We start from the raw sequence: 144,179 nt of genomic DNA, 5'->3' as shown, positions 1-144,179 counted from the left end.
CGACTCTTGCGAAAGTCGGGTTTCATGAAACCCGACTCGACCCGAGAAAAGGCAAAGTCGCTCATCTCTAATAAATATATAAAGTGCTGGTGCAATGAAAAAACTATAAGCAAAAGGAATTATGGTTAAATAATGTATTTCATAAATCCAAATACATCCATATCGATTCATCATTCCTCAAAGGGTAGGCTGGTTTCACAGGGCACGATATTGTTGTGCTGTATGATGTGATATCTCCAGGACAACGGAGTACACTTCCTTTCACGGGGCATCCAAGATGGCGCCGATACTTCCGCGTCTTAATATATGCATAGTGATTCGTCACTAAGACGACGATGAGGGTGCACTTCCGGGTACCGTGTATCAGCTATAACGGCATCTTTATATGTGTGAAACACGGCGGCTTTTTATGGGGACACATTTCCGGGATGGTGATGTAATGCAGCTGGTAGGGTCCACGCACTACACAGGTGATCCACATTGCATGGAGGATGTGGTTATTAAAGGGTGATCGTTTGAAACGGGAGGTTGAGCACCCCTTCTGAGGAAGATAACCATTGAAACGCACGTCAGGGGGGCCCTGGGTGATTTTCTACTTTGGTAAATATACTTATATAGCTTTTCTTTCACAGCCATGAGATGCATTTCCTTATATCTGACTCTCTCAGTATATTCACAACATGCATTACAGACATCAGGATTTCAGATCCCGTTCTGAGGTAGCCAGATATGGGAAAAACCAGCAATACCAGTATCTGACCAATCTCTATGTGCATGATTTTCTCTTTCAATTCTTCTGTTGCACCAGCACTTTATGTATTTCTCCATACACTTTGATGAATCGATATGGATGTATTTGGATTCATGAAATACATTATTTAACCATAATTCCTTTTGCTTATAGTTTTTTCATTGCACCAGCACTTTATGTATTTATTTATTTATGTATTTTTTGGATTAATTTTGATATGTCTGGAGCTATGAAGCATATTGGTCAGTAATTCTCTTGCACTAAGCACTTTAAATAAAAATTATTTTTTATATCTTTTTTTATATGCTTTCTCATGTGCCGTTATTAAGGTCGTTTATCCTTAGCTATTCATTGTGTCACCCAGTGTGCTTGTTTTTTGCTATTCTATTTCTGTATGGTTTGCCAATTTTAATTTTATCTTGTATTTATTTGATTAATAAAATTAAAAACTTTTTACTCTCATTGGAGGACCTTTTCTCTTTTGTTTTGTGTATCTGGTTTCACGGTCCTCCATGTTATAACCTTTTTTGAACATTGATTTAACCCTAACTTTAGCCTTACCCTAACCCTAACTTTAGCCTTACCCTAACCCTAGCTTTAGCCTAACCCTAACCCTAACTTTAGCCTAACACTAACCCTAATTTTAGCCTAACCCTAATCCTAATTTTAGCCTAATCCTAACCCTAACTATAGCCTTACACTAACCCTAAATTTAGCGTAAAACTCACCCTAACTATAGCACTAACCTTAACCTGCCTTATCTATTTTTTACTTTTTAGCAGGATCGCTGCAGCACTTGTAACACTGTTTCTCCTCTAATCCCTCACTGAGAGGAGATCTGAGGAGAAACAGTGTTTTTATGAGGCAGATCGCCTGGGAGAGTTTGTTGCTACAACAAACTTTCCCAGTGATTTGTCTCATTGGCTGTTGTGCTGCTGACATCATCATGACCTGATCTAATCAGGTCTTGATGAGTTTGGGGGTCACAGGAAGCATTGTGCACCGGATTCCCATCATTATAAGATATGTGGGGGTCCCGATCAGCACAAAACCACCAACCGTAGACAAACATTGGCGCTGCACAAAGCCCTGCTAGCACCTAGGTATATCTTCTGTTGGTCATGATGAGGTTAAAATCTCAGCCTTTTTTTTGTAATTGTCTTGTTATTATCATCTATAATCTTGTGTTTATTTTTGGCATTGATGTATTTTTGCAATTTTTGGGGATTTATTTTAATGTCCCTAGCAATTCGTTTCTCTGTAGATAACTTTGCTAACTTTGCTTCTACTTTTCTTATTGAGAACTTTATACTCCTAAAATGCTATTTCTGTCTTCAAGATTTCAAATACCCTTAGTGTTTGTCTTAATAAACTTTGCACTGTCTTATTTATCCATAATGGCTTCTTTTTATTCCTGGACATTTTATTGCTGGAGGGTATAAGTTTTCTACAGGATTCTAGTAGTATATCCTTAAACATGCCCCATTTATGTTCAGTATCCACAGTTACCATGACTTTGTCCCAGTTTATATGATTAAGCTCTTCACTTAATTTGCTGGAATCAGCATTCCAAAAGTTCCAGTTTTTTGCATTTTCCCTTTTGAATGTTTGAAAATTTCATTGAAACTTACTGTTAGGCGTCGGGCTACTGTCGCTGCAAACAGGAATCCGGAGCCTTGCCTTCGGTGGTCTCCCATTCCTCTCCAGCTCAACAGACTCATAGATCCTGGTGCTCTGCTCAGACTAGCACTGTGGGTTTGGTGCTGCTGCCACCTCTGGTCCAGGTATAGCAACGCATGCTGGTCAACAGCGAGCTACTCCAGGGACTAAGTCCTCCTTTCGGTCCACTGAGCATGCCCATTGGACGATCTCCCATTGGAGATCGGAGGTCACATGCTCAGGTCCTTCTCCAGCTTGGATTAGACCATCAGGAAGGTCCCAGAAGGACGCTGCTATAAAAGGGTTGCTTGGCCGCTCGGCCATGCGCTAGTATAGACTGCATTATCAGACTATGTGGAGTGAGAGTTGTATGCATGTATGAATGTCTCTGGTGAATTACTCATTAAGAAACCACTGCCCTTGGTATGCATGTGTTGTGCAGCCTAGCCTGTTAAGCGCCCAGGCTTAGGTATAGGTAGAGGCAGAGTCTGAGACTGGCATCAGTGTCCACCGGTGACTCTGCACGCCACGGTGCACTTGCTCGACACTCCACAATAGTCAGTATCTATAGTGGCGTCCGCAGGTGCGACGCCACGTGCTCAGAAGGTCTAGAGGGACTCTGACCCTGCGTCCTTTGGGCTGAGTTCTGTGACCGCATTGTGTGCACTCCATTGCCGACCTCTGTGAGCTTAAACAGGCTCCGGCATTTATGTTCTGCAGTAGTGCGGCTCTGTGAGGTAACAGAGTTCGTCTTGTACACACCGGGTGACGTTAACCCGCGTGTGTTCTTCCTTTATATCGCCATATAGCATCCACCATTACCGAGCAGCAGTTACCATCTCTGCATGGTGGACCACAGGCTGCGAATGCACCTTATACCTTCTTTATTATTTGGTGCATTCCGCCAGCCCGTAACACTTACCATGTGATGGTCACTGCATCCCAAATGCTCACTGACCTTTAGATCTGAAATTGTATCTGATGTATTTTTACGGGACCAGATCCAGCAGATTATCTCCCCTGGTTGGTTCATCTACCACCTCATAGAGGTAACTGTCTTGAATTATGGAATTAAGAATTTGCAGCTTTTAGCACAACCAGAAGATTCTATGACCTATTGATTGTCTGGATAGTTAAAATCCCCCCATAATAAGGACCCTATTATAATAATTTTTAATTTGTTGCAGCATTTTCTTCTAGAACTGTTCTGCTATATTAGGAGGCTTGTAGCAAACTCCAATTAGCAGCTATCCATTATTGCTATCCCCTTGTACATTTACCCACACTGACTCTACTGACCATAGTCACAGGTCTTAAGTAGGATTTAACAAAAATACACACCCCTCCACCTTTTCTGTCTTTCCTGTCCTTTCTAAACGTATTGTAACCATCTACATTTTTCACCCAATCATTACTTTTGTCCAGGCAGGCTTCCATAATGCATTCTACATCGCTTTCTGTGGCCGACATAAGAGTCTCAAATTCATTAATTTTGTTTGCAAGACTTATTGCATTTTTCAGCAGAAATTTAATACTATAGGCACAAATATTACTCATGCTCACCTTCCTATGTTCCTTGCATGTTCAAGCCCCCCTAAATCTTCATTGACCCGTACTGTCTCACTCTCTCTGCCTACTCTAACTATCCCCTTTATAGAACAAGTACCTTCCCCCAGATCGTAGTTTAAAAGCTTCTCCATCTGTCTGACCATTTATTCCCATGCACAGCTACACCCTCTACATTGAGGTGCGGCCCGTCCCTACCATGGAGCCTGTATCCAAAAAGAAGTTGGCCCAGTTCTCCATGAACCCAAACCCTTCCTTCCAGCGCCAATTTTGAAGACACTTATTCCTCTACCTAAGGTCTGCTTTTTTTCTATCGACTCTTGTGGCACTGGCAGTATTTCTGATAACACCACCTTTAAAGTCCTGGCCTTTAGCTTTTATTTATTTATTTTACTCATTTTTATAGCGCCATTAATTCCATAGCTCTTTGCAAACATTATTGGCACTGTCCTCATTAGGGCTCACAATCTAGAAAACCTATCAGCTTCTCTCCTAGTTCCCTGTAATCATTTTTAAGGATTTTCTACTTCCCTTTGATTTTGTCATTAGTACCAATGTGTACCATGGCCGCTGGATTTTCCCCAGTCCCACCCAGCAATCTGTCTATCTGATCTTCAGTATGCCAAACCCGAGCACCCAGCAGACAGGACACTGTTTGTCATTCATGGTCTCAGAGGCAGATGACCCTGTCTGTCAGCCTAATTATAGTATTCCCTGTCACCAACATCTTTCTGGCCTTTGGTGTATTCCTATTTCCCTTCCTAGAGCCATTATTTTCCTGGTTGCTAGGAGCAACATCCTGCTGTAGTGATCCTAGTAAAGGGATTGCATTCCTAACATCAGCCAAACAAGCATATATACTAGGTTGTACCAGATGAGGATTGAGCTCATTGGTACTTTCCCCCATACCAATTCTTGTAGCTGCTATCCAGCTGCCTACTTTTGGGTCCTGATCTTCCCCACCTCCACCCTCCTCCATATCACTGGCACCAGCCAGCGCATGCTCAGTGATACTCATATATAGTCTGCAAAGCCTCTGGTTAGGAAATTGCATCTACCATTGCATTGTTTCAGTAGAATGGTGATATCAGGCTTAGTACAATAGTTCGGTTAATGATTAGTGATGATCGAATAGTGAACTATTCGGAATTGGGAACTTCGCTAGGAATAATTTATAATCAGGTATTCATACTGAATAACGAATACAATGCAAGTCAATTGGAAAGCTGAATATTTTTCTGCTGGACCCAACAAACAGGACAGGGGGCATGAGAAAAAAGCTGAAATGCATGGGAAAGTGCTAAAACTAAATAGGAACAGGATGGAGAAGATGTCTGCATGCATTTATGACTCACATATGGTTTCTGGGAATAACGTGTCATGATCCCAGTGCAGGTATTGACCTGCACGTCAGGGGTTAATGTCTGGAGCCCAGTGCAGGCTTTGACCTGCACACCTGGGGTTAATGATTGTGGCCACTCTTTGGTTCAGGGAGAGCTTCTTACACCCCTGAGAAGCTCCAATCCCCATCAGTTACACTTTTGCCTTTGTCCGAGTGTGTTGACCCCTGTGTGCCTGTGACTGTTCATTGTCTTTTAGCTTGCTTATATGGTCCTGACCTGGTTCTGTTCCCCGTTGTGAGTTTGCCTGTTGATTCTGTACTGCGCTACCCTCTCTGTGTATGACTCATTGCCTGTGATCTAACTACTCTCTGCTCGCCCCTCTTGTATTTTGCAGCTATCTTCGTGTATGGCTCATTGGCTACGTCCTGACGATCCTCCCTGTCTATGCCCCTTGGTAACTTTGTCCCGCAGTTACCCTGCTAGGAGTTTTCCTGCAGCTCCTAGCTCTCTGAGGTTTAGGCCACGCCCCCAGCAGTCACGTGCTTCAGGTCCTGCTGTTCTGAAGTACGCACCTTGTCGGCTGCTGCCCACTCCACAGGTATCTCTGAGCACAGTTTGCTTTACTCAGGACACGCACACTGGCTCAGTGAGCAAGTTCAGTGCGGTGTTCCTGACATTATAACTGACCGTGAACTTTTTTTTTCTCTCCTCACTTCTGCAGCATGGACCCAATGTGTGATTTATCTGAGCAGGTGAAATGTTTGACTCAGTCACTGCAGAAGCTAAGTTTGGAACACCAAGCTCTGGCCCGGTCCCAACGGCAGGTTGCAGACTTGGTTCAGGGGGTGCTTTCCGCAGGCTTTCAGCAGGTGGGGAATAGAGATGTCATTTTAGTCCCACTCGAATCCCCGGTTAAATTGCCAGATATGTTTGCTGGTAACAAAGATGAATTTAGAGCATTTAAGGAGGGCTGTAAGCTCTTTTTCTCCTTGAGACCCCGCTCCTCTAGGGATGAGAAACAGAGGGTGGGGGTTGTTATGTCCCTGCTTAGGGGGTCCCCACAAGCCTGGGCATTTTCGCTTTCCTCTTCTGCCCCTGAGAGAATGTCTGTGGATGCGTTTTTTGAGGCCTTAGGGCTTATTTATGATGAACCTGATAGAGTGTGTTTGGCTGAGGACAAGGTGATGAGTGTCTGTCAGGGGGAGCACTCGGCCGAGTGGTTCTTTTCTGAATTCAGACGTTGGGCAGCCGATATCTTGTGGATTGATGCCACCCTTCGGGGGCTGTTCCGTAGAGGCCTGTGTGAACATCTGAAGGATGCTCTGGCACTCCATCCTCCACCTGACTCCCTGGAGGATGCCATGACCCAAGCCATTCGCATGGATCGCAGACTGCGGGCTAGAGGCTTTATGCAACTTGAAACACCATTATTCTCCAGTGGAGGTGAGACTCAGTCTCTTCCTGTGGCTATGGAGGTGAGCACTGTCACCTGTGAGGAGAAGGAAAGAAGATGCCGCTGGTAGAAGCAGTTGTGCTTCTATTGTGGCGAATCTGGACACTGGAAGAAGGACTGCCCCTCCTGTCCGTCATCCTCCAAGATGGCGGGAAATGACTAGGTCTGGGTAGTAGTTGTGGAGGCTACCCATAAGATAGGGACAGTCAGGCTTCAGGATCCTGTTAAACTTGTGGCAATTGACTCGTTCCCTCTTACCCAGGACAGTATCTGTTTCAGGTCTGAACTTTTTTCTCTAAAAGTGGGTCCCACTCATGTGGAAAAACTAAGCTGTCTTGTGTTAGATAACTTGTCTGCAGGACTGGTACTGGGGATGCCTTGGCTTCAACGCCATAATCCTACCATTGATTGGGTAACAGGGGAGATCACTCAATGGGGATGCAAGGATAAATGTTGTGACCTGGGACATCTTGTTAACTCTGTTAAATCCTTATCTATGTCATCTGTCTGTCTGGAAGGTATTCCAGAGTACCTGAAGGATTTCGAAGACATTTTTTCCGAAAGTGAGGCTGACGCGCTGCCACCACATAGACCCTACGATTGTGCCATTGAGTTAGTACCCGGAGCTAAGTTACCTAAGGCTCGATTGTTCAATTTGTCCGGGCCTGAGCGCCAAGCCATGAAGGAGTACATAGCTGAGAGTCTCTGCAATGGGGATATCAGGCCTTCTGTGTCACCTGTGTCACCTGTGGCAGCAGGATTCCTCTTTGTGAAAAAGAAAGATGGTGGTTTGCGGCTGTGCCTCGACTTTCGGGAACTTAACAAGATAACAGTTAGGAACACTTACCCGCTTCCCCTCATTCCAGACTTATGTAACCAGTTAGCTTGGGCCCAAAGGTTCTCCAAGTTAGATCTCCGGGGGGCCTACAATCTGATAAGGGTTCGGGAAGGGGACGAGTGGAAAACTATGTTCCTCACATCAGAAGGACTCTTTGAAAACCTGGTAATGCCGTTTGGGTTAACTAATGCACCCGCTATTTTCCAGAATTTCATCAATGTTGTGTTTTCTGACCGGATACGCCATTTTGTTATCATTTATTTGGATGACATTTTGGTGTATTCCCCGGACAGTCAATCTCACTTGCAACATCTACAGACAGTTCTCCAGAGACTCAGGGAGAACCAATTGTTTGCTAAATTGGAAAAATGTTCGTTTTTCGTACACAAACTGTCTTTTTTGGGGTTGATTGTGTCCTGTGAGGGGTTTTGTATGGATCCTAAGAAGGTGCTGGCGATTGCTGACTGGGTTCAGCCTCAAGATCTCAAGGGGCTCCAGCGTTTCTTAGGATTTGCGAACTATTATCGGAGATTCATTAAAGGTTTCTCACAAGTGGTTAAACCGCTCACGGATCTTACCCAGAAGGGGACTGATGTAAAAAATTGGTCTGTACTCGCTAAGGAGTCCTTCTCAGCTATTAAGAAATGCTTCATGTCTGCCCCAGTGTTGGTACAACCAGACCCGTCCAAACCATTCATTGTGGAGGTGGATGCTTCTGAGGTGGGGGTGGGGGCTGTAGTGTCCCAGGGTCCGGCCACCTTTACTAATCTCAAACCCTGTGCCTTCTTCTCCAAGAAGTTCTCTTCAGCCAAGAGAAACTATGATGTAGGCAATAGAGAACTTGTGGTCAAGCTGGCATTTGAGGAATGGAGGCACTTTTTGGAAGGGGTGGCTCACCCTATCACTGTTATCATGGATCGCAAAAATTTGGCATACCTTGAATCTGCTAAGAGGCTTACTCCTAGACAAGCCCATTCATCACTTTTTTTTCACAATTTCAATTCTCCATTACTTTTCGACCAGGGTCCAAAAATGTTAAAGCGGATGCCCAGTCCAGAAGTTTTGACCCGGTGTCTCCCCCCAAGCCGCCGTCCTCCATTCTTCCCCCAGGGGAGGTAGTGGCGGGGGTCTCGTCTGAGTTGGAACAAGAAATTTCCGGCAACCAGGCCAAGGGATAAATTGTTTGTTCCTGATTTATTGCGGCCTAGACTTCTGCAGGAGTTTCATGAGTCTAGGCTGAGTGCTCATCCTGGTATAACGGCCACTACAGAGGTAGTAGCCAGGGGGTTTTGGTGGCCTTCACTGAGGTCCAATGTCAAGAAATTTTGTTTCTGCTTGTGGTGTGTGTGCCCATTCCAAAAGCTTGCATAACCGGCCGGCTGGGGAATTAATACCTTTACCGGTTCCTGATAGGCCATGGACTCATCTCTCCATGGACTTTATTACCGGCCTTCCACCTTCCAGGGGCAATACCGTGATCTGGGTGGTGGTGATAGGTTTTCAAAACAGGCCCATTTCATTCCCTTGGCAGCATTACCCTCAGCAGAAACATTGTCAAGGTTGTTTGTGCAGCATGTGGTCCGATTGCATGGGGTCCCCCTGAATGTTGTGTCTGATAGAGGTGTGCAGTTTGTGGCCAAATTTTGGAGGGCATTCTGTATGAAATTGGGCATCTCACTCTCCTTCTCGTTGGCATATCATCCGGAGAGTAATGGTCAGATGGAGCGCACCAATCAATCCCTGGAACAAATTCTCAGGTGTCTGACCTCCACCAGACAGGAGGATTGGTGTGATGCATTACCATTGGCGGAATTCGCTTTTAACAACCGGGTGAGTCAGTCCACCAACATGTCCCCATTCCTGATAAATTATGGGTTTAATCCGCATTTTGGGGAGTTTTCACGGGTGGATTCCGGTTGTCCAGGGGTAGAGGGGTCCGTTCAACGGTTAAAAAATCTCTGGGCTGAAGTCCAGCGTAATATCTCTCGGGCACAGAGGAGGTACAAATTTTTTGCTGACAAAAAGAGAGCCTCGGGAGACATGTTTCAGGTGGGAGAGAAGGGAAGAGAGAACTTTGTTGAAACCAGTAGGGTCTGTCAAGGAGGACTCTGAGTCTGTTGTTCCTCCAGTGTTGGTGGAGGGTCAATTGGAGTATGAGGTCAGACATATTGTGGACTCTCGGCGGGTGCGCCGCTCCTTGCAGTACCTGGTCCACTGGAAGGGATATGAACCAGAGGATCACTCATGGGTCCCTGCTCACTCTGTACATGCAGATAGCTTGGTTCGGGCTTTCCATGCCAAATACCCGGGGAAGCCTGGGGGTCCAGAGGCCCCCCGTTGAGAGGGGGGTACTGTCATGATCCCAGTGCATGTTTTGACCTGCACGTCAGGGGTTAATGTCTGGAGCCCAGTGCAGGCTTTGACCTGCACACCTGGGGTTAATGATTGTGGCCTCTCTTTGGTTCAGGGAGAGCTTCTTAAACCCCTGAGAAACTCCAATCCCCGTCAGTTATACTTTTGCCTTTGGCCGAGTGTGTTGACCCCTGTGTGCCTGTGCCTGTTCGTTGTCTTATAGCTTGCTTTTATGGTTATGACCCATTTCTGTTCCCCGTTGTGAGTTTGCCTGTTGATTCTGTAATGCGCTACCCTCTCTGTGTATGACTCATTGCCTGTGATCTTACTACTCTCTGCTCGCCCCTTGCTATCTCCATGTATGACTCATTGGCTACGTCCTGACTATCCTCCCTGTCTATGCCCCTTGATAACTGTCCCACAGTTACCCTGCTAGGAGTTTTCCTGCAGCTCCTAGCTCTCTGAGGTTTAGGCCTCGCCACCAGCAGTCACATGCTTCAGGTCCTGCTGTTCTGAAGTATGCACCTTGTCGGCTGCTGCCCACTCCACAGGTATCTCTGAGCACAGTTCGCTTTACTCAGGACATGCGCACTGGCTCAGTGAGCAAGTTCAGTGCGGTGTTCCTGACATAATTTTGTCAGACTATTGCTCCGGTTTTACATTTTATAAGAAGACCTACCAAACCAAACCTAAATTGTTTTATTACAAACAAAAAGCTAAGAAACACTTTTTCCTTCATAATTACTTGTATATAATACAAAATAAAAATAAAAAAATAATTTAAAAAATTATGCCTCCCCTTTAGCATATGTTCACACATAGCGTCTTGTCTTTAGTTTTTCCTTTTACTTTTGTGACTGCCTTAATTTATTAATTTGTGAGGTCCTTCCCTCATTCATAATTGTGAGCTTGATAGTGGAATACTGTATTCCCCAGCACTTTACAATGCCAGTGAAAACATGCCCATTTGAATTTTGGACTTTGTCCGCAACCACCACCACGTGCACTGCCTTTTCATTATGTGACAAACGCTTTACATTTTCAGAGGCCAACAGATGTCGTGAAACCTGAGCTTGGGAAGGGCTCTCAGATGGCCCTGTATTATACATTTCAGAGGGCTCTTACTCCTACATTTGGGAGGTCCCTCCCTCATTCAAAATTGTTAGCTAGATAGTGGATTACGTGTACATAGTAATATGTCACTATGTACACGTAATCCACTATCTAGCTAACTATGGTTAGCAATGCCGAAAAAATACATTTGTCCATCCAGTTCAGCCTATTTTCCATCAGAATACTCAGATCTACGTCCTTCTAAAGAACCTAATAAGTGTAAGATACAATATTGTTATGTTCCAGGAAGACATCCAGGCCCCTCTTGAACCCTTCAACTGAGTTTGCCATCACTACCTCCTTAGGCAAGGAATTCCAGATTCTCACTGCCCTAACAGTAAAGAATATTCTTCTATGTTGGTGGAAAAACCTTATCTCCTCCAGATGGAGAGAATGCCCCCTTGTGACCATCACATTCCTTGGTATAAACATATCCTCAGAGACATATTTCTATTGTCCCCTTATGAAAATATCCTCAACACTTTGCAATGCCAGCTAAAACATGCCCATTTGAATTTTTGGCTTTGCCCGCTACCAGCATCACATCCACAGCCATGCCATTATGCAACCCTAGCATCACATTTTCAGAGGGCCAGCAGGATGCATTAAACCTGAGTTTGGGAAGGGCCTTCAGGAGGTTCTGTATCACACATTTGGGAGGGCTCTCACTCCTACATTTGGGAGGTCCGTCCTTCATTCAAAATTGTTAGCTAGATAGTTTAATACATATTCCCCAGCACAACATAATATAACTCCAAGTAAATCAAACTTCTGTGAAATCAAACTGTCCACTTAGGAAGCAACACTGTTAGACAATCAATTTCACATGCTATTGTGCAAATGGAATAGACAACAGATGGAAATTATTGGCAATTTTCAAGACACCCTCAATAAATGAGTGGTTTTGCAGGTGGGCAGACCACATCTCAGTACCAATGCTTTCTGGCTGATGTTTTGGTCACTTTTGAATGTTGGTTGTGCTTTCACACTCATGGTAGCATGAGATGGACTCTACAACCCACACAAGTGGCTCAAGTAGTGCAGCTCATCCAGGATGGCATGTCAATGTGAGCTGTGGCAAGAAGGTTTGCTGTGTCTGTCAGCGTAGTGTCCAGAGGCTGGAGGCACTACCACGAGACAGGCCAGTACAACAGTAGATGTGGACGGGGCTGTAGGAGGGCAACAACCCAGCAGCAGGACCGCTACCTCAGCCTTTGTGCAAGGAGGAACAGGAGGAGCACTGCCAGAGCCCTGCAAAATGACCTCCAGCAGGCCACAAATGTGCATGTGTCTGAACAAATGGTTAGAAACCGACTCCATGAGGATGGTCTGAGTGCCCGACGTCCACAGATGGGGGTTGTGCTCACAGCCCAACATCATGCGGCCCTCCAAAGAAATGCCACCCCACATCATTACTGACCCACTTCCAAACCGGTCATGCTGAAGGATGTTGCAGGCAGCAGATCGCTCTCCACGGCGTCTCCAGATTCTGTCACATCTGTCACATGTGCTCAGTGTGAATCTGCTTTCATCTGTGAAGAGCAGAGGGCGCCTGTGGCGAATTTGCCAATCCTGGTGTTCTGTGGCAAATTCCAAGCGCCCTGCATGGTGTTGGGCTGTGAGCACCCTTGGCCTGTGATCTAGACAAGTGGGGGGCTCTGTGGAACAGTTGACAGAGTTTCCCCTCTGGTCAAACAACTACCTCTTCTTGCCTGTTTTTGTGCTACAGATCCATCCCTTTCTGCACTGCTGTGCTCGCTACATGTGCCACCTTGCCAGGTTGAATCAGTGGCTTCATCATTGACCATGCCGTCTTCCAATTCATCAATCTGATCCTCCTTCTGAGTTGCTATTTTAGGCTGAACCAATGGCAACTGTGCATCATCATTATCCTCCACTTCTTCAGACATAAATTGAAGTTTCCCCAACCTGGCTTTCTTCTGGACGTAGGTGCTCAAATGATTGTGCATCACTGCACTCCACCTCCTCATAACCATCTTTAATGGTGTAATGTGAGAGGCCAAAATAATTACAAAGGAACATAAACAGTATCTCGGAGTGGCCATCTTTGGGGTCATATGTCTCCTGGGACTCTTGATGAGGGAAAGAAGGAGGGCCAGGTTGAGGATTGTGAAGCCCACCTGCTGAGACTGGACTGTGTGGAAGACTTGGTGGTGCTGCTTGTCAACACACTGGAGCCTTTGTTTGCCATCCAACCCACAACATCCTGGCACTTTTCTGGGTTCAACAGAGTTGTAACGAGCAGACCAAATTTTGACAGGAAGCTAGAATGATATAGTCACCTTCTGATCTATCACACTGTCTTGGCGGGCACCACCACATCCACAGCCCTCTCCTTTAACGTCACCCTTTCCCATATTGAATGCGTTATGAAAAAAAAATCATAGCTTTATTTGTTACAAGTGCCTTACAGAGGCGTTATGTACAAAATCCCTGTATTTAGCAATGTGTGGGTAATTTTTTTTCACTGTCAGCTTTATTACACATGGAAACAGCAGACTCAGGTAAATTACTGGTAAATATTGTCGTTTGCTTATCTCAGCAGGCTCTACATCAGTCACACAACTGCTACATAAATGTACACTATTTCAGCAATAGCAGAGCAATTTTTTTAGATATCAGCTTTATTACACATGCCATCAGCAGCTCAGGTAAATTACTGTTAATTAGTTACATTTGCATATGAGATCATATTTGATGCCAGTTGCACAACTTCTAGATAAATATACACTTTTTCACCAATAGCAGAATAATTTTTTTTCTGCTCTCGGCTTTATTACACACGCCAACAGCAGACTCAGGTAAATTACTGATAAATACAATGCCTGGCAAAAATTATGTAATCACCGGCCTTGGAGGATGTTCATTCAGTTGTTTAATTTTGTAGAAAAAAAGCAGATCACACACATAGCACAAAACTAAAGTCATTTCAAATGGCAACTTTCTGGCTTTAAGAAACACTAAAAGAAATCAAGAATAAAAAATGTGGTATTAGTGACCTTTGCATATGTCAGCAGGCTTTATGCCAGTCGCACAACTGCTAGATAAATATATGCTACTTCACAAAAAGCAAAGCAATTTTTTTGCTATCAGCTTTATTACATAAGCCAACAGCAAACTCAGGTAGACTACTGGTAAATAGTAACACATGCTTTACAGCAGTTGCGCAACTGCTAGAAGAATATACTCTATTTCTCCAATAGCAGAGTAATATTTTTTTCTATCGGCTTTATTACATTCGCCAGCAGCAGACTCACGTAAATTACTTTTAAATAGTGACCTTTGTGTATGTCAGCAGTATTTATGCCAGTCACACAACTGCTAGATAAAAATACGCTATTTCTGCAATAGGCGAGGAATATTATTTACTGTAGCTCTAAAAAAAGCTGTTTAGTATATGATGGTACTGAGGAGTGTTATTTAGCTCTAAAAGGACATGTTTAGTACATGCTAGTACTGGATATCAAACCCTGCCTCTCTTTCCCTACTCCAGAATCTGTTCTTAAACTGTACACAATGCCACCTAGCAGAGATCTGAAGCGTGTAATTTCAATGCTAGCACCCTGCCTGCCTTTACCTTTCCCTGGCATAAAATCTCTTCCTACGCTACCTAAACCTAGCAGAAAACTAATCTTCACTCTAAGTAGCTCTTAAAGGAGTTTTTGGACTCAGAAACTCTACCTATACGATGCTTTAAATCTCCCTACGCTGACACTAAGCTCTCACTACGCTGTTTCCGCATGCAATGTGCTCAATATGGCGCCGGCTGGGCTTAAATATCCCTTATGTTGCTATAAGACCAGCCATTCAGAGTAATGCCACAGCAAAGATGGCTACGGCATTACTGTGATTGACAAGCAGCAAGCCAATATGTTAATTGGCTGCAAATAAAGCACCAAACATGCTTGGCAGGTCACTCGAATATACCGAGGTGAATAGCTGATTACTAGTCAAATAACGAATAGCCCAAATAGCATACTATTCATGCAAGTAACGAATAGTGACCAATGTAATCGTTCATCACTAAAAATGATCCATATGGCGTTACTTTATGTGCTAGCAATTTAGGACTATGGTCTGTCAGTATTATTTGTTTCATGTTGCAATATTGATGTTAACATTAGTCTTGGAACAGTTCTGTTTGGTAATGATCAATATGATGGCAATCATTCATTGCTATGTGATAGTATTATTTGCTTATATTTTGGTGCTATTACTTAACTCATAAAACTTATTGATTATATTGTCTGTAAATCTTTATTTTCTCCAATGTGAGGACAAGTCATATTTCTAGCAAAGACCCCCATCCTGGAAAGTGGGTGTGTGGGGGAAGCAGCATGGACGTGTGTGCTTTCAAATGCCCTGGCTGAATTTTAGTCTTAGTCTGGATATGTCTATTATTATATGGCGATGTAAGTCTAACATAATTTTGACTGACACATCAGTAGTGCTCAAAGATGACAGAATTATTTGCAAAAAACACAATATTATGCATAATGTTCTAACTTTTTCTATTCGTTAAAATGTCTATATTTGTTAAGCAACAATTTGCACATGATTCTATCAAATGGAGAGATAGCCTTTATTTTTATAAGTGAATGTGCAGCCAATGTTAAACTGTTTTTTTATTATAAATATTTATGTATAATTGCCTTCCCCTTGTAAACAGGATTCCTTTTTGCCCAAAGGGAGAAAAAACAATTTGTGTTAATTTTATCTCACTTGTTATGTCATGCCTCAGATGTTTTGTATATAAAAGAGATTAGATTAAAAAATGCATGTAACCTGTGCTTGAAATATAGGAATTGTAATTAGAGGAACTGTTAATTTAGATCTCGCTTATATACCACATGTATCCCAATGAGAATATACATGAAATAACTTATAATGTACAAATCTTCACAAATGCATTTAAATTTAAAATAATTCTTAGAACACTGCAATCAATATTTTGATACAATGTATTCTGATCCAGCCTAGCTGTTTGTTTGCTCCTCAGGGAATTTCAACAAGCAAATGTATATTCCTAAACTTGTTTGATGTCTACTACATAGTGAAAAATGCTTCTAGTCCTTAGTTTGAACAGTTTAGAAATGGAAATAACAACTATGCTTAGATTAAGAAATCTCAAATATTTCAAAATAGTCTTCTTATCCCCAAGCATGACAAGAATAAAATATTTGACAGTTCAGCATTTCTGAATTTGACTGTAGACATATAGTAAAAACAGCCAAAAACAGATTCAATGAAAAAAACTTTGCAGAGATTCTCATGAGATTTTTAATCTATTGTTTACCACCAGTCAGAGTACTGTGGTTCCCATGCTGTCATACAGATGACAGCATGTGAGCTAGGAGCTGTGACAAGCGGTAAAAAGGTTACTGGCGGTCACAGATGTCGTGTTCTGTGAGTACTACTCTCATCTATGTATGCGCGGTCTTGCTGATAGCAGCAAGGACAGGCGTATGATACTGAGTGTATTCATGAAAACAACCAAATTACGTTCTTTGGGTCACCGCAACATTGCAATGAAATGCAATAAGAGGCGATAAAACCTCATATCTTCTCTAAAGTGGGATCTGTAAAAATGTCAGCCCAGGGCACAAAAATAAGCCATCCCCCAGCCCCAAAACCTGAAAAATGAAAACGTTAAGGGTCTTGGAAAATGCGACACAAGCAAAACTTTTTTCACCACTTAAAGTTAAAATCAAAACCTATACATTTGCATAATCATTGTGATCTAGGGAATCAGTAAGGTAAAGATCAGTTTTACCATAAAGAGAACATGGTAAAAAAAAATCCAAAAAACTATTGTGGAATTGCACTTTTTAGCAAATTTAACATACTTAGCATTTTTCCCTGCTTTTCAGTGCATCACATGATAACAAAATTTATTCTAATTCAAGAGCATGACTTGTCCCTCAGAAAAACAAGCCTTCATTTGGCTATGGGGATGGAGAAAAAATTATGGCTCTTGGAATAAAGAGATGAAAAAATGAAAGCGCAAAAAAATGGAAAATCACAAGGTCACAAAGGGGTTACTTGAGCTATGGTTACCACTGAGTTACCATACAATTCCCTGGGGAGGTCACCTGGACATTGCTACCGCTGTGTTTGTGTTAAAGAACTTAATAGCAGATTGATACAGTCCTTGAAGACTTCAGAGTGTTGTACACAACTTTTCAGGGTAAGGCTGGTTTCACATTAGCGCTTTTTAAGCGCACGCACGGCCGGGGGTAGCTCCGCCCCCGAGCCGGCTCTCTGCCCGGCGTGCCAGCCCCTTGCTTGTAGCGCCGCCTCCTAGCGCACAGCGGCGCCTGCGATCGGCGCACCCTATCTTTAGCATAGGGTGCGCAGATCGTGCGCAGGCCGTGCGCTAGTTGCGCTTTGACCTGCGCTGCGCACTTTTGACGGTGCGTCGAGCACATCGAAATCCGAAAAGTTTGATTTTGGCGCGCACGGCGCACCGTCAACAGTGCGCAGCGCAGGTCAAAGCGCAACTAGCGCACGGCCTGCGCACGATCTGCGCACCCTATGCTAAAGGTAGGGTGCGCCGATCGCAGGCGCCGCTGTGCGCTAGGAGGCGGCGCTACAAGCAAGGGGCGGGCACGCCGGGCAGAGAGCCGGCTCAGGGGCGGAGCTACCCCCGGCCGTGCGTGCGCTTAAAAAGCGCTAATGTGAAACCAGCCTAATTCAACATTTTGCAGTATTGTGAGTCACAATTATATCGATTTGCTATGAATCAAATTTTTTGGTAAAAAATGATTAACCTCTTTCTGACATCTGACATACTATCCAATCCATGGGACCCGGGCCCCTATGCCCATGGAAGGGAAAGTACATCATAGTGATCAGCGGCGCTCACAGGGTGAGCGCCGCTGATCGCGGCCAGGTGTCAGCTGATTATCACAGCTGATACCCAGCACTATGTGTCAGGGGCAGTCACAGACAACCCCCAACATGTTAAACCATGGCACGCAGTGATCAAACACAATTGCAGTGTACCGCTGCTGTGGGGGCCTCCTTCCTTGCAGGTCTCCGGATCCAATATGGCAGCGGGGACCTTCGGGGGCCTGCAGGGAGGCGGCCTCCTCAGTGCCTGCAGAGCGCAGGCATTAGGAAGCCTGCTGCAGTGCCTGTGTGAGATCGCTGATCTGTCACAGCGATCTGTGATTTGACAGATCAGCGATCTCACACATGACAGTGATGTCCCCCCTGGGACAGTGTAATAAAGTTACAAAAAAGTGTAATAATAATTTATAAAAAAAAATTGCTAAATAAATTAAAAAAAAAATATTCCCTAATAAATTCATTTTTTGGAAATAAAAAAAACAATAAAAGTACACATATTTAGTATCGCCGCATCCATAATGACATGCCCTATAAAACTGTCCCATTAGTTAACCCCTTTAGCGAACCCCTTAGAAAATAAAAAAACTGAGCAAAAAATAATGCTTTATTATCATACCGCCGAACAAAAAGTGCAATAACACGCGATCAAAAAGACCGATATAAATAGCAAGGTACCGCTGAAAACAACATCTTGTCCTGCAAAAAACGAGCCACCACACAGCATCATCAGCAAAAAAATAGAAAAGTTATAGCTCGCAGAATAAAGCGATGCAAAAATAATAATTTTTTATATAAAATAGTTTTCATTGCATAAAAGCGCCAAAACATAAAAAAATAACATAAATGAGGTATTGCTGTAACCATACTTACCCAAAGAATAAAACCATCTTATCAATTTTACCGCACGCGGAACGGTGTAAGCGCACCCCCCAAAAGAAATTCTTGAAATGCTGGTTTTTGTTCATTCTGCGTCCCAAAAATCAGAATAAAAAGTGATCAAAAAATGTCACTTGCCCGAAAATGGTACCAATAAAAACGTCAACTCGTCCCGCAAAAAATAAGACCTCACATAACTTGGTGGGTCAAAATATGGAAACATTATAGCTTTCAAAATGTGGTGATGTAAAAACTATTTTTACAATAAAAAGCGTCTTTTAGCGTATGACAACTGCCAAACATAAAAACCCGCTATAAATAGTAAATCAAACCCCCCTTTATCACCCCCTTAGTTAGGGAAAAATAATAAAATTTTAAAAAAGTATTTATTTCCATTTTCCCATTAGGGTTAGGGCTAGGGCTAGGGTTATGGCTGAGATTAGGGTTAGGGGTGTGTTGGAGTTAGGGTTGGAGTTAGAATTGGGGGCTTTCCACTGTTTAGGCACATCAGGTGCTCTCCAAATGCAACATGGCGTCTGATCTCAATTCCAACCAATTCTGCGTTGAAAAAAGTCAAATGGTGCTCCTTCCAATCCAAGCTCTGTCATGTGCCCAAACAGTGTTTTACCCCCACATATGGGGTGTCAGCCTACTCAGGACAAATAGCAAAACAACTTTTGGGGTCCAATTTCTCCTGTTACCCTTGGGAAAATAAAAAATTGGGGCAAAAATAACATTTTTGTGTAAAAAAATATGATTTTTTTATTTTCACGCCCGGGCATTATAAACTTCTGTGAAGCACTTGGGGGTTCAAAGTGCTCACCACACAACTAGATAAGTTCCGTGGGGGGTCTAGTTTCCAAAATGGGGTCACTTGTGGGGAGTTTCAACAGTTTAAGCACATTAGAGGCTCTCCAAACGTGACATGACACCAGCAGACCATTCCATCAAAGTCTGCATTCCAAAGCATCACTACTTCCCTTCCGAGCCCCGATGTGTGCCCATACAGTAGTTTTCTCCCACATATGGGGTATCAGAGTACTCAGGACAAATTGGACAACAATTTTCGGGTCCAATTTCTCCTGCTACCCTTGGGAAAATAAAAAAATTGGGGACTAAAAGATCATGTTTGTGGAAAAACTATGATTTTTTTACTTTCACGCCCGAGCGTTATAAACTTCTGTGAAGTACTGGGGGGATTCAAAGTGCTCACCCCACATCTAGATAAGTTTCTTAGGGGGTCTAGTTTCTAAAATGGGGTCACTTATGGGGGTTTCCACTGTTTAGGTACATCAGGGGCTCTCCAAAGGCGACATGACACCCGCAGACCATTCCATCAAAATCTGCATTCCAAAACGTCACTACTAGAGTTGAGCGAAACGGGTAGAAAAATTTCAAAAGTTGCCGACTTTTGGCAAAGTCGGGTTTCATGAAACGAAACCCGACCCTAGGATGAGGTCGGCCACGAGGTCGGCGACTTACGCGCCAAAGTCGCGTTTCAAAAGTTTGTTTTGCGCTCTTTTTCAGCGAATCAGGATCCACGGACACTGTGGGCAACGTGATAACATAGGCAGGGGTCACCACCATCTTTCAGAAGGGCATGCAAGTGATTGGCTTGCTTTGGTGGGCGTCACAGGGGGTATAAAAGGGCGTGCACGCCGACCGCCATCTTACTTCTGCCGATCTCAGTATAGGGAGAGGTTGCTGCTGATTCTGTAGGGAGAGCGTTAAGCAGGGAAGAAGACAAAACAACTGCTTCTGCAGCTAGCGATTTGGCCTGCACAACACACCAGTCACTGTGTGTGCAGTGCAAGGGGAGGCTATATAGTGGTGTATCAGTGGTGTTGGTTGTTGGGCTGCCTTCTAAGGCTTCCTGACATTCCTGCATTGCTGTTTACCCACTGCTCCGCAAACTGCTTTTTTAAAAGCAATCCCAATTTTTTTTTTTGTCCTGCTGAGAAGAAAAAAAAACTGCTTCTGCTGCTAGCAATTTGGCCTGCACAACACACCAGTCACTGTGTGTGCAGTGCAAGGGGAGGCTATATTGTGGTGTATCAGTGGTGTTGGTTGTTGGGCTGCCTTTTAAGGCTTCCTGACAGGCTGGCATTGCTGTTTACCCACTGCTCCGCAAACTGCTTTTTTAAAAGCAATCCAATCTCCCTTATCCTCTAGTCACTTTTGTCACAGCTGTGCCATCGAGCCTGTCACATAGCGCTCAGATATTCATTGGGCCTCACACAATCCAAAAGTGTCCAGTGTCCAAAAGTGTGTGCAGAGATTCAAAATCTCCCTTATCCTCTAGTCACTTTGGTTACAGCTGTGCCATCGAGCCTGTCACATAGCGCTCAGATATTCATTGGGCCTCACACAATCCAAAAGTGTCCAGTGTCCAAAAGTGTGTGCAGAGATTCAAAATCTCCCTTATCCTCTAGTCACTTTGGTCACAGCTGTGCCATCGAGCCTGTCACATAGCGCTCAGATATCAGTGGGCCTCACACAATCCAAAAGTGTCCAGTGTCCAAAAGTGTGTGCAGAGATTCAAAATCTCCCTTATCCTCTAGTCACTTTGGTCACAGCTGTGCCATCGAGCCTGTGACATAGCGCTCAGATATCAGTGGGCCTCACACAATACAAAAGTGTCCAGTGTCCACAAGTGTCTGCAGAAATTCAAAATCTCCCCTGTCCTATAGACACCTTGTACCTTGTTTTACATTACTATATAGTTTGTTGGACTTTGTCTACATTTCTACCAAAAATGAGGAAGGCTGGTGGAAGAGGCCATGGAATTGGGCGGGGGTTGGCAGCTGGTAATGATGGTGTTGGTGGTGGATCTGATGGTAGTGGAAAGAGCAAAATAGGACCGAATGCAGGAAGTGTTGAGCCTGCGTCATCGTCTGGCTACATAAGGCCTCGAACGCTTAGTTTTCTAGGAGTTGGCAAACCGCTTTTAAAGCCAGAGCATCAGGAAAAAGTTTTGTCTTACATTGCTGACTCAGCCTCCAGCTCTATCGCCTCCTCTTCTTCAGTTGTAAAAAGTAAAAGCACTGAGTCGTCATTGGAGGCTCATGTTCATGAACCACACCTTTCCTTGTGTCCTTCACCCCAACCAAGATTGAAGGATGACGCAGGCCATACTACTGATTACTCCATGCAGCTGTTTTCACATACCATGCCTGGATTATCAAGTGAAATGGTGAATTACCCAGACCAAGATGAATCTGACATGGAGTGCACTGATGCACAGCCGCTGATGGATGATTCTGCTGGTACATTCACTCAGAGCACTACATTGTCCTCGCAGTGTACAGAGCCAGATTCTGACCCTGATGAGACTCAGGTGCCCCTTCCCGCACACTATACCACCATACACGGTGACACAGAGGAAGGTGCACATGACATAGAAGAGGAGGTGATGGATGACCCAGTTGTTGACCCAGATTGGCATCCATTGGGGGAAGAGGGTGCTGCTTCCAATAGCTCAGATGAGGAGCATCCACAGCAGACATCGACATCGCAACAGCTGTTATCTGGCAGGCCCGGAGCACTCCAAAGACAGGTTCCAAACATCAAAAGAGTTGCTGGACAGCTTGTCCAGAGGGTCAAAAGATCACAGCGTGCTAGGCCGCAAAATGTCTGCCAAAGTAGGAAGAGTGCAGTGTGGCACTTTTTTGAACAAAATCCTCATGATCAGGCCAAGGTTATCTGTAAGAAGTGCACAAAGACCTTTAGCCGAGGGAAAAACCTGAAAAATTTGAATACCAGTTGCATGCTTAGACATTTAACCAGCATGCACTTGCAAGCGTGGACACAACACCAAACCTCAAGTGCCACATGTGCAACTGATCACAACGAAGGTAGTCAGCACTGCTACATTGTTTCCCCCACTGTAAGCCCACCGGTTAGCACAGCAGCAAATGTTGAGGTGTCGTTGCAAGACCACAGCAGTCAGGGAATCCCACTGTTATATCAACGAAAGACTGATTCTAGGCCATCAGAAAGAACACCAACTCCATCACCATCATCAACCCTCTCTCAGTCCGCCCTGTCCACCGCTACTTCCCCCATATGCAGCTCTCAAGTCCAGCTCACCCTCCCAGACACTATGAGTAGGTCAAGAAAGTACTCAGTCTCTCATCCGCGTACACTGGGTTTGAACGCCCACATTGCCAAACTAATCTCGTTTGATATGATGCCCTTTCGGTTGGTGGAAAGCACAGCTTTCAGCGAACTCATGGCCTATGCAGTACCACGCTATGACCTACCCAGTCGCCACTTCTTCTCTCGCAAAGCCATCCCAGCCCTCCACCATCATGTGAAAGACTGCATTGTCCATGCACTCAAGCAGTCAGTGAGCGGAAAGGTGCACCTCACAACTGATGCATGGTCCAGTCGGCATGGCCAGGGCCATTACGTGTCCATCACTGCGCACTGGGTTAATGTGGTGGATGCAGGGTCCACAGGGGACAGCGGTGGTGGGACAGTGCTGCCTAGCCCACGGTATAGGAAACAGTTGGCTGTAGGCGTTCGACCCTCCTCCTCCTCCTCCTCCAGAAGCGAAAGCTCGTCCACAGAGCGCAGTCGTACGAGCACTCCATCTGCAGCTGCCACTGTTGCACACGAGGTGTCCCCCTATCGAGCAGCTAGTGGAAAGCGTCAGCAGGCTGTGTTGCAGATGATGTGTTTGGGCGACAGACACACCGCCGAGGTGCTTGCCGAGTACTTGAAGCGACAAACTGAGTCATGGCTGGGCAGTGTACATCTTGAGGCAGGCAAGGTAGTTAGTGATAACGGCCGTAATTTTGTGGCAGCCATAGCCCTTTCAAAACTCAGCCACATACCTTGCTTGGCTCACACCTTGAACCTGGTGGTGCAGTGCTTCCTCAACAATTATCCGGAGTTAACAGCCCTGCTCCAGAAGGTGCGAAGACTGTGCGCGCACATCCGCCGGTCGCCTGTACACTCCGTTCGTATGCAGAAGCTGCAGCGATTGCTCCACCTTCCCAACCACTGCCTCATTATCGACATTGCAACAAGGTGGAACTCCACCCTGCACATGGTGGAGCGGCTGTGCGAGCAGAGGCAGGCCATAATGCATTTGTGGGAGGATACACGGCCAGGCACTTTGAGAGCAGACATGGAGTTGACAGGTGTGCAGTGGTCGAAGCTGAAAGACCTCTGTAAAGTCCTTCAGTGTGTTGAGGAATGCACACGGCTGGTAAGCGCAGACGACGCCATCCTAAGCATGAGCATCCCACTTATGCGTCTGCTCATGCAAACTTTGACGCACCTTAAGGAGCAGGCGTCTGCAGCCAATGTTGATGAGGAGGAAGAGGAGGAGGGAATCCTTGATGACATTCTGCCATTGTCTGCTCAGGGACCTCTCCTGGACGAGGTGGAGGAAGAAGAGGAGGAGGAGGATGATGATGGGGATGATTACTTAGGGGAGGAGGATGCATCTCGTGGGGCAAGTGAAAATGTTGGCGTGGCAAGGTCTGGTACAGGGTTTGTGCGTGACTGGAGGGATGTGGATTTGCCAGAAAGTGCTCCTCCACCCAGCACTCGCAGTGCATCATTGACACCGGGAACATTGGCCCACATGTCAGATTATGCCTTGCAGATCCTAAAAAGGGACCCCCGCATTGCCAAAATGATGAACGATGACGACTACTGGTTGGCCAGCATCCTGGATCCACGCTATAAAGGCAAATTACAAAACATCATGCCACAGGAGAACCTTGACCTAATATTGGCTAATAAACAAGCAACTCTGGTAAATCGGTTGCTTGAGGCATTCCCAGCACACAGCAGCGGTGATGGTTCTCACATGAGCCGTACGGGCCGGGGGCAGCTTGGCAGAGGTGTTCGTGGTGCACACAGCAGAAGTGGCGTTGGAGACAGGGGTTTCATGACAATGTTGTGGACTGATTTTTCAAATACCGCTCACACAACTGGTAAAACTGCATCGATGGAAAGTGACAGGAGACAGCAGTTGTCAACTATGGTTACAAACTACTTTTCCTCCCATATCGATGTTCTCCCACACAGGTCATTCCCCTTTGACTATTGGGCCGCTAAACTGGACAACTGGCCTGAATTGGCCCAATATGCCTTACAGGAGCTCGCTTGCCCAGCTGCAAGTGTGCTATCGGAAAGAGTCTTCAGTGTAGCTGGATCAATCCTGACAGAAAAAAGGACCCGTCTGTCAACCCAAAATGTGGATGATCTAACCTTCTTTAAAATGAACCATGCATGGGTTTCCAAGGATTTTGTCCCACCTTCCCCTGATGACAGATAGGGTGACAGAAAAATGGCTTGCTTTGGTCCACCTCTTCCTGGGACTTGACCTATTTCGCCTTTTGCATCAGCTGAATGTCCAACATCAACATATGCCACTTTCTAAAACTCCCTAACTGTGCTGCCTCCCCCCCATGGCCGGGGTCACCACCTAGCGCACGACACCGTGCGAGTGCCGTTGCCCTGGACAGGTGGGTAGGCCGACTCTTGGGCGCGGGCACTGGCACAGGGTCCCTTATAGTGCAATCAAGTATATCTGACGGTGGTGGTGCACACCCGCCGTCAGACACACCGCTGTACTATGAGGGGCCCAGTGCCAGTACCGACGCCCACGAGTGGGCCCCCCTTGCTTGGGCAGGGCCCCAGCATTTGCAATCTTTACCTCTCCCTGCTCCTCCGCTGTGTAATCTGGGCCGTCAAATCCATACTGTGCCTGACACCGTCTGAGCCTGCCTCCTGATGTATAGACATATATTTTGAATGTGTACGCTATCCATACATGTTATCCGGGGAAACGGTACCCTTTCTAACCTTTGTGCAATCACGTGCAATCCATACTGGGCCTAACACCGTCTGAGCCTGCCTCCTGATGTATAGACATATATTTTGAATGCGTACGCTATCCATACATGTTATCCGGGGATACGGTACCCTTTCTAACCTTTGTGCAATCACGTGCAATCCATACTGGGCCTAACACCGACTGAGCCTGCCTCCTGAGACATATATTTTGAATGTGTACGCTATCCATACACGTTATCCGGGGAAACGGTACCCTTTCTAACCTTTGTGCAATCACGTGCAATCCATACTGGGCCTAACACCATCTGAGCCTGCCTCCTGATGTATAGACATATATTTTGAATGTGTACACTATCCATACATGTTATCCGGGGAAACGGTACCCTTTCTAACCTTTGTGCAATCACGTGCAATCCATACTGGGCCTAACACCGTCTGAGCCTGCCTCCTGAGACATATATTTTGAATGTGTACGCTATCCATACATGTTATCCGGGGAAACGGTACCCTTTCTAACCTTTGTGCAATCACGTGCAATCCATACTGGGCCTAACACCGTCTGAGCCTGCCTCCTGAGACATATATTTTGAATGTGTACGCTATCCATACATGTTATCTGGGGATACGGTACCCTTTCTAACCTTTGTGCAATCACGTGCAATCCATACTGGGCCATATGAGCCTGCCTCCTGAGACATATATTTTGAATGTGTACGCTATCCATACATGTTATCTGGGGATACGGTACCCTTTCTAACCTTTGTGCAATCACGTGCAATCCATACTGGGCCTAACACCGTCTGAGCCTGCCTCCTGATGTATAGACATATATTTTGAATGTGTACGCTATCCATACATGTTATCCGGGGATACGGTACCCTTTCTAACCTTTGTGCAATCACGTGCAATCCATACTGGGCCTAACACCGTCTGAGCCTGCCTCCTGAGACATATATGTTTTGAATGTGTACGCTATCCATACATGTTATCCGGGGAAACTGTACCCTTTCTAACCTTTGTGCAATCACGTGCAATCCATACTGGGCCTAACACCGTCTGAGCCTGCCTCCTGAGACATATATTTTGAATGTGTACGCTATCCATACATGTTATCCGGGGAAACGGTACCCTTTCTAACCTTTGTGCAATCACGTGCAATCCATACTGGGCCTAACACCGTCTGAGCCTGCCTCCTGAGTCATATATTTTGAATGTGTACGCTATCCATACATGTTATCTGGGGATACGGTACCCTTTCTAACCTTTGTACAATCACGTGCAATCCATACTGGGCCTAACACGGTCTGAGCCTGCCTCCTGAGACATATATTTTGAATGTGTACGCTATCCATACATGTTATCTGGGGATACGGTACCCTTTCTAACCTTTGTGCAATCACGTGCAATCCATACTGGGCCTAACACCATCTGAGCCTGCCTCCTGATGTATAAACATATATTTTGAATGTGTACGCTATCCATACATGTTATCCGGGGAAATGGTACCCTTTCTAACCTTTGTGCAATCACGTGCAATCCATACTGGGCCTAACACCGTCTGAGCCTGCCTCCTGATGTATAGACATATATTTTGAATGTGTACGCTATCCATACATGTTATCCGGGGAAACGGTACCCTTTCTAACCTTTGTGCAATCACGTGCAATCCATACTGGGCCTAACACCGTCTGAGCCTGCCTCCTGTGACATATATTTTGAATGTGTACGCTATCCATACATGTTATCTGGGGATACGGTACCCTTTCTAACCTTTGTGCAATCACGTGCAATCCATACTGGGCCTAACACCGTCTGAGCCTGCCTCCTGATGTATAGACATATATTTTTAATGTGTACGCTATCCATACATGTTATCCGGGGAAACGGTACCCTTTCTAACCTTTGTGCAATCACGTGCAATCCATACTGGGCCTAACACCGTCTGAGCCTGCCTCCTGATGTATAGACATATATTTTGAATGTGTACGCTATCCATACATGTTATCTGGGGAAACGGTACCCTTTCTAACCTTTGTGCAATCACGTGCAATCCATACTGGGCCTAACACCGTCTGAGCCTGCCTCCTGAGACATATATTTTGAATGTGTACGCTATCCATACATGTTATCTGGGGATACGGTACCCTTTCTAACCTTTGTGCAATCACGTGCAATCCATACTGGGCCTAACACCGTCTGAGCCTGCCTCCTGAGACATATATTTTGAATGTGTACGCTATCCATACATGTTATCTGGGGATACGGTACCCTTTCTAACCTTTGTGCAATCACGTGCAATCCATACTGGGCCTATCACCGTCTGAGCTTGCCTCCTGATGTATAGACATATATTTTGAATGTGTACGCTATCCATACATGTTATCCGGGGAAACGGTACCCTTTCTCACCTTTGTGCAATCACGTGCAAACCATACTGGGCCTAACACCGTCTGAGCCTACCTCCTGATGTATAGACATATATTTTGAATGTGTACGCTATCCATACATGTTATCCGGGGAAATGGTACCCTTTCTAACCTTTGTGCAATCACGTGCAATCCATACTGGGCCTAACACCGTCTGAGCCTGCCTCCTGAGACATATATTTTGAATGTGTACGCTATCCATACATGTTATCCGGGGAAACGGTACCCTTTCTAACCTTTGTGCAATCACGTGCAATCCATTCTGGGCCTAACACCGTCTGAGCCTGCCTCCTGATGTATAGACATATATTTTGAATGTGTACGCTATCCATACATGTTATCTGGGGATACGGTACCCTTTCTCACCTTTGTGCAATCACGTGTAATCCATACTGGGCGTGAGAACGGCTGGCGAGCTGTTAAGCAAGCTACAGCACCTGTGGTTTGCACACGTAAGTTTTTCATTTTTTCAGGAATGACGGTTAGGCCTAATTCCGGAACTGCAGTTGACCTGCACTTACTGGGAAATCATTGTTCGCGGGTAATAATTGTAATCAGTGATCCCCATCACTAACGTTGTTCAGCGGGTTATCTGCACCTGTAAGCGACAAACGCTGGCCTTTTCAGTGTAGCGTACATGCAGCCACGGACATGTAAGGGCATAACACACCAGTTATTGGCCAATCTCATGTGCCAGAGCCTCACGTGTCTCTCTAGTAAGCCGGACTCGGACCGCGGGGTATGACGGAGTCTCGTTCGTTAACGGAATTAAGCTTGCAATGTGTGCATCTGTTCTGTAGCTGGCATGGTTGAGGTTTCCCAGGTGGAGTCGAATTTAACCATAGGCTCCACTCCTGGTGGTGCCCTTCTGGACATTCCTTTAAGGTTCAGCTTTGCAACCATACTGCCCACGTAAAACAAACACTTTGCCTTCATGAACGCTGTTTGGAGGGTCATGACTCGTGGGAATAACGCCGCCCAATCAGTTAACCTGCTAGAGAGATCCTTCGTTGCTCCCAAGCATGACATCACACTCCCTAGGAAGAAGGTAATGCCACTGTGGCAACCGTACTCCTGGGGGCGACACAAGTGCACTGATGCCCAGCCACTGCTCGATGAATCTGCTGGTACATTGACCCAGACCACTACATTCCCCTCGCACGCTACACGACCTGAATCTGACCCTGATGAAACTCAGGTTACCCTTCCCATATACAGTTCCATCTTACACGGTGACAAAGAGGAAGCTGCAGATGAAAGTGCAGGTTCGGCCCACCCGCCATCAGACACACCACCGTACTATCAGGGGCCCTGTGCCAGTGCCGTCGCCAACGAGTGGGCCCCCCCTGCTTGCCCAGGATCACAGCACTTGCAAAGTTGAAATACTGTGCAGTGAGATGGAAGATGGGGACGACGAGGAGTCCAGACAAGTACAGGGATTCCCTAGCGAAGAGACTTATTTGATTGTTTTCAATGTTGGGACAGCAATTTTTGGGCAGCACTATACTCTGGAGAATGATAGATGGGGCCCACCATACACTGGAACATTCCAAAGGTGGACATCAGACACTGGAGCAGCATTTACAGGGCCCATTATACACTAGAGCATTAGAAATGGGGCCCATTATGTTTGGAGCATTATTTGGGCCCATAAGACAGTGGAGCTTCATCCATGGGGACCAACATATACTGTAGCATTATGTGGAGCTCATCATATACTGTTTCAAACATTATATGGGACCAATGATTCTGTATGGAGAAATAGATGGGCCTCGTCATGAGATGTAAAAAGTGATGTATTTTTCATTGTACTATACCGCTATTTCTCTGCCGTATCGGAGCATGATGAGTTGTGGTATGTGTTAAAGGGGCGCTCTTTCGCCCAGGGCACATGAAAACCTGCAGCCAGCCCTCCCCCCCAACAACTTTAGCCAAATAACCCCCATTTTTCAGTGCGTAACTTGTATTATGAAGTTAATTAAGGTTGACAAGCTTAAGTAAGAAGAATTGATGCTTTTGGCATTCAAATGGGCACTGTAGGTGTGTTTCCTGTCCTCCTCTCACTGCCGACTTTTATTCCCCATTGACTTACATTGGGTTTCGTGTTTCGGGACGACCCCGACTTTTCCCTATAATCGGACGATCTTGCTCGACCCGACTTTTGGAAAAGTCGGGTTTCACGAAACGAAACGCGACCCTAAAAAAACCAAAAGTCGCTCAACTCTAGTCACTACTTCCCTTCTGAGCCCCGACGTGTGCCCATATAGTAGTTTTCTCCCACATATGGGGTATCAGCATACTCAGGACAAATTGCACAATAAGTTTTAGGGTCCTGTTACCCTTGGGAGAAGAAAAATTTGGGGTGAAAAGATCATTTTTGTGGAAAAAATATGATTTTTTAATTGTACGGCTGTACGTTATAAACTTCTGTGAAGCCCTTGTGGGTTAAAAGTTCTCACCACATATCTAGATAAGTTTCTTGGGGGTCTAGTTTTCAAAATGGGGTCACTTTTGGGGGGTTTCCACTGTTTAGGCACATCAGGGGTTCTCCAAAGTTGACATGACGTCCGATCTGAATTCCAGCCAATTTTGCATTGAAGAAGTCAAACGGCGCTCCTTCCCTTCTGAGCTCTGCCATGCGCCAAAACAGTGGTTCCCCCCACATATCAGGTATCAGCGTACTCAGGAGAAATGTCACAATAACTTTTGCAGTCCAATTTCTCCTGTTACCATTGGTAAAATAAAAAAAATGGACCTAAAGTATTTTTTTATGTGAAAAAAAGTTAAATGTTCTTTTTTTTAACCCCTTCCTACAATGGACGTAATATTCCGTCCATGTGACCCTGGACCTAACTACCATGGACGGAATATTATGTCCCAGCGATCAGCGGCACCCACGTGGTGAGCGCCGCTGATCGCGGCCGGGTGTCAGCTAATTATCATAGCTGACACCCGGCACAATGTGTCAGGGGCGGTCACGGACCGCCCCCGACACGTTAACCCCTTGTACACTGCGATCAAATGCGATCGCGGTGTACCGGGGGTTAAAGGGAAGCATCGGCAGGGAGGGGGCTCCCTCTGTGCTTCCCTGAGCCCCCCACGGCAGCACAATGTGCAGCGCTGCTGCGGGGGTCTCTTTCCCTACAGGCCCCCGGATCCAAGATGGCAACGGGGGCCTTCGGGGGCCTGCAGGGAGCTGGCTTCCTCATTGCCTGCAAAGCGCAGGCATGAGGAAGTCTGCAGCAGTGCCTGTGACAGATTGCTGGTCTGTCACAGTGATCTGTGATGTGACAGATCAGCGATCTGTCACAGGACAGTGATGTCCCACCTGGGACAAGGTAATAAAGTAAAAAAAAAAAAAAAAGTGTTAAAAATAATTTTAAAAAAATCGCTAAATAAATTAGCAAAAAAAAAAAAAAAATATTCCCCAATAAATCCATTTTTTCAAAATAAAAAAAATCAAAAACAATAAAAGTACACATATTTGGTATCGCCGTGTCCGTATCGACCCGCCCTATAAAACTGTCCCATTAGTTAACCCCTTTAGCGAACCCCTTAAAAAATAAAAATAAAAAACGAAGCAAAAAATAATGATTTATTATCATACCACAGAACAAAAAGTGCAATAACGCGCGATCAAAAAGACGCATATAAATATCCATGGTACCGCTGAAAACGTCATCTTGTCCTGCAAAAAACGAGCCACCAAACAGTGTCATCCGCAAAAAAATAAAAAAGTTATAGTTCGCAGAATAAGGCGATACAAAAATAATTATTTTTTATATAAAATTGTTTTCATTGCAAAAAACCGACAAAACATAAAAAACAACCTAAATGAGGTATCGCTGTAACCGTACTGACCCGAAGAATAAAAACGCTTTATCAATTTTACCACACACGGAACGGTGTAAACGCACCCCCCAAATGAAATTCATGAAACGCTGGTTTTTGTTCATTCTGTGTCCCAAAAATTGGAATAAAAAGCGATCAAAAAATGTCACGTGCCCGAAAATGGTACCAATAAAAATGTCAACTCGTTCCACAAAAAATAAGACCTCACATGACTCGGTGGGTCAAAATACGGAAAAATTATAGCTCTCAATATGTGGTAATGCAAAAACTATTTTTACAATAAAAAGCGTCTTTTAGCGTCTGACAGCTGCCAAAAATAAAAACCGCCATAAATAGTAAATGAAACCCCCCATTATCACCCCCTTAGTTAGGGAAAAATAATAAAACTAAAAGAAAATGTATTTATTTCCATTTTCCCGCTAGGGTTAGGGTAGGGCTAGGGTTAGGGTTAGGGCTAGGGTTAGGGTTAGGGCTAGGGTTAGGGCTAGGGTTAGGGCTAGGGCTCAGATTAGGGTTAGGGGTGTGTTGGGGTTAGGGTTGGAGTTATAATTGGGGGGTTTCCACTGTTTGGGCACATCAGGGGCTCTCCAAAGGCAACATGGCGTCTGATCTCAATTCCAGCCAATTCTGCGTTGAAAAAGTGAAATGGTGCTCCTTCCCTTCCAAGCTCTGCCATGCACCCAAACAGTGTTTTACCCCCATATGTAGGGTATCAGCCTACTCAGGACAAATTACAAAACAACTTTTGGGGTCCAATTTCTCCTGTTACCCTTAGGAAAATAAAAAATTGGGGGCAAAAATATAATTTTGCGGAAAAAAATGTTTTTTTTATTTTCACGCCCAGGCGTTATAAACTTCTGTGAAGCACTTGGGGGTTCAAAATGCTCTCCACACATCTAGATAAGTTCCGTGGGGGGTCTAGTTTCCAAAATGGGGTCACTTGTGGGGAGTTTCAATAGTTTAGGTACATCAGGGGCTCTCCAAACGCACATGACACCCGCAGACCAATCCATCAAAGTCTGCATTCCAAAATGTCACTGCTTCCCTTCCGAGCCCCGACGTTTGCCCATACAGTAGTTTTCTCCCACATATGAGGTATCAGCGTACTCAGGACAAACAACTTTTGGGGTCCAATTTCTCCTGTTACCCTTGGGAAAATAAAAAAATGGGGACTAATTGATCATGTTTGTGGAAAAAATACGATATTTTTATTTTCACGCCCGGTCGTTATAAACTTCTGTGAAGCAATGGGGGGTTCACAGTGCTCACCACACATCTAGATAAGTTCATTAGGGGGTCTAGTTTCCAAAATGGGGTCACTTGTGGGGGGTTTCCACTGTTTAGGTACATCAGGGACTCTCCAAAAGCAACATGACACCCGCAGACCATGCCATCAAAGTCTGCATTCCAAAGCGTCACTACTTCCCTTCCGAGCCCCGACGTGTCCCCATACAGTAGTTTTCTCCCACATATGAGGTATCAGCGTACTCAGGAAAAATTGGACAACAACTTTTGGGGTCCAATTTCTCCTGTTACCCTTGGGAGAATAAAAAAATTGGAGACTAATTGATCATGTTTGTGGAAAAAATATGATTTTTTTATTTTCATGCCTGGGCATTATAAAATTCTGTGAAGCCCTTGGGGGTTCAAAGTGCTCACCACACATCTAGATAAGTTCCTCAGGGGGTCTAGTTTCCAAAATGGGGTCATTTGTGGGGGGTTTCCAATGTTTAGGTACATTAGGGGCTCTCCAAAAGCAACATGACACCCGCAGACCATTCCATCAAAGTCTGCATTCCAAAACGTCACTACTTCCCTTCCGAGCCCCGATGTGTCCCCATACAGTAGTTTTCTCCCACATATGGGGTGTCAGCGTACTCAGAACAAATTGGACAACAACTTTTGGGGTCCAATTTCTCCTGTTACCCTTGGGAAAATAAAAAAATGGGGACTAAAAGATGATGTTTGTGGAAAAAATACGATTTTTTTATTTTCACGCCCGGACATTATAAACTTCAGTGAAGCACTGGGGGGTTCAAAGTGCTCACCACACATCTAGATAAGTTCCTCAGGGGGTCTAGTTTCCAAAATGGTGTCATTTGTGGGGGGTTTCTACTGTTTTGGTACATCAGGGGCTTTCCTAACGCGACATGGTGTCCGATCTCAATTCCAGCCAAAAACGTCAAATGGCGCTGCTTCCCTTCCGAGCTCTGCCATGCGCCCAAATAGTGGTTTACACCCACATGTGGGGTATCAGCGTACTCAGGACAAATTGCACAATATCTTTTAGGGTCATGTTACTTTCGGAAAAAAAAGAATTGAGGGTGAAAAGATCATTTTTGTGGAAAAAATATGATTTTTTAATTGTACCGCTGTACATTATAAACTTCTGTGAAGCACTTGGGGGTTCAAAGTTCTCACCACACATCTAGATAAGTTCCTTGGGGGGTCTAGATTCCAAAATGGTGTCATTTGTGGGGGGTTTCCACTGTTTTGGTACATCAGGGGTTTTCCAATCGCGACATGGTGTCCGATCTCAATTCTAGCCAAAAACGTCAAATGGTGCTGCTTCCCTTCCGGGCTCTACTATGTGCCCAAATAGTCATTTACACCCACATATGGGGTATCAGCGCACTCAGGACAAATTGCACAATAACTTTTAGGGTCCTGTTACCCTTAGAAAAATAAAAATTGGGGGTGAAAAGATCATTTTTGTGGAAAAAATATGATTTTTTAATTGTACCGCTGTACGTTATAAACTTCTGTGAAGCCCTTGTGGGTTCAAAGTTCTCACCACATATCTAGATAAGTTCCTTGGGGGGTCTAGTTTCCAAAATGGGGTAACTTGGGGGGGTTTCCACTGTTTAGGTACATCAGGGGCTTTCCAAATGCGACATGGCGTCCAATCTGAATTCCAGCCAATTTTGCATTGAAAAAGTCAAACGGCGCTCCTTCCCTACTGAGGTCTGCCATGCGCCGAAACAGTGGTTCCCCCCCACATATCAGGTATCAGCGTACTCAGGACAATTTGCACAATAACTTTTGCAGTCCAATTTCTCCTGTTACCCTTGGTAAAATAAAGAAAATTGAACCTGAAGTATTTTTTTTGTGAAAAAAAGTTAAATGTTCATTTTTTTTTAATATTACCTAAAGGGTTAATAAACTTCTCGAATGTGGTTTTAAGCACCTTAAGGGGTGCAGTTTTTAGAATGGTGTCACTTTTGGGTATTTTCTATCATATAGACCCCTCAAAGTGGCTTCAAATGTGATGTGGTCCATAAAAATAAAATGGTGTTGCAAAAATGAGAAATCGCAGGTCAATTTTTAACCCTTATAACTTCCTAATAGAAAAATTTTGGTTCCTAAATTGTGCTGATGTGAAGTAAACATATGTGAAATGTTACTTATTAAGTTTTTTGTGTGCCATATCTCTGTGATTTAAGGGCATGAAAATTCAAAGTTGGAAAATTGCGAAATTTTCAAAATTTTTGCCAAATTTCCATTTTTTTCACAAATAAACGCAAGTTATATGAATGAAATTTTACCACTATCATGAAGTACAATATGTTGCGAGAAAATATTGTCAGAATCAGTGGGATCCATGGAAGCGTTCCAGAGTTATTACCTCATAAAGGGACAGTAGTCAGAATTGCAAAAATTTGCCCGGTCATGAACCGGGGTTAAACCTCGTGAAATGAAATATCAAAAGATTCAGTCATCTCTAGTTATATGCATTACTGCATATAAGTGCTTTACCATGTAACAGTGATGTAAAATACAATTGTGTGCAAGTGTTTAGCAGTTAAGAGGAACAATATGAACAGTTTTGGAAACTATTGCAGGTATTACTTTATGCATGTTTTGTAAAAATGTTGCCACAAAAAGACATGAACACAGTTTCCCCCAATATGGCACAAAGAAGATTTATGGACAAGTATCTTTTTTTTTTTTATTTAAGAAGCAGGAATAGTGAAATCATGATATTATAGACCATTGTTACAATTTTTTTTTTTTTTTTATTATTATTATTATATTTGCAGATCTGAAAATTTTTACAGACCTGATTTTTCTATTTTGCATAATTCTAAAAGAAGAGAGATCCATCAAAGGTAATGTTTCTACATCTTTTAAAAAGAGCTGTCAAAAAGAAAAATTAAAAGATATTGTGGATTTTGTCTTGTTCCTGTTTTATTTCTCTTTTATTTAATGCATGCATTTACTAACTTAGCCAAATAAAACATTGTAACCTATTTACCTGCGCGTATCTGCCAGTCATGCACAATGTAGAGACTTAATTTCTGTTTATTGTCTATCATGCAGTTTCTAATTTTCAAATATTTCAAAGCAAACAGCAGGTATCACTATTGAATCACCGAGGAAAAATAGATTCATGATTATGTGTGATATTCCATTTATTAAACAGAAAATTTACATTTTACCACACTCAGGAAATTCAGAATAATGCAGTTACACACAAGAATTGATTCAAAAACTAAAAGGAAGGAAACAAGTTTCATGGTTCTACTGTCTCACACAGGAATAAGCTTTATGGTTTCAACAATCTCATGCGAAGTAAAAGGTTGAACTGAACACAGGAATCAAAAAGGCACTTGCTACTAATGCTTTACACTTACTACCCATTAAAATTGCTGCACCATAAATTGCTGCAACACAGGTATTACTCTGGGCTGCACAGCTTCATCACCTATGGCATTCTGCATTGTCTGCTTTTGTCTGACCTCTACTGGTGAAAAGAGTCCTGCGTTTAGGCAATGAGGGCTTCAAAGTGGCACTGAGGTCATGATAATGTTAATCCATTCTGCATTCTGTCTTAATTTTTCCACCCACCACAGCTCAGTGCATTTCTACTCTTGGTATTAATCCCACTAACCCACAATACCCTGTATAAAACATTCCTTCACTTGTGAAGCATCCCCCATAAATTTATGATTTGTTATGTAACTAATAAAGATGAGCGAACGTGTTCGGAAAACATTTGCCAATCTCAAATTTGGCATGAACATAACACATTTGGATTCGTGTTCGCTTTCATGAGCATTTTTACTCAAAGTCGGCAAAAGTCAGTCACAGATTGGTAAATCATCACATTTCCACAAAAGCTTCTGTTATTACTTTGGCTAGGATAATGTTGCCTTATGATGTGCAGGAGGGACAAGTTTCATGAGGGGAAGGGGTGTGTCTAGGTCAGAGGAACATGTGGAGAGGTTACAGCAGTGGCACACGCTTTTTTTCCCCTTAACTTTATGTGTGCTGTTTCCGGCAATCAATCACGGTGCAGAAACCATCCACAACATCATGACACAAGGTCTTCTGTGATTGATTGCCAACTATAGTGTTGCAGCCATGAGGCCCAATTAGCTACTCCAAATCATTTGTGCTAAACTGTGTTTCAGTGGCAAATCAGAAACCCAGATTTCCATGGAAAAATTGTTAGGCCTAATATAGTGGTGCAGCCACTAGGTGCAATTAGCTACTACAAATCGTTTGTGCTAAACTGTGTTTCAGTGGCAAATCAGAAACCCAGATTTCCATGGAAAAATTGTTAGGCCTAATATAGTGGTGCAGCCACTAGGTGCAATTAGCTACTACAAATCGTTTGTGTTCAAATCAGAAGGCTATATTTCCATTTAAAAATCGTTAGGCATAACAGTGTTGTTCAGACACACTATCTAAGAAAATAAATAAAGAATGTTCATTGAGTAATAGCTGACTGACAACTGTGGGCCTAAAGTCCCTGTCACACACAGCGATCTTGCTAGAGATATCGCTGCTGTGTCACAAGTTTTGTGGCGCAACAGTGATCTCACCAGCGACATCGCTGTGTGTGACACTTACCAGCGACCGGCCCCCTGCCAGGTATCGCTGATCGTCCTAGAATGGCCAGGACATTTTTTTGATCGCTGGTCTCCCACTGGCCAGCACACAATGCTGCGTGTGGCAGGCGGGAGACCAGCGATCAGCGAGCTGGTGCTGGTAACTAAGGTAAACATCGGGTCCCTAAGCGGCGTGCAGCGCTTAGAAACCCGATGTGTACCTTAGTTACCAGCGCGCTGGTGCAGGGAGCTGGTAACCAAGGTAAACATCAGGTTTCTAAGTGCCGCACGCCGCTTAGAAACCCGATATGTAACTTGGTTACCAGCTCCCTGCACCAGCGCGCTGGTAACTAAGGTACACAGTAGGTAACTAAGCGATGTGCGTCGCTTGTTACCCACGTGTCGCTGGTGCTGATCGCTGGTGAAGCTGCCTGTTTGGCAGCTCACCAGCAATCATGTAGCGACACATCAGTGATCCTGACAAGGTCATATCGTTGTCGGGATCGCTGGTGCGTCGCTATGTGTGACGGGACCCTAAGGTTGTGAAACAGCAGGGTACAAAAGGGAAGGTACTTATACTTACAACATGAGTGGGGAAAAGTGAGGTTGTGGTGGAAAGGGGAATAGGCTTGGTGTTGAATGTGTAAGTGGGTTAGGTGTTAATGTGAATGAAAGTTCAAGTGAACAAACACCATCTCGTCCTATCCAAACACCACTGACAACATCTGTTACTGGTGAGTGTACTCGACTCCCTTTCTTTGGCAGCTGCACAGCAGTATGCCTTGTAGAGAGAGCATGTACTCCAGTGGATGGCAAGCACTGCATCAAGTGGCCTCTTCTCCTCTTCTTCCACCTTAACATCACACACAGTAAAATTTTCCAAATGCCCAACTGGCTGTGGGGAACCTCAGATGGGCCACTCTGAAAAGCTGTTCACACATTGTATTCCATGGGCATCGGAGGTCTGCTCTGAAGAATCACAGAATCCACAGGAGGAAAGCATCTGCCATGATGCCCAAAATTTTTTCATGTTGGATCAGGGTCCAGAAGAAGTAGGGTCCGAGCAGAATCCAGATCCTCGTCACAAGACATTAAAGACCAAGGTGAACCTAATGTGACTCAGATACTTGAAATGCACGTGGACGGTACTGTGGCATCAGGGCAGGGAGGAAGAGGGTGGCTTACAGTGATCAAGAGGGGTGCATGGCACCAGACAAACTGTTAGTGAAGATGCAGGAGCCGGGGAACAAATTGAGGAGGACGAGGTAATGGACATGCAACAATCATGAGATGAAGAGGATAATAATATGCTTTCTGTTGCCCGTGGTTGGCGAGAGGGGACAGAGAAATCAACCCTGATTGTTACCCCACCAACAACACAGGATGGACTTGGACCTCATAGAAGTGCCTGCCACATGAGTGCCTTCTTGCTGCACTATCTTCAACATGATGCACATATTCTTAGGGTTAGAACTAGTGCTGACTACTGGGTGGCTGTTCTGTTTTATCCATGTAGAAGAGTAAATTTAGCCAGATGCTTACCCCCCTTGAAAGGGATGCGCAAATACTGGAGTAATACACTTGTAGACAATCTTAAGACTGGTTGTCCCCAAGACCACAGTGATGCACACATTGTGCAACTCAGATGTAGAGCTCCAACCTCGGAAACGTCAAGGCATTATTGCCAAAATATTAGTAGCAGTAGTGTAAGGGCAGAGACACACTGGCATATTTCTCCTGTGATAATCGCATCGCACTGAACGGACTGGCCGTCACCTCTCCTGACCTGAGCATGACAGCATGATGGATTACTATGCAGCTGTCAAGCTCAGGTCAGGAGAGCAGACAGCCAGTGCGAGTTTTACAATGCGATTCTCGGACAAAAAATATGGCAGTGTGTCTCTGCCCTAAATAGCATAATCAAGTTCTGTGACACATTTAATGCATTTTTACAACAGCCTGTGTATCAGAGTATAGCCAGAATAAAGACTTATTTGAAATAAACAAAACACTTAAACTTTTGCATTTAAAAATGACAAACACAATTATACTGACCTAATATCTAATTCCACTCAATCCCTCATCTCCTGTAATAAAACAAAAATTAAAAAAACAATATAACTCACCTGTCTGTTTTGCCCTACACCATAATTCATGTCTGGGGGATAAACAGTTTTTAACCTGGACGGAGCCAAGATGCGACCATGCAGGCTGAGACCCACTGGTGAATGAGCTGCTGTGAGCTGCACCTACCCATAAATTCAGGCTTCAGTCTCAGAGAGGAATTCACACTAGACACAGTGGGCATAGAAAGTATTCAGACCCCATTAAATATTTCACTGTTTGTTTCATTGCAGCTATTTGGTAAATTCAAAAAAGTTCATATTTTTCTCATTAATGTACAGCTAAGTACAGAGATTTCCTGGATGAAAACCACTTTCAGACTCAGACTTGGCTGAAGGTTCACCTTCCAACAGGACAATGACCCTAAGCAGACAGCTAAAATAACAAAGGAGTGGCTTCATACAACTCTGTGACCATTCTTAACTGGCCCAGACAGAGCACTGACTTAAACCCAATTGAGCATCTCTGGAGGGACCTGAAAATGGCTGTCCACCAACGTTCACCATCCAACCTGACGGAACTGGAGAGGATCTGCAAGGAAGAATGGCAGAGGATCCACAAATCCAGGTGTGAAAAACTTGTTGCATCATTCTCAAGAAGACTCATGGCTGTACTAGCTCAAAAGGGTGCTTCTACTCAATACTGAGCAAAGGGTCAGAATACTTGTGACCATTTTTCTTTTTTCAATAAATTTGCAAATATTTCTACATTTCTGTTTTTTTCAGTCAAGATGGGGTGCAGAGTGTACATCAATGAGAAAAAAATGAACTTTTTTTAATTTACGAAATGGATGCAATGAAACAAAGTGAAAAATTTCAAGGGGTCTGAATACTTTCCGTACCCACTGTAGGTTCTCAGCAAACTGGAAATCTTCTTGTCGTTGGCTGCTAGGCATGTTTGAATTGGCCAAATTATGTGCTAAGAATCTCCATTTTTTCTTATTATCTAGAGCAATAATGCTATTCACATTTCATATGTTTCACATTTACATGCTTTAGCACTACAGAGGGCAACTGAACTTGTGTGTTACAGAATATGATAACATTGGGTTGTCATATTGAAAATTATCATTTTTTTCATGAAAAAGTTGATTTAGCCCCAAATGTTTCACTTTTGCAAGAGGTAACACAAAGAGTGGACCCCACAATTTTTTACCCACTTTCTTCTGAGCACAGTATGTTATCCATATTCCTCTGTTTGGACACACAACATGGCTCGGAAGGGAAGAAGCAACATTTGGTATTTGGAATGTAAATTTGGCTGGAATAGATTGCAAACATCATGTCTCATTTGCAGATTACCTGAGGTACCAAAAAGCAGAAACCCCCACAAGTGAACCCATTTTAGAATCTAGACCATTAAGGAATTCATTTAGGGGTGTGTTGAGCTTGTTGAACTTTTTAAAAAAACATGGATGTGAAAACAAATATTACTTTTTTTTCTACTAAAATGTTCTTTCAGCCCCAAGTTTAAAATTTTCACAATGGATAATAGAAGAAAATGGATCTCATAATTTGACACACAATTTCTCCTTAAAGTGATGATATCCCATATCTGGTTAAGACTGCTGTTTGGGCACATGCAGGGTTCCGAATGTCAAGGTCAATATTAGATTTTGGAGCATAAATTTGTCTGGAATAGATTTTGAATGCCATGTCGCAATTTCAAAGCCCCTGATATGCCAAAAAAGCAGAAAGTCCCCACAAATTAGCTCATTTTGGAAGCTAGACCCCTCAATAAATGAATCTATTGGTGTATTGAGCATTTTTAATCTACAGGTAAATCACCAAACTTTATAACATTTAGATGTGAATACAAAAATTATATTTGTTCAGCTAAAATAATGTTTTAGCACCAAATTTATAAATAACATGAGGTGCAATTGGAGAAAATGGACCCCATAATTTTTTATAGGATTTGTACTGGCAGTACCCCTTATGTGGCTTTACACTACTGTTTGAGAACACAGCAGGCATCAGAAGGGAAGGAGAGCTACTTGGCTTTTGGAAAGCAGATCTGTTATGAGTTCATTTTCCCCTTCACCATTGAGGTCTGATGAACTCCCTCTTCTGGTGAAGGAAGGTAGTGAGGCTGATTACCAAGCACCTGAGCTGGGAGAGGATGACTGGGCGACGGGGATCTCTGACTGGATATAAGGCAGCCGACGCCCTTCCTCCTCGCTGGTGATTTCTCTGTGGAATTCTAGGAGACCAGTCTGATTCCTGCTCCTCAAAAGCTAAGTTTTCTGCTTTGCCTTTTTGCATTTGTGTTTTGGTTTTAGTTTGTCTTGCTTTTCTGGATTTTGACATTCCCTGCTGGGGTGAGCTGAATTCCTTTTTTGTCGGTTGCTCTGTCTTCAGAAAATACCTGAGTACTGACATAGTCTTTTTGAAGCCTAGCGTCTTCAGGGCCTTTTTCCCTGTCAGTCTGTTGGCTCTTATTTTCATAGGGTTTTTCGCGGATTGCAGACAGCAGCTTTCCTATCCTGTCCTGTCTATTTAGCTTGGGCCCCATCATTTGCTCAGTCTATCTTTCTATCTGTGTTAGTGTTTTTTCTTCTTGCTTCACCGTCATTATATGTTGGGGCTGCCTATTGCTTTGGGGTCTGATCTTGGGCAGTTTAGATTTCCCTTTCTGTCTTTAGGCTAGGCAGTTCTCCGGCTGTGATCGAGGGGTCTAGGGCATCGTAGGAACCCCCCACGGCTACTGCTAGTTGTTGTTGATAGGTTCAGGGGTCTGCAATCCGATAGCTGCCAACTTCTCTGGTTTTCTGGACTTAGCTAGCATTTCTGTTTTTAACTCCTACGGTGACTCATTCATAACAGAATCACCAGCCATACCACAGATCCTAGGGTACTCAATAGCAGGAAAGAATTAAAAAAAAAAAAAAGTGTGTATATTTTTTCCACTATATCTCTGAGGCCGTAGGGGGAATTTTTTTCTCTCAATGGAGATAAAGCAATTGTCTGATTGTGTGGAGCAGCTCGCTGCGGAAGTGCGGGGAATTTCCGCCTACATTGCTCATTCACATGCTGCTGAACCAAAGATCCCTACTCCTGATGTGTTTTTTGGGTATCGATCTAAATTTTTGAATTTCAAAAATAATTGTAAATTATTTTTTGCCTTGAGGCCTAACTCGTCAGGGAGCTCCGCGCAGCAAGTTAAAATTGTCATCTCTTTGCTGCGTGGCGATCCCCAGGATTGGACGTTTTCTTTGAAACCTGATGATCCTAGTCTGACTAATCTGAACACATTTTTTCAAGCCTTGGGGTTGTTGTATGACGAACCTAATGCTATTGATCAGGCTGAAAAGACCCTGTTGGCATTGAGCCAGGGTCGAGATTCTGCAGAATTGTACTGTCAAAAATTCCGAAAGTGGTCGGTCCTTACTGCCTGGAATGATAATGCCTTGGCAGCTCTCTTTCGGAAGGGTTTGTCAGAAGCCGTAAAAGATACTATGGTGGGATTTTCTGTTCCCTCTGGTCTGGACGATTCTATGTCATTAGCCATTCAGGTTGATCGGCGTTTACGTGAACGCAGGACTGCACGAGAGGTGTTGCCACCTGTTGAACAAGTGTCTGAACCTATGCAATGTGATAGAGCTTTGTCCAGGGAGCAACGTCAGGAGTTCAGAAAGCGTAATAAGCTGTGTTTTTTTGTGGAGATGCCTCGCATATTATTTCTGTCTGTCCTAAACGAGAGAAACGTTTTGCACACACATTTTCTGTGGGTGGTGTTCAACCTAAGTTTCTTCTGGCAATTACTCTGATCTGCTACCTGTCCACATTTTCCGCCAAGGCTTTTGTGGATTCGGGAGCAGCCCTGAACCTAATGGACTTGGATTTTGCTAAACGTTGTGGATTTCCTATGACACCTCTGCGGACACCTATCCCTTTGAGGGGGATTGATGCTACTCCTTTGGCGAAAAATAAACCTCAGTTTTGGACCCAGGTGGTAATGCAGGTCGCCCCAAACCATCAAGAAAATTGCAGATTTTTGGTGTTGCATAATTTGCATGATACCATTGTTCTGGGGTTTCCCTGGTTGCAAATTCATAATCCAGTTTTGGACTGGAAATCTGTGTCTGTGGTGAGTTGGGGTTGTCGGTGTGCCCTTAGTGAGGCTCTGGTTTTTTCCACCTCTCCTCAGTCGCATGATGTTCCTGACTATTTGGCGGACTTTTATGATGTATTTAGTGAGAATGAGTCTGCGTCTTTGCCTCCTCATAGGAGTTATGACTGTGCAATTGAACTGAGCCTGGGGTGTAAATTTCCCAAGGGTCGGCTCTTCAATTTATCTGTACCCGAGCACGAGGCTATGCGATCCTATATTAAGGAGGCGTTGGAGAAGGGTCATATTAGACCATCCTCTTCACCATTAGGTGCTGGGTTTTTTTTCGTGGCGAAAAAGGATGGTTCATTAAGGCCTTGTATTGATTATTGTGCCCTCAACAAAATTACTATTAAATATCAGTATCCGTTACCCCTGATTTCGCATCTATTCTCCAGAGTTAAAGGTGCTTGCTGGTTTATAAAAAGCTTGACCTCAGAGGGGCGTATAATCTTATCCGCATTAAGCATGGGGATGAATGGAAGACGGCATTTAATACTCCAGAGGGACATTTTGAGTACCTGGTGATGCCTTTTGGGCTCACTAATGCCCCTTCTGTCTTCCAGTGCTTCATGAACCACATTTTCCAAGACTTTGTGGATAAATTTTTAATTATCTATCTGCATGATATTTTGATCTTCTCCAAGGATTGGGATTCTCATGTGTAACATGTTCGGACGGTGTTCCAGATCTTGAGGGAGAATTCCCTGTATGTCAAAGGATCGAAATGCCTTTTTGGAGTACAGAGGATTTCATTTTTGGGATTTATTTTGTCTCCGTCAACTATTGAAATGGATCCGGCCAAGGTACAGGCCATTTATGATTAGGTTCAGCCCACTTCTTTGAAGGCCCTTCAGAAGTTTTGGGGTTTTGCTAAATTTTTATCAGAAATTTATAGCAAAATTTTCTAGTATTGCCAAGCCATTGACTGATCTGACTAAGAAGGGTGCTGATGTGTTGAATTGGTCTCCGGAGGCTTTTTCTTCCTTTCAGGAGCTGAAGCGAAGATTCACTTCTGCCACGGTTTTGCGGCAACCTGATGTCTCACTCCCGTTCAAGGTAGAGGTGGACGCTTCTGAGATTGGTGCAGGAGCTGTTTTGTCCCAAAAGGATCCTGTAACATCTAAAATGAATCCCTGTGCTTTCTTTTCCCGAAAGTTCTCCCCATCTGAACGTAACTATGATGTGGGGAATCGGGAACTGTTGGCCATGAAATGGGCATTTGAGGAGTGGAGACATTGGTTGGAGGGAGCTAAACATCAAGTCGTGGTCCTCACTGACCACAAGAATTTGATTTACCTGGAGTTGGCCAAACGCTTGAACCCTAGACAGGCTAGATGGGCCTTGTTTTTTACACGTTTTGATTTTGTGGTCTCTTTTCTTCCTGGCACTAAGAATGTCAAGGCTGACGCTCTTTCTAGGAGCTTCTTTGCTGATTCTCCTGTGGTGACCAAGCCTGCTACCATCTTAGGCGAAGGGGTAGTTCTTTCTGCCATCTCGCCCGATTTGAGACGTGTTCTGGAAGAGTTCCAGGAGGACAAACCTGAGCGTTGTCCCAGTGGAAAGTTGTATGTTCCTGACCAGTGGAAGAAGAGAGTGATGTCTGAAGTTCATTGCTCTGCATTGGCTGGTCATCCTGGTATTTTTGGTACTAGAGATCTGGTGAGTCGGTCTTTTGGTGGCCCGCCTTGTCTCGTTATGTCAGGAATTTTGTGCAGTCCTGTGGGACTTGCTCCCGGTCTAAACCTTGTTCTCGCTCTAGTGGGTTGTTGATGCCTTTGCCGGTCCCCAGGAGGCCATGGACCCATATTTCAATGGATTTCATCTCTGATATGCCTGTCTCTCAGAGAATGACTATTATTTGGGTGATTTGTGATAGGCTCTCTAAGATGGTCCATCTTGTACCACTCCCTAAGTTGCCATCTTCCTCTGAGTTGGTGCCCCTGTTTTTGCAACAGGTGGTTCGCTTGCACGGGATTCCTGAGAACATTGTATCTGACAGAGGAGTTCAGTTTGTGTCTAAAATTTGGAGGATGTTCTGTTCCAAGCTGGGAATTCAGTTGTCCTTCTCCTCTGCGTTTCACCCTCAGACCAAGGGGCAGACGGAGAGAACAAACCAGACCTTGGAGTCGTATTTGAGATGTTTTATTTCCGCTGATCAGGATGATTGGGTTTCATTTTTGCCCTTGGCTGAATTTGCTTTAAATAATAAAGCTAGTTCTGCCACTTTGATGTCACATTTTTTTTGTAACTTTGGGTTTCATCCTCGATTTTCTTCAGGGCAGGTGGAGCCTTCTGCCTGCCCAGGTGTTGACACTGTGGTGGAGAGAATGCACCAGATCTGGGACCAAGTGGTGGATAAGTTATCTCTCTCCCAGGAAAAGGCCCAGCGGTTTTCCAACCCACATAGGACCGTTGGTCCCTAGTTTAAGCTGGGTGATATGGTTTGGTTATCATCAAAAAATATCGCTATGAAGGTAGCTTCTCCTAAGTTTAAGCCTAGATTTATTGGGCCTTACAAGATTTTGGAGATCATTAATCCGGTCTCTTTTCAGTTGGCTCTTCCTGTCACATTTAATCCATAATGTGTTTCATAAGTCCTTGTTGAAGAGGTTTGTTGAACCAGTAGTTCCTGGAGTGGCACCTCCGGACCCTGTATTGGTTGAAGGTAACATGGAATATGAGGTAGAGAAGATACTGGATTCCCGTCTGGCTAGACAGAGACTCCAGTATTTGGTTAAGTGGAAGGGTTGTGGTCAGGAGGATAATTCCTGGGTCTCTGCCTCTGATATTCATGCCAAAAGATTGGTGCATGCCTTTCATCGGGCTCACCCTGATCGCCCTGGTGGCGTGGATGAGGGTTCGGTGACCCCTCCTCAAGGGGGAGGTACTGTTATGAGTTCATTTTCCCCTTCACCATTGAGGTCTGATGAACTCCCTCTTCTGGTGAAGGAAGGTAGTGAGGCTGATTACCAAGCACCTGAGCTGGGAGAGGATGACTGGGCGACGGGGATCTCTGACTGGATATAAGGCAGCCGACGCCCTTCCTCCTCGCTGGTGATTTCTCTGTGGAATTCTAGGAGACCAGTCTGATTACTGCTCCTCAAAAGCTAAATTTTCTGCTTTGCCTTTTTGCATTTGTGTTTTGGTTTTAGTTTGCCTTGCTTTTCTGGATTCTGCCATTCCCTGCTGGGGTGAGCTGAATTCCTTTTTTGTTGGTTGCTCTGTCTTCAGAAAATACCTGAGTACTGACATAGTCTTTTTGAAGCCTAGCGTCTTCAGGGCCTTTTTCCCTGTCAGTCTGTTGGCTCTTATTTTCATAGGGTTTTTCGCGGATTGCAGACAGCAGCTTTCCTATCCTGTCCTGTCTATTTAGCTTGGGCCCTATCATTTGCTCAGTCTATCTTTCTATCTGTTAGTGTTCTTTCTTCTTGCTTCACCGTCATTATATGTTGGGGCTGCCAATTGCTTTGGCGTCTGCTCTGGGGCAGTTTAGATTTCCCTTTCTGTCTTTAGGCTAGGCAGTTCTCCGGCTGTGATCGAGGGGTCTAGGGCATCGTAGGAACCCCCCACGGCTACTGCTAGTTGTTGTTGATAGGATCAGGGGTCTGCAATCCGATAGCTGCCAACTTCTCTGGTTTTCTGGACTTAGCTAGCATTTCTGTTTTTGCCTCCTACGGTGACTCATTCATAACACAGATCCCATTTGAATAGATTGTGGATGCCAATAGCAGAGCACTTGAGGTGCCAGAGCAGCAACCCCCCCCAGTAACCCCATATTGGAAAGTTCTCTTTATAAGGAATCCATTTAGGGGTGTAGAGAGTATTTTAAACCCATTGGTGCCTCACAGAATTTTATAACAATTGGTTGCTGAAATATAACATTTTAGTGATAAAAATGTAATTTTTTTATTTGCTTCAAATTGGTCATTTACACAAGTGTGAATTTGTGAAATTGGACCCCACAATTTATTGCGCAAGTTCTCCCAAATGTGGTGATACCCTATTTATTGACAGAAACTACTGTTTAACCACATATCATGCTGAGAAGGATGGAGCGCTATTTGGATTTTGTAGCACAGATTTTTCTAGAACTTTTTTTCCTGGGTAACAATTGCGGAGTCCCTAAGAGCCAGAAAAGCAAAAAATAAAACAAAATTAACCCCATTGTAGAAAGTGTACCTCTCAATGAATTAATCTTTGGCTGCAGTGACTGTTTTGTAACATCCACACCATGCTTTTTTGCTGGAGAAATGCTTATCAACCAGTTTAGTTCCCATACATTTTGCTCCCTTTAAAATTTAGTGCCCCCATACATTGTGCTACATTTGTGCTTCTGGGGAAATGCACTCCATAAATTGTTAAGCACGCTCTCCCCGCTACAATAATGACAAACATGTGGCCGCTTATTGTGGTTTAGGCACAGTGGGGCTGAAAAGGAAGGGAGCATTTGGATTTGGAAGCACAGATTTCAATGGATTTTATTTGATGGGGTGGGTGGGAGCCATGTAGTTTTTCCAGAGTCTTTAATCTACCAGTAAGGTTGGACCCTTGTGTTTCCAGTGAGAGATGACAAATCTGAATAAAGTTTCATTTTGAGCTCAATAAGTCAGGGTTTTTATTGGTAAAATGTTAGGGTATATAAGGGATCACAAGCTTGTTTTCTACACTGAGCACTTGTGTTGGGTTTTCTGTGTAAATCCCACAAAAATGCGATTCAGACTAAATCTCTGATGGAACCACTCACCATAATGAGACATATGGAGACACATTGGAGTGGCATTCATGTTTTTAGGTGTCCACAGAACTGTGGTCGTCCACACTTGTGTGCTAAAAAGACACCTAAAATAATGGGACACTGCCAGAACTGAGACCAGAGAGAGTCCAAAGTGACTCCAGGTGCCTCATAAGTGACTGGTTCCGTCTGGAGTTTCATTTGAATAGGATTTACAAGGAAGTGCAGACGTAAGCGCTCAGTGGAGAGCGCAGGATAAATGTGACTGGAGCCTTGTTCTGATTTTGTGGGAGGCAGAATGAACAAATAAACAACAGTGCAAGAATATTTAAAATATTTCTTTTTTTTGCATAGTTCACCATGCGGTATATTTGATAAGACAGCTTTATTGTTCCGGTTGATTCGATTACAGCGATTACAAATTTATATATTTTATTTTTGTTTTGCTGCTATCATGCATTAAAAATGATTTTTTATAAAAAAAATCCTGCTTTTAGTTTCCATATTCTGAGAGCTCTACCTTTTTTTGTCGAACAGTGCTTATTTTTGTGGTATGAGTTGGATTTTTTTTGTGGTATGAGTTGGAGATTTTTATGGTACCATTTTGGCGCACATGTTTTTGATGGGGACCTTGAGTGCTGACACTGCTTGAATGATACCGGCATGGGAGGTGAGAATAAGCTTTTTTTATTTTATTGTGGCCAAACTTTTAGATCAAGAAGAAGATGTCATAGTAGTGGACAACTCCTTAAATGGTATATTTGCAGCATATGTCACAAATATCTAATGAATGTGATTTTCACCACTGAGATATGCATGTTTAGCAAGTGGCCCTGTCAGGAATAGAAAAAGCTAAATAGATAAATAGAAAAAGCGGTGCATGCGCAGCCATCACCTATTCCTGACAAAGCACAGCTGGACAGTTATTGACACATGCCTTAAAAGTATTACAAAAGAAAGCCTCTTCAGAAAGGTATTTTTTCTTTATTTTTTATCTGCATACCTCTGAAACAGTATTTATATAGTGTTTATATTTACAAACAAATGTAAACTAGTAAGTTGCTTGTTTTTACAATTTTGAAATTTAAACCATTTAATAAGTTGAGACATTACCTTCAAATAGTAAAACACTGTGTCTCACACTTATTAGGACTGGTTTTGGAAATTAACTTGGACCTGTTAAAGAAAAACAATGATTGGTTTAAATTGAACCAATTTTATTAAAAAGCCTGTTAATACATTTGGTACTGTCTGAAAACCATGGGTAAGCATAAATTTACACTGAAGATTTGCTCTATTTTCTAGCTTTCATATCAATAAATCTTTCTGATATTTGAAAGTTGTAAAGCATGCATATGTTTTCCAACTATCTTTTTCTAGCAAGAAAATAAAAATAAAGAGGCGGCTTTTGCACGAGTATGCTGTCCTGATTGGCCACTTTTTAAAATACAGTTTATGCCAAAAACTAGACTTAAAAACAGATTAACAAACATGAGCTTAACCCCTGACCCCAAGGGTGGTTTGCATGTTCATGACCGGGCCAATTTTTACAATTCTGACCACTGTCCCTTTATGAGGTCATAACTCTGGAACGCTTCCATGGATCCCTGTGATTCTGACATTGTTTTCTCATGACATATTGTACTTCATGCTAGTGGTAAAATTTCATTCAAATAATTAGCTTTTATTTGTGAAAAAAACAGAAATTTGGTGAAAATTTTGAAAATTTCGCAACTTTCCAACTTTGAATTTTTATGCCCTTAAATCACAGAGATCTAGCACACATAAAACTTGATAAGTAACATTTCCCATATGTTTACTTTCAATCAGCACAATTTTGGAACCAAAATTTTTTTTTGTTAGGAAGTTATAAGGGTTAAAAATTGACCAGCGATTTCTCATTTTTGCAACACCATTTTATTTTTACGGACCACATCACATTTGAAGCCACTTTGAGGGGTCTATATGATAGAAAATACCCAAAAGTGACACCATTCTAAGAACTGCACCCCTTAAGGTGCTCAATACCACATTCAAGAAGTTTATTAACCCTTTAGGTGCGTTACAGGAATTTTTTGAATATTTAAAAAAAATGAACATCTAACTTTTTTTTACAAAAAAATACTTCAGATTCAATTTTTTTTATTTTACCAAGTGTAACAGGAGAAATTGGACTGAAAAAGTTATTGTGCAATTTGTCCTGAGTACGCTGATACCTGATATGTGGGGGGAACCACTGTTTTGGCGCATGGCAGAGCTCAGAATGTAAAGTGCGCTGTTTGACTTTTTCAATGCAAAATTGGCTGGAATTCAGATCGGACGCCATGTCACGTTTGGAGAGCCCCTGATGTACCTAAACAGTGGAAACCCCCCACAAGTGACCCCATTTTGGAAACTAGACCCCCCAAGGAAATTATCTAGATATGTGGTGAGAACTTTGAACCCACAAGGGCTTCACAGAAGTTTATAACGTACAGCGGTACAATTAAAAAATCATATTTTTTCCACAAAAATGATCTTTTCACCCCCAATTTTTATTTTCCCGAGGGTAACAGGATGCTAAAAGTTATTGTGCAATTTGTCCTGAGTACGCTGATACCCCCACATGTGGGGGTAAACCACTATTTGGGCGCATGGCAGAGCTCGGAAGGGAAGCAGCACCATTTGTCGTTTATGGCAGGAATTGAGATCGGACACCATGTCGCGATTGGAAAACCCCTGATGTACCAAAACAGTGGAAACCCCCCACAAATGACACAACTTTGGAAACTAGACCCCCCAAGGAACTTATCTAGATGTGTGGTGAGCACTTTGAACCCCCCAGTGCTTCACAGAAGTTTATAACGCCCGGGCATGAAAGTAAAAAAATCGTATTTTTTCCACAAACATGATCAATTAGTCCCCAATTTTTTTATTTTCCCAAGGGTAACAGGAGAAATTGAACATCAAACGTTGTTGTCCAATTTGTCCTGAGTACTCTGACACCCCATATGTGGGAGAAAACTACTGTATGGACACACGTCGGGGGTCGGAAGGGAAGTAGTGACGTTTTGGAATGCAGACTTTGATGGAATGGTCTGTGGGTGTCATGTTGCCTTTGGAGAGCCCCTAATGTACCTAAACAGTGGAAACCCCCACAAATGACCCCATTTTGGAAACTAGACCCCCTAAGGAACTTATCTAGATGTGTTGTGATCACTTTGAACCCCCAAGGGCTTCACAGCAGTTTATAATGCCCGGGCATGAAAATAAAAAAATCGTATTTTTTCCACCAACGTGATCAACTAGTCCTCAATTTTTTTATTTTCCCAAGGGTAACAGGAGAAATTGAACCCCAAAAGTTGTTGTCCAATTTGCCCTGAGTATGCTGATACCTCATATGTGGGAGAAAACTACTGTATGGGGACACGTCGGGGCTCGGAAGGGAAGTAGTGATGTTTTGGAATGCAGACTTTGATGGAATGGTCTGCGGGTGTCATGTGCGTTTGGAGTGCCCCTGATGTACCTAAACTATTGAAACTTCCCACAAGGGTCCCCATTTTGGACACTAGATCCCCCACGGAACTTATCTAGATGTGTGCTGAGCACTTTGAACCCCCAAGTGCTTCACAGAAGTTTTTAACGCCCGGGCATGAAAATAAAAAATGATATTTTTGCTCCCAATTTTTTATTTTCCTAAGGGTAACAGGAGAAATTGGACCGCAAAAGTTGTTTTGCAATTTGTCCTTAGTAGGCTGATACCCTACATGTGGGGGTAAAACACTGTTTGGGTGCATGGCAGAGCTTGGAAGGGAAGGAGCACCATTTTACTTTTTCAACTCAGAATTGGCTGGAATTGAGATCAGACGCCATGTTGCATTTGGAGAGCACCTGATGTGCCCAAACAGTGGAAACCCCCAATTCTAACTCCAACCCTAACCCCAACACACCCCTAACCCTAATCTCAGCCCTAACCCTAGCCCTAGCCCTAACCCTAACCCTAGCCCTGGCCCAAACCCTAATGGGAAAATGGAAATAAATACATTTTCTTTTAATTTTATTATTTTTCCCTAACCAAGGGGGTGATAACAGGGGGTTTGATTTACTATTTATGGGGGATTTGATTTACTAATTTATTATTTATAGCGGGTTTTTATGTTTGGCAGCTGGCATACGCTAAAAGACGCTTTTTATTGTAAAAATAGTTTTTGCATCACCACATATTGAGAGCTATAATTTTTCCGTATTTTGATGCACTGAGTCATGTGAGGTCTTAGTTTTTGCTGGACGAGTTGACGTTTTTATTGGTACCATTTTCGGGCATGTGACATTTTTTGATCGCTTTTTATTCCAATTTTTGAGACACAGGATGAACAAAAACCAGTGTTTCATGAATTTCTTTTGGGGGGGTGCGTTTACACCGGTCCGCGTGCGGTAAAATTGATAAAGCGGTTTTATTCTTCGGGTCAGAACAGTTACAACGATACCTCATTTAGGTCGTTTTTTTATGTTTTGTCGGTTTTATGCAATGAAAACTATTTTATATAAAAAATAATTATTTTTGCATAGCTTTATTCTGCGAGCTATAAGATTTTTATTCTTCCGCTGATGATGCTGTGTGGCACCTCGTTTTTTGCGGGACAAGATGTCGTTTTCAGCGGTACCATGGATATTTATATGCATCTTTTTGATCGCGCGTTATTGCACTTTTTGTTTGGCGGTATGATAATTAATCATTATTTTTTGCTTTGTTTTTTATTTTTTTTTTAAGGGGTTCGCTAAAGGGGTTAACTAATGGGACAGTTTTATAGGGCAGGCCGTTACGGACGCGGGGATACCTATTATGTGTACTTTTATTGTTTTTTTCTTTCCAAAAAATGGATTTATTGGGGGAATATTTTTTTTTCTAATTTATATGGCGATTTTTTTAAAATTATTTTAACACTTTTTTTTTAACGTTATTACATAGTCCCAGGTGGGACATCACTGTCCTGTGACAGATCGCTGATCTGTCACATCACAGATCACTGTGACAGATCAGCAATCTGTCACAGGCACTGCTGCAGACTTCCTCATGCCTGCGCTTTGCAGGCATTGAGGAAGTTAGCTCCCTGCAGGCCCCCGAAGGCCCCCGTCGCCATCTTGGATCTGGGGACCTGCAGGGAAGGAGACCCCCGCAGCAGCGCTGCACATTGCGCTGCTGTGGGGGGCTCAGGGATGCACAGAGGGAGCCCCCTCCCTGCCGATGCTTCCACTATAACCCCCGGTACACCGCGATCATGTTTGATCGCAGTGTGCAAGGGGTTAACGTGTCGGGGTGGACTGCCCCTGACACATTGTGCCGGGTGTCAGCTGTGATAATCAGCTGACACCCGGCCGCGATTAGTGGCGCTCACCACGTTGGCGCCGCTGATCACGCTAGATGTACTATCCCATCCATGGGCATAGGGGCCCGGGTCCCATGGACGGGATAGTATGTCTGATGTCAGAAAGGGGTTAAATGTATTCTACAATTGGGATTGTTAAAATGATATTAAATATCAGTGTATAATAAAATGAAAATAAATTTAAATAAAAGGTAGGTATTGAAAACTTAAGTGTGCTTTTACTTTTATTTAATAGGAAAACATTATGATACTAGCTAATTTGCATTGATTAATTAATTGTGACAGCTGAAATAAGCATTCTCTGTTCTCCAATGAAGTCTAAGCATGATAATCTCTGAATTTTTCTTTTATATTTTTATATTTCTTCAAAGGAATATTTTTTCTAAAGTTAAATATGAGGCTGTCAAATTTGTATAAATAGAATAAAATTCCTGAAAACACAGGTTTCTTCTACAGTACTTCTATTATTAATAGCAGATTGATAGCTATATCTTTTACAATATATCTTACTTGCAGGAATCACTCGGTGTTAAGATCTGTCACCTATAACCTATCACAGAAACTAGTAATTATACTTTTAAATACTTTTCATATTACATGTACAACGTTGAAAAATTAAATATATCATTAAAATTAATGGTGTTTTTGCCTTTAACTTAATAAACTATTATTCTAAATTTAATAATAATTGTGTCTCAGCATACTTAGCAAATTTCTTAAATTTATATCTAGTTATTTATATAACCCCCACATTTTCCAAAACAATGTACAATGATTTTCAATTGCATCTGACCACATCCTCATCTCAAAACAACAGAGAAAAAAGCAATACACAATCGACAAGTTTTCAGTTTGGGATGAAAATTGGGGTGTGTCTTATAATCAGAATGTAGCTTACAGGCTGTGGTGGAGCGGGGTCACAGGAGGCAGGGTTGCTGCTGCAGGAGGCCATCGGCGGCAAGACAGGGGTGATGCTATAGGTCCCCAGGCTGGTGTGAGGGGGTGTCCAATTGGTGTGAGTGTGTGGGCCATGAGCTTTCATAAAACGTTGGCGGTGAGTGGGATCCTCTTCCCATTGATTTCCCTGTGGTGACTTCTGAAAAATGGCCGCTAGAGGTGGCGCATGCACAGCTTGAGGTCTCTGGAGCCAAGATTTTGGTTCCCGAGAGCTCAATCTATGCATATGCTGCCTCTGGTTGCCATTTTCCCAAAGCCCACTGCTAGGAAATCAATGGGAAGGGGACACTGTTCACTGCCAACATTTTATGAAATCCGATGGCCTGAAGCGCAGCACCGCAGGGACACACCTAGAAGCACGAGGCCTTCAGCATCACCCCACTCCTGCTGCTATCGCTGCTTCCTACAGCAGCGACTCTGCCTAATGTGGCCCCGCACCATGGCAACCACCCCCACCTCCCCCAGTGAACTACACTAAAATCAGACCATAAGAGGTTCCACCACTTTATTTAAAAATATTTTTTTCTTATTTTCCTCTCCAAAATGCATCTTATGGTCTAGTCCATCTTATAGTCCACAAAATACTATATACATATATATATATAATAGTGATATCAAATCAATAATAGTATAATATAGATATGATGGCTTAGAGCTTAAGTCACATAGCTATCAAGTGATAAGTAAACCGTATGCAATGGTGTATGCAAGTTCTTATCTCGAGCACTTTTAGTAAGACAAATTTAAAAGGAAGACAATAATCTTATCTACAGTATACACACTTAGATAATACAAGGAAATCAGGGAACAAATGAAGTTAAATTTATTTGTCTGATATTTATATGCTTTTTTCTGGGTACTCATAAATACAAGTTTATTGGCTTCTTAGAATAATAGTCCTAAAGTGTCTAGATTCCCTATGAGTATCATGATTGATGAGAAAAATAACAATCTTTAGCCATTCTGAAATAATTCAAAATTTATGAACAGTTTGAGGAACCTGGGCTTTGTGTTAGCTTTATGTTGGATGTTTTACATGGAGCCATGCCTTTAAAAGAAATAAGTTTTCAACTCATTCATTCCTCAGAACATTGTCAGAATTGGCTTGGGTGACCAAGTTGTTAATTCATTTTTTTTTATATAATAATTGAATGACATTCATATTCCTCTTACTTGACAGTTGTGTTTGCTTTACATGACTCCCACTTAAACTAGTTTTGTCTTTTCTAATGGTGGAATCATAACAACTGATCTACAGATGAATAATTCACTCACAAACTTTAGTTGCAACAAACATTTGCTTCATCATGAGAAATGCTGTCATTTGCCTTGGTCAGTCTCTACAATACAATGGTAATGAATGACCAAAGTACAGTACTCAAAAAGTGTAATTATTGCACGAAAATTCATTAACACAAAAATAATAATTGTTAAGAGCTTGGATCTTATGATATCTGCAATTTCAGGTGAGGAAACCCTATGGCTTCTCAGATGTTCATCTAAAACCCTTGGAAAGGTAAGATGTCAAGGAAGATATGTTTCTTTGGCAAGCTTTAACCAGTTTAAGTTATGTTAGGTTGGAGTCCAGTGGCTTTTCCAAGATTAACATATTTTCTGTCATGCTTATTATTCCTAGATAAAAGTCTAAAAATGTTTCATAAACTTTCTGCAGCTAATATACTTTATGAACCAAAGATTATTGATGAGCAAGTGTGCTTGTCACTACCCATTATACGTTCGAACATCAGTGTGCTTGGGATGCTCGTTACTAGGTGAATTTTTTATTTTAATGTTCAAGTGGGAGCTCGAGTCCCCGCCCCGCATGTTTGGTGCTTTATAGCCAATGAACATCTGTGGAATGACTGACAGTCAATATGATGCCATAGCCATCTTGCTTGTGGCATTACTGTGATTGGCTGGCCGCATAGCTTCACCATCTCTATTTAAGACCTATGACGCCATGCTCGACACACTGTACCCAAAACACTGGAAGAGGTGCTGATGAGAGGACAGAATTGTAGCTGCATATTATCCAGTTATTCAACCTCTTTTATATTTCTCTGAAGTACAACAATTCTTCTTAGGGCTAATTATTATCAATAGATAACCAAAGGAGAAATTGATAACAAAGCAGTACTAAAAAGTATATAGCTTTATATATATATATATATATACCTAATAGGAGTAAAAAAAAAAATTCACAAATAGTATAAGTTTATAAGTGGTCAAAACAGACCTACTGGAAAGAAACAGTCATATGTTAAGAATTAATAAGGAGTGCCATACATACAGATGTGCTGAAAAGTTTACATGCTCCAGCAGAATTTTTGCTTTCTTGGCCTTTTTTCAGAGAATATGAATGATAAAATCAAACCTTTTTCTCCACTCATGGTTGGTAGTTGGGTGTAGCCATTTATTGCCAAACTACTGTGTTTTCTCATTTTAAATCATAATGACAACCCAAAACATTCAAATGACCCTGATCAAAAGTTCACATACCCTGGTGATTTTGGCCTGACAACATGCACAAAATTTGACACAAATAGGTTTGAATGGCTACTAAAGGTAACATCCTCCTCACTTGTGACCTGTTTGCATGTAATCATTGTGCATAAAGGCTGAGTGAGTTTCTGGGATTCAGACAGACTCTTGCATCTTTCATCCAGCCACTGACATTTAAGGATAGTGAGTCATGGGGAAAGTAAAAGAATTGTCAATGGATCTACGGGAAAAGGTAGTTGAACTGTATAAAACAGGAAATGGGGTACAAAAAGATATCCAAAGAATTGATAATGCCAGTCATCAGCATTCAAACTAAAATTAACAAATGGAAAATCTGGGGCTCTGTAAAAGCAAAACCATGGTCAGGTAGACCAACAAAAACTTCATCCACAACTGCCAGGAAAATTGTTCAGCAAGGAAAAACCCACAAATAACATCAGCTGAAATACTGAACTCTCTAAAAACTAGCAGTTAGCTATTTCAAGATGCACAATACGGAGGCACTTTAAGAAAAATGGGCTGCATGGTCAATTCGCCAGAACAAAGCCATTACTGTGCAAATGCAACAAAGTATCTTACCTACAATACGAAAAATAATACAGAGAAAAGTCTCAAAACTTCTGGAACAAGGTAATTTGAAGTGATGAGACCAAAATTGAAATTTTTGGCCACAACCAAAAACATTACATTTGGAGAGAGGTCAACAAGGCCTATGATGAAAGGAACACCATTCCTACTGTAAAGCACGGATGTTGATCACTAATGCTTTAGGGATATGTGAATTCCAAAAGCACAGGAAACTTGGTCAAAGTTGAAGGAAAGATGAATGCAGCACATTATCAGCAAATACTGGAGGCAAATTTGCAATCATCAGCCAGGAAGCTGCGCATGAGACATGCTTGGATGTTCCAACATGACAACAATCCAAAACACAAGGCCAAGTCAACCTGTCATTGGCTACAGCAGAACAAAGTAAAAGTTCTGGAGTGGTCATCTCAGTCCCTGATCTCAATATCATTTAGCCACTCTGGAGTGATCTCAAGTGCGCAGTTTATTCTAGACAGCCCAAGAATTTACAGGAACTGGAGGCTTTTTGCCAAGAAGAGTGGGCAGCTTTACCATCTGAGAAAATTAAGATCTTCATCCACAACTACCACAAAATACTTCAAGCTGTCATTGATGTTAAAGGGGGCAATACGCGATATTAAGAAATGGGGTATGTGAACTTTTATTCAGGGTCATTTGGATGCTTTGGGTTGTCATTATGATTTAAAAAGAGAAAATACAGTAGCTTGACAATAAATGGCTTCACCCAACCACCAACCATGAGTGGTGAGAAAGGTTTGATGTTATCATTCATATTGTCTGTAAAAGGGCCAAGAAAGCAAAAATTCTGCCGAGATATGTAAACTTTTGAGCACAGCTGTATATATACAGGATAACAATCCAAATACAGGTGAGGATTTAGAAGGGAACAGGGCTAAGTACAGGCACTGATACCGGTATGCAAGATGACACAAAGTAACAAAGCATAGGCAAACTAAGGAGACCAACCTTCTGCAACGGGGTCTGCCTCCCCCACACCTGCAACAGGTTGGTCTCACCTTCAAATGGGCCGAAAAGCTGCCAAAACACACTAAAGAAGGGCAGACACCAAGAAAGTGACCTCAGTTAACCCCTGTAAAAATTTTAGAATGGCATGGCAGCAATCAACCATGCATGGGTTATCAGGGTGTGGACCAGCATTTGCAGCTTTGAATTGAACTTCAAATTAAGATGAGGTGGGTGAGGAATTGGTGTAGGCCTGCTATTCTGGGAGCCCTTATACCATATGCTATAGCTCAACCTGCTTTGATGCTCAGCCACACTCAGTTTTGTAGACTACTATTGTCAGAAAAATGTAAGGATAGGTAGTTAACTCAAAGTGGGTGGAGGGCTGCCAGTCTCGGAGGCCTACTTCTACAGGCAACACACATGAAGGAGATCCAGCCAGGAGTCTACATGTTTCCAAAAATTAGTGGCAGACTCTAAAAAAGTGGCACAAATTTCACCAGAGTAGAACTAGTATAATGGGGACTAATATCTCTTCCACTACAGCCAACCCAGCACATGGAGACTGCAACGGGCAAGGTTGTGGAACCATTGTGCCATAGCCCTCAGAAAGCCTGGAGGGGAGTAACTATGTAGTCTACCAAATCCGACCTCAGATAAGCAGTAGGCAAAAAACCAAGACCCAAGGAGGGACAAGGAGGTTGCACCAGGTGCTACTCCAGGGCTGACCTAGAGATAGTGGCAGCTGACTCCCTAGAGTGGATAGGCTGGTATGGTCCAAAGGAGGGATGAAGAATGCAGGCAGGCACTGTAGGGACACAGGAGCCATGGGGGCAGGTGGGACTGGCTGAGGAACAGAAAAGCACTGGCAAGTGGGGACTGGATTGAGAGCTACACAGATGGGCACTTTGAAGTGCGGACTGGACCGAGTGTTACACAGATGAGCAGTGGCAGGTGTAGGCTGGGCAAGGTATTAGACACATAGGCACTGGCAGGTGCAGAATGAACCAGCAGTTAAACAGAGGAGCACTGGCAGGTGCAGGCTGAAGCAGCTAAGGAACAGGAGAGCACTGACAGAAAATGGTGGGTGTCTAGTGGCAGACTGGACTGGGTGTTAGACAGATGGACACTGGCAGGTGTGGACTGGATGATGGACAGAAAATCACAGACAGGTACGAGCAGACAGGTACAGGGTGGACAAGCAGACAGATGAATCTGGAGAACTTGACAACTAGCAAGCATGCAAACTAACAAGAGATGCCTTAGGGTGATGCATGCGGTCACTTTAAGAAGGAGGGAGCATGTGCCTGGGCATACAATTGAACCTTGGGTGGACACTGACACATAGGGGGTAAGATGAGGAGGTAATATTTGAGTAGGAGACACTGAATGTCATGTCCTTTAGATATGAGGAGATCCAACAAAGGGCCAAGTCTTTAAAGGCTATACATTAGAAAGTCAGTAGTAAAAGGAAATGGTCCAGTGTTTCAAAGGCAGATGCCAGGTCGAGGAGAAGAAAGAGGACAAACAAGCATCACTTGGATTTGGCAGTTAGTAGGTCCTTGGTAACTTTAGCCAGGGCAGTTTCAGTGGAATGGTGTAGTCGGAAGCCATATTGTAAGTGGTCAAAAAGGGAGCAAGAGGAGAAGTGCGAGGACAGTTAAAAATGGGCATGTTGTTCCAGTAGTTTGGAGGCATAGGGGAGAAGTGAGATAGGGCGATAGCTAGAACACAGAGGATGGTTCAAGGGAGGGCTTTTTGAGGATTGGTGTGTGAGAGGTATGTTTGAATCAGGAGGGGAAGACACCAGTTGTTATTAACAGGTTGAAGAGGTGTCTTAGTCTTGGGATGAAGATTGTGGTAAGGTTTGGAATGAGATGGGACGTTTTTGGGTCAAGTTTGCAGGTGGTGAGATGTGATTTGGAGTATAAAGAGGAAAGTTGATATTCCATGATGGTGAAGTTGGTTTTGTAGGGGGAGAGTTGAGTACTTATGAGAATGGGCTGTGGGGACTTAAAGCAAAAGCTTTGCCTTACATTGTCAATCTTCTGTTGAAGAATGAGGCAAATACATCAGCTGATATGAGAGTAGACGAAGGGGGAGCTAGTGAATAGAGGAGAGAATTGAAAAAACTGAATAGCTGGTTAGGGTTGTGAGAAAGGTATGATATGAAAGAAGAGAAGTAGGTTTGCTTTGCTGCTGTAAGCAATTGCATTTTTACAACTTCTGTTACTGGACGGACTACTCCACTCCCTTTCTTTAGCAGCCTACGAGCATTTTGCTTTGTAGATGATGGTCATAAAGAACATGTTCTCCAGTAGATGACAAGTGCTGCATCAATTGGCCTTTGCTCCATCTGCTGGGTTTGCTGTAGTGGAAGAGATGTCGCTCCCCATTATACTATTTCTATTCTAGTGAAATTGATGCCACTTTGCTGGTGTCTGCCTCTAATTGTTTGGAATGTGAACACTCCTGGTTGGGTCTACATCTGCTGGATTGGCTGTAGTGGAAGTGATGTCGCTCCCCATTACACTAGTTCTACTCTCTTGAAATTGATTCCTCTTTGGTGGTGTCAGACCCTAATTTTTTAAAATGTGGCAACTCCTGATTGGGTCGCTATCTGCTGGTTTGGCTGTAGTGGAAGAGATGTCGCTCCACATTATATTAGTTCTACTCTGGTGAAAGTGATGCCACTTTGATGGTGTCTGCCCCAAATTATTTTAAATTTGAAGACTCCTTGTTGGGTCTCCTTCATGTGTGTTGCCTGTAGCAGTAGGCCTCCGAGACCAGCAAGTGTCCACTTGCTTTGCATCAACTACCCTTGTTACTATACTTAGATTTTTCTGACAATAGTAGTCTACGAAACTGATACTTGTGGCACCTGAGTGTTGCTGAGCATTATAGTAGGTTGAGTTGTTGCATTTGGTATCAGTACTCCCATCACAGCAGGCCTACACTTATGCCTCACCCACCTCATGTTAATTTGAAGTTCAATTCAAAGCTGTAAATGCTGGCCCAGACCTTGATACCTCATGCATGGCTGATTGCTGCCATGCCATTCTAAAATTTGTACTGTGGGTGAATTGAGGCCACTTTCCTGGTGTCTGCCCCTCATTCCATATGTTTTGACAGCTTAAGGGCCCTTTTGAAGGTGTTGTATATGCGTTTTTTGCCTCCTATTGAATCCAATGTTGTTCGGCTATGTTTGGTGAATATTTGACTAATAAAATGGTGAATATTGCAAAATTGGTGATCGTAATCCGAACATTGACATATTCTCTCATCTCTAATCAGTGTCATAAAGTCAGCTTTTCTAAGAGGACATAGAATGGATGGATATTTTGTAAGGTACTACTATGGATAATTATTAACACATATCCTAAGAGGGTTAGCAAATGTCAGAAGTACACATTCAGACATCATGTAAAATGGGACAGAAAATCACTGGTTTAATCTCTGTACTATTATAATGCAATCATTATTTTGGAGACATGAGGGGTTGGCTGGTGCCCTAGTCTGCTATCCGGTGCCGCATGGACCAGGGATCGTCCCGTCAAATGACTGCTCCCCCTTTAACATGGGAATAACGTTACTCAGACAACACAAGGAGAGGGTGAAACAGTGTGGCAATATTCTATTGAATCACAAACAGGCAGATAAAAACGTAGAAAAGTCCCAGCAAAATATCCCAAGATGGGGCTCATTACAGAGTCTCACCCTTCTGCTGACTCACCTGGATAATGGCAGCTATTTCTTCAGAGCATCCAGGGTCGGCTACCCCACCTGTGTCAGGAACACAGAGAGATGGTAGCAACAAAGTAGGGAGATAGCAGTCCATTCAGGTACAAGGCAAGTTGACAGGAGGGTCACAACCTGGCTTAATCTTCCATGGTCGACTAACCCACCTGTGGCGCACACACAGAGATGAGGTAATGATAAGCTTAGGAACAAGACAGTCCATTGAGGTACAAGGACAGTTGATCAGAGAGTCACAGCCTGGCTTCTCCGAACATCTCCGTGGTTCAGCGATAGTCAATGGAGCAGATCTGTATTCTTCCTAGCGGAGCCATGTTCCCCTAGGTTGCTTCCTATACAATGATAGATCTGTGTCCCTCGTGATGGAGAAATGATGCATTGGCAGCAGTCTTGTAGGGTCCCCTGGCTGTTTGCATGTCTTGGCAGAACCTCTGGCTGTCTCTCAGTTTCTCTTTATAGAGGCATGCAACCTCAATTTATACTTAACAAGTGTCCTTCATTCAGTAGTGAAGAGAAGAAAGGAGGTATCACTTATGCGCTGATGAAATAGAATAATACTTAAAATTAAAACATTTATTTGAACAGGTTTAAAAGTCAAAGCGTTTAGAGGTCACACAGGACCTCTACATCAAGACAAACCTTGACCTGATGAAAAGGTCCTGCGTGGCCTCGAAACGCTTTGACTTTTAAACCAGTTCAAATAAATGTTTTAATTTTAAGGATTATTCTATTTCAGAATCACATAAGTGATACCTCCATTCTTCTCTGTATCTGTGATCGCTTTCTCGACTGATATCTGCACAGCAGCTGTTATATGGCTGTTATGTGTTGCCATTCAGTAACTTAGCAAGGTGAGTGTATTTCCTGACACCCCTTTGCATTTGGATAAGACCCTACTGCAATTTCTTTCTTCCCAGTCTCTTCGTACTTCATTTTGTAGTAACATAAAGCGTAAGAAGAATGGTGATGACCAAGTTGCATTGTTTGATTATGTAATCTATTTACATAGATTTTCCTCCTTTGTTTGGAAATGCCAACAATCTGTCTATCATGGACAATGTATGTGATGAACATATCAGCGAACATAATTGTTCAGTGGCCATGCATTGCTGTTTTGCAAAGGTAACAGAAAATAAACAGTAGGAGATAATATTAGAGGTAAATATCCATCCCACAAGAAGAGTCAATACTTCAGACAACAGTTTATGATTTTGGGCCTACACAGTTTACTGGTTAATTAAGGCTATGTTCAGATTTGCGGATGTCAGAGCTGCGGAGGGCTGTGTAGTTCTTCTGTGAAGCTCCGCCCACTGCAGCACCTCCTCCGTTCCTACATATGCATGCGGCCTGCATACCTATCTTTAACATTGGGTACTCAGGCCATGCGTATGTATGCGGATGCATCCGCATATGTTACTTTGATGCTGCGACCACCTGCGTCGAACGCAACATGTTGCATTTTGTTGCGCTCGCTGCAGCGTCAAAACGACGCATGTGGAAGCATCCGTATACATCCACATGGCCTGCGTACCCAATGTTAAAGATAGGTATGCAGGCTGCATGCAGACGTAGGCGGAGCTGAATGGAGGTGGTGCGGCAGTGGGCGGAGCTTCACAGAGGAACTACACAGCTCTCCGCAGCTCTGACATCCACAAATCTGAACCTAGCCTTAGATACAATGCTGTGTCTCCACACTTATGTTAAAAAAATCATGAAAAACCTGATCTTGTACTAATAAATATTCCTGACTTTGAATCGCTTGTCTTTCTGCTTAGCTCAAGAAATCAAGAAATCCAGAGATGTGTGTCATAATATGAGCAGCTTTGAAAACAAGCACAATTTTGTGTTAATTTGCTACATGCTACAAATGTCTGTGTGTGATCACCCCAAGGTTATGATATCAACTGAAAACTGTGTGGACTAATCTCTGACTATACAGTATATATTCTTTATTACACATACCAGTAACTTTAAATTTGCTATATAAGTTTTTTTGTCTCTGTCAAATTTTAGAAATAAAGAATGATTAAAATGCTTAAACACATTTGGAATTTTTTTATATAGTAAAAAATATCACGTCTTCATGTCATCTAAGCAGTTCTAATTAAAAATGCTATGAAATTTCTGATTGAGACAAGATGAACATTCCCTCTAGATTAAACAGCCACTTCATATAATTTATACTAATCATTTCCTATTCCTATTACAATATACCGTAAATCCTTCAGTGTTCATTACTACAATTTTAGGTTTCAAAAAGTTCACTAATCAAACAATATATATTTGAAACTGTAGAGTAATCTAAAGTCAAGTACATACAAATTATATTTAAGGTGATAGCAAGAGAGTTGTACATATAAAATAATTCAACCAATAATTGTGGTTTTATTTTTCATTTTTCCAACAAGCTTCTTATGCATACCCCTTTCTGATAAAAGCAACTCAGACCCAGTTGGATACTACTAAAAGCGGCAGACCACATGGCCTCCATAGGGCTCATGAGTTGGGGGTGGCAGCATTGAACCTCCCCCTCCCATCACAGCATCACACTTTCAACTGTATATACTTCCTACATTGTAGGGGCCATTTGTCACCACTCTGTTGCTGGCTATCCCGGGAACAGGGGCTCTTTACCTGTCCCTAATGCTAGGGTCCCCCTAGCTCGCCCTGTTCCCTAGATTACTTCTCATCATAAATATGCTGGAGCCACGTACCTTGCCTTAGCTCCCGAATCTGCCGTAAGTCTGTACCCTTCCCCCCACTCAGGGAAGAGGGGAGTAGTAGTATACCATAGTACACCAACCAGACATGCAAGGTAATACTAACATGGGTAACAAAAAATACTAATCATACAAATATACTCACACATAAAAAAGAGGAATGCACTAGGGAGTGGAAGATGGGATTAAACCAAAGTAGGAGAAGAAAGGGAATATCACACACTCAAAACCTAGCAACAGTCACAGATAACCAACCGCCTTCTCCTATAATAACCAATCATAACCTCCAGCCATACAGCAAAAGCTAACTCTTACAATGAGTGCTAGCCAGGGCCTGGTTTACTTAGGAGATGTGATTGGCTAACGATGCACAATTGAGAGCCTAAACACTCCTGTAGCTCTCAACAGAGCAGATTAACCCCTGCACTGCCAAAAGAAATTTACATTGTTTAATAAAAAGATGATTTTTTTATAATCAGTGCAGTAGTAGGAGAATTCGTACACTGTTGTCTTCCGGCTCTTCTCTGTCACATTAAACCCATAACACCATTATAATGTTTGAATAGCTATGTTAGGGCCAATTATACTGCTTGAAGGGCTATAAGTGGCCATTATACTCTTTAGAGGATGACTATGTGGGGCTATTGTACTGATTGGAGGACTATATTGGGTCCTTTATACTGTTTGGAAGGCTATAGGGAGGTCATTATACAGTTTGGAAGGCTATGTGGGGATCACTGCACTGTTTGGAGGACTATGAAAGGACCAATGTGGGTACTGAAGGGTGACCAACCAGTAATTAGTGTTGGCCAAAATGCATAAAATGTGAGGATCACAGGACAGGCAGCAGAACATAAACTCATCCATGTGAGCCAGACTGCCAAAAGCCAAGACTTCCCTATCCCCACCAAGAGGATTACTGTCCATATTATCTTCCTCCTCCTCCTCCTTGTCCACCCTCTCCTCGTCATCTTCCGGCCATCCACGCTGAGCAGACGGAATAAAGGTTATGTGGGTAGTACCATCTGTAGCGCAGGCAAACAGCTCCTGCTCCTGTTCCTCCTCATCTTACTCCTACTCATTATAACTTAATACACGATTATAAGATGAAATGAGGCTGGGTTGTCTAGCATCACCCAGTATAGTCTCTTGCTCCATATCAACTTGCTCTGCCTGCAAAACCTCCTCTTTAATTGTGAGCAGCGAGCGTTTCAGTAGACAGCGAAGCGGGATGGTTGCGCTGATTATGGCAGCATCGCTGCTCACCATTTTGGTTGAGTCCACAAAGTTTTGGAGAACCGCAGAGATGTCAGACATACATGCCCACTCACCAGCTCTTATGTGCAGAGGCTGGCCAGAATACTGACATGGTGTAGCTGGTATTCATCTACTGCCCTCTACTGCTCACAAAGCTTTTCCAACATGTATAATGTTGAGCTTCAACATGTGGTGACTTTGCACACCAGTCGATGAGCTGGAAGTTGCAAATGCTGCTGCTGCACTGCCAGAGCAGCGGCAGCTGTAAGCTGACTTGTGAAATGGGCACAGACGGTGTACTTTCACAAGTAGCTTTGACAGATCTGGGTAAGTTTTGAGAAACCATTGAACCTCTAAGTTGAGCCTGTGTGCCAAGCATAGCACGTGTGTGAGGTTGTCAAGCTTCAGAGCTGTCACCAGGTTACAGTCATTGTTACACATGACAATGCCTGGTTGTAGGTTCAAGCATGAAACTACAGATCTGTGTGGTCTGTTTGACTTTTCAACAACTCTGCTGAGGTGTGCGGTTTGTCACCTAAGTAGATTCAGCAGAGTCTGCTGTCCTTAGCCGAAGTAGTGCTGCAGTGTTTACAGTTTGTAACTGATGTTGACATTTCTTAGAAGGAGAGTGAGGAGGAGGGGGTGCAGGAACTGCTGTAGAAGGTGAGAGGGTTGGGGAAACTCTGATTGAAGCAGAGCCCACAATCTTCGGTGTTGGAAGCACGTGTTCCATCTCAGGGTTCAACTGGGTCCTGGCTTACAGAATGTTCACCCAGTGTTTCGTCAGGGAAATTTAGAGTCCTAAGCCACAAGCACTTTTCTAGTCCGTAGTTAAGTGGACCTTCTCACTCACAGCATTGGTCAGGGCACGGCAGATGCTATAGACAATGTGATTGTGTAAGGCAGGGATGTGACACCGGGAGAAATAGTGGCGGCTGGCAATGTGGCCATTTAGTATTGTAGCATGTGAGTGAGTGACTACGTATTTACACTTGTGTCCCGAGTAGAGTTGAGCGATACCAGCCGATACTTGAAAATATCGGATCGGAATGGATCGGCCGATCTTAAAAAAAAGTATCGGTATCGCCGATTCCGATACCGGGAACCAATGCAAGTCAATGGGGCCAAAATATCGGAATTAAAAAAAACCCTTTCTTTCCTTGTAGGTTAATTCTACATGAAGAAAAACAACTAAGAATAATGTAGAATGTATTGTGGGAGGTGGAGGAGACATTAAAGCCATAGAGGTTTAGCCCAATCAAATGGAATAGCAGGAATTAAACTTTTTTTTTTAAAGATGTTAGGAGTTACAAAGATATTGACTATGTTAGCCTCATTTATATTTTGCCAGACATGTATGTCTTCTTCTTCTACTTCCTTTTTTTACATTCTTCTTCTTCTTCTTCTACTTCCTTTTTTTACATTCTTCTTCTTCTTCTACTACTTCCTTTTTTTACATTCTTCTTCTTATTCCTTTTTTTACATTCTTCTTCTTCTTCTTCTACTTCCTTTTTTTACATTCTTCTTCTTCTTCTTCTTCTTCTTCTTCTTCTTCTTCTTCTTCCTTTTCTTACATTCTTCATATTCTTCTTATTCAACAATTATTATTCTACATATTCAGCTTCTTCATCTTCTTCCTATTCTTCTTCATCATATTCTTGTTTGTGTCAGGCATTCCTGTAGTTGTTATCTAGAAAAGTTAGAAGTTTACACCTTCCGTTCTGCCTGTCACAAAAGATTTACAACAGGATTTGTCCGCGTTCAGTTTGGCCTGCAGAAGCAGGCCTTTTCCAGGGGCACCACGAGGAGGAACGGACTCACCCCCATACACTGCTTAGTCTTCTTCTGCTTATAAATAAGATAATATCATTTGCTCAGAGTATTAGTCTTATGCTTAATGTTCTTCTGCTTTGTTTTTTTTATGCTTCTTTGTCTTCTCTCTCTTGTTGTTCTGCATCTTGGTGGTTGTCTTCCTGTTCTTTGTCCTCTTGAACCAGCTGACGGTACTGGCACCCGGAGGGGCAGCAGAAGGAACAAGAGCCAATGGCACTACCGAGGACCAGCTGACGGTGCTGGAACCCGGTTACTAAGCAGGAGGTACCTGTGCTACAAAGCACTACCAAGGACCAGCAGACGTTGCCGGAACTCGGATACCGAGATGGAGGCACCTAGGCCAAAGGCTCTGACGAGAACCAGCTGACGGTGCTGGAACCCGGAGGGGTAGCATAAGCTGCAAGAGCAAATGGAAATAGCGAGGACCAGCTGACAGTGCTGGCACCCGGAGGGGCAGCAGAAGGAATAAGAGCCAATGGCACAACCGAGGACCAGCTGACGGTGCTGGAACCCGGTTACTAAGCAGGAGGTACCTGTGCTACAAAGCACTACCAAGGACCAGCAGACGTTGCCGGAACTCGGATACCGAGATGGAGGCACCTAGGCCAAAGGCTCTGACGAGAACCAGCTGACGGTGCTGGAACCCGGAGGGGTAGCATAAGCTGCAAGAGCAAATGGAAATAGCGAGGACCAGCTGACAGTGCTGGCACCCGGAGGGGCAGCAGAAGGAATAAGAGCCAATGGCACAACCGAGGACCAGCTGACGGTGCTGGAACCCGGTTACTAAGCAGGAGGTACCTGTGCTACAAAGCACTACCAAGGACCAGCAGACGTTGCTGGAACTCGGATACCGAGATGGAGGCACCTAGGCCAAAGGCTCTGATGAGAACCAGCTGACGGTGCTGGAACCCGGAGGGGTATCAGAAGTTACCCCTGAAAAGCAAAGTTGGCATGCCGCAAGCTGGCCGCAGTTACCGAATCACACAGTCCTACAGGGGGTGCTTGTCCTACTGGCACTATGGAACAAACCTTTCTTACCAGAACCCGCAGTCCACATAGGAAGCACCTAAACTGCTGGCACCCTAGCCTCGGCTAACCCAACCGCAACACGACATGGCAACTTGGGGTGGCAAACTGACATTGACACTTCCCGGAAACAGCAGGCAGGGCTGGAACCAAGCTGGGCAGGAGGGAGTACCCGTGCCAAAGTCAGTTATGAGCAGCAACTGGCGATGTTGGAGCCCAGGACAAGCACTTAGCAGGCTGAGGCCTGATGTGCTGTCAATTGGGAGGCAGCAGGACAGATTGCCATCAAAACAGCAGGGGAACAGCTGACGTTACTGAACCCCACAAACACAGGAGCTAGTGTTTTACTCTGTGAAGACGGCACTTCCGAGCAACAACTGGCTGTGTTGAAGCCCAGGGACAAGCACGGAGCAGGCTTAGGCTGCATTGAAGAAATTTTAAGATCGGTTGTAGACTACTAATTTGAACCAAGCTCCACTTAGGCCTGTGGATTCACTGATTTTCGTATTTCCCCTGTCCTCCAACCCCGCCAGTTACAGCTCCGAAGTGGCGTCTGCACAATCCACACTTGTTCCTGTGTTACAGGTGTTCAGTCCGGTCAGTTAATCCCCTGATGTGTGTCCGGCAATGTCGCCTGCTCTGTCCACATTCCGATAATGGGAATGTGGACAGAGCAGGCGACATTGCCGGACACACATCAGGGGATTAACTGATCGCACTGAACACCTGTAACACAGGAACAAGTGTGGATTGTGCAGACGCCACTTCGGAGCTGTAACTGGCAGGGTTGGAGGACAGGGGAAATACGAGAGACAGTGGAGCCACAGGCCTAATTGGAGCACGGTTAAAAATCAGTAGTGGTACGACTGTGTAGGCAGCAGGAGACTTTGCCATCCACACAGCAGGGGATCAGCTGACATTACTGAACCCCACTGAGACACGGGAGCAAGTATCTCTTTCCGTGTGGACGGCACTTCCGAACTACAACTGGCTGTGTTGAAGCCCAGGAAATAGGAGGGTGTAGGCAGAGGCCTACTGAATTTTGAATGAGGTGACAGCAGGAGAGACTGCCATCCACACAGCAGGGGATCAGCTGACGTTACTGAACCCCACTGAGACACGGGAGCAAGTATCTCTTTCCGTGTGGACGGCACTTCCGAACTACAACTGGCTGTGTTGAAGCCCAGGAAATAGGAGGGTGTAGGCAGAGGCATACTGAATTTTGAATGAGGTGACAGCAGGAGAGACTGCCATCCACACAGCAGGGGATCAGCTAACGTTACTGAACCCCACTGAGACACGGGAGCAAGTGTCTCTTTCCGTGTGGACGGCACTTCCGAACTACAACTGGCTGTGTTGAAGCCCAGGAAATAGGAGGGTGTAGGCAGAGGCCTACTGTATTTTGAATGAGTTTACAGCAGGAGAGACTGCCATCCACACAGCAGGGGATCAGCTGACGTTACTGAACCCCACTGAGACACGGGAGCAAGTGTCTCTTTCCGTGTGGACGGCACTTCCGAACTACAACTGGCTGTGTTGAAGCCCAGGAAATAGGAGGGTGTAGGCAGAGGCCTACTGTATTTTGAATGAGTTTACAGCAGGAGAGACTGCCATCCACACAGCAGGGGATCAGCTGACGTTACTGAACCCCACTGAGACACGGGAGCAAGTGTCTCTTTCCGTGTGGACGGCACTTCCGAACTACAACTGGCTGTGTTGAAGCCCAGGAAATAGGAGGGTGTAGGCAGAGGCCTACTGTCTTTGTAATGCGGAGACAGCAGGAGAGACTGCCATCTCCACAGCAGGGGAACAGCTGGCAGTGCTGAACCCCACTAACACTTGAACGAATGTGTTTGGTTCTGTGGAGACGACACTTCTGAACACCAACTGACGCTGTTGGAGCCCAGGATTAGGCGAGGAGCAGGCTGGGGCCTACTGGATTTTGGCAGGTGAATGCAGCAGGAGACTTGCCATCTCCACAGCAGGGGAACAGCTGGCAGTGCTGAACCCCACTAACACTTGAACGAATGTGTTTGGTTCTGTGGAGACGACACTTCTGAACACCAACTGACGCTGTTGGAGCCCAGGATTAGGCGAGGAGCAGGCTGGGGCCTACTGGATTTTGGCAGGTGAATGCAGCAGGAGACTTGCCATCTCCACAGCAGGGGAACAGCTGGCAGTGCTGAACCCCACTAACACTTGAACGAATGTGTTTGGCTCTGTGGAGACGACACTTCTGAACACCAACTGACGCTGTTGGAGCCCAGGATTAGGCGAGGAGCAGGCTGGGGCCTACTGGATTTTGGCAGGTGAAGGCAGCAGGAGACTTGCCATCTCCACAGCAGGGGAACAGCTGGCAGTGCTGAACCCCACTAACACTTGAACGAATGTGTTTGGCTCTGTGGAGACGACACTTCTGAACACCAACTGACGCTGTTGGAGCCCAGGATTAGGCGAGGAGCAGGCTGGGGCCTACTGGATTTTGGCAGGTGAAGGCAGCAGGAGACTTGCCATCTCCACAGCAGGGGAACAGCTGGCAGTGCTGAACCCCACTAACACTTGAACGAATGTGTTTGGTTCTGTGGAGACGACACTTCTGAACACCAACTGACGCTGTTGGAGCCCAGGATTAGGCGAGGAGCAGGCTGGGGCCTACTGGATTTTGGCAGGTGAATGCAGCAGGAGACTTGCCATCTCCACAGCAGGGGAACAGCTGGCAGTGCTGAACCCCACTAACACTTGAACGAATGTGTTTGGCTCTGTGGAGACGACACTTCTGAACACCAACTGACGCTGTTGGAGCCCAGGATTAGGCGAGGAGCAGGCTGGGGCCTACTGGATTTTGGCAGGTGAATGCAGCAGGAGACTTGCCATCTCCACAGCAGGGGAACAGCTGGCAGTGCTGAACCCCACTAACACTTGAACGAATGTGTTTGGCTCTGTGGAGACGACACTTCTGAACACCAACTGACGCTGTTGGAGCCCAGGATTAGGCGAGGAGCAGGCTGGGGCCTACTGGATTTTGGCAGGTGAAGGCAGCAGGAGACTTGCCATCTCCACAGCAGGGGAACAGCTGGCAGTGCTGAACCCCACTAACACTTGAACGAATGTGTTTGGTTCTGTGGAGACGACACTTCTGAACACCAACTGACGCTGTTGGAGCCCAGGATTAGGCGAGGAGCAGGCTGGGGCCTACTGGATTTTGGCAGGTGAATGCAGCAGGAGACTTGCCATCTCCACAGCAGGGGAACAGCTGGCAGTGCTGAACCCCACTAACACTTGAACGAATGTGTTTGGCTCTGTGGAGACGACACTTCTGAACACCAACTGACGCTGTTGGAGCCCAGGATTAGGCGAGGAGCAGGCTGGGGCCTACTGGATTTTGGCAGGTGAAGGCAGCAGGAGACTTGCCATCTCCACAGCAGGGGAACAGCTGGCAGTGCTGAACCCCACTAACACTTGAACGAATGTGTTTGGTTCTGTGGAGACGACACTTCTGAACACCAACTGACGCTGTTGGAGCCCAGGATTAGGCGAGGAGCAGGCTGGGGCCTACTGGATTTTGGCAGGTGAAGGCAGCAGGAGACTTGCCATCTCCACAGCAGGGGAACAGCTGGCAGTGCTGAACCCCACTAACACTTGAACGAATGTGTTTGGTTCTGTGGAGACGACACTTCTGAACACCAACTGACGCTGTTGGAGCCCAGGATTAGGCGAGGAGCAGGCTGGGGCCTACTGGATTTTGGCAGGTGAATGCAGCAGGAGACTTGCCATCTCCACAGCAGGGGAACAGCTGGCAGTGCTGAACCCCACTAACACTTGAACGAATGTGTTTGGTTCTGTGGAGACGACACTTCTGAACACCAACTGACGCTGTTGGAGCCCAGGATTAGGCGAGGAGCAGGCTGGGGCCTACTGGATTTTGGCAGGTGAAGGCAGCAGGAGACTTGCCATCTCCACAGCAGGGGAACAGCTGGCAGTGCTGAACCCCACTAACACTTGAACGAATGTGTTTGGTTCTGTGGAGACGACACTTCTGAACACCAACTGACGCTGTTGGAGCCCAGGATTAGGCGAGGAGCAGGCTGGGGCCTACTGGATTTTGGCAGGTGAATGCAGCAGGAGACTTGCCATCTCCACAGCAGGGGAACAGCTGGCAGTGCTGAACCCCACTAACACTTGAACGAATGTGTTTGGTTCTGTGGAGACGACACTTCTGAACACCAACTGACGCTGTTGGAGCCCAGGATTAGGCGAGGAGCAGGCTGGGGCCTACTGGATTTTGGCAGGTGAATGCAGCAGGAGACTTGCCATCTCCACAGCAGGGGAACAGCTGGCAGTGCTGAACCCCACTAACACTTGAACGAATGTGTTTGGCTCTGTGGAGACGACACTTCTGAACACCAACTGACGCTGTTGGAGCCCAGGATTAGGCGAGGAGCAGGCTGGGGCCTACTGGATTTTGGCAGGTGAAGGCAGCAGGAGACTTGCCATCTCCACAGCAGGGGAACAGCTGGCAGTGCTGAACCCCACTAACACTTGAACGAATGTGTTTGGCTCTGTGGAGACGACACTTCTGAACACCAACTGACGCTGTTGGAGCCCAGGATTAGGCGAGGAGCAGGCTGGGGCCTACTGGATTTTGGCAGGTGAAGGCAGCAGGAGACTTGCCATCTCCACAGCAGGGGAACAGCTGGCAGTGCTGAACCCCACTAACACTTGAACGAATGTGTTTGGCTCTGTGGAGACGACACTTCTGAACACCAACTGACGCTGTTGGTGCCCAGGATTACGCATGCCGCATGCAGAGGCCAATGGGCAGCGGTTTTTATGGAGGTTGTGGACTACTACTGATTCTAACCATGCTCCACTTAGGCCTCTGGCTCCACTGTCTCTACTATTTACCCTGGCCTCCAACCCCGCCAGCTACATCTCTGAAGTGGCGTCAGCACAATCTACACTTGTTCCTGTGTTACTGGTGCTCAGTCCCATCAGTTGATCCCCTGATGTTTGTCCGGCAAGTTCGCCAGCTCTGTCCTCATTCCCACTACTGGTTATGGGAATGTGGACAGAGCAGGAGACCTTGCCGGACACACATCAGGGGATAAACTGATGGGACTGAGCCACAGGAACACAGGAACAAGTGTAGATTGTGCTGACGCCACTTCAGAGATGTAGATGGCGGGGTTGGAGGTCAGGGGAAATAGTAGAGACAGTGGAGCCAGAGACCTAAGTTGGGCACGGTTAAAAATCAGTAGTGGTTTGAATGTTGATGGAGCTGGTGACTCTGCCGTCCACACAGCAGGGGATCAGCTGGCATTACTGAACCCCAGTAACACAGGAGCTAGTGTGTTTCTCTGTGCAGACGACACATCTGAGCGACAACTGGCTGTGTTGAAGCACAGGGATTATAGTTCAGGTGGTAGAAAAATGAACACACCAGCAGACCTGGATACAGTTGCCAACCACTAATTTAGTCTGTAAGAGGAATGGCAAAGTCTTTGGAGATCCAGGCCTTGTTCATTTTCAGAAAAGTCAGCCGGTCAACATTATCGGAAGATAGTCGCGTGCGACGGTCTGTTAGTACACCACCTGCGGCACTAAAGACACGTTCCGATAATACACTGGCAGCAGGGCAAGCCAGCACCTCCAATGCATACTGGCTAAGCTCTGGCCATGTATCCAGCTTAGAGACCCAAAACTTGAAGGGGGAAGAGCCATCTGGGAGTACAGCGACAGGGCAAGACATGTAGTCTGACACCATCTGACGGAAGCGTTGCCTCCTGCTGACTCGAGGCGTCGCTGATGGTGTAGACAATTGTGGTGGACACACAAAACTTTGCCACATTTGGGCCATAGTGGTCTTGCCTTGTGCTGCGGCACTGCCTCTGCTCCCTCTTTGTGCAGAGTTTCCTCCACTGCCTCGACGCACAGAGCTGCTTTGTAAAGCACTTGCAACAATGCTGTCGGGTGGAATGGAAAACATTATGGACTGCACCAGTGACTCTTCGTACTCCCGCATTTTACGCTCCCGGTTCAACGTTGGTATGAGCCTTTGTACGCTGTCCCGGTAGCGAGGGTCTAGGAGGGTGTACACCCAATAATCAGCCGAGACGAGAATGTGGGCGATGCGGCGGTCGTTTCTCAGGCACTGCAGCATGAAATCAACCATGTGCTGCAGACTCCCAACTGCCAAAGAACCGCTGTCCCCTGTTTGAGGCGTGACCTCGACCTGCTCTGCATCACCCCACCCTCGCTGTACATACTGAGTAGAGGTTTGTGTACCTCCCTCCTCTGGAGAGATGTCTTCCTCCTCCATCGACTCCTCCTCATCCTCCTCACAAAGTGTCCCCTGCCTAGGCCTTTGTGAGGAAACACGTAGCGCAGACTGTCCAGAAGCAGATGGCATTTGGGACTCCTCATCCTCCACCTCTTCTGAAACCTCATCCCTTAGTGCTTGCAGTGTTTGTTGAAGCAGGCAGATAAGGGGGACAGTCATGCTGACTAGTGCATCATCTGCACTCGCCATCCGCGTGGATTCATCGAAGGCACGCAAAACGAGGCAGATGTCCTTCATAGAGGCCCACTCAATGGTGCTGAAGTGTGAATGGCGCACAGTGCGACTTGTTTGCGCCTGATGCAGCTGGTACTCCATGACTGCTGCCTGCTGCTCACACAACCGCTCCAACATATGTAACGTTGAATTCCACCGGGTGGGTAGGTCACATATGATGCGATGTTCTGGAAGGCCAAATCGTCGCTGCAGAGCAGCGAGGCGCGATCTTGCCGTGCTGGAACGTCGCAAGTGAGCGCACTCTATGCGGACCTTGTGCAACAGTGCATCAAGATCCGGATAGTCCCTCAGAAAGCTCTGCACGACCAAGTTAAGAACATGTGCCAGACATGGGATGTGTGTGAGGTTGCCTAGGCCAAGAGCTGCCACCAGATTTCGGCCATTGTCACACACTACCAAGCCCGGCTGGAGATTCGCTGGCCCAAACCACACATCGCTCTCCAGCTTGATAGCATTCCAGAGCTCCTGCGCTGTGTGGCTTCGATTCCCCAAAGAAATTAATTTGAGTACAGCCTGTTGACGTTTGGCCACGGCTGTGCTCATATCGGTCGTAACAGGCTCCTGCTCTGCTGTTTCTGAGGAACTTGAGTAGGAGGAGGAGTCTATGTGTACAGACTGGAGTCCTGCAATCCGTGGCGTTGGAAGAACACGTACAGCGCCACTCTCCAGATCCGTACCCGGCTCCACAACATTGACCCAGTGGGCAGTGAGGGAAAGGTATCGTCCCTGTCCATGGTTACTGGTCCACGCATCGGTGGTCAGGTGGACCTTGCTACTAACGGCGTTTAGTAGCGCATGTTTTATTTTGCCCTCAACATGTTTCTGCAGGGCAGGGACGGCTCGCCTGCTGAAATAAAAGCGGCTGGGCACGTTGTATTGGGGGACTGCCAATGCCATTAAGTCCCGGAAGGTGTCAGTGTCCACCAGCCTGAATGACAGCATTTCAACTGCCAGAAGTTTGGCAATGCCAGCATTCAGAGACTGTGCTCGGGGATGGTTTGCCGAGTAAGGGCGCCTTTTATCCCATGCCTGTGCTACCGATGGCTGTGATGGATGGGAACGTGCTGTTATGGGTGGAATCTGACAGGGTCTCCGGACAACAGTGGCAGAGGTTCTTCCTTGGCGATCCTGTGAGGAAGCCGAACCAGCAGTGTGTGAGCTGGAGGAAGAGGGCCCAACACGAACTGAAGAGGTGGTAGGTGGTGCTGTACGTTGGCCTACGTCTTGAGGGTGTCTCTGCAACTCCAACTCGTGCTTGGTGCGCACATGTTTCCACATATTTGTGGTATTGAGGTTGCTGACATTTCTCCCTCTTTTGACTCTCTGATGACACAGCTTGCATTTGACAAAGCAAATGTCATCTGCAACTGTGTCAAAAAAGGACCACGCACTGCAACTCTTGTGAGCGCCCGGTTTGCCTTTGTAAGGAGGAATGCTCCTAACGGGTGCCGAAGTGGAGGGTACAGGCAACCAAGTCTTCCCCCTCCCTCTGCCTCCTGTTTTGGCCGGTAGGGGAATCTCTTCCTCCGAGCTGCTCCCACCACCTTCCTGTTGCTCACGCCATGATGGGTCAAGGACCTCATCATCTTCCCTCCCCTCTTCAAACAGCTGCTTCTCCGGGGTTGTCTCGCCAGCACCGTACGCACCAGAAAGTGGCAACTGAGTCTCGTCATCATCTGATGCTTACTGAGGTGTGCTGACCATAGGCACTGGCCCACTCGCCTCTTCAGATTCAGAGGGACAAAGAAGTTGCGCATCACTGCATACTCCCTCTTCTTCACATTCAGGAATGCTGCTTGGCTGGCCCCCTCTTTCCAAGCCAACAGATTCCGAGAACAGAAGTAGAGATTGTGATGGCTCCTGTCCATGTCTCTCTGACTGCCTGGGCACTTTGGCAGGTGGTGAAGAGACAGATGGTTGCTCTTCGGTGCTCTGACCCTGAGAGGATGCGGAAGTAATTGAAGTCGATGCGTTAGCTGCCATCCATCCGACAACGGCTTCAATTTGTTCCTCCCGCAGCAGTGGGGTACGTTGAGGTCCTACAAAGCTGCGCATAAAGGACTGTTGCCTGCTAAAACTGGGGGATGCTGATCCACTGGTGCCCGCAGCAGGCCCAGAATCCCCACGTCCTCTACCTGTAGAATCCCCACGTCCTCTCCCTGCAGAATCCCCACGTCCTCTCCCTGCTGAAACTCCACGCCCACGCCCACGCCCCCGCGCCTTACTCCCTGCCTTCTTCATCTTGCAAGACTGCTTAAGATAGGCAAAAAAGGACAAAGGGGGGCCTTAGTGTGCTTATTCCTGAACAGCTGGTTACAGGTACAAGAAACACTAATTTTATGAAGTGTGTGTGTGTGGACTAGACTTTAATAGGAGCTGATGTGGCCTACACAAGTTCAAAATGTAGTGTTTGGTGAACTTTTTATGTGGTTTCTTTGTTTGAAACAAACTCAAAGTATGAGAACAAAGAATTGAAACTGATAGTATCACCAACTTTTTGGAGCTATTACAATGCAGGCAGGTAACCTACAATGCAAAAGATGAGGCTCCAAAAAAATTGGGTAATACTAATCTGGCTGCGCCGGCAGGGCACAAGCCAGAAAAAAAGGCTCCTCTATCTACTCCTATATAGTGTTTGCAACCAACCAATGTTGATGGATACGGATGGATGCACACTAATAGGAGAAGAAAAAATGAGCTGCACTCAGAGACAAATATGTGTGAGGCAGTGACGCACGCTGAGCGTCCTACAGCCAGACGTAGCTGCAGGACACACTACTCAGCGTGAGCTGCACTCACACACAGTCAGAGACCTCTCAGACAGCCGTGAACAGTGCAGCAAAGTGGACACTAGCACTGAAAGGCTGCAGAAAGGCTCCGCTGTCTACTACTAGTGTTTGCAACCAACGTATATGGATACGGATGGAAGCACACTAGATTGAAATTATTTAAAAAATGCAGCTCAAAAAATAAAAGATGTATGAGGCAGCAGTGATCACACTGGGTGGCCTACAGCCTGACGTGGCTGCAGGACCCACTCCACAGCGTGAGCTGCACTCACACAGCCCTTGCAGACAGCTGTGAAAACAGCGCTGCTAGGGAAAAGCAAGCTACAGTGGTGGTTTATGTAGCCTGGATAAAGCACAATATTGTTTTTAGAATCGCTATTTCTAACTGTCCCTCACAGTCTTCTACAGCAGCCTGTCCCTAACTGAATTCACAGCAGAGTGACCAGAAATGGCGGCTGCGGTGGCTTTTATAGTGCATCATGACATCATTTCGGCAGCCAATCACAGCCATGCCAATAGTTAACATGCCTACATGCCTAACAGGATGTGCCCACACTTCGGAGGATTCCCATTGGCTTAATCAAAGCAAGCAGGCTCATAGCATGATGGGAACTTCCTATTCCGATTCCGATCCCGGAATCCGATATGAAAAAAGTATCGGAATTAAGTATCGGAATTCCGATACCGCTAATATCGGCCGATACCCGATACTTGCGGTATCGGAATGCTCAACACTAGTCCCGAGTATTGGAGCAGGGACAGTGAATGCTGTTCTGTGACATGGACATGGTTGCTGACGGTGGTTGCCTACATCATGGGCAGGGATTTGTGTTGTGAATTCTCTCTCTGGCTTCCCTCTGGTGATAACTGAAGGTAGTGGAGCTGGTCAGATTGACAGAAGGGTTGCGAGTTCTCTTTCTGGATTCCCTCTGGTGGTTACTGGAGGTAGTGGAGCTGAGCTGATTGAGAGAGACTTGCCACCTGATAATGAGGAAGACGATTGGAGATCTGGGGTTTCTGATTGGGATTTAAGACAGCTGACTCCCTCTATCCCTGCTGGTGATTTTCTTCCTGTTCCTTTTGAGGTCTGATGTCTCCTGCTGTTTCCCTGCATGTTCAGCTAAGTGGTTCATTTGTTATTCTGTTTGCATTTTGATCTGGTTTTGTTTATCTCTGCTTTGTGTGAGTCAGCCAGCTCCTGCTGGGGCTGTGCTGAATCACCGCCCAAATGTTACTGCATGTGCCAGTTTGCTTTGTCTCCTGTTATATTGGTCTCTTTTTGCTTTGCTTTCAGAATATACCAAAGTGCTGATATAGTGGGGGCGAAGTCATGCAACTTCAGTATTTTTGTGCATCAGACTTGTTGGACTTTTTGCAGGGTATTTTGCGTGATTGCAGACAGTCTTTCCTTTCCTGTCCTGTCTAGTCAGTGTGGGCCCCATCATTTGCTCAGTCAATTTTTCTGCCTGCATTTGTGTTTTCATCTTGTCTCACCAACAATATATGTTTGGGGGCTATCTATTCCTTTGGGGTTTGCTCCGGGGCAGTTTAGATTTCCCCTTTCTCGCGTTAGGCTTAGTTAGCTCTCCAGCTGTGCTGAGGCATCTAGGATCATCGTAGGCACGCTCCACGGCTACTGCTAGTTGTGTGGACAGGATCAGGAGTCTGCATCCACTTAGTTACCAACCTCTCTGGTTTTCTGTGGCTTAGCTTGGGCCTGCTATCCTCCTCGGTGCCCATTCACAACAGAATCACCAGCCTAACTGTAGACTCTAGGGTATTCTAAAGAAGGAAAGAATTTAAATAAAAAAAGTGTCAGAATTATTTTATATATTTTTTCCTCTTTTTTTTCTGGAGCTGTAGGAGGATATGTTTGTCTAAATGGAGAAAAAGCAATTGTCTTATCATGTTGAGCAGCTCGCTGCTGAAGTGCGAGGAATTTCTGTTTATCTCGCTCAACCATCTGCTGTTGAACCAAAAATCCCTACTCCTGATGTGTTTTCTGGGGATTGGTCTAAATTTTTGAATTTTAAGAATAATTGTAAACTATTTTTTGCTTTGAAACCTAATTCATCGGGGAGCTCTGTGCAGCAGGTTAAAATTGTCATCTCCCTGCTACATGGCGATCCCCAGGATTGGGCCTTTTCTTTGCCACCCGGAGACCCTATTTTGGCTAATTTGCATGCGTTTTTTCAAGCCGTGGGGTTATTGTATGATGAACCTAATGCTATTGATCAAGCTGAGAAAACTTTATTGGCATTGAATCAGGGTCAGGATTCTGCAGAGTTATATTGTCAAAAATTCCGAAAGTGGGCAGTCTTTACTAAATGGAATGACGATGCCCTGGCAGCTCTCTTTCGGAAGGGTTTGGCAGAAACCGTAAAAGATGTTACGGTGGGATTTCCTGTTCCCTCTGGTCTTGATGACTCTATGTCATTGGCCATTCAAATTGATCGGCGCTAACGTGAACGTAAAACTACACGAAAAACATTGCCGCGTTTCGATGAACTTCTGAACCCATGCAATGCGATAGGGTTTTGTCTAGGGATCAACGTCAGGAGTTTAGAAGGCGTAATAAGCTGAGTTTTTTCTGCGGGGATGCCTCTCATACTATTGCTGTCTGCCCTAAACGAGAAATGCGTTTTGCTCACATATTTGCGGTGGGCATTGTAAAGCCTAAGTTCCTTTTGTCGATTACCCTGATCTGCTCCTTGTCTACATTTTCCGCTAAGACTTTTGTTGATTCAGGGGCAGCTTTGAATCTGATGGATTTGGACTTTGCTAAACATTGTGGTTTTCCCATGATACCCCTGCGGTCTCCTATCCCTTTGAGGGGTATTGATGCTACTCCTTTGGTGGAGAATAAACCCCAATTTTGGACCCAGGTGATAATGCGGATCGCCCCGGACCACCAAGAAAATTGTAAATTTTTGGTGTTGCACAATTTACATGATACTATTGTTCTTGGCTTCCCTTGGTTGCAAACTCATAATCCTGTTTTAGATTGGAAATCTGTGTCTGTGGTGAGTTGGGGTTGTCAATGTGTTCTTAGTGACACTCCTGTTTTCTCCTCCTCTCCCCAGTCTCATGATATTCCTGACTATTTGGCTGATATTTCTGATGTATTCAGTGAGAGTAAGTCTGCATCTTTGCCTCCTCATAGGAGTTATGATTGTGCAATTGAGTTAATGCCCTGGTGTAAATTTCCCAAGGGTCGGCTTTTCAACTTATCGGTACCCAAACATGACGCTATGCGATCTTATATCAAGGAGTCATTGGAGAAGGGTCATATTAGACCATCCTCTTCACCTTTAGGTGCTGGGTTTTTTTGTGGCCAAGAAAAATGGTTCATTAAGGCCATGTATTGACTATCGTTCCCTTAACAAAATCACTGTTAAATATCAGTACCCGTTACCCCTGATTTCTGATTTATTTTCCAGATTTAAAAGTGCCTGTTGGTTTACCAAGCTTGACCTCAGGGAGGCGTATAATCTTATTCGCATCAAGCACGGGGATGAATGGAAGACGGTGTTTAATACTCCGGAGGGATATTTTGAGTACCTTGTGATGCCTTTTGGGCTCACTAATGCCCCTTCTGTCTTCCAGTCTTTTAGGAACGATATTTTCCGGGACTTTGTGGATAAGTTTTTGATCATTTATCTGGATGATATTTTGATCTTTTCCAGTGATAGGGATTCTCATGTGCAACATGTCCGGACTGTGTTCTGGATTTTGAGGGAAAATTCTCTGTATGTTAAGGGATCGAAGTGCCTCTTTGGTGTACAGAGGATTTCATTTTTGGCATTCATTTTGTCTCCGTCTGCTATTGAAATGGACCCGGCCAAGATACAGGCCATTTATGATTGGGTTCAGTCCACTTCTTTGAAGGCTCTCCAGAAGCTTTTGGGTTTTGCTAATTTCTTCAGTAAATTTATAAGTAATTTTTCTGGTATTGTTAAACCACTGACTGATCTGACCAAAAAGGGCGCTGATGTAGTGAATTGGTCTCCTGAGGCAGTTTCGGCATTTCAGGAGCTTAAGCGGAGATTTACTTCTGCTCCTTTTCTAAGGCAACCTGATGCTTCACTCCCATTTCAGGTGGAGGTAGATGCTTCTGAGATTGGTGCAGGAGTCGTCTTGTCCCAAAGAGATCCGGTGACTTCTAAGATGAATCCCTGTGCCTTCTTTTCTTGAAAATTCTCCCCAACTGAACGTAACTATGACGTGGGGAATCGGAAATTGTTGGCCATGAAATGGGCATTTGACGAGTGGAGACATTGGTTGGAGGGAGCTAGACATCAAGTTGTGGTCCTCACCGACCACAAGAATTTGATTTATCTTGAATCAGCCAAACGCTTGAATCCTACACACTAGGTGGGCCTTGTTTTTCATGCATTTTAATTTTGTGGTGTCCTTTCTTCCGGGCACTAAGAATGGTAAGGCGGACGCTCTTTCTAGGAGTTTCTTTGCGGATTCTCTTGATGTGACCGAGTCTACTACCATTCTAAATGAGGGTGTAGTTCTTTCCACCATCTCACCCAATTTGAGACGTGCCCTGGAGGAATTTCAGGAGTATAAACCTGAATGTTGCCCTATGGGAAAATTGTATGTCCCTGACCAGTGGAAGAAAAGAGTAATGTCTGAAATTTATTGCTCCGCGTTGGTTGGTCATCCAGGTATTTTTGGTACCAGAGATTTGGTAAGTTGGTCTTTTTGGTGGCCTGCCTTATCTCGTGATGTTAGGAATTTTGTGCAGTCCTGTGGGACTTTTTCTCGGTCCAAGCCCTGCTCTCGTTCTAGTGGGTTGTTAATGCCCCTGCCGGTGCCCAGGAGGCCTTGGACTCATATCTCAATGGATTTTATTTCAGATCTTCCTGTCTCTCAGAGAATGACTGTTATCTAGGTGATCTTTGATAGATTTTCTAATATGGTCCATCTTGTACCACTCCCAAAGTTGCCATCTTCCTCAGAGTTGGTGCCCTTGTTTTTACAACAGGTGGTTCGGTTGCACGGGATTCGTGAGAACATTGTGTTGGACAGAGGAGTCCAGTTTGTTTCCAGATTTTGGAGAACTTTTTGTTCCAAACTGGGAATTCAGTTATCTTTCTCCTCTGCATTTAATCCTCAGCCCAATGGCAGACTGAGAGAACAAACCAGACTTTGGAGTCCTATTTGAGATGTTTCATATCTGCTGATCAGGATGACTGGGTCTCATTTTTGCCCTTGGCCGAATTTGCGCTAAACAATAGGGCTAGTTCTGCCACTTTGATGTCTCCCTTTTTCTGTAACTTTGGGTTTCATCCTCAATTTTCTTCAGGGCAGGTGGAATCTTCGGCCTGCCCAAGTGTGGATTCTGTGGTAGAGAGAATGCAGCAGATTTGGGACCAAGTGGTGGATAAGTTGTCCCACTCTCAGGAAAAAGCCCAATGGTTTTCCAACCGGCATAGGACCATTGGTCCCCAGTTTAAAGTGGGTGATATGGTTTGGTTGTCTTCAAAGAATATTCCTATGAAGGTTGCATCTCCAAAATTCAAGCCAAGATTCATTGGACCTTATAAGATTTTGGAAATCCTTAATCCCATTTCTTTCCATTTGGCTCTTCCAGTTACATTTAAGATTCATAATGTGTTCCATAAATCCTTGTTGAAGAGGTTTGTAGAGCCAGTAGTTCCCATGGCGGCACCTCCTGACCCTGTATTGGTTAAGGGTAATTTGGAGTATGAGGTAGAGAAAATATTGGATTCTTGGTTGGCTAGACGGAGACTACAGTACTTGGTCAAATGGAAGTGTTATGGCCAGGAGGATAATTCTTGGGTTTCTGCTTCTGACATTCATGCCAAAAGATTGGTTTGTGCTTTTCACCGGGCCCATCCGGACCGGCCTGGTGGCGTGGATGAGAGTTCGGTGACCCCTCCTCAAGGGGGGGTACTGTTGTGAATTCTCTCTCTGGCTTCCCTCTGGTGATTACTGAAGGTAGTGGAGCTGGTCAGATTGACAGAGGGATTGCGAGTTCTCTTTCTGGACTCTCTCTGGTGGTTACTGGAGGTAGTGGAGCTGATCTGATTGAGAGAGACTTGCCACCTGATAATGAGGAAGACGATTGGAGATCTGGGGTTTCTGATTGGTATTTAGACAGCTGACTCCCTCTATCCCTGCTGGTGATTTTCTTCCTGTTCCTGATGAAGAGACCTGTGTTGCCGTCTTTTCAGTTAGCCATTAAAAGGTTTCAACCACTGAGGACTCTCAATTTTGAATATTTCTCAACACAAAGAAGGCAGTTATAATACGAAAAATTTTTGTAAAATATATAGAAAATTGAATAAATAGACTGATTCTTGAAAAGACTTTGTTTTAAACGTTATAGACGCATTGAATAGTATCAGTTAACACAAGTTGAATGATCCCAGCAAAGAGTAAACAGATGACAGCAAACTAGGGCACACAAATCACCACATTAACAGATGTAGCTATTTATCTGAAGTATTGCGGTATATATTTCAGTCAAAAAATGGAGGTGCTTGCATGAAAAAACATGAATATTTCAATGTGAAGCGAAAAAGGAAGAAATATGCAGCACTCACTAATATAGCTGAAAAACTGTGCATCTTTATTTCACATGAATTCCATCAATAGATATGTGGACATGCAGGACCAGTAGAAGCGAGTAATCGTGAAACGGCCGTTGTCCGGCACCTCCCTCCCCTAGCATTCCTCTAACATCCTGCATGTCCACATATCTATTGATGGAATTAATGTGAAATAAAGACGCACAGTCTTTCAGCTATATTGGTGAGTGCTGCATATTTCTTCCTTTTTCGCTTCAGTTAACACAAGGCATAAAAAGGCACAAAGGTCTCATATGAGGACCAGACAGAAATTCAATTGTATGACAAACAGGCAAGATTTGTCACCTGAGAGGACAATTCTTTCTCAGAGATGAAGAAAAAAAGGGGAGAACTGGTACATAGACACAAAATGACCTCACCTGCGCTACATGATCCGCAAACCTGAGACACAGCGGAATATATTTTCATAATTAATCAGATGTAACCATGATGCAACATCCTCCTAAATATACATCAAAAGGTAAAAACACAATGAACATCTATCAATCAGGACAGACAACTCATTGGCACTGCCGGGTTGGCGTTCAAACCACAGCTCCAAGAGCTTAATCCTTTCATAGGAAAACACATGGACTTCATTAGGATTCCTATATCCATATAAAGAAGGCATAAATAGACCCCTTCAAAAGATATAAATAAATTAAGAGATTAATTTACAATAAATAAATAGTTAACTACTTAAAACATCCTGTCATCAGGGAATTATATACATTTCAGAAAGATTAAAAACTCCCATATATAGATGTTAAAATCAAGCTAATACCACCAAAAAATAGATATACATACATATTTGAAATAAACATATATTAATAAATTAAATAAAAACCTTTGTAATCTCATTCAGACCCTGTGGCATCAGCCTTTTTAATTTATAAATCCAATACACCTCTTTCCTATTAAGGTTCAAAATTCTATTTGGAACATGAGGAGGGATATGATCATTAGGAATAATTTTTAGATTATTAAAATCCTTATTATGTATTAAGGTGTAATGCCTTGATAACCCATAAGTGAGGAGACCCTTTATTATATTGTGTCTGTGCGAGTTCAACCGTAGATGGAGCGGTTGAATAGTTCTTCCTACATATTGCTTGCCGCACAGGCATTCAATTACATAGATTACACATTCAGAATTCTAGTTCAATAAATGGGATATTGTAAATTTTTCATTGGTGGAAAAAGAAATAACATTATCTGTTTTATGTCTGATGTGATGACAACATAAACAGTTTTTTGCTCCACATTTAAATATTCCTTTAATAGTTTTAGAGGTATGATTCTCTCTGCGCTGAATACTGGCTTTAGACTACTTGGCGCTATAACATTCCTAATAGTGGGTGCCCTGTGGAAAGTTATCCTAGGATTTCTAGGGAGGATTTTATTAAGAACAGGGTCATTAAGTAAGATATACCAATATCTTTGTAGAACATCACATATTTCTTTATGCTTATTACTATATTGGGTTATAAAGTTCATACAGAATCTATTGTTAGCAGGATTTTTACCATTGTCCTCTAGTAATGTTGCTTGTTTCAATTTCATAGAGTTTTTGTAAGCTTGCTTTATTAAATATGAAGTATAGTTCTGAGGTGAATTTTTTTTACTAAGAATAGTAGATTGATCCTTAAAGTCAATGTTTCCTGATTCAGCGAAATTGGTTGTTCAGAATATTTTTCAACCATTTAGAGTAGCGACCACTACTAAAGTGAATGTAGCTATTTGAATCAACTTTTTTAAGAATAGGTCTTGCTTTAAATCTTACCTTCTTTTATAACAAGTGTCACATCTAAAAAATTTATACTAAAAGTGTCATAATAAGTGACACCAACACCACCAACCCGGCAGTGCCAGTGAGTTGTCTGTCCTGCTTGATAGGTGTTCAATGCATTTTTACCATTTCATGGTCCCTCAGTTCTGCGTCATCAATGAGGTCGCTCGTCGGTGTCAAACACAGCGATGCATGCTGACCAGCTGGACACCAACAATCAAAAAATGGCCTAGAACAATCGAGCATGATCAGCGATATCCAGCGGGGGGGCCGGTCACCACTATGTGTCACACGTAGCAAGATCGCTGTCGACGTCACTATTGGGTCACAAAACCTGTGACGTTTCAGCAATCTTGCTAACGATCTCGTTATGTGAGACAGGGCCTTTAGATGATGTGAAAGCCCTCTTTTTTAGGTTTTTGACAGTTGTCTCTTCGCTTTTGGGATAATCATTTAACTATTTTTTATTTTTTAATTTTCCTGTCATAAAATTATTCTTTAATGGCTACTATAAATTCTATGATGACGATGACTCATTAACTGTTTGTTAACTATGAACTTTGACATGTGTCATCTGACTATTTGGCGCCGTTTGTTGTGAATCTTGTATGTACTTAAGCAATGTAAGTGCACTACCTACTGTATGTTTGTACGTGGTATTTCCTGAAGAAGGGGTTGTAAAAACCTTGAAACGCGTTGAATAAACCACCGTTAAACATCATCATTCCTTTGAAACTTCATCATTTGGGCAACGCAGATGTTATCCGCATTTCCTTTGCAGTATACTGTATTGCATAGTCGCTGATTGACTCGTGGTTCTGCAGCAGCCCTTATCTATACGCACTCTGATGCCTGAATACCAGGTGAGCAGCTCTTTGAAATTTGTTTGTTTAATTGTGGGATAAGACCCTATTTGGCGCTTTGTGCCGCTCTCTTCTTTCGAATATTAGTCACTTTGTACAGTTAGGACACGTGTTGATTTGGAATGTCTTTAAAACAGAACCAAAGTCAGTGATAAGCGGTCATAGACGAGCGCTTAGGAAGCAACCCAGGGGCAGACAAAAATGGCAGGTCTCCACCGCAGCTCCAGCTGAAAACCTCCAATGGAGGATAGGAGCAATGAGAAAATGGAAACGGTCTTAGGAGCGCAGGAAAGAGACTCAGACAGGAGGTGGGATCCTCCGTCGATACGCGTTATGGTTTAACCCCACCTCCTGTCTGAGTCTCTTTCCTGCGCTCCTAAGACCGTTTCCATTTTCTCATTTAAAACAGAACCAGACTCAGGAACTCCCAACTCTTGGCTTGGCAACTTCTCCAGTGTTTGGTGCTCTGGGTATCAGTTGTCTGGATTGTATATCTGGCCACCTCACTGCCTCTTCCTGCCTGTTATAATGCTTCAGATCCCTCCCCCTGTGCACTTCTGTCCTCCCTCTGCATGTCACCTTCCCAGGTTGGGTCAGTGACTTCATCGTCTTAATCATAGAATCGTAGAGTTGGAAGAGACCTCCTGGGCCATCTGATCCAACCCCCTGCTCAAAGCAGGATTCGCTAAATCATCCCAGTCAGATGTCTGTCCAGCCTCTGTTTGAAGACTTCCATTGAAGGAGAACTCACCACTTCTCGTGGCAGCCTGTTCCACTCATTGATCCTTGTGCAAATGAGAATAAAGTTGATCCTTCTACAATGTGACAGCCCTTTAGATATTTGTAGACAGCTATTAAGTCTCCTCTCAGTCTTCTCTTTTGCAAACTAAACAATCCCAAATCCTGCAACCTTTCCTCATAAGACAGGGTTTGCAGACCGGTCACCATTCTGGTTGCTCTTTTCTGAACTTGCTCCAGTTTGTTGATGTCTTTTTTAAAATGTGGTGCCCAAAACTGGACACAATATTCCAGATGAGGTCTGACCAAAGAGGAGTAGAGGGAAATAATGACTTCACGTGAGCTAGACTGTATGCTTCTGTTAATACATCCTAGAATTGCATTTGCCTTTTTTGCTGCTGCATCACACTGTTGACTCATATTCAGTCTGTGATCTATTAGTATACCCAAATCTTTTTCACATGTGCTGTTGCTTAGCCCTATTCCTCCCATTCTGTATATGCTTTTTTCATTTTTATTGCCCAGATGTAGTACTTTGCATTTTTCCCTGTTAAAAACCATTCTGTTAGTTGCTGCCCACTTCTCCAGTTTATTTATATCTTTTTGAATCCTCTCTCTTCTCTAGCATTAGCTATCCCTCCTAGCTTTGTGTCATCAGCAAATTTAATCAGTTTACCCTCAATTCCTTCATCTAAATCGTTGATAAAGATGTTGAACAATACAGGGCCCAGGACAGAGCCCTGTGGTACCCCACTTGAGACATTCTTCCAACTGGATGTGCAGCCATTTACGACCACTCTTTGGGTCCGATCACTAAGCCAGTTAGGAATCCACCTAACAGTTGCCTTGTCCATTCCATACTTAGTCATTTTTTCAATAAGGATTGTATGAGATACTTTGTCAAATGCTTTGCTGAAGTCAAGATATACTATATCTACAGCATTTCCTTGATCCACCCAATCAGTGATTTCGTCATAGAAGGAAATTAAGTTAGTCTGACATGACTTATTAGTAACAAACCCATGCTGACTCTGTTTAATCACTTCATTCTTATCCAGGTACTGACATACATGTTGTTTAATAATTTGTTCAAAGATCTTTCCTGGTATAGAAGTCAGACTCACCGGCCTATAGTGCCCTGGGTCAACCTTCTTCCCCTTTTTGAAGATAGGAACAACATTTGCTCTTCTCCAGTCTTCTGGAACTTCTCCTGTTCTCCAAGAATTTTCAAAGATTGTGGAGAGGGGTTCAAAAATTTCTTCTGCTATCTCCTTCAGTACTCTGGGGTGTAATTCATCTGGACCTGGAGACTTGAATTCATTTAGGTTAGCTAAGTGTTTCCTCACTATCTTTCTGTTTATAGATATCCTGGATTCTTCTATTCCCTTAATAGGACAGTGAAGAACAGTTGATGTTACATTTCCTTTCTGAGAGAAAACAGATGCAAAATAGGAATTTAAAAGTTTGGCCTTCTCAACATCCTGTCTTACCATTTCATCATTTTCATCCTGTAAAAATCCTATATCATCTTTGACTTTTCTTTTACTTTTAACATATCCCCAAAATCATTTATTATTGCTTTTGACATCTCTTGCAAGCCTCAATTCATTGTCAGCTTTAGATAATCTGATTTGTGCCCTGCAGGTTCTGCAGACAGCATTATATTCTTCTTTTGATATGCCTCCCTCTTTCCATTTTATAAACATTTTTTTCTTCCTTTTTTTCCTTTTTAGCATGTGCTTAAGTTCTGTGTTCATCCTTCCTGGCTTCCTTAAATGCTTCCTATTCTTCCCTCTTTTCGGAATTGTTAACAATTGTGCTTTGAGAATTTCATTTTTCAAGATTTCCCATCCTTCCTGGACATTTTTGTCTTTAAGGATATCCAGCCATTGGATCCCTCCAATTCTCTTTCTGAATCCCTTAAAATCTGCCTTTCTGAAATCTAACCTTGACGTCTGAGTCTTCACAGGTCTTCCTCCTCTAGTTATCCAAAATTCTAAAATAGCATGGTCGCTACCTCCTAGGGTCCCAGCCACTTTTACCTCCTCAACTATTTCCTCCCTGTTTATAAGGATTAGATCCAAGGTAGAAGTTACCCTTGTTTTCTCCCCTACCATTTGGAAGATAAAGTTGTCAGCAAGAGAGGATAAGAATTTCCTTGACCTGTTAGTTTTGCCTGAGAGAGATTCCCAACAAATGTCTGGAGAGTTGAAATCTCCCATGACAACTATGTCATATTTTTTGAAAAACTTGGCCGTTTGATGCATAAAGAGTTCATCCATATCTTCAGCTTGCACAGGCGGCCTGTAGTAAATGCCTACAATGGTGTCCATTGTTCTGTCCTTGTATTCTTACCAAAACAGTTTCCACAGAACTCCCAGTCTCTGAAGCTTCAATCTCTGTGCAGATATACGTGTTTCTAACATACAATGCGACACCTCCTCCTCGTTTATCCAGTCTGTTTCTTGCAAATAAGTTGTATCCTTCTAGTCTTGTATTCCAATCATGTGTATCGTCCCACCAAGTTTCAGTGATTCCAATGACATCATATTTCTTTTCCTGTGTTAGTAGTTCCAATTCTCCTTGTTTGTTGCCCATGCTTTGTGCATTAGTATAGAAACATTTCAGTTTGTGATTGGTTTCTCTTTCTCCAATATTTTTATTAATTAGATTCTTTTGTCTTTGCTCTTCCTTTCCACTTCTAATAGCAGAGTTCTCAATAGCATTTGTCAGGTGTATGGCTTTTTCTGGTCTTTTGCTTCCCTTCCAATGTTGTTCTAGTTTAAAGCTCTCGTTACAAGTGTAGCAAGGCGACTTCCAAATACATGATTTCCAGTCTTCGTAAGGTGCACCCCATCTCTAGCAAGTAGTCCATTGTAAAGGTAATTCACTCCGTGATCCATAAATCCAAATCGTTGCTGACGGCACCATCGACGTAGCCAGTTGTTCACCTGCAGAATCTTATTCCACCTCCTTGTTCCATGGCCATCCACTGGGAGGATGGAAGAGAAGACCACCTGCGCTCCCAGTTCTTTCACTTTCTTGCCTAAGTCTTCAAAGCCTCTGCAGATGGTTTCCAGGTCGTTTCTTGCGGTGTCATTTGTCCCCACATGTAGTAGCAGGAATGGGTAGTCATCTGTAGGGCTGCTGCACCCTGGCCCTCCTCCTGACTTGCTAATGTAAGAACACCACTTGTTGGCAATTGTGTCTCATCATCATCCACCTCTTGCGACAGTAATTGCATTTTCCCACCGTCACTTTCTTATGAGCATGGCTGCCCAAATATTTGGGCATCATTACAAGCGATCTCCTCATATCCTGCTTGAAATGAATAGGGCAAGAGGCCACAATCTGTAAATGGAAATGTGGACAACTCTTTGGAGCATCCAAGTGCGGGATCGCTTGCCTCCGGACACTCGGCATGATGGGAGTAAGGAAGATCATAGTAAGGATTATGTGGTCCACAATCATGACTACAGGGCCTAGCCCACGTGGTAGACAGCGTGGTGCTGACAAAGTGACTGGAAGCATTATCTGCTATCCATTCAACAAACTTTTCAAACTGATCTGGCTTCAAGAGTGGTGTTCCACACACCCCTACAAAGTGGGACAGGAACCTAGATTGATATGATATGTGTGTGCTTGTTATGCTCCCATGCTAGGCTTAGTTTCATCTTGCCCAGGGCCTCGGTCTCTCTGCACTCACCATCATCATCACCACGTCCATGTCCCCATCCCTTACCATGCACCTTGCCCATTTTAAATTGTGTATGATATATCCCTGTTGAGAAAACATTGCAGATAGTATTACAATTAATCACATATGTCCCAAAAATAGGTATAGTGTGCTAGATACTTTAAGTTAAATAAATACCAAATTGATAGCAGCTAGATTTATTGCTGCCAATAATAAAAGATTCTAGCAACAATAAAAGATACTAAGTATTTCTATTAACATAAATAAATAAAATCTGGCAACAATTAATTAACAGGGTGGGGAAAGACCTTCTAAGGGAGAAGTGCAAATAGACTGGATATATATTGACTCTCAAATAATCACAAAAGTAAAGAACCCTACGTAAGCCTAAGGGTACCGTTACACTAAGCGATGCACCAGCGATCCCGACAACGATATGGATCGCTGGTGCATCACTAAGTGGTCGTTAGTGAGCTGCCACACAGGCAGACCTCACCAGCGACATAGCAGGGGTCGGTGGTCGCTACTTACCTGTCAGACACGGCGATCCTGACATCCTCCCACCCGCGTCCACGTGTCGCTCGTCGGCGCCACAGGAAGCCCAGCAGGAAGCGCCAGGCGAGAAATGGTCCAGGACCTCGCGCGATCAGCGATAAACAGCGGGGGAGCCGGTCGCACGTAAGTATCAGACATAGCGATATCGCTAGCGATATCACTGCTGCGTCACAAAACCAGTGACGTTTCAGCGATATTGCTAGCAATCTTGCTGTGTGTAACGGGGGCTTAAGAAACAGGCTGAAATGTGGAGACTGGGAAAAGTTACCTATAACCAGAAAATAAAGTCTTAAGTACTGCCATAAACCATATTACAGCGGTACAGTATATATAGCAAAAACTATATAACTCTATATCTAAACCATGAACATGGCCATGTGTTTAGCCACAGACAGTATAAATAAATAGTATAAGGAAGCATAAACGCTATATAATCATAGAACTGCCAATGGTCAACTACATACAAAGTGCTTCTCATTAAATTAGAATATCATCAAAAAGCTAATTTATTTCAGCTCTTCAATACAAAAAGTGAAACTCATATATTGTATAGAGTCAATACAAGCAGATTGATCTATTTCAGGTGTTTATTTCTTTTAATGTTGATGAATATGGCTTACAGCCAATGAAAACTCAAAAGTCATTTTCTCAGTAAATTAGAATAATTAACAAAAAACACTTGCAAAGGCTTCCTAAGCGTTCAAAAAGGTCCCTAAGGCTACTTTCACACTTGCGCTTTTTTGCTGCGTGTTTTTTGCACACACAAACGCATGGAAAAAATGCATCATGCGTTTGTGTGCATTTTTTTGCGGGTTTTGGTGCGTTTTTTAAAAAAACACATGCTTTTTTGCTCATACGTGCGCATTACAATGCGCACGTATGCGCACCCATAGAGTACAATGGGGGTTTTGCTGTAAAAAAAATGCATTGCGTGCGCATGCGGTTTTTGGGGGCAAGTCGGACGCACAAAAAATGCAACAGGATGCATTTTGTGCACCCGAGCGCACACTACAAAAAAACGCATGCGCATACAAACGCGTACAAACGCATGTGTATGCGCACATAAGCGTACCCCATGTAAAATATAGGAAAAAAAACATGCTTTTTTTGCGCTAAAAAGCAGCGCAAAAAAACGCAAGTGTGAAACCAGCCTTAGACTGTTTCAGTAGGCTCCACAATCATGGGGAAGACTGCTGACTTGACAGATGCTCAGAAGGCAGTCATTGACACACTCCACAAGGAGGGTAAGCCACAAAAGGTCATTGGTAAAGAAGCTGGCTGTTCACAGAGCACTGTATCCAAGCATATTAATGGAAAGTTGAGTGGAAGGAAAAAGTGTGGCAGAAAAAGGTGCACAAGCAACCGGGATAACCGCAGGCTTGAAAGGATTGTTAGATAAAGGCCATTCAAAAATGTGGGGATATTCACAAGGAGTGGACTGCTGCTGGAGTCATTGCTTCAAGAACCACCGCACACAGGCATATCCAAGACATGGGCTACAAGTGTTGCATTCCTTGTGTCAAGCCACTCATGGTCTATAGACAACATCAGAAGCATTTTACCTGGGCCAAGGAGAAAAAGAACTGGACTGTTGCTCACTGGTCCAAGGTGTTGTTTTCAGATGAAAGTACATTTTGCATTTCATTTGGAAATTAAGGTCCCAGAGTCTGGAGAAAAAGTGGAGATATACACAATCCAAGCAGCTTGATGACTAAGTGTAAAGTTTCCACAATCCGTGATGGTTTGGGGAGCCATGTCATCTGCTGATGTAGGTCCACTGTGTATTATCAAGACCAAAGTCAGCGCAATCGTCTACCAGGAAATTTTAGAGCAAGTCAGGCTTCCCTCTGGTGACAAGCTTTCTGGAGATGGAAATTTCATTCTCCAGCAGAACTTGGCACCTGTTCACACTGCCAAAACTACCAACACCTGGTTAAAAACAACAGTATCACTGTGCTTGATTGGCTAGCAAACTTGCTTGACCTTAACTCCATAGAGAATCTATGGGGTATTGTCAAGAGGAAGATGAGAGACACCAGACCTAACAATGCAGATGAGCTGAAGGCTGCTATGAAAGCAACCTGGGCTTCCATAACTCCTCAGCAGTGCCACAGGCTGTTCGCCTCCATGTCTCGCCACATTGATGCAGTAATTGATGCAAAAGGAACCTCGACCAAGTATGGAGAGCATTTATTGAACATACATTAGGCCATACAGTAGGCCAACATTTCACATTTTGAAATCATTTTTCAAGCAGGTGTTATAAAGTATTCAAATTTATGGAGATAATGACTTGTGGGTAGTGTTGAGCGATACCACCTATATTGAAAAATATCGGATCGGATTGGATCGGCCGATATAAAAAAAGTATCGGGTATTGCCGATTCCGATCCCGGAAGTCCCATTCAAGTCAATGGAACAGAAATATTGGAATTAAAAAAACCACCTTTCTTTCCTTGTAGGCTAATTCTACATGAAGAAAAACAACTAATAATAATGTAGAATGTATTGTGGGAGGTGTAGGAGACATTAAAGCCATAGAGGTTTAGCCCAATCAAATGGAATAGCAGGAATTAAATTTTTTTTTTAAAGACGTTCGGAGTTACAAAGATATTGACTATGTTAGCCTCTTTTATATTTTGTCAGATATGTATGTTTCACTACTTCCATGCTCTTCACCTTCTTTTTTACTTCTCCCATGCTTTCTCCTTCATCATCCTCAGCAGCAGCATCTTTTTCATCAACTTCTTCTTCACCTTATTCATCTTCTTCGTCTTCATCTTCTTCCTATTATTCTTTTTTTGTACATTATTCATATTCTTCTTATTCAACGATTATTCTTCTTCATATTCTACTTCTTCATCTTCTTACTATTCTTCTTCTTCATCATATTCTTATTTGTGACAGGCATTCCTGTAGTTGTTATCTATAAAAGTTTGAAGATTACACCTTCCGTTCTGCCTGTCACAAAAGATTTACAACAGGATTTGTCCGCCTTCAGTTTGGCCTGCAGCAGCAGGCATTTTCCAGCGGCACCACGAGGAGGAACGGACTCACCCCCATACACTGCTTAGTCTTCTTCTGCTTATAATTTAGATAATATTTTTTGCTCTGATTTTTAGTCTTATGCTTAATGTTCTTCTGCTTTTGGTTCTTCTACTTTTTGTTCTTCTGCTTCTTCGTCTTCTGTCTCTTGTTGTTCTGCATCTTGGTGGTTGTCTTAATGTTCTTTGTCCTCTTGGTAATCTTCTTCAGGGTCATCTTTTTGGCCTTCTTCGGTGTGGTCTTCAGGGTCGTCGTCTTCAGGGTCACTGTCAGGGAGATCCAGAGTGAGAACCAAAAACCATTTCCACAAGCTTGAACTTGGAAAAGTAGCAGAAGGTACAAGAAGGCTGAGGAACTGCCGAGAACCAGCTGACGGTACTGGAACCCGGATGGGTAGCAGAAGGAACAAGAGCAAATGAAACTAGCGAGGACCAGCTGACGGTGCTGGAAGACGGTTAATAAACAGGAGGTACCTGTGCTACAAAGCACTACCAAGGACCAGCTGACGTTGCTGGAACTAAGATACCTAGAACGAGGCACCTAGGCCAAAGGCACTGTTGAGAACCAGCTGAGGGTGCTGGAACCCAGATGGGTAGCAGAAGCTGCAAGAGCAAATGAAACTAGCGAGGACCAGCTGATGGTGCTGGAACCCGGAAGGGGCAGCAGAAGGAACAAGAGCCAATGGCACAACCGTGGACAAGCTGACGGTGCTGGAACATGGTTACTAAGCAGGAGGTACCTGTGCAACAAAGCACTACCAAGGACCAGCTGACGTCACTGGAACTTGGATACCGAGAAGGAGGCACCTAGGCCAAAGGCACTGCCGAGAACCAGCTGACGGTGCTGGAACCCGGATAGGTAGCAGAAGTTACCCATAATAAACAAAATTGCAAGGCCTCGAGCAGGACGCAGTTACCGAATCCCACAGTCCAACAGGGGGTGCTTGTCCTATTGGCACTACGGAAACCAGCCTTTAATACCAGAAACCGCAGCCCACATAGGAAGCACCTAAACAACAGGCACCATAGACTCGGCTAACCTGACCGCAACACGACTGGACCACGTTTTGGTGGCAAAGTGACGTTGACACTACCCGGAAACAGCAGGCGTGCTGGAACCAGGTTGGGCAGGAGGGAGTACCCATGCCCAAGACACTGCCGAGGACCAGCTGACTGTGCTGGAACCCGGAGAGGCAGCAAAAGGAACAAGAGCCAATGGCACTACTGAGGACCAGCTGACGGTGCTGGAACACGGTTACTAAGGAGGAGGTACCTGTGCTAGAAAGCACTACCAAGGACCAGCAGACGCTGCTGGAATTCGGATACTGAGAAGGAGGCACCTAGGCTAAAGGCACTGCCGAGAACCAGCTGACGGTGCGGGAACCTGGAGGGGTAGCAGAAACTACGCCTGAAAAACAACGTTGCAAGGCCGCGAGCCGGCCGCAGTTACCGAAACCCACAGTCCTACAGGGGGTGCTTGTCCTATTGGCACTACGGAACCAGCCTTTATTACCAGAACCCGCAGTCCACATAGGAAGCACCTAAACTGCAGGCACCATAGACTCAGCTAACCCGACCGCAACACGACTGGACAACGTTTTGGTGGCAAAGTGACGTTGACACTACCCAGAAACAGCAGGCGTGCTGGAACCAGGATGGGCAGGAGGAAGTACCCATGCCAAAGACACTTCTGAGCAGCAACTGACGATGTTGGAGCCGAGGGTCAATCAGGGTGTAGGCTGATGCCTAATTTCATTAAGTTGAATATGTGTTGTTGACTACTACTCATTTTAACCGTGCTCCAATTAGGCCTCTGTCTCTAGTATTTACCCTGGCCTCCAACACCGCCAGCTGCTGCTCAAAAGTGCGGTCTGCACAATCAACACTTGTTCCTGTGCTACTGGGGTTCTGTAACGTCAGTTGAACCCCAGTAACACAGGAACAAGTGTTGATTGTGCAGACCGCACTTTTGAGCAGCAAATGGCTGTGTTGGAGGCCAGGGTAAATACTAGAGACACTGGAGCCAGAGGCCTAGTTGGAGCACGGTTAAAAATCAGTAGTAGTGTGACTGTGTAGGCAGCAGGAGACTTTGCCATCCATACTGCAGGGGAGCAGCTGGCGTTACTGAACCCCACTGACACAGGAGCTAGTGTTTTTCTCTGTGCGGACGGCACTTCCAAGCAACAACTGGCTGTGTTGATGCCCAGGATCAATCATGGAGCAGGCTGAGGCCTACTTGGAGCGAGTAGAAAATAAGATGTAGTGTGAATTTGGAGGCAGCAGGAGACTTTGTCGTCCACACAGCAGGGGAGCAGCTGGCGTTACTGAACACCACTAACACTGGAGCATGTGTTTTTCTCTGTGCAGACAGCACTTCCGAGCAACAACTGGCTGTGTTGATGCCCAGGATCAATCAAGGAGCAGGCTGAGGCCTACTTGGAGCGAGTAGAAAATAAGATGTAGTGTGATTTTGGAGGCAGCAGGAGACTTTGTCGTCCACACAGCAGGGGAGCAGCTGACATTACTGAACCCCACTAACACTGGAGCATGTGTTTTTCTCTGTGCAGACGACACTTCCGAGCAACAACTGGCTGTGTTGAAGCCCAGGATCAATCATGGAGCAAGCTGAGGCCTACTTGAAGCAAGTTTTATGTCGGTTGGACACTACTACTGATTGTAACCGTGCTCCACTTAGGCCTCTGGCTCTACTGTCTGTAGTATTTCCCCTGGCCTCTTACCCCGCCAGTTGCTGCTCTGAAGTGGCGTCTGCACAATCCACACTTGTTCCTGGGTTACAGGGACGTCATTTGATCCCCTGATGTGTGTCCGGCAAGGTCTCCTGCTCTGTCCACATTCCCACTACTACACAACTGTCAAATGTAGTGTTTGTTGAACTTTATTTTGTTTTTTTTTTTAAAAAACTAAAAGGATGTGACCAAAGATTTGAAAGTGATAGTATCACAAACTTTTTGTAGCTATTACAATGCAGGCAGGTAACCTACAATGCAAAAGATGAGGCTCCAAAAATGTTGGGTAATACTAATCTGGCTGCAGCTGAAGGGCACAAGCCAGAAAAAAAGGCTCCTCTATCTACTCCTATATAGTGTTTGCAACCAACCAATGTAGATGGATACGGATGGATGCACACTAATAGGAGAAAAAGAAAGGAGCTGCAATAAAAGAAAAATGTGTGAGGCAGTGATGCACGCTGAGCGGTCTACAACCAGACATAGCTGCAGGACACACTACTCAGCGTGAGCTGCACTCACACACAGTCAGAGACCTCTCAGACAGCCGTGAACAGTGCAGAGAAGTGGGCACTAGCACTGAAAGGCTGCAGAAAGGCTCCGCTGTCTACTCCTATAGTGTTTGCAACCACCATATATGGATACGGATGGATGCACACTAATAGGAGAAAAATGAGCTGCTATAAAAGAAAAATATGTGTGAGGCAGAGACGCACGCTGTGCGGCCTGCAACCAGATGTAGCTGCAGGACACACTTCTCAGCGTGAGCTGCACTCACACAGTCAGAGACCTCTCAGACAGCCGTGAACAGTGCAGAGAAGTGGGCACTAGCACTGAAAGGCTGTAGAAAGGCTCCGCTGTCTACTACTAGTGTTTGCAACCAACGTATATGGATACTGATGGAAGCACACTAGATAGAATTTATGAAAAATAAGCAGCTAGAAAAGAAAAATATGTATGAGGCACAGTGAGGCACATTGGGCGGCCTACAACCAGACGTGGCTGAAGGACCCACTACACAGCGTGAGCTGCACTCACACAGCCCTTGCAGACAGCTGTGAACACTGCTGCTAGGAAAAAGAAAGCTACAGTATAGTTGTGGTTTATGTAGCCTGGGTAAAGCACAATATTTTTTGGAGAATCTCTATTTCAAACTGTCCCTCACAATCTTCAACAGCAGCCTGTCCCTAACTGAATTCACAGCAGAGTGAACAGAAATGGCGGCGGCGGCTTTTATAGTGCATCATGACATCATTTCAGCAGCCAATCACAGCCATGCCAATAGTTAACATGCTTGCATGCCTATCAGGATGTGCCCACACTTCTGAGGATTCCCATTGGCTGAATCAAATCGAGCGGGCTCATAGCATTATGGGAACTTCCGATTCCGGTATTCGATATGAAAAAAGTATCGGAGCTAAGTATCGGAATTCCGATACAGCGAATATCGGCCGATACCCGATACTTGTGGTATCGGAATGCTCAACACTAATCACTAACCAAAGGAGACCAAAGAGACCAAAGAGTCAGGGGCAAAGTTATTAAGACGTACAAGAACAGGATTGGGTTATATAAAAAAAAAAATCACAATCTCTGATGACCCCCGGAGCATCATATAATCCATTATCATCAATAGGATAGAACAAACCTGCCAAGAGAGAGGGCCATCCACCAAAACTCTCAGCCCGGAAATGCAGGGCATTAATCAGTTAGGCAGCACAGAGACCAAAGGTAACCGTGAAGGAGCTGCAGAATTCCCAAACAGAGACTGGAGTATGTGTCCATACGACTCAAATCCCAGACCTTAATGCAATTCAGAATCTTTGGTCAGACTTGAAGATTGCTGTTCACCAGAGGAAACCATCTAACTTGAAGGAGTTGGAGCAGTTTTGATCATAGAGAAAGTTCATAGAGAATTATGCAAAGTGACTTGCAGATGTAATTGCCGGAAAAGGTGGTGCTACAAAATACAGACTTTAAGGTGGTTAACAGTTATGCACACTGAAGTTTTCAGTTATTTTGTCTAACTTGTTGTTTACTTCACAATAAAAAGAAAACCAAATGCTCACAGTTGTAGACATTTTCTTTACATGAAATGATGCAAACCATCAAAAAAACTTGTGAAATTCCAAGTTATGACGTAGAAAAAAAAAAACAAAAAATGCCAAGGTTGGTGAATACTTTTGCAAGCCACTGCATATTGGAAAGAAACTTGTTATTAGCAGTTGTTAACATTACACTGTGAGATTTCAGAGTATCTCATGGGCAGAAAAATTTCCAATTGTTATAATGCTATTAGTTCATTGAACTTGTCTAAATCAAGGCTGAGATGAAGGGTAAGCAGAAATAGGTGACTGCCAGGTAAGCTCCCTCTCACCTTCCAGGAAACGCAATTAGAAAAGTATATATTAATTTTGCATTACTGATGATGATAATCCTCAAATCCAGAGCACCACCGAAATTGCACAGTGACAACTGGAGCTCAGGAAAACTGAAGAACAGTGTCTGTGAGTCACTCAGTAGTAGAGATGAGCAAATATGTTCGGAACCGATTGCCGAGTCTGAATTTTCCATATTCGTGCCATATTGGTACCCTATTTGTGCCAAATTTATGTTTGATGATTGTTTTCGAACATATTCCCTCATTTGTATTCCTACTGACTCCAATGGCATTTGGGTGTGTCTGGTGAATTTTGCTAATTCAATATTCGCCACCGATCATAATCCGAACTGAAAATTTTGCTCAACTCTACTCACTAGTCTTCCTGCACACCAGCTATCACTGACTATCCTGGCAATCAGTGGTGTTCCCAGGAGAGATGTGGTGCATACATACTGCTAACTTCTTTTTTTATAGTAGTGCAGCAAGACATCTACTGTTTTGTGCAGTGGCACTGATATATTCAATTACATTGAAGTTCTTATCTGGCTGCAGGTAAAGTTGAATATATCAACGCAGTATAAGAAACTTTAGCCGCCTCCCTTTCTCTTCCTTGGTGACATATTGCACTGTCTGCATCTTTCAGCAGGACACTTGCTACTAGAGGCCAAAGATGTTAAGAAGACAGAGCAGCATGGGACAGTATGATTTAGGGGAAAACATTTTTTGCTGCTGTTTTTAATTGCAAAACTCATTCTGCAACTTGTTTCTGCTGAGCGTGAACCTGTGGACTGCTTGAATGCTTCCTTAAGTGGTGTTTTGTTTTGGGAAGTCTGTTTTGACTACTGTTATAACCACTGACACAAATTAAAAGCATTTTTGCTGTATGATATGTGCCTAAATGGAGATTGAACTGTTGAAGACAACATCATAGAAATACATTATGCTGTCATGCTCCAGTCAGGAGGCGCACAACCTGTCCGTGCATTGCAATCCAAGATTGGACCAAACTCCATGGATGCCTGCATGAGCACTAAGAGTGATCATTCCTCATTATGAAAATTGATCAATAAGTGGCTTGTCAACACATGTAGTTAAAAATAGGAGTTGTTGCTGTTGAGTTAGAATATGTGGATTGTTTGTGTGCTTACGTTAGCAGTGTTTTTTGTTCAAGTTTGCGAAATCTGTTATTTTTACTGTTGTAACTATCGACAGAATTTAAAACCATTTTCTTCCTGTACGCTGCATGCCAATTTAGGAGGAAAAGGGAATTTTTCTAAGGTGCTTAATTTAAGTCAAAGGACTTAGTCTCAGTCTTTTTCATTCAAAAGATTGATCAATATGTGGCTTGTGGAGAAGTGGAGTTAAAAAAAGCTGGAGCTATTGCTACTTTGTCTGAATCTGTGGACTGTTTCAATGTCTCCTTTAGCAGTTTTGTGTAGTACATGAAGAAAGGGTAGTAAAACTGTGCCATTAATTATAAAAGACCATGCATACCAGAATGGAGGTGGGACCAATCATACCAGAATAAGGATGTAACCATGCATACCAGGACCGGGATGGGGCCAATCATACCAAAATAAGGATGGGACCATGCATACCAGGACTGGGATGGGGCCAATCCTACTAGGATAAGGATGGGACCATGCATACCAGGACTGGGATGGGGGCCAATCATACCAGGATAAGGATGAGACCTTGCATACCAGGACCAGGATGGGGCCAGTCACACCAAAATAAGGATGGGACCATGCATACCAGGACCAGAATGGGGCCAATCATAACAGGATAAGGATGGGGCCAATCATACCAGGAAAAGGATCGGGCCATGCATACCAGGACCGGGATGGGGCCAATCATACCAAAATAAGGATGGGACCATGCATACCAGGACCAGGATGGGGCCAATCATACCAGGATAAGGATGGGACCATGCATACCTGTATTGGGATGGGGCCAATCATACCAGGATAAGGATGGAGCAATGCATACCTGGACCGGGATGGGGCTAATCATATGAAAATAAGGATGGGACTATGCATTCCAGGACTGGGATGTGGTCAATCATACCAGGAAAGGATGGGATCATGCATACCAGAACTGGGATGGGGTCAATCATAGCAGGACAAGGATGGGGAGATGCATACCAGGACTGGGATGGGGCCAATCAAGCCAGGATAAATATGGGGCCATGCATACTTGGACTGGGATGGGGCCATGCATGCCAGGACTGGGATGAGGGCCAATCATACCAAGTTAAGGATGGAGCCCTGCATACCAGGATAGGGATGAGGGCGATCATTACTGCCAAGATAAGGATGAGGGGGGCCAATTCTACCAGAATAGAGATGAGGGGCCCATGCATACCAGGATGGGGATAAGGGCCATGCATATCAGGATAGGCATAAGGGGGCCATGCATACCAGGATAGAGATGAGGGAGCCATGCATACCAGGATAGGGATGAGGGGCCATGTGTATCAGAATGGGGATTAGGGGACCATATTTTCCAGGATAGGGGATATTAAGTACAGAATTGGCCACATTTTTTGCTTCAGTTTTTTTCCTAAATTCTTCCTCTAAAACCTAGGTGCATCTAATGGTCCTGTGCATTTTATAGTCTGAAAAATACGGTAATTTTAAAAAGGTCAATTTTCCCATGTTGAAGGCTTCTTCCCCGATAAGTAACTGGGAACAGCAACTGTCAGATAGTAGAACAAATGACAAATGTAGTTTTTAAATTTTATTTTGGTTAGTGATTCAAAATATATTCCTATTGATAGCAAGAATAGATGCAAAAATCAAACCCAAATAGCTATACACCTATAGTGAGGAAGGCTAATTATGAAAAGGCAACTTGGAATATATAAAGCTGAGGGTTTAGCTCCAGAACGTGGAAACTAAGAAAAGCTGAATAGAATCTGTAAAATAGTAATCAAATCAGATAACATAGATAATGAATATCCATCATGTGAACTTAGCCTAGCATTTTTGGTTGATAGCAAATTTTTCTAGTGTTGGATAAGTTTAAAAAAAAGTATTTGTTAATGAACTATTATGCAAATTTTAAAAATGTATGCTACACAAAAATGTAGGATTGGCAACTGACATGGTGGCTAGAGAGAAAAAAAATCACATACAAGGAGCCACAATCAACAGCACAATCAGCACTACAGGTAGCACTTAAGGCCCCGTCATACACAGCGATATCGCCAGCGAAATCACTGATTTTTGATGCCACAGTGATCTCACCAGCGAAATCGCTGTGTGTGACATGGATCAGTGACTTGCCCCCCTGCCGGGTATCGCTGATCGTGCTCAAACGTCCTGGGCTGTTTTTTGATCTTTGGTTTCCCGCTGGCCAGCGCGCATCACTGCATGTGGCAGCGGGAGAGCAACAATCAGAGACGCTGGATGCTGGTTTCCAATGTAAACAGCGGGTATCTAAGAGCCGCGCGGCTTTTAGATACCTGCTGTTTACATTGGAAACCAGCTTGCTCACTGGTCCTGATCGCTAGAGGGGCTGTCTATGTGACAAGTCACCAGCGATCAGCCTAACAATGTCCCAGCGATCCCATCCATGTCGGATCGTTGGTGGGATCGCTGGGACATCGTTATGTGTAACGGGGCCTTTAGTTTCCTCTGTCTCTGACATGGATATTGTAAGGAGGAAGCAGAGTGTGCCATGGCATATGTCTCAGTCACAGGTTGACTTAGCCTCTGACTGCAACACCATCAGTTTTAGTCAGTGTCCACTGCCATAACACTTAATGTCATGCATAGCAGAATTTCCATTCCAACACCTGTTTTTATTCTGCCCTAGATGTCCCTAACCCACAGCACCCTAAGAGCTAAGAAACATGCTAAACCAGAACTATTTTAATGAAAATTCAGGCTATGTAGTCAGATGACATTAGGCCAGAGAAGATAGAGAACATGATTTTAACTGCTGTCTTGCTAGCACTTTGACTTAAAGGAAATCTTAAGGTGGTGGAGCGCCTTGGGCACGAGCGCGGCGTCGTGAGAGGGCGCGCGCACCGTGCAGGGCCGTGGGGTACTCGGTACCAGGTTCGTTGACTTCAATGGGGGACGGTGTCATGGCAGCGGCGACCCGGTCCGTGGCCCTGGGGCGTGTATTAAATAAAAATGATGAAAGGGGAATCGGAAAAGTTGTAAGATGTGGTAAAAATGAAGATAAAGTTTATAGATGATTAAATACGTGACGCCACCTGTGGTATTCTGGTCAGAGGAGACCAGCGCTGCGGTGTTGTTCCCCTGAGACTGTTGATGTGTCGCAGCTGAGGTTAAAATAGCTCTCCACAGGTAGAGAAATAGTCCCAGGGCAAAGATGTTAGATTGATAGCTAAGATGGCTGTGAACGTTGGGGTGCAGAGAAATGAGAGGAGGACACAGAGAGGTGCAGTTTCTTTACCTTTTACTGGCAATTGGTTGCAATCCGGAGTACCACATACAGGTGATGGAATGAGTCCGGCTGGCCTGGAGGCATTCTGGGGATCCACCTTGCCAGGTGGAGGTTTAGGACCTTCCTTCTGCGCTTTGTGTGCAGGTCTCTGCTGTTTATAACTAAGCTGCGACCCTCAATTGCATGCTGATTTCACTAACCTGTATGGCTGTCAGCATGAGCCTTTTCCACGGGTACTGTCCGTTTTCTCCATTAGCCCCGGGCTCCTTTTCTGCTGTCGTGCCCTCAGGTGTTCAATGTCGCACAGGAACTTACAGTCCCCTGTACTTTCAGATTCAGCTGTCAGGACATACAGCTCCTTACCACCAAGGACTCTGGCATCCCTTTTCTCTCTATTAGCTCTTCACTCAGGGGTCTGCTATATGCAGTATTTTAGCTTCCCCAAAGCCTCTTCTCTCTGCTATCGTCCTTCCCCTCCTCACCGATCAGCTCCCTGTCTTGAACTGACAGGATCTTCCAGAAAGATCTTTTTACCTCACATTTTAACTGTCTTGTCCTTTGCTCACAGCTCACAGCTGCCCTCGTTTCCATGACAACTCCCTCAGCTGATTTCTAGCTGACTCACCAACCCCATCTGCTGGCCAGAATTAACTCCCTTTTCTGACCTGCAGCAGGAATTGTGATTTAATCTATGCTACCTGGTATGGGGGTCCCCTTTCTGCCTCCAAGCATGACTTCACCTCTTAGAGGGAGGCAATGTCACTGTGACAACCGGACTCTTGGTTGTCACAGTGGCAATCTGACAGGAGGCAAGAATCTCAAATTTCTCACACAAAGACAAATGTTAGCTGCATCAAGGATGATTATAATGATTTTGTGGTAGATTAAACCTTTAACTAGACATGGGTGACAATGAGGTGATGTTAGCAAGAAAAGCTGTGGAGTAAGGAAAAGACAAAACAATGGTAAAGTTCACCTAGTGGGTTGTGTAGTAAAAAAAAAAAAATACCAGTTACTGTTGCCTTGAGACTGGGGGAAAATCTCCCAGATAAACTTTGCTAATAAGAAATAAAAATAGTCTGTGCAGCTATAATGAAGGTTTTTGTGGCTAACCTTGTAGAAAAAAAGTTTTTTCATTTATCTACATATTTCAGCGTTGTATCGGCTTGTAGGTGCCAAGTGGCATACAAATGCCCATTCTGGGGTTTGAACACAAATTACAAAAATAGGGAGGAAAATGTATTGGGGCTTTATGAAGAATGACAATCATGATTTTATAAAAGACAAAGAGACCGAAATATGTATAAAAAAGAGAGAATGTTTTCAGGAATGAGACACAAAATAAGCTATAAAAGGTTAGTCTAATAGAGAAAATAGAAGTGGACAAAAAAGTGGAGTCAATAGACTGAATTACATTTTTGTGAGTCTTGTAATTTTCTAAATTGCAATCCATAATAGATAGTAACTACAGGAATTCAGTATATAATTAAGTAAACTAGCTAACAAAGTTTTTCCTAAAATATCATACAGCAAATAAGAGATATACAGTAGATGTTAAAACTGATGATGTGTGATTCTGAAGATTTGGGAAATATTGAGCTAAGATTGGAAATTGTGAGAGTTCTAGTTAATTAAAAGGTGAAAAAAAAATCTAACAAAAATGGAGTTTTTACTCATTACAACTGTAAAATTAAAAAGATATAACATCCACAATTGGTTAGTTGGTACAAAAATGGAAGAAAAAACTTGGAAGCATAGTTTGGGAGTAGTCTAAATTTTTTTAAAAGTAGTGAAGAATAAGTCAGGGATGATGTGTTTGGGTAAAGGAGAAAGGTAGGTTACGAACAAGTTTTCTCCTGAAAGGAGATAGATTGAGGGGCAGATGGGGTTTGCAAAATGGGAGGGTGAGGTAAAAAGAATAGATGTCAAATTAAGAAAGAACTTAGATGAACTTTGAAAAATGAAATGTAAACAATAAAACAATAAGCCCCTTAGGAATTCATAAGATTATTATGTAAGGTGCAAGAAATTCTGAGATGTGAGTAGATAGTGGAAGTAGTTAAAATATTTGCATGAAAAAGATGTAAATTACACAAAAATTATCAATTTATGAGAACTTAGCATTAAACCCGCTAAGCGCAGATAAGATAGAGTGATATGACGTGTAGAGGAACATGCCATGCAGTGGACGGGGCTAGCATGTAGAAGGAGGTACTTTGGTCAGATATGACCAAGGTAAAACTTTTTGGGCTAAAAGCAAAGTGCTGTGTATGGCAGAAAACTAACAATGCACATCACCCTGGAAACATCATGGAAATGATTTTCTTCTGAAGGGACAAAAAAGCTGGTCAGAGGTGATGGGAAGATGGATGGAGCTAAATATAGGACAATCAGGGAGGAAAATCTCTTAGAGGATGAAAAAGACTTGAGACAGCTGCACAGGTTCACCTTCCAGCTGGGCAATGACCCTAAACATAAAGTTAAAATGGAATAGTTTAGATCAAAGCATATTCATGTGTTTGAATGGCCCTACAAAGTACACTTATACTTTACAAACACGTACTACCACATAAAATCCCACTACAATAAATTTACATTTATTGGGTGTAATGAGAAAAAATGTGGAGAAGTTCAAGGATTATGAATAATTTTGAAAGGGTCTGTAAGTAGTAGTTTTTAAATAAGCTGTTGGTTATCAATAGTTTCCATTTGTTTAACTCTTGCCAGATAGGTGGAGATCACTTGGACAATAATAAAGCCTCTATCACACGTCTGTATAAAACCAGTACTGGAAAAAACAGTGGTCAACAGTGTTTTGGATCAGTGTGTCATCAGAATAATTCATCAAGACCAGAAATTTTCATGACCGTCTTGATGAGGGGGCTTGCTGATGTCAGATGCTCCTGATACAGAAGAGATCACTGTGGCTTATTATGAATTCTGTTCCAGCTCGCCCCACCTTGTTGAAGCTGAGCGAAAATAACATGAGGATGCCGAAACTCACCAAACTTTAATGCAACCTCTCAATGTGCCAAAATTTTGTGACTTTTCAAAGTGTTTTCCATTACAATTCTGGTGCAAAAGCTTTGATGAATCAGGCCAAAATATTACCACACTCACTCATTTCTGTATTAGTTATGCTTACATGGGATGGGAACCAAATAAATTGGTGTATGTCTATTTCTGTATTATGATTTTATGGAAACAAAATAAGTTGGTGTATGTTATTTTTTACCAGTACATGATCTAAAATAATTTGAAGTGTTTTAAAATTATTAGGGAAATTATATTTTTCAAAATTGGATTTGGCGTGACATTACTTTGTAGACAATAGCACAAATGTAGAAAAAAGAAGCTATTCTAAAGAACACATCAGAATTTACAGTACTGCTGGTGCCATCTATGTGCTGTACATGTTTTAGACAGACCCATAGACTTGTATTGACCATTGTCATCCATACTGCTAGTTAAAACAGACATGTCTCCAATGAGGCTTGCACAGACACATGGTCACCGCAGCTTAGGATATAATGGTTATGTGTGGCACCAGTGAAAAAAACAGATACCACATGCCATCAATACACATTGGTTGTCCTTAATAAACAAACACATACTCATACAAATGACTAGCACTCCTATATAGTTAGAAATCTAAGAATAAAAAAAAAAAATGGGAAACAGCACTCCAGGTTTCGCAAAAAATATAAGAGTAGACTTTATTAGGCCCACATAGCGTGGTAGCTAACATAGAAAAAAAAAACTCACAACAAGATATGGCTGTACCTAAAACCCTGTCAGATGACAAATGCACATATAGCAGGATGCAGCTGTTCTCCACTAATAGAGGCAAGGGGCAGCTCAGGTGCAAACTACTGATAGAAACAACCACCCCACATCTAACAAACCATGGTGGGGTTGGCTGCCTAGTAGGAAAAATGCACATAGATAAGGCTTGCATAGGACGCCAGTCACACATATATAAGTGTGATGCACAGTGTCTGGTTTGCAACCTATTAATGACGCCCATAGTATTATCAGGCGGGTAGCTACAGCACTAAAATATGCAACAACACAGTGACAGACGCCCCAATAGACCAAGCCAACAAAAAGAGGCTTGGTCTAGCTGCTAAGCATTTATGCATAGCTGGGACTTTATTACCATAGTATCTGGCAATGGTAATATGGAGGCACTCAAAATATAAGAAAATAAACGCTCATTAAGGCCGGTTTCACATTAGCGCTTTTTCAGCGCGCGCACGGCCGGGGGTAGCTCCGCCCCCGAGCCGGCTCTCTGCCCGGCGTGCCCGCCCCTTGCTTGTAGCGCCGCCTACTAGCGGACAGCAGCGCCTGCGATCGGCGCACCCTATCTTTAGCATAGGGTGCGCAGATCGTGCGCAGGCCGTGCGCTAGTTGCGCTTTGACCTGCGCTGCGCACTTTTGACGGTGCGCCGTGCGCGCCAAAATCCGAAAAGTTTGATTTTGATGCGCACGGCGCACCGTCAAAAGTGCGCAGCGCAGGTCAAAGCGCAAATAGCGCACGGCCTGCGCACGATCTGCGCACCCTATGCTAAAGATAGGGTGCGCCGATCGCAGGCGCCGCTGTCCGCTAGTAGGCGGCGCTACAAGCAAGGGGCGGGCACGCCGGGCAGAGATCCGGCTCGGGGGCGGAGCTACCCCCGGCCGTGCGCGCGCTGAAAAAGCGCTAATGTGAAACCGGCCTTAGAAAAGAGGTTTTTTTATAAAATATATTGTGCTACAATTTAAGTGCCATAATGCTATAAAGGCCAGATTATATTTGGACATTATAAAGAGGGGGTGGTGGCCTATTCTCCCTGGTAATATGAACAGACCCCATTCAAGTGGTTACTTCCGATGACCAATGGTCTCAATAGGGGACAAGAATACCCTCCGGACATTCCTGCCATTACCACAGAGGCCAGATAGGTAATATAAGGTGTATGAAACGCCCATCTTCACCCCAAACCAGCCCCTTTGCAATAATTCCAGCAATATATATTTTTTAATGAAAAAATATTCTATTTATTAACCAATATGCTGTAGTGACAAACAATAATGTTTAAAAAAAATACTATTCTTTGGCTAAAATGCTAAAGTGACATAATATAAGAAAAATAATAAAAAATAATACAAAAAAAGTATACAAAAAATCTTTCAAAAAAAGAAAAAAAAGAAAAAAATTTACATAAATTTGTTTTTTCTTGAGATAATTTTCTCTTAACATTGCAATGCAGTTGCCCGGATGAGTAGATTTCCTCAATGTGACAGTCTTATAGAAGTTATTCATCTCCGAAAAATAAAACAATTTTTTTTTTTTAAAAGTCTTTTAATACAGAAAGAAAAAACACAGTTAATTAGTCCTAGATATTTTCAATATCCTTGGGGACTATACAATCCCCACCACACCCTTGAAGATCAAATGGAATGACTCAGGAGGGAAGAGGGAGAAAAAACAAAGGGGATCTTTTATAATATCATATAATTGAATTCATTTTAAATTCGACATTTAGACCCGCTGGTTTGAATGTATTCAATCTATATATCCGATCACGTTCTTTCCATTTTAATAAACAAACCACCACGCATGTTTTGCCCCCTGAAAAAGCAGGGCACCCCTCGAAGAAGTCGGGGCAAAACATGCCCTTTGGGGCCCGGAGGTGGAAGCTCTCATACACTTTTTGAGATGGCGGCTGCATTACATAGAGGTATATCAAGTCTGACATGAGCCTTAGGCCGGGAATACACATGCGAGAAACACGGACAAGTCTCGCATGTTAATACCTGGCACTGCTGCTGGCACTCAGGAGCGGAGCATGCAGCCGCATAGCAATACATGCAGCTGAACACTCCGATCCCAAGCAAGTGTCGGCGGCAGTGCCGAGTAATGCGATACTCGCCCATCTTACTTGCATGTGTGATCCCGGCCTTATTGTTAAAGCTAGATGGCTAGATGGAGGCCCGATGCTATTGCGGTAATGTCACGATGGGGGCAGGCTTTGCAGCATTGAGAATCTCTCCCCCCATATGCTCACCCACCTATCCACTCTCTCTTTCCCCATGTGCTGACTTCTCCCATCTGTGCTCTCTTCTTTGACCTATCTCCCCCATGTGCTATCAATGTCCGTATTGTCTTTTGCTTCCTCCCCAGCCCAGGAGATGTGGTATGCTCCGTACATGGTCAGATTTTTCAAATGAACTTTCGTTCATGGGAAAACACATTTAATGTGATCAGCTTCTTCTGCCTATAGACACTTCGCGCATCTGCCACCGAGATCAGCCAAATGATTCACTGCACCTGCGCGGAATTCATGCAGGCGCAGTGCGACAGTGTTCCGCTGGTGGTACCACGCGTGAGACTGTGAGAGTGAGACTGTGAGAGTGAGAGTTTGACTGTGAGTGTGTGAGAGTGAGACTGTGAGAGTGAGAGTTTGACTGTCAGTGTGTGAGAGTGAGACTGTGAGAGTGAGACTGTGAGAGTGAGAGTTTGACTGTCAGTGTGTGAGTGAGAGTGAGAGTGAATGCGAGAGTGTGTGAAAATGTGTGAGTGTGTGTGTGGTGCGTAAGGCGTATAGTGTGTGTGTGTGAGTGTGGTGCAACGATGTTCCGCTGGTGGTGCCGCGCAATAGGTTAGTACCAGCAGCAGTTTCCATATTGAGACACCCATCACTTAGGTGTCCCAAAATGGCGGTTGGTGAACTTCCCCCGCTTGGAATTCTGGGATACGGTGACATCTGGACAGAATAGGAAATGAAAACGTTATAAGGCAATTATATAGATAGATATGCCTAAACAGCAAGAGATCGAGGACACTTAGTAGATCACTAGACTTACATTGTTCTTGAAATAGTTGTCTGCATTTGCATTGATATGGTAGTTGGGCACCTCCGTGTGGCTAATTATCAATACTCCATGTTAGTTGTGCATGAATCTATATGTTTTCTTGTCACTTTAGCTGATTATTTTTGATATTGGTTAGGCTTTATAGGTTATGGGTGGCATATACTGTATATCTTTGCAAAAGTTTTTAGCACCTGATTCCTTTTTCCAGCGATTTCAAAAGCCAATACTTTAGCAATTGGGCAGAAGCTGTGATATATATTTTAGCACGGGCACTTCAGGCTAATGTGCACACGCTGCAGATTCACCTGCGTTTTTTCCCGCGCGGAACCACAGGTAAAACCGCAGGTAAAGTGACCTGCGGTTTGGTCTGCGGTTTTGCCCTGCGGTTTCACACCTCTACTATGTTAAAGGTGTGAAACCGCTGCGGAAACCGCCCAAACAATTGACATGCTGCGGTTTGTAAACCACAGCAAAACCGCGCAGAAAAAAACGCACCGACAGCACAGCGTTTTTGAAAACCCATAGGCTTTCATTGTACTGTACTTGGTCTGCGGAACTGCTGCGTTTCTACAGGGCCAAAACCGCTGTGGAAACGCAGCAGAATCCGCACCGTGTGCACATAGCTTTAGTGTTTTGGCAATCTTTTACTTATTTTTGGATTCATGCAAAATTGATATCCAGGCTGTTAATTATTACAAATTTATTGAGAGATTTTTCCAGCTCCTCTTTTCTTCACACCTTTTCTTATTTTAATTATGTCATTTTAAATTTATGCAAATAATAAAAATTAATACATTTTATTTAACTTCACTTTGTCACTTCTAATCTTTGCACATAAACACAATAGAAATTTCTGGATTCCTTTGGCAAATATTATTGGTTTATTGATTTTTGCTATGCAGATATACATTGAGTGGCATTCCACACTATGGGCTGATTTTCAGGAGAAAGTAATGCTATAAATAGTCTCAGTAATGCACCGTCCTAATTGATAAGTGTGGGCTTCCATTTCCACTGTTAATAGGACACTGTCAGATTGTGCTGGGTTACAGTCTTTTTACAAGAGGAATATAAATAACCAGTTGTCAATTTATTTATATGTTTTGAAGAAAAATAAGAAAAACAGCAAAATGCAGAGATCCAAGAAAATATGCTGCAGAAATGTTGTTACATTTGAAATATTTGCATTTACTAGAACATCTAAAACAGAAATGCTGATATATCCCCTTTTTTGTTATATAGTTTGTCAATGACTTTTTCTCAGAAGTGCTGTTTTCTTTAGATGGTCTGCAATGTCACAATGCTCTGGTGACTGACTGTGTAGAGAAATATTATTAGTTATATTGGAGCTTGTTCCCAACCATTTGATTATGTATGTCTATGTTACACTTCAATTATCATTCTTGTGTTGATGATTTGATTTATATATAGTATTTGCATTCTAATCTCATTTCCCCTGCATGTATTTAGGTTGGGTCTTAATGAGCAATGCAAATTTATCAATTTTGCTATGCCTTTATTTTGTAGAAGTTACTGTATAAGGATATACATATTTTTGGGATAAAGCTGAATAGGAGGAGATACAAATTAGATATTGGAAAAAACTTTGCCAATGAGGGTGAGCAAGGAGTAGAACAGGTTGCAACGAGAGTTGGTGAGTTCTCCTTCAATGAAAGTCTTCAAACATTGGTTAGGCAGATATCTGTCTGGGAGGATTTAGTGAATCTTGCATTAAGCATGCGGTTGGACCAGATGACCCAGGGGGTCTCTTACAACTCTACCGTTCTATGATTCTAAGCAACTATCTTATTTCTATTATTATGGTACTTGACAGTATATACTTCTTGTACTATAATATGTCTATTCTGCAAGTTCTGGGCTTCAAATCCTGAACTGCTAAACTTTTCTATTGTTTTTAGCGTGTAACTGCCCTCCAGCAGCATCTAGTGCTTCCTGCTTTGTTTGTCCATGTAGTGTCCTGGTCCTCAGAGATGCAGGTGCTGTCCTTAATCACTTCTGGTTTGTGTTGGTCTCTCTATCCTATGGCTTAGAGCATCCACCTCTCCAAGTGGTCCCATAATTTAGAGGCTTCAGAGGCAGCTGGCTAAAGTATTGGATAAGATGTCTCCTCATTTTTTACCTAATCCCTTCTAAATATGTATGTACTGTGAATTTATTAAAACACGTTCCTAGTTTTTAGCATCAATACAGTCCTCTTCTGGCCCAAGTGACCTGAAATTAGATTCACCAGCTCATACAGGCAATTTCTTAACATAAGTGTACAGTATGTAGCCTTATTTTGCGTCCCATATTTTTACATGGGAATAGAGGCACAGCCCCACACAGTGTGAGCCAGTAATGCTAAAGAGAATACACATATGAGAGAAGCGGACCAAAACAGTGCTGAAAACTGGGCAAAATTGTGTCATTAACTACTAGAAATGAGTGAATTGACCCTATGCTAATCCAATTTATGATAAATTTTTAAGAATTCGCTAACCCCAGTATATTTGAATAATTTGAGAATTGTTTAATACCTTCACAACATGCGCCATACATGCACAGCGCATGTCGCGTCCCTCCTTTTGATGTGGGCTCCGGCGCTGAGCCCACATTTTTCTCGGCACATGTCAGCTGTTTCGAACAGCTAACATGTGCCTCTAAATACCTTGAGTGGAATTGAGATCCATCAGCGGCTGTTAATCTGTAAAATGCCACTGTCAATCTCTGACTGCAACATTTAATGTCACTAATCCTGCCCATCAGCACCTGTGTCAAATGACCACGAGTCGCTGAAGGGTTGGCATGACAACCGGGGGTATGCAGCAGGTATCGCTGGGTGGCGCTCATAGCAAGTGAGCATTTCTGCTACACACAGGCAATCTTATCATTGCCTGTGTGTGGCTCAAGCGATTGGATGATCGCAGCTTCTAGTCTCCCATGGAGGCTATTAAAGCAAATGAAAAGTGAAAAAAATGTTTTTAAAAATATTAATATAAAGTAAAGTTCAATTTACCCACATTATCCCCTTTCAAAATAAAACAACACAGAAAAATGCACATATTTGGTATCACTACATTCAGAATCACCCGAGCTATCAAGATATAAAAACATTAATCCGATCGGAAAGTGGCGTAGCGGAAAAAAGGAAAAACTCCAGAATTACGATTTTTTGGGTCACCGCAACATAGTAACTAGTGATGAGCAAGCACTAAAATGCTTGGGAGCTCGTTACCCGGGTCGAGCAAATTTGAATGCTTGGGTGCTCGACCCGAGCAACGAGCCCAGTGTACGTCTATGGGAACAAGAGCATTTTTGTCATGACCACCCCGGTCGTCTTTTTAGGGTCTAAAAACATCTGAAATCGATGGGAACAGTGCTGAAGTGACATGGGAATATCATGGGGAAGACCCCTGGAAGCATATCTGACTCCTAGGTCACTGCTGTGAACAATGTTGTCAGAGTATTATGCCACTTTTACAGGTGCACACTAAAACATACAAAAACTAAACCAAAATGGATTTTTCTGGGAAATATGTTAAGGAACATCCTTTCCAGGGTAATGATTTGTATGTAAGGCAAAATTAATAACCCTCCCAAAAAAATGTACCTCCACCACTTGGGCTATGTTCACACGTAGCGTTTTTGATGCGTTTTTCAACGTTAGCATTGCTTTCAACCAACACAAATACATTCACAGGGAAATGTCATTTTAACATTTAGCAACCTTAGCTGGCCATGTGGTTTGTGACACATCATCAGACACATCCTGTTTCAATTATGGAGGGACTCTGAAATTCACAAAGGCTATTTTTATAGGGGCATCAGGCGGCATTAATATTCTTAAAGGGCCATCAGCCGGCTATGCTTTGTTGTTCCCATTATTAAACAGTGGGTCTCCTATACTCTTATATACAGTGATTTGCTGAGCTGCCAAAAATTAGAATGCACCCCAATACCCCTTTGACAAGATGTACAGGGGGACCTCATGAAAAAATGTTCTCATTATAAGAAAGTGGGTCTCCCATAGTGTTTACCTATGCATTGAATGCAAGGCCTACTTTGCTCTAAACTTAAACACACCCCAATAACCCTTAGAACCGACGTACTGGATGGCCACATGAAACCAAAGTTCCCATTTCTTTCAGTTGGTACTGCCATACTGTTTGCCTATGAATTGAATGCAAGACCTGCCCTGCACCAAATTTAGACACACCTCAATACCCCTTTGAAGAGACATACGAGAGTGTCTCATGAAAAAATGTTCCCATTATAAGAAAGTGGGTCTCCCATAGTATTTACCTATGCATTGAATGCAAGGCCCACCTTGCCACAAAGTTACATGCACCCCAATATGCCTTTGAACTGACAAAGTGGATGGCCACATGATACCAAAGTTCCCATTATGCTTATTTTTTTTACTCCCATACAGTTTGCTCATGAAGTGAATGCAAGGCCTGCTCTGCCACAAACTTACACACACCCCAATAACACTTGGAACAGATGTCGTGGATGGACACATGAATCCAAAGTTCCCATACTGTTGCGCTGTCTTTGTCTGTGGACCTCACTAATGGCACAAAAAATTTTTTCTGGAAGTTCGATTTCACAGCCACACAGAACACTAGCTATCTATACTATCTGACTTTAGAATCAAAATATAGCTAACTAGCCTAAATCTATCAGCACCCAGGACAAGCATCAGAAGCAGCCTCTCTGTGCTGCTATAATGACAAAATGGCGATAAAACAAGATGGCCGCACTTTATATAGAGAGGACATGTGATTTCAGCAGCAAATGACACAAGTCATTGTGTCTGGATATTGTGGATGTTTCCTGTGTCCTGATTGGCTAGCCACAATGTGCACATATAAATAAAATTTACAAGCACGCTGCTCCTTTGAGCTCTCCTCACCCCCTACTCTCATCGAACACGTATCCCACACTTATCACATGCCACCACTAAAATAGCCAATGTGCTAAAAACATTTTAGTGGCAGCGTAAATATTTTCCTGCACTTTTTACCGAATGTTACCGATTTTTCACAAATTTATGAAAATTTGCTCGTGTATCTGATCATGAATCCGAATGGGCTATATTTGTGCCAAATTTATGTTTAGCTATCGTTTTTCGAACATATTGTCTCATCTCTAATCATCTTGCGAAGCTTATCTCATGAGATGTCAAGACAAGAAGAAAGTGAAAACACATCTGTACAGTAGGCATTAATTTTTTCTTAAGAACATTTCATGCAATCCATAAAACTGCACATCACTTGTCAAATTGAAGTAAACATATTGTCTAATAACCAATATGAAGAAATGAACTATAGATTTGTTGCCACTATTTCTAAAGTATTCATGTCAACATAATTCTGATGCTGCACGTAAACACTTTCAACCTCTCTACCAAATATTTAAAATATTATAATGTTTATAAATTCTACATCTAATTAGATTATTTTAATCTAATTTATAAATAGCAGATTTTGATTTTCTTTTTTTTTTAAAACTGCCAAATTCAGCTTTGGAGAGGAGATATTGAAGGGTGAATTAGGAATATCAGGAGAGGAATAGAGTATGGATTGTAGTACAGAAAGATAAATTAGTAAATCTCCGGCTGTGATGACTCCAGTAATTGATCTGCGTGATGATTAGTCATTATATATGAAACTGTAATGACTATAATTGATGAGAAATGACTGTATCACTGAAATTATTCATGGACTAGATGTCAACACAAAGAGTCATAGATTTCTGGGTGTGATTGAGGATAAAGTCTTATTGGAGACTTAATGACAGCTAGTTTATGCACATAGTATTTTCATGTTTAAGACTAAATTACAAGCATGGTTAAAATGTAACCACATTTTTGAATGTTTTAGCATGTCAAGCAGAAAAATATGTATTTCAGTTTTGACAGATCATTATTGGAATATGGTTAAATATGAACAGAATCATTTGCATAGAGGCAGTATAAAGGTCAAAAGTTATAAAATATTCTGCCCTAGCAGCATATCAGAAATATGATGCTTACATTTTTTTTGTAAAATGAGAGTCAATGACAATAGGGTATTAGCCTGAATAAGTATGCATAATACACACCAACAGTTCCTCGAATCACGCTAACATTCTTTCATGTCACAATTGAGTAACCATTTCTTCTATGCAAAACTGTTTCAATTCAGACATATTAGAAGTTTAAATGCATAAACTGTACATATTAGGTCCTGGATTGGAGCATTGACTAGACTGTAATGGGTTTTGCTCCTCCTCTGCCTTTTATTGAGAAACTTGCTTTACAGTTTTGGTTCTTTGCAATTATAACTCAACACTAATTTAGAAATACAGCTTGTAGGTACTTTGGAAGAATAAGTAAGAACTTATCTTAGCACTGCAGAAATAATTTGTATAAAATTACTTATCTTAGCACTGCAGAAATAATTCGTATAAAATTTTGACCCAGATTCATTAGAACTTGTGTTTCAGACACTAGTTTTATTGAGGGTAGGGATGAGTGGCTTTGCCTTTTTTCTGGTCGAGTCGGGTTTCATGAAACCCGACTTTCTCAAAAGTCGGGTCGAGCGCCATCTGCCGATTATCGTGAAAAGTCGAAGGCCGACTAAAACATGAAACCCAATGCAAGTCAATGGGGAACCAAGGTCAGCAGTGAGTGGAGGACAGGAAACACACCTGCGGTGCCCATTTTAATGCCAAAAACATCAATTCTTATTACTTAAGCTTGTCAACCTTAATTTACTTTATAATAATAGTTAGGCACTGAAAACTGGGGGTTATTTGGCTAAAGTTGTGGGGGGGTAGGGCTGGCTCCAGATTTTCGTGGGCCCTGGGCCAAAGAGTGTCACTGGGCTCTTTTAACACATGCCACAATTCATGATCCTCTGATACGGCAGAGAAATAGCGGTATAGTACAGTGAAAAATACTTCACTTCTTGCATCTCATGACTGATATCCATTTTAAATTCTCCAATAGCTCCAAAAACGGACAGCATATTACTCCAGACAGTATTATGGCCACCGCATAGTGCACTATACAGAGGCCCATATATTTCTCCATACAGAATCATTGGTCCCATATAATGTTCCATACAGTATATGATGAGCGCCACATAATGCTACAGTATATGTTGGTCCTATGGGCCCAAATAATGCTCCATATATAATGGGCCCCATTTCTAATGCTCCAGTGTATAATGGGCCCTGTAAATGCTGCTCCAGTGTCTGATGTCCACCTTTGGAATGCTCCAGTGTATGGTGGGCCTCATATATCATTCTCCAGAGTATAGTGCTCCCCAAAAATTGCTGTCCCAACATTGAAAACAATTAAATAAGTCTCCTCGATAGGGAATCCCTGTACTAGTCTGGACTCCGCATCGACCTCATCTTCCATCTCACTGCACTTGGACTGTTTAGACAGAGGGTGTACAGATGTGATGTCATCGCGCTCTCTGACCAGAATGTCACTGTCAGGAAACGTGGAAGACGTCACGGCGGTGGAGCAGGGAGAAGTAAGTATTTCAACTTTGCAAGTGATGTGATCCTGAGCAAGCAGGGGGGCCCACTCATTGGCGTTGGCACTGACACAGGGCCCCTCATAGTATGGCGGTGTGTCTGATGGCGGGTGGAGGGCCCTCCCACTGGCAGAGACACTTTTGCGTACTATGAGGGGCCCTGTGCCAGTGCCGTCAACCATGAGTATGCCCCCCCACCTGCTCAAGGAACCTGCACTTTCCTCTGCACCTTCCTCTTTGTCACCGTGTAAGGTGGTATAGTATGCGGGAAGGGGAACCTGAGTTTCATCAGGGTCAGATTCTGGCTGTGTAGAGTTTGAGGGGAATGTAGTGGTCTGGGTCAATGTACCAGCAGAATCATCTAGCAGTGGCTGGGCATCAGTGCACTTGTGGTGCCCCCAGGAGTACGGTCGCCACAGTGGCATTACCTTCCTCCTAGGGAGTGTGATGTCATGCTTGGGAGCAACGAAGGATCTCTCTAGCAGTTAAACCAACACACAACACAGTTCCCACTCCAGGCCGGCAGGGAGTCCTCTGAACCTGACTGCTGAGGAGCTGCTCTCTGTGGTCGGGAGGAGGTAAGTTAGGGCAGTCTGTGAAGGGAAGGGGAAGTGTGTGGACGTGAGAAGGGGAGCTGGAGGATGAGCAGAGTTAAGGCTCACTCCTAGCTGGAGCACATGGTCCGGATTCCGGTCTCCGAGTTTGTAGGGACACTGATGGTCCTGCAGCAGAAACCGGAGGAAGTAGCAGCTGTAAATGCTCTATTCCCAACTAAGGCTCAGAGGCCCCAGCAGTGACGTGTGTGAGCAAGAAGGAAAAGGCTATGGCTCCCTGCCATATGACAAAGTTCCAAAAGAGAGTCAACAGGGTGAACTTCAGTGAACTCAGTACTGCGAGTACCTCAGATAAATGCTAGGACAGAGGCCACACTACCTATCTGCAGAGAGAGAATTCCAAATTTGCTTCCAGGCTGACCAACTCCTTCTCTATCTGTATTCTGGGTCCTGGACGGCACTTACCAAGTACAGGTAAAGGAACTACACAACTGTGTCTGTCATCTTTCTCCTGTGCCTGGCGCACGGCTCTGCTACGTCCTGCACTGCACACCATCTACCAACTTTTTCATCTGCCCTGCGACTACGGCCCTACCTGTGCAGGGCTTCTACATCTTAGCTGCACCACAACATCTGTCCTAGAGAAGCAACACTGCAGCGCGGGTCAATCTGATCTGAAACCACAGGTGGCGTCACGTATCATTCACCTATAAATGTTATTCACCCATTTGCATGGACACCCAGGGCCACGGAATGGGTCGTCACCACCAACATGACACATCCCTCTGAGATACTGGCCCGGTACCGATTAACCCCACTGCCCTGGCTGGCCACCCAGACTCCATCTCAGATTCATCTTGGACTGGGGAATTCACGATTTGACTTGATAACCCAGGCATAGAATGATAGAAAGAGCTACATGGACTAGTGTGAAGTGTGGTCTGCTGCATCATTTACTTTTGGTGGGGGTGAAGGACACAAGGAAAGGGGTTCTTCCTGACCAGGAGCCATCCAGCACTTGATGACTCAGTGCTTGCATTTTTTGAAACTTCAGAAGAGGAGGGCATATTTGCTGGAGTCTGTTTCGGCAACGTAAGCCAAAACCAGTTCCTGATGCTCCGGCTTTAAAAGTGGTTAACCTACTCCCAGAAAAGGTACCCTTCCAGGCGTTCCGGAGCCAGACCATGATGCAGGCTCAACACCTCCTGCCTTAGCTGCTATTGTGCTTTTGCCACTACCAGAAGATGCACCACCACCATCAGCACCAGCTGGCCCCCCCACACCCACGTCTGCGGCCTCTTCCACCATACTTCAAAATTTTGGGGAAAATGTACCCAAAATAACATCAGATATATTGTACTATATCAGAAGCGTACAGCTCTATACAGTCAAAGGATAATTGTCAATCTCCCTATATATTCCATCAGTCACACAGGGAAGCTCACAGGCTCAGTATGGATTAGACAAGAATATAAAAAGTAGAAAAAGTGTACAGTATCATCAGATAGCAGGTATATATAGTATAGTTTAAACATTCTAAATCTCCATAGATATTTCAGGGGACAGACACAGACGCTCTAAGGCTCAGTATGGATTACAACACAATATAAAAAGCCGTAAAATGGTAATAGATCTGAAGAGTACAGCTGTACACAGTGTAGGGGTCATTGTTGTCAATCTCAGTATTTATTTCCACAGTTAGAAAATAACTCTCACTTGGTCAGTTTGGATTAGACCAGAATATAAAAAGCAGGAAATGGGTAATGTATCACAAGCGTAGAGCTGTATACACTAGTGTTGGGGTAATTTTTAAATGTACATCTAAATTGCAGGACTAACCCAAAGACTGTCACACGCTCAGGATGGATCACACCACAATATAACAAAAAGATCCGCAAGAAATAATCACCCATGTGGACAATGTTCCAGGTGTCAATGATACACTTAGAGTGGTGGGTAGAGGAGGACTTCCTGGCAGAAAGGGTTCATTATCACCAGATACCAGGTATATATAGCATATTTTAAACATTAAAAATGTACGTCAATTCATCAGGCGTAGTGTTGAGCTACCCCGCTAGTGTTCGAGTTCTTTTTGGTTCGTCGAACAGGAGGCAAGTTCGTTGAACGTTCGACGAACACCGTCGAACATCATTGAAAACATTGGCAAGCAAGCATAAACACATAATAACACATAGAAAACAATTACAAAACACCTTAAAAGGTGTCCCAAAGCAGACAAAATGCTGAGAATACAAAAATAACATATGGAAAAGGGCAACTACATATAGAAAAGAGGTGGAGGAGTAAAAGGAGGAGGAGGAGACACAGATATAGGCATGTCATGCCATCTGAAATCGAAGACGATCATATACCGTCGGACTTCCCACCATAAATTATGGCAACTGCTGATCGGGCAGCGTTATTCCCACGAACCTCCGAACAGCGTCCATTAAGGCAAAGTGTTTGGTTTCCGGGGGCAGTATGGTTGCAAAGCTGAACCTTAAAAGAATGTCCAGAAGGGCACCACCAGGAGTGGAGCCTGCGGCTTAATTCGAATCCACCCGGGAAACCTCAACCATGCCAGCTACAGAAAGGATGGACAGATTGCAAGCTTTGTCGATTCAGTGGGTGGTGGTGGATGTCCGTTTTTAGTTGTGCTAGCGATTTGTCAGCTTAATTCCGTTAACGAACGAGACTCCGGCATGCCCCCGCGGTCCGCGTCAAGCTTACTAGAGGGACACGCGAGGCTCTGGCATGCGAGATCGAGCAATAACAGGTCTGTCATGCCCTTACATATCTGGGGCTACATGCGCGCTACACTGAAAGGACCAGCGTGTGTCACTTACAGGTGCAGATAACCCGCTGAACACCGTTAGTGATGGGGATCTGGGATTCCCATTCTTCCCCGCGAACGAGGATTTCCCAGTAAGTGCAGGTCAGCCGGAATTCCGGAATTAGGCCTAACCGGCATTCCAGAAAGAATGGAAAAATTAAGTGTCCAAACCACAGGTGCTGTAGCTTGCTTAACAGCTGGGCTCCTATGCTGAGCAGCACGTAGTTCTTACATAAACAGGCAGCATAGCTTGGTTCACAGGTGGGCAACTCTGCTGAGTAGCAGACAGTGCTTACATAAACAGGCGGCATAGCTAGGTTCACAGGTGGGCTCCTCTGCTGAGCAGTAGACACCGGCACTAGTCCCAAAGTATTCACTGAGCTAAATGGAGTTAAAAAATGGTTCTTACATAAACAGGCGGCACAGCTTGGTTCACGGGTGGGCTCCTCTGATGAGTAGCAGACACAGTTACTAGGCCCAAAGTATTAACTGTGCTAAATGCAGTCAAAAGCTGGTTCTTTCATAAACAGGTGGCATAGCTAGGTTCACTGTTGGGCTCCTCTGCTGAGTAGCAGACAGTGGTACAAGGCCCTAAATGATTTTCTGGACAAGATGCGGTAAAAAATTATTAGAAACACACACGGTGCAGCTCCTTGACAGGTGCACTACACTGCTTGCTACTACACACCGCTACTATGCCATGAAACAGTCTATTAACACTGAAAACCATTATTGATGTGAAAACGAAGTTACGCTTTTGGTGAACGAACCGTTCTCGAACGGAACCTCGAACAGCTGAATTTTAAGCAAAGTGTTTGAGTTCGAAGAACGGCTCGAACACCGCCCAAAACAGCTGGAATTTTAACTTGGCGAACAGGTCGACTCGAACACCGCTCATCTCTAATCAGGAGGCAGACTCAGACGTTCTCAGGCCCAGTATGGATTTGACAAGATTGTAAGAAGTTGAGAAAGGGTACAGTATCATCGGATAACAGGTATATATAGCATAGTTTACACATTAAAAATCTATGTCTATATATCAGGAGGCAGACTCAGACGGTCTCAGGCCCAGTATGGATTCGAGATGATTGTAGAAAGTTGCGAAAGGGTACAGTATCACTGGATAGCATGTGTATATATATCATAGTTTAAACATTAAAAATCTGCGTGTATATTTCCAGAGACCAACAAAGACACTCACAGCCTCAGAATGGATTAGACAAGAATCTAAAAAGTAGAAAAAGGGTTATGTATTTGAAGCGTACACCAGTATACACTATTGGGGTATTTTTCAATCTTCATGTATATTTCAGTCTCAGGAAGACAGTCTAGACTCTCCGCAAGAGGAAGCAAGATGGATACAAGTACAGACGGAAAGTCGAGTGATTGCAGAAATTTTGGAATTACTAATCATGGGAAAAACTCCGGGAGAATTCTCAGAGGCGATGCTGACCCTCAATTACTTAGTCTGTGGAGACAGCAAAGACAGCTCTTGTGAAGAAATGTTTGCTGTATCGCAGTACCATGGAACCCATCACCGTTACTCATCTCCATCAAATTGTGATCACAGGGAGAGATGTAGACATTGTCCTCACTGCCTATAATGATCTGTCAGGTAACTTTGGAGTGCAAAAGACAGAAGCTACAGGCCGTAGGCGATTCTATTGGATTGGCATGAGAGGACACATTTAAAAATGTGTGCAGGAATGTCACACGTCTGTGAGTCGGAAAACCATGAAAGCTGATGATAAACCACCACTGCATCTCATTGTGAGTCGACGTCAATAACAAATGGAAGCCATTGATCATCTGAAGATAGAGCCCAGCAGGACAGGGCATAGCTACGTCTTAACCATCATCTATCATTTCATCAAATTTGTATTGGCAGTCCCAGTGAAGTATTTAAGAGGCCAGACTACACAGTGGTGGAGCAGGGAGAGGTAAGTATTGCAAGTGCTGGTGCCCTGAGAAAGCAGGGGGGCCTACTCGTGGCCGGCGGTACTGGCACAGGGCCCCTCATAGTACACCGGTGTGTCTGACGGCGGGTGTGCACCGCCACTGTCAGAGACACTTGATTGTACTATGAGGGACCCTGTGTCAGTGCCGTTGCCCAAGAGTGGGCCCACCCACCTGTCCAGGGCAACGGCACTCGCACGGGTGCGTGCGCCAGGTGGTGACCCCGGCCTTGTGGGGGGAGGCAGCCCAGTTAGGGGGTGGAAAAAATGGCATATGTTGATGTTGGACATTCAGCAGCTGCAAATGGAGTAATTGGAGAAGTCCGCGGAAGAGGAGGACAAAAGCGAGCCATTTTTCTGGCAACCTACGTGTCAGCAGGGGAGGGTGGGACAAAATCCTTTGAAACCCATGCATGGTTCATTTTAATGAAGGTTAGATCATCAACATTTTGGGTCGACAGACGGGTCCTTTTTTCTGTCAGGATTGATCCAGCAGCACTGAAGACTCTTTCAGATAACACACTAGCAGCTGGGCAAGCGAGCTCCTGTAAGGCATATTGTGCCAATTCAGGCCAGGTGTCAAGTTTACTGGCCCAATAGTCAAAGGGAAATGACCGGTGAGGGAGAACATCGATATGGGAGGAGAAGTAGTTTGTTACCATTTTTTGACAACTGCTGTCTCCTGTCACTTTCAATCGATGCAGTATTACCAGTCATGTGAGCAGTACTTGAAAAATCAGTCCACAACATGGTCATGAAACCCCTGTGTCCAATGCCCCTTCGTCTGTGTGCACCACGAACACCTCATCCATGTAGCCCCCTACGGCTCATAGGAGAAACATCACTGCCGCTGTGTGCAGGGAATGCCTCAAACAAACGGTTTACCAGAGTTGCTAGTTTGTTAGCCAATATTAGCTCTAGGTTCTCCTGTGGCATGATGTTTTGGAATTTGCCTTTATAGCATGGATCCAGGATGCTGGCCAACCAGTAGTTATCATCGTTCATCATTTTGGCAATGCGGGGGTCCCTTTTTAGGATCTACAAGGCATAATCAGACATGTGGGCCAATGTTCCAGGTGTCAATGATGCACTGCGAGTGCTCAGTGGAGGAGCACTTTCTGGCAAATCAACATCCCTCCAGTCATGCACAAACCCTGTACCTGACTTTGCAAAGCCAACATTTTCTCTTGTTCTCATTTTCTCCCCTAAATAATCATCACCAACATCCTCCTTCTCCTCTTCCTCTTCTTCCTCCACCTCATACACGAGACTTCCCTGAGCAGACAATGGCTGACTGTCATCAAGCTTCCCTCCTCCTCTTCCTCCACGGCTGCAGACGCCTGTTCCTTAATGTGCGTCAAAGTTTGCATGGGCCGACACATAAGTGGGATGCTCATGATTATGATGGTGTCGTCTGTGGACGAGCTTTCGCTTCTGGAGGAGGAGGGTCGAACGCCTACAGCCAACTGTTTCCTATACCGTGGGCTAGGCAGCACTGTTCCACCGCCGCTGTCCCCTGTGGACCCTGCATCCACCACATTAACCCAGTGCGCAGTGATGTACACGTAAAGACCTGGCCATGCTTACTGGACCATGCATCTGTTGTGAGGTGCACCTTTCCACTCACTGATTGCTTGAGTGCATGGACAATGCGGTCTTTCACATGCACGTGGAGGGCAGGGATGGCTTTTCACGAAAAGAAGTGCCGACTGGGTAGGTCTTAGCGTGGTACAGTGTAGGCCATGAGCTCGCGGAAAGCTTTGCTTTCAACCAACCAGTAGGGCACCATCTCTAACGAGATTAGTTTGGCAATGTGGGCGTTCAAAGCCAGTGTACGTGGATGAGAGGATGAGTACTTTCTTGTCCTACTCAGAGTCTCTGGTAGGGTGAGCTGGACTTGAGAGCTGCATATGGTGAAACTAGCGGTGGACATGGTGGACAGAGAGGGTTGGTGATGTTGATGGTGTTGGTGATGTTGCTGATGGCCTAGATTCAGTCTTTCATAGCGATAACATTGTGATTCCATGACTGATTTGCCCTTGCGATGACACATCGACATTTGCTGCTGGTGGTGTGCTAACCGGTGGGCTTACAGTGGGGAAGCAAGGTAGCATTGCTGACTACCTTCATTCGGAGCAGGTGCACATGTGGTACGTGAGGTTTGGTAGTCCGTCCACGCTTGTAAGTGCATGGTGGTTAAATGTCTAAGCATGCAACTGGCATTCAAATTTCTCAGATTTTTCCCTCGGCTAAAGGTCTTTGCGCACTTCTTACAGATAACTTTTGTCTGATCATTAGGATTTTGCTCAAAAAAGTGCCACACTGCACTATTCCTACTATGGAAGACATTTTGAGGCCTTGCACGCTGTGCTAATTTGACCGTCTGGCCAAGCTGTCCTGCAAATCTTTTGGTTTTTGTAACACGTCTTTGGACTGCTACGGTCCTGCCATATAACAGCTTTTGCGATGTCATTGCCTGCTGCGGCTCCTCCTCCTCCTCTTCTGAAGAATGAAGTGATTAAACAGAGTCAGCATGGGTTTGTAACTAAAAAGTCATGTCAGACTAACTTAATTTCCTTCTATGACGGAATCACTGATTGGGTGGATCAAGGAAATGCTGTAGATATAGTATATCTTGACTAGAGTTGAGCGAAACGGGTCGAAAAATTTCAAAAGTCGCCGACTTTTGGCAAAGTCGGGTTTCATGAAACGAAACCCGACCCTAGGATGAGGTCGGCCACGAGGTCGGCGACTTACGCGCCAAAGTCGCGTTTCAAAAGTTTGTTTTGCGCTCTTTTTCAGCCAATCAGGATCCACGGACACTGTGGGCAACGTGATGACATAGACAGGGGTCACCACCATCTTTCAGAAGGGCATGCAAGTGATTGGCTTGCTTTGGTGGGCGTCACAGGGGTTATAAAAGGGCGTGCACGCCGACCGCCATCTTACTTCTGCCGATCTTAGCATAGGGGGAGGTTGCTGATTCTGTAGGGAGAGCGTTAGGCAGGGAAGAAGAAAAAAAAACTGCTTCTGCTGCTAGCGATTTTGCCTGTACAACACACCAGTCACTGTGTGTGCAGTGCAAGGGGAGGCTATATTGTGGTGGATCAGCGGTGTTGGTTGTTAGGCTACCTTCTAAGGCTTCCTGACCGCTGCATTGCTGTTTCCCCACTGCTCTGCAAACTGCTTTTTTAAAAGCAATCCCAATTTTTTTTTTTGCCCTGCTGAGGTACTGAGTGTGCATTTATTCACACCATACAGCGGTGTACGCTCCTCACACAGTACCGTGTAACGGCTGTTATCACAGCCACAGTGAAGCTATCTGTGTGTCACTGTGGAAGGATAAGTGGAGGACTTGTTCCGTTCTTACAGACCTACACTCTAGGGAGATTCCTATTCTGCCCAATTCTACATACATCTTGTAGTTTGTGATACACTAGCTAATTTCTGCCTGTGACATAGCGCTCTGATATTCAGTGGGCCTCACACAATCCAAAAGTGTCCAGTGTCCACAAGTGTCTGCAGAAATTCTAAATCTCCCTTATCCTGTAGTCACTTTTTTCACACCTGTGCCATTGAGCCTGTGACATAGCGCTCTGATATTCAGTGGGCCTCACACAATCCAAAACTGTCCAGTGTCCACAAGTGTCTGCAGAAATTCAAAATCTCCCTTATCCTGTAGTCACTTTTTTCACACCTGCTGCATCGAGCATGTGACATAGCGCTCTGATATTCAGTGGGCCTCACACAATCCAAGTGTCCATTGTCCACAAGTGTCTTCAGAAATTCAAAATCTCCCTTATCCTGTAGTCACTTTTTTCACACCTGTGCCATCGAGCCTGTGACATAGCGCTCTGATATTCAGTGGGCCTCACACAATCCAAGTGTCCAGTGTCCACAAGTGTCTGCAGAAATTCTAAATCTCCCTTATCCTGTAGTCACTTTTTTCACACCTGTTGCATCAAGCCTGTGACATAGCGCTCTGATATTCAGTGGGCCTCACACAATCCAAGTGTCCACAAGTGGCTGCAGAAATTCAAAATCTCCCTTATCCTGTAGTCACTTTTTTCACACCTGTTGCATCGAGCCTGTGATATAGCGCTCTGATATTCAGTGGGCCTCACACAATCCAAGTGTCCAGTGTCCACAAGTGTCTGCAGAAATTCAAAATCTCCCTTATCCTCTAGTCACTTTTTTCACACCTGTGCCATCGAGCCTGTGACATAGCGCTCTGATATTCAGTGGGCCTCACACAATCCAAAAGTGTCCAGTGTCCACAAGTGTCTGCAGAAATTCAAAATCTCCCTTATCCTCTAGTCACTTTTTTCACACCTGCTGCATCGAGCCTGTGACATAGCGCTCTGATATTCAGTGGGCCTTACACAATCCAAGTGTCCAGTGTCCACAAGTGTCTGCAGAAATTCAAAATCTCCCTTATCCTGTAGTCACTTTTTTCACACCTGTTGCATCGAGCCTGTGACATAGCGCTCTGATATTCAGTGGGCCTCACACAATCCAAGTGTCCAGTGTCCACAAGTGTCTGCAGAAATTCAAAATCTCCCTTATCCTGTAGTCACTTTTTTCACACCTGTTGCATCGAGCCTGTGACATAGCGCTCTGATATTCAGTGGGCCTCACACAATCCAAAAGTGTCCATTGTCCACTAGTGTGTGCAGAAAATCTAAATCTCCCCTGTCCTATAGACACCTTGTACCTTGTTTTACATTACTATATAGTTTGTTGGATTTTGTCTACATTTCTACCAAAAATGAGGAAGGCTGGTGGAAGAGGCCGTGGAATTGGGCGGGGGTTGGCAGCTGGTAATGATGGTGTTGGTGGTGGATCTGATGGTAGTGGCAAAAGCAAAATAGGACCGAATGCAGGAGGTGTTGAGCCTGCGTCATTGTCTGGCTCCATAAGGCTTCGAAGGCTTAGTTTTCTAGGAGTTGGTAAACCGCTTTTAACGCCAGAGCATCAGGAAAAAGTTTTGTCTTACATTGCTGACTCAGCCTCCAGCTCTATCGCCTCCTCTTCTGAAGTTGTAAAAAGTAAAAGCACTGAGTCGTCATTGGAGGCTCATGTTCATGAACCACACCTTTCCTTGTGTCCTTCACCCATACCAAGATTGAAGGATGACACAGGCCATACTACTGATTACTCCATGGAGCTGTTCTCACATACCATGCCTGGATTATCAAGTGAAATGGTGAATTACCCAGGCCAAGATGAATCTGACATGGAGTGCACTGATGCACAGCCGCTGATAGATGATTCTGCTGGTACATTCACTCAGAGCACTACATTGTCCTCGCAGTGTACAGAGCCAGATTCTGACCCTGATGAGACTCAGGTGCCCCTTCCCGCACACTATACCACCTTACACGGTGACACAGAGGAAGGTGCACATGACATTGAAGAGGAGGTGATGGATGACCCAGTTGTTGACCTAGATTGGCATCCATTGGGGGAAGAGGGTGCTGCTCAGATGAGGAGCATCCACAGCAGACATCGACATCGCAACAGCTGTTATCTGGCAGGCCCGGAGCACTCCAAAGACAGGTTCCAAAAATCAAAAGAGTTGCTGGACAGCTTGTCCTGAGGGTCAAAACATCACAGCGTGCTAGGCCACAAAATGTCTGCCAAAGTAGGAAGAGTGCAGTGTGGCACTTTTTTGAACAAAATCCTCATGATCAGGCCAAGGTTATCTGTAAGAAGTGCGCAAAGACCTTTAGCCGAGGGAAAAATCTGAAAAATTTGAATACCAGTTGCATGCTTAGACATTTAACCAGCATGCACTTGCAAGCGTGGACACAACACCAAACCTCAAGTGCCACATGTGCAACTGATCACAAAGAAGGTAGTCAGCAACGCTACATTGTTTCCCCCACTGTAAGCCCACCGGTTAGCACAGCAGCAAATGTTGAGGTGTCGTTGCAAGGCCACAGCAGTCAGGGAATCCCACTGTTATATCAACGAAATACTGAATCTAGGCCATCAGAAAGAACACCAACTCCATCACTATCATCAACCCTCTCTCAGTCCGCCCTGTCCACCGCTACTTCCACCATATGCAGCTCTCAATTCCAGCTCACCCTCCCAGACACTATGAGTAGGTCAAGAAAGTACTCAGTCTCTCATCCGCGTACACTGGGTTCGAACGCCCACATTGCCAAACTAATCTCGTTTGAGATGATTCCCTATCGGTTGGTGGAAAGCGCAGCTTTCCGTGAACTCATGGCCTATGCAGTACAACGCTATGACCTACCCAGTCGCCACTTCTTCTCTCGCAAAGCCATCCCAGCCCTCCACCATCATGTGAAAGACCGCATTGTCCATGCACTCAAGCAGTCAGTGAGTGGAAAGGTGCACCTCACAACTGATGCATGGTCCAGTCGGCATGGCCAGGGCCGTTACGTGTCCATGACTGCGCACTGGGTTAATGTGGTGGATGCAGGGTCCACAGGGGACAGCGGTGGTGGGACAGTGCTGCCTAGCCCATGGTATAGGAGACAGTTGGCTGTAGGTGTTCGACCCTCCTCCTCCTCCTCCTCCAGAAGCGAAAGCTCGTCCACAGAGCGCAGTCGTACGAGCACTCCATCTGCAGCTGCCACTGTTGCACACAAGGTGTCCCCCTATCGAGCAGCTAGTGGAAAGCGTCAGCAGACTGTGTTGCAGATGATGTGTTTGGGCGACAGACACACCGCCGAGGTGCTGGCCGAGTACTTGAAGCGACAAACTGAGTCATGGCTGGGCAGTGTACATCTTGAGGCAGGCAAGGTAGTTAGTGATAACGGCCGTAATTTTGTGGCAGCTATAGCCCTTTCAAAACTCAGCCACATACCTTGCTTGGCTCACACCTTTAACCTGGTGGTGCAGTGCTTCCTCAAAAATTATCCGGAGTTAACAGCCCTGCTCCATAAGGTGCGAAGACTGTGCGCGCACATCCGCCGGTCGCCTGTACACTCCGATCGTATGCAGAAGCTGCAGCGATTGCTCCACCTTCCCAACCACCGCCTCATTATCGACATTGCAACAAGGTGGAACTCCACCCTGCACATGGTGGAGCGGCTGTGCGAGCAGAGGCAGGCCATAATGCATTTGTGGGAGGATACACGGCCAGGCACTTTGAGAGCAGACATGGAGTTGACAGGTGTGCAGTGGTCGAAGCTGAAAGACCTCTGTAAAGTCCTTCAGTGTTTTGAGGAATGCACACGGCTGGTAAGCGCAGACGACGCCATCCTAAGCATGAGCATCCCACTTATGCGTCTGCTCATGCAAACTTTGACGCACCTTAAGGAGCAGGCATCTGCAGCCAATGTTGACGAGGAGGAAGAGGTGGATGGAATCCTTGATGACATTCAGCCATTGTCTGCTCAGGGACCTCTCCTGGACGAGTTTGAGGAAGAAGAGGAGGAGGAGGATGATGATGGGGATGATTGCTTAGGGGAGGAGGATGCATCTCGTGGGGCAAGTGAAAATGTTGGCGTGGCAAGGTCTGGTACAGGGTTTGTGCGTGACTGGAGGGATGTGGATTTGCCAGAAAGTGCTCCTCCAACCAGCACTCGCAGTGCATCATTGACACCGGGAACATTGGCCCACATGTCAGATTATGCCTTGCAGATCCTAAAAAGGGACCCCCGCATTGCCAAAATGATGAACGATGACGACTACTGGTTGGCCAGCATCCTGGATCCACGCTATAAAGGCAAATTACAAAACATCATGCCACAGGAGAACCTTGACCTAATATTGGCTAATAAACAAGCAACTCTGGTAAATCGGTTGCTTGAGGCATTCCCAGCACACAGCAGCGGTGATGGTTCTTACACGAGCCGTACGGGCCGGGGGCAGCTTGGCGGAGGTGTTCATGGTGCACACAGCAGAAGTGGCGTTGGAGACAGGGGTTTCATGACAATGTTGTGGACTGATTTTTCAAGTACCGCTCACACAGCTGGTAATACAGCATCGATGGAAAGTGACAGGAGACAGCAGTTGTCAACTATGGTTACAAACTACTTTTCCTCCCATATCGATGTTCTCCCACACAGGTCATTCCCCTTTGACTATTGGGCCGCCAAACTGGACACCTGGCCTGAATTGGCACAATATGCCTTACAGGAGCTCGCTTGCCCAGCTACAGGTGTGCTATCGGAAAGAGTCTTCAGTGCAGCTGGATCAATCCTGACAGAAAAAAGGACCCGTCTGTCAACCCAAAATGTGGATGATCTAACCTTCATTAAAATGAACCATGCATGGGTTTCCAAGGATTTTGTCCCACCTTCCCCTGATGACACATAGGGTGACAGAAAAATGGCTTGCTTTGGTCCACCTCTTCCTGGGACTTGACCTATTTCGCCTTTTGCATCAGCTGAATGTCCAACATCAACATATGCCACTTTCTAAAACTCCCTAACTGTGCTGCCTCCCCCCCATGGCCGAGGTCACCACCTAGCGCACGACACCGTGCGAGTGCCGTTGCCCTGGACAGGTGGGTAGGCCGACTCTTGGGCGCGGGCACTGGCACAGGATCCTTCATAGTGCAATCAAGTGTCTCTGACGGTGGTGGTGCACACCCGCCGTCAGACACACCGCCGTACTATGAGGGGCCCAGTGCCAGTACCGACGCCCACGAGTGGGCCCCCCTTGCTTGGGCAGGGCCCCAGCATTTGCAATCTTTACCTCTCCCTGCTCCTCCGCTGTGTAGTCTGGGCCGTCAAATCCATACTGTGCCTGACACCATCTGAGCCTGCCTCCTGATGTATAGACATATCTTTTGAATGTGTACGCTATCCATACATGTTATCCGGGGATACGGTACCCTTTCTCACCTTTGTGCAATCACTTGCAAGCCATACTGGGCCTAACACCGTCTGAGCCTGCCTCCTGATGTATAGACATATCTTTTGAATGTGTACGCTATCCATACATGTTATCCGGGGATACGGTACCCTTTCTCACCTTTGTGCAATCACTTGCAAGCCATACTGGGCCTTACACCGTCTGAGCCTGCCTCCTGATGTATAGACATATCTTTTGAATGTGTACGCTATCCATACATGTTATCCGGGGATACGGTACCCTTTCTCACCTTTGTGCAATCACTTGCAAGCCATACTGGGCCTTACACCGTCTGATCCTGCCTCCTGATGTATAGACATATCTTTTGAATGTGTACCCTATCCATACATGTTATCCGGGGATACGGTACCCTTTCTCACCTTTGTCCAATCATGTGTAATCCATACTGGGTGTGAGAACGGCTGGCGAGCTGTTAAGCAAGCTACAGCACCTGTGGTTTGCACTTGTAAGTTTTCCATTTTTTCAGGAATGACTGTTAGGCCTAATTCCGGAACTGCGGTTGACCTGCACTTGCTGGGAAATCATCGTTCGCGGGTAATAATTGTAATCAGTGATCCCCATCACTAACGTTGTTCAGCGGGTTATCTGCACCTGTAAGCGACAAACGCTGGCCTTTTCAGTGTAGCGCACATGCAGCCACGGACATGTAAGGGCATGACACACCAGTTATTGGCCAATCTCATGTGCCAGAGCCTCACGTGTCCCTTTAGTAAGCCGGACTCGGACCGCGGGGCATGACGGAGTCTCGTTCGTTAACGGAATTAAGCTTGCAATGTGTGCATCTGTTCTGTAGCTGGCATGGTTGAGGTTGCCCGTGTTGAGTCAAATTACGCCGTAGGCTCCACTCCTGGTGGTGCCCTTCTGGACATTCCTTTAAGGTTCAGCTTTGCAACCATACTTCCCACGTAAAACAAACACTTTGCCTTCATGAACGCTGATTGGAGGGTCATGACTCGTGGGAATAACGCCGCCCAATCAGTTAACCTGCTAGAGAGATCCTTCATTGCTCCCAAGCATGACATCACACTCCCTAGGAGGAAGGTAATGCCACTGTGGCGACCGTACTCCTGGGGGCGACACAAGTGCACTGATGCCCAGCCACTGCTCGATGAATCTGCTGGTACATTGACCCAGACCACTACATTCCCCTCGCACGCTACACGGCCAGAATCTGACCCTGATGAAACTCAGGTTACCCTTCCCATATACAGTTCCATCTTACACGGTGAAAAAGAGGAAGCTGCAGATGAAAGTGCAACCTCGGCCCACCCGCCATCAGACACACCACCGTACTATCAGGGGCCCTGTGCCAGTGCTGTCGCCAACGAATGGGCCCCCCCTGCTTGCTCAGAATCACAGCACTTGCAAGGTTGAAATACTGTGCAGTGAGATGGAAGATGGGGACGACGAGGAGTCCAGACTAGTACAGGGATTCCCTAGCGAGGAGACTTATTTGATTGTTTTCAATGTTGGGACAGCAATTTTTGGGGAGCACTATACTCTGGAGAATGATAGATGGGGCCCACCATACACTGGAACATTCCAAAGGTGGACATCAGACACTGGAGCAGCATTTACAGGGCCCATTATACACTAGAGCATTAGAAATGGGGCCCATTATGTTTGGAGCATTATTTGGGCCCATAAGACAGTGGAGCTTCATCCATGGGGACCAACATATACTGTAGCATTATGTGGAGCTCATCATATACTGTTTCAAACATTATATGGGACCAATGATTCTGTATGGAGAAATAGATGGGCCTCGTCATGAGATGTAAAAAGTGAAGTATTTTTCATTGTACTATACCGCTATTTCTCTGCTGTATCAGAGCATGATGAGTTGTGGTATTATGTGTTAAAGGGGCGCTCTTTCGCCCAGGGCACATGAAAACCTACCCCCCCCACAACTTTAGCCAAATAACCCCCATTTTTCAGTGCGTAACTTGTATTATGAAGTTAATTAAGGCTGATCAGCTGAAGTAAGAAGAATTGATGCTTTTGGCATTCAAATGAGCACTGTAGTTGTGTTTCCTGTCCTCCTCTCACTGCCGACTTTTATTCCCCATTGACTTACATTGGGTTTCGTGTTTCGGGATGACCCCGACTTTTCCCTATAATCGGCCGATCTTGCTCGACCCGACTTTTGGAAAAGTCGGGTTTCACAAAACGAAACTCGACCCTAAAAAAACAAAAGTCGCTCAACTCTAATCTTGACTTCAGCAAAGCATTTGACAAAGTATCTCATACAATCCTTATTGAAAAAATGACTAAGTATCGAATGGACAAAGCAACTGTTAGGTGGATTCATAACTGGCTTAGTGATCGGACCCAAAGAGTGGTCGTAAATGGCTGCACATCCAGTTGGAAGAATGTCTCAAGTGGGGTACCACAGGGCTCTGTCCTGGGCCCTGTATTGTTCAACATCTTTATCGACGATTTAGATGAAGGAATTGAGGGTAAACTGATTAAATTTGCTGATGACACAAAGCTAGGAGGGATAGCTAATACTAGAGAAGAGAGAGGATTCACAAAGATATAAATAAACTGGAGAAGTGGGCAGCAACTAACAGAATGGTTTTTAACAGGGAAAAATGCAAAGTACTACATCTGGGCAATAAAAATGAAAAAAGCATATACAGAATGGGAGGAATAGGCCTAAGCAACAGCACATGTGAAAAAAATTTGGGTATACTAATAGATCACAGACTGAATATGAGTCAACAGTGTGATGCAGCAGCAAAAAAGGCAAATGCAATTCTAGGATGTATTAACAGAAGCATACAGTCTAGATCACGTGAAGTCATTATTTGCCTCTACTCCTCTTTGGTCAGACCTCATCTGGAATATTGTGTCCAGTTTTGGGCACCACATTTTAAAAAAGACATCAACAAACTGGAGCAAGTTCAGAAAAGAGCAACCAGAATGGTGACCGGTCTGCAAACCCTGTCTTATGAGGAAAGGTTGCAGGATTTGGGATTGTTTAGTTTGCAAAAGAGAAGACTGAGAGGAGACTTAATAGCTGTCTACAAATATCTAAAGGGCTGTCACATTGTAGAAGGATCAACTTTATTCTCATTTGCACAAGGAAAGACTAGAAGCAATGTAATGAAACTAAATGGGAGGAGACACAGATTAGATATTAGAAAAAACTTTTTGACAGTTAGAGTGATCAATGAGTGGAACAAGCTGCCACGAGAAGTGGTGATTTCTCCTTCAATGGAAGTCTTCAAACAGAGGCTGGACAAACATCTGACTGGGATGATTTATCGAATCCTGCTTTGAGCAGGGGGTTGGACCAGATGGCCCAGGAGGTCCCTTACAACTCTACAATTCTATGATTCTATGATTCTATGAGCTATTGGCAGTGGTACCCTCTTCCCCCAATGGATTCCAATCTGGGTCAACAACTGGATCATCCATCACCTCCTCTTCTATGTCATGTGCACCTTCCTCTGTGTCACCGTGTAAGGTGGTATAGTATGTGGGAAGGGGCACCTGATTTTCATCAGGGTCAGATTCTGGCTCAGTACACTGCGAGGACAATGTAGTGCTCTGAGTGAATGTACCAGCAGAAAAATCTAGCAGTGGCTGTGCATAAGTGCACTCCATGTCAGATTCATCTTGGACTGGGGAATTCACGATTTGACTTGATAACCCAGGCTTGCTATGTGAAAAGAGCTCCATGGAGTAATCTGTAGTGTGGCCTGCCGCATCCTTCACTTTTGGTAGGGGGAGAAGGACACAAGGAAAGGTGTTGTTCCTGACCAGGAGCCTCCACTGACGACTCAGTGCTTTTATTTTTTGAAACTTCATAAGAGGAGGCGAGAGAGCTTGAGGCTGTGTCAGCAATGTAAGCCAAAACTTGTTCCTGAAGCTCCGGCTTTAAAAGCGGTTTACCTACTCCCAGAAAAGGGAGCCTTCGATGTCTTGTGGAGCCAGACGATGACGCAGGCTCAACACCTAATGCCTTAGGTGCTATTGTGCTTTTGCCACTACCAACAGATGCACCACCAGCAACACCACCATCAGGACCAGCTGGCAACCCCCGCCCACTTCCACGGCCTCTTCCACCATACTTCCTCATTTTTGTGAAAATGTACCCAAAATACCACCAGCTATATGGTACTGTAAAACAACGTAGAAGGTGTATATAGTATTGGTGAGAATTTGAATCTCAAAAGAGATTTGAGGATGCTGAACTATTGTCTCAGGCCCAGTAGAGATAACACCTCAATGTAACAGGCTGAAATTGGATGGTGTATGATAAGGTGGAGGGTTTATATAGTATTGGTGAGAATTTGAATCTCACTAGAGATTTGAGGATGCTGAACTATTGTCTCAGGCCCAGTAGAGATTACACCTTAATGTAACAGGCTGAAAATGGATGGTGTATGACAAGTTGGAGGGTGTACATAAGATTGGTAAGAATTTGGATCTCACTAGAGATTTTAAGAGGCTGACAATGATGCTCTCAGTCCAAGTATGGATGCAGGCAGCCTAATAAGCAGGACTGCTGCACACAAAAGGGTCGAAAAATGAATGCTTGGTAACTGTGCAGAAAAGAGGAAGAAAAGTATTTTTGCCTTTAAAAAAGCAGTTTGCACAGCAGTGTGCAAACAGCAATGCAGCTATCAGGGAGCCTTATAAGGCAGCCTAATAACCAACAGGGCTGATGCACAAAAATATAGCCTACCCTGTCACTGCACACAAACTGTTGTGTTGTACAGTGGAAATCGCTAACAGCAGAAGCAGTTTTTTGTTCTTCTTCCCTGCCTAACGCTCTCCCTTATTCTGAATCAGCAGCAGCAACCTCTCCCTAATACTAAGATCTGCAGAAGTAAGATGGTGGTCTGTGTGCACGCCCTTTTATAGCCCCTGTGATGCCACACAAAGCCAGCCAATCACTTGCATGCCCTTCTCAAAGATGGTGGTGACTGATGCCTATGTCATCGCATTGCCCACAGTGTGCGTTGTTGTGAGTTCATTCTCTGGTTCACCAGTTGTGAGTTCTCCTTCCAGACTCCCTCTGGTGGTAACAGGAGGTAGTGAGGCTGATTTGATCGGTGGAGATCTGCCACCTGAGAATGAGGATGACGATTGGACCTCATGAGTCTCAGATTGGATTTAAGACAGCCGACGCCCTATTCAATTGCTGGTGATTCCTTCTGGCTTGTCAGCTCTTGGTTTTCAGCTCTGTTCCAGTCATCTAAAGCTATGTTTTTCTGCTAATGTTCACACTTGATTTTGTTGGTCTATTCAGTTTTTTGTGTGGTCAGCCAGCCCCGGCTGGGGGCTGTGCTGAATTTCCACTCTTATTTATCAGTATTTTGCCAATTTGCTTTTTGTCCCTTACTAGTTTGGTCTCTTTTTGCTCTGTCTCAGAATATTTCAGTGTGCTGATATAGTGGGAGAAGTCTAGTGACTTCAAATTTAATTTTGCTATCAGAAGTGTTGTACATTATTTTTGTAGGGTTTTTGCAGGTTGCAGACAGAGTTTTTCCTTTCCTTTCCTTTCTAGTTAGTTTGGGCCCCATCGTTTGCTCAGCCTATTTTCCTGCCTGTGTTTGTGCCTTCATCTTGTTTCACCGTCAATACTTGTGTGGGGGCTATCTATTCCTTTGGGGTCTGCTCTGGGGCAGTTAGTTTTCCCCTTTTCATGCTTCAGGCTTATTTAGTCCTCCGGCTGTGACGAAGCATATAGGAACATCGCAGGTATGCTCCACGGCTGCTGCTAGTTGTGTGATAGGATCAGGGATCTGCATAGTTACCAACCTCTCTGGTTTTCTGTGACTTAGCTTGTTTTGCTTTTTTTTCCTTGGTGACCCATTCATAACAGAATCACCAGCCATACAGCATATTCTACGGTACTCAAATGCAGGAGAGAGTTGTTAAAAAAAAAAAGTGTCAGAATTTTTTTTTTTTTATATTTTTTCATCTTTTTTTCTGGGGACGTAGGAGGATTTTTTTTTCTTTTTCCTAGTGGAGATTAAGCAATTGTCTGATCGTGTGGAGCAGCTGGCTGGGCTGCTGAAGTGCAGGGAATTTCCACCTACCTCATTCAGTCACATGCTGCTGAACCTAAGATCCCTACTCCTGATGTGTTTTCTGGGGATCGGTCTAAATTTCTGAATTTTAAGAATAATTGTAAATTATTTCTGGCCTTGAAACATAACTCATCGGGGAGCTCTGTGCAACACGTTAAAATTGTCATATCCTTGCTGCACGGCGATCCCTAGGATTGGGCTTTTTCTCTGACACCTGAAAATCCTATTCTGACTAATGTGGATGCATTTTTTCAAGCTTTAGGGTTGTTGTATGATGAATCTAATGCTGCTGCTCAAGCTGAGAGAACCCTGTTAGCATTAAACCAGTGTCAGGATTCTGCAGTTATACTGTCAAAAATTCCGAAAGTGGGCGGTCCTTACTACATGGAATGATAGGGCATTGGCAGCTCTCTTTCAGAAGGGTTTATCAGACACCATAAAAGATGTTATGGTGGGATTTCCTGTTCCCTCTGGTCTGGATGATTCTATGTCATTAGCCATTCAAGTTGATCGGCATTTACGTGAACGTAAAACTACACGGGAGGCGCTGCCACCTTTTGATCAAACGTCTGAACCTATGCAATGTGATGGGGTTTTGTCTAGGGCACAACGTCAGGAGTTTAGAAGGTGTAATAAGCTGTGTTTTTTCTGTGGAGACGTCTCTCATACTATTTCTGTCTGCCCTAAACGAGAGAATTGTTTTGCACACACATTTGCTGTGGGCAGTATACAACCTAAGTTTCTTTTGGCAATTACTCTGATCTGCTCCTTATCCACGTTTTCCACGAAGGCTTTTGTGGATTCAGGAGCAGCTTTGAATCTGATGGATTTGGAATTTACTAAACGTTGTGGTTTTTCCATGACGCCTCGGCGGACACCTATTCCTTTGAGGGGTATTAATGCTACTCCTTTGGCGGAGAATAAACCTCAGTTTTGGACCCAGGTGACAATGCGAGTTGCCCCAGACCACCAAGAAAATTGTAAATTTTTGGTGCTGCATAATTTGCATGATACTATTGTTCTGGGTTTTCCTTAGTTGCAAACTCATAATTCAGTTTTGGATTGGAAATCTGGGTCTGTGGTGAGTTGGGGTTGTCAGTGTGTTCTTAGGGACGCTCCTGTTTTCTCCACCTCTCCTCAGTCTCATGATATTCCTGATTATCTAGCCGATTTTTCTGATGTATTTAGTGAGAGCAAGTCTGCATCTTTGCCTCCTCATAGGAGTTATGACTGTGCAATTGAGTTGATGCCTGGGTGTAAATTTCCCAAGGGTCGACATTTCAACTTATCAGTACCCGAACATGATGCTATGCGATCCTATATTAAGGAGTCATTGGAGAAGGGTCATATTAGACCATCCTCGTCACCTTTAGGTGCTGGTTTTTTTTTTGTGGCCAAGAAAGATGGTTCATTAAGACCGTGTATTGATTATCGTTCCCTTAACAAGATGACGGTTAAATATCAGTACCCGTTACCTCTGATGTCTGATTTATTCTTCAGAGTTAAGTGTGCCTGCTGGTTTACTAAGCTTGACCTCAGGGGGGCATATAATCTTATTCGCATCAAGCACGGGGATGAATGGAAGATGGCATTTAATACTCCGGAGGGACATTTTGAATACCTGATGATGCCTTTTGGGCTCACTAATGCCCCTTCTGTCTTCCAGTCCTTTATGAATGATATTTTCTGTGACTTTGTGGATAAGTTTTTGATCATCTATCTGGATGATATTTTGATCTTTTCTAGTGATTGGGATTCTCATGTGGAACACGTCCGGACCGTGTTCCGGATTTTGAGGGAGAATTCCCTGTATGTTAAAGGGATCGAAATGCCTCTTTGGTGTACAGAGGATTTCATTTTTGGGATTTATCTTATCTCCATCGACTATTGAAATGGACCCGGCCAAGGTACAGGCCATTTATGATTGGATTCAGCCTACTTCTTTGAAGGCCCTCCAGAAGTTTTTGAGTTTTGCTAATTTCTATCTTAAATTTATAGGTAATTTTTCTGGTATTGTCAAACCACTGACTGATATGACCAAGAAGGGCGCTGATGTGCTGAATTGGTATCCTGAGGCTATCTCAGCATTTCAGGAGCTTAAGCAGAGATTTACTTCAGCTCCAGTTTTACGGCAACCTGATGTCTCACTTCCATTTCAGTTGGAGGTAGATGCTTCTGAGATTGGTGCAGGACCTGTTTTGTCCCTAAAAGACCCTGTGACTTCTAAGATGAATCCCTGTGCCTTCTTTTCTCGAAAGTTCTCCCCATCTGAACGCAACTATGACGTGGGGAATCGGGAATTGTTGGCCATGAAGTGGGCATTTGAGGAGTGGAGACATTGGTTGGAGGGAGCTAGACATCAAGTTGTGGTCCTCACCGATTACAAGAATTTGATTTATCTGGAGTCGGCCAAACGCTTGAATCCTAGACAGGCTAGATGGGCCTTGTTTTTCATGCATTTTAATTTTGTGGTCTCTTTTCTTCTGGGCACTAAGAATGTTAAGGCAGACACCCTTTCTAGGAGTTTCTTTGCCGATTCTCCTAGTGTGACCGAGCCTACTACCATCCTAGGTGAGGAGGTAGTTCTTTCTGCCATTTTGCCCGATTTGAGACGTGCCCTGGAGGAATTTCAGGAGGATAAACTTGAGCGTTGCCCTTTGGGAAAATTGTATGTTCCTGGCCAGTGGAGAAAGAGAGTGATGTCTGAAATTCATTGCTCCGCATTGGCTGGTCATCCAGGTATTTTTGGTACCAGAGATTTAATGAGTTGGTCATTTTGGTGGCATGCCTTATCTCGTGACGTCAGGAATTTTGTACAGTCCTGTGGGACTTGTTCTCGGTCTAAACCCTGTTCTCGTTCTAGTGGGTTGCTGTTGTCCTTGCCGGTGCACAAGAGGCCATGGACCCATATCTCAATGGATTTTATTTCTGATCTTCATTTCTCTCAGAGAATGACTGTTATCTGGGTGATTTGTGATAGATTTTCGAAGAGGGTCCATCTTGTACCACTCCCAAAGTTGCTATCTTCTGCTGAGTTGGTACCTTTGTTTTTACAACAGGTGGTTTGGTTACATGGGATTCCTGAGAACATTGTGTCCGACAGAGGAGTCCAGTTTGTTTTCAGATTCTGGAAAGCCTTTTGTTCCAATCTGGGAATTCAGTTATCCTTCTCCTCCGCGTTTCATCCCCAGACCAATGGACAGACTGAGAAAACAAGCCAGACCTTGGAGTCTTATTTAAGATGTTTTATATCTACTGATCAGGATGATTTGGTCTCATTTTTGCCCTTGGCCAAATTCGCACTGAACAATAGAGCTAGTTCTGCCATTTTGATGTCACCCTTTTTCTGTAATTTTGGGTTTCATCCTTGATTCTCTTCAGGGCAAGTGGAATCTTTGTCCTGCCCAGGTGTGGACATCGTGGTTAAGAGAATGCAGCAGATATGGGACCAAGTGGTGATAAGTTGTCAATCTTTCAGGAAAAGGCCCAGCGATTTTCCCACCGACATAGGACCATTGGTCCCCGATTTAAAGTGGGTGATATGGTTTGGTTGTCGTCTAAGAATAATCCTATGAAGGTTGCATCTCCTAAATTTAAGCCAAGATTTATTGGTCCTTATGAGATTTTGGAAATTCTTAATCCTGTTTCG

Source organism: Dendrobates tinctorius, unplaced genomic scaffold (assembly GCF_039654945.1).
Source record: "Dendrobates tinctorius isolate UK_male_01 unplaced genomic scaffold, ASM3965494v1 ptg000111l, whole genome shotgun sequence".
NCBI lineage: Eukaryota > Metazoa > Chordata > Amphibia > Anura > Dendrobatidae > Dendrobates > Dendrobates tinctorius.
This window is presented reverse-complemented; position numbering follows the sequence as displayed.